Here is a 144,179-nt window from a genome sequence, read left to right on the forward strand (position 1 = left end):
CGCCAGGCCATGCCCCCAAGACGTTGGAGGCGTGGCCTGGGAGAAGCCAAGGCTGAGGTTGTCCCTTTCAACTTAAATACTACTTGTATGGATGTGCAGCACTATGGAATACTTCTATCTTCTCTTCAGCAGTCACAGGAGCTAAGATGAGCTCCACTCCCTTGCCGGAACTCCTGCAGCAGTGGACACTTACATTATTTACATCGCTCTCCAAATCAAAAAAGTGCCTGAGCACACTAATCTATTGTGGGTCACAGCTTTATGGCTTTCATTGTCAGGATGAAGATGAGACACCGGACCCAACAATGCAGACGAGCTGAAGGCCGCTATCAAAGCTACCTGGGCTTCCATAACACCTCATATGAGTTTCACTTCTTAAATTGAATTACTGAAACAAATTAACTTTTTGATGACATTAAAATTGTACGAGATGCACCTGTATAAGTTAAAAGGAGGGGTGTTGCACACACAAGTTTTTATTCCCTTAATGTATAGAACCCTTCTGCCTTTAAACCTACTTTGTATGTTGTGTAGATTACTTTCTGAAAATAGGAATATAATTTAGTGTCGCCTTAAGGTTCTGCTCTTATCTGATGATAATCCACATACAAAGGTAACCATAGGCATAGGCAGTAATGAGGACTTAACCTGACTTGAAATAGGTGAAGGAAGGATTGTTGAAGGACTTAAAGGAGTTGTAAAGGAAAAAAATGTTTTGCCTAAAATGAATGTCTGCAAGGTAGACAGACAGAATAGTGTAATGATTCTGTTAAAAAACAAGTAAATACCTATTAAATTCCTTCATCTATATCACCTCCGGCATTCTAGTTTCTGTTCTCTCATTCACTTCCTGGTTTGCATCGCTCGTTCATGTAAGAACTACATTTCCCAGTATGCATTGCGGCACGCCCAGTAATTCACACCTCCTTGAAGTCTCTAACACGTAGAGAGCGTCCTGCCACACAGATGTAGTTCCCAGGAGGGGGTGAGCACGTTACTGACCATCGCAGTAAAGCCTCCCTTCACGGTGGTCAGTAAAATCAGACAAGCAGGAAGTGAACAGAACAGAGAAGAAATAGAGCAACTTCTGAGCAAAAACGAACAATGAGGAAGTAAAAGGGGAATGTCTGCAGGTAAAGGATGCTTATTATGAAAAAAAAAAAAAATTTCCTTTACAACCCCTTTAATCATTTATTTCCAAATTATTTGATTCTTCTGTATAGGGTCAGTTTAACTGTATTCTTCCTCAGCTTTTTTTTTTTTTTTGAGTACTATGGCATTGTATATGCCTTTTCTTTTTACCTTCTCAGATAGGAATATTTGTGTAAATATCTGACAGCTTCCCGTCCCTGTAGAAGTCTTGTATTCTGTATTACAGGTTCTGCAGAGGAACATGAATAATTTAGCTGGTGATTCATGTGAAACCTTAGTCCCCTCTGTAGCTGCTGTTTGTAATAATGTATCATACAATACTCCCCCTGGGAAAATGGTCCTGAAGATCGTCATTTTCTTTGTCTTTGCTTCAAGTGACCTATCGTTTTATTTTGCTGCACATAATTAGAAGGAATAAAGACAGCATGCGAGTGTAGGTGTTCTTTGTGAAGGGATCAAGCATAATAATAATAGGGGTCATTTACTGAAGAGCAAAAGAGCAGAAGAACATGTTTTCATGGAGGCAGGTGTCTGTAGCTGGCCCTACCTCAAAATGGCGGTTGCACAATTATAAATGATTTGGCACTTGAACGATCTCTCTCTCCTTCAGTATACATTTTTGACATGCACACCCATACCCCATGAACATGCACCACAGATATCACCAGACATTGCCAATACTAGATATTCAGACCAGGCAATGAGTTAATGCATATGGGTACCATAAAGTGAATCTGACCTGTCCTAACACATTTCTAAGCTAGCAACACCATGGGCGTCTGCAGAACTTTTTTCAGGGGGGGCATCATTTAAGGTCACAAATGCTTTGCCCCTTTTTGACAGTGTCATGAAGGGGAGGGGCTTAGTCATTATCTCATAAAGCACAGGCATGTGCCCATCAAATGTGGCCTGTTAAGTGCGAAGGGTGTACAGTATGTGTATATAGAGGGGGAGGATGGTATTCGTATATACAGGAATGTGGGTGTGTATAGCTGTATACAGGACAGATGATGTATATCTGCAGTAAGTGATGATGGAGGAAGGTCTCTATATACAGGAAGGAAGGTGGGTATATACAGCTACCTATATATAGAGACCTTCCTCCAGCATCACTGACTGCAGATATACATCATCTGTCCTGTATACAGCTTTATATACAGGACAAATGATATATATCAGTAGTGTGCAGCCAGTGATGATGGAGGAATACAGAAATGAAGATGGGTGTATATAGCTGTATACATGACAGTGGATATGATCTTTCCTATATCTGGCACCCCCCTTCACCGATCATACCTGTAAATGCACTCAGCTGCGCCCCCCCCATCTGTATATATGTCAGGCCCCCACACACACATCTGTAAGCACACACACAGCTCTGCCCCCCCCCCCTGTACACAAACAGCCTCCTCCCTTCACCTGTACTCACAGCCCCCACTTGAAATTTAGACTTCCTTCTCCCAGGTCCTGTTTTCACATGTCCCTGTGATACATTACAGTACACACAAGGGGAGCACATACAGGAAGCAGCCAGAGGTGGCAGTAAAGAGCTCTGTAAGCTCAATGACACAGATCTGCAGCAGCTGTGGAGCCGGCTCACACAACCCAGAGAGCCAGTACAGCTACAGATGCGACCACTGCAGACACTTGCCGATTCCAGGGGGGGTCACTTGCCCCCCTTGCCCCTACCTGTGGATGCCCAGGTCAGCAACACTTTAAGATGAGTGATGCCTGAATGTACCAGTGATGAACTTCAAACTGATCCCTTTGTCCTTGTAAAGCCTGGCATTCAAACTCAACGGTTGAGGAAAGTGAACATTTTGCACTGGACCCTAAAGGTTATCTTATTGGCATTGCTATCCTAAAAAAATTCACAACCAGGCCACAATATTAATGTTGATGTAAATAATCTGATTCCCAGGCAGGGGCTTCTACAAACCAGGAGATCTCTAGGTCTCTTTGGCTTGGTGTAAACTAAAAGGTCCAGATACAACTTTATACCAATGAAAGTCAGGGGGACAATCCAAAGAATGGCCAAAGTGTTTAAGGGGTTCAAAAATGCCCCCTTAATCAGGGCTTGAATGAAATAATGTGAGTGGAATAGACGTGAACTTAACTTTTAATTGTATTTCTTTCAGTGTGATTACAGGCACAGGTCTTGTCAGCAGCCGATTTGCCACTAAAGGTTTAATTCACTTCTAGTCTATTCACATTGTTTTCAATCAACCCTGATGAAAGAAATTATTTTGGACCCCTGAAACACAATTGCCTAGATTCACATACATTGCCGCAACTTTGCGGCGGCGTAGCTTAAGGCATTTAAGCTACGCCGCTGTAGGTTAGCGAGGCAAGTACATGATTCACAATGTACTTGCCTGCTAAGTTACGGCGGCGTAGCCTAAAGCGGGCTGGCGTAAGGGACGCCTAATTCAAATGTGTGTAAGGAGGCGTGTTTTATGTTAATGGGGCTTGACCTTACGTTTTTGTCGTTTTTTATTTCAACTGCGCATGCGCCGGGCGCCTACATTTCCCAGTGTGCATTGCGGCTAAGTACGCCGCACAGGCCTATTGATTTCGACGTGGACGTAAACGACGTAAACCCCTATTCACGGACGACTTACGCAAACGACGTAAACATTTTCGAATTTCGAAGCGGGAAAGGCGGCCATACTTAACATTTGCAACGCCACCTAGGGCCCAGCTCTAACTTTAGCCGGCCTATCTCTAACGTAAACTGCGTAAATGTACTGCGTCGACCGGGCGTACGTTTGTGAATCGGCGTATCTACTAATTTACATATTCTGCGCCGACCGCAATGGAAGCGCCACCTAGCGGCCAGCCTCAATATTGCAACCTAAGATAGGACGGCGCAAGCCGTCGTATCTTAGATATGTTTAAGCGTATCTCTGTTTGAGAATACACTTAAACATAAGTCGGCGTAGATTCTGAGTTAGGTCGGCTTATCTACTGATAAGCCGGCCTAACTCTTTCTGAATCTACCTAAATGGATTTACCCCAGAATATTGTTGGAATAAATCATAAGCTGATCACTTAGCAGTAGTGTGGAACTTCAATTTTCATTTTTCTTATATTCAACCTCGATGAACATCTACTTTGCACCCAAGTGCTACCATTTGGTTTTCCAATGAAGACAAGCTAGAGAGAAGTATTAATCCTCTCAATGGTGCTGCCACCTGCAGCTAATCACTGGGAACTAGGGTGACCACATTTCCAAACTACCATTCAGGGACACTCCCCCTTTCCAAAAATCAGCTTGTGCTGTAACGAATCACAGCACAGTAATTGGACACAAGAGGTGGGATTCACGATTTCTCCAATCACAAGCAGGGGGCGGGGATTGTGCTCCTCCAGGCATTCCCGGCCAGGGCAAGTACTGTCAGTGAGTAAAGCAGCCTTTTTTTGGGGGCATCAGATTGGCCCGGGAGGTGGCTGTGTCAGTTTTATTCCGGGACACTGTATTGTCCTGGAATGAAGGTGCCCGGGACAGACCTGAAAAATGCGGGACTGTCCCGGGCAATCCGGGACACGTGGTCACCCTACTGGGAACCCCACAGAGTTTCTCACATGTAATCCCTAATGACACCATTTGCAAGGTAGCGCAGAACAATACTAATAATACGAATGCAGTATCTTATAGTACAGAGAAATCACACATTAGCTAATTACAGTAAGCATAAATCTGACTGGTTGTTATGAGTTTGCACTTTCTATAGCTTCCTGCAGCCATTTGTATTGTCTAATGCAGGGGTCTCCAAACTTACTAAAAAAAGGGCCCGTTTACTATCCTTCAAACTTTAAGGGGACTGAATGTGCCCAGTGGAAGTAAACAATGCCCCACCTTTGGTATTAGGGGGAGAAATAGTGCCCCATTGTTGGTGTCAATGACAGGAATCATGCCCCATCGTTGGCGTCACTGGGAAGAATAGTGCCCCATCATTGGTGTCAGTGGCAGGAATAATGTGTCAAGGGCCAGATAAAGGCATGCAAAGGGCCACACCAGACCCCCGGGCTTCAGTTTGGAGACCACTGGTCTAATGAATAAGCCTGAAGGAGCCTTTTCCCTTTCGCTGCCAGATCCTTTTTTCCTTTTTGCACACGTTTAAGAAATCATTTTAGTCCTGAGTATTGCATAAAACCACAAAAACATCAAATGTTTTCTGAAAGCAGACACCCTAGAGAATACAACTATGGTAGTTTCAATTTTTTATGTTACACGATATTAGCACTAAAGTAAATTTTAGGGCACATAAACACAATAAATTACCCAATTTCCCAAAATATAAAAGATGAGTAATTAGATAGCTAACATGTCAAACCTGTTACATGTGTCTGACAAAGGTCGACAAACTTTAGTACCCTATATTTTCCATAGGCGGCACTTTAACCACTTGCCGACCGGGCAGCCACAGGATAAATTCCATCTGACAGCCAGATATACAGGGAGTGTATGTAAAACCCCCTGCTGTCAAGTCAGTGCGACGTACGGACCTGGTGATAAAATGGTTAAACTGGTTGTAAACCCTTACTCATACCCAGTGAAGTGACCGGGTACATGTACATATACTGTACATATACACAGAGATGAAATAAGACAAAATGCAGATTTCCCCGCATCCCATTCGTATAGCAGGAAAATGTGACTGGCTCTCTATGGAGCCAGTTCACATATCTCTGGGGCGGGTGCGGAGCGCACTGCACAGAAATGCTGGGTGTCTTTGGCTCCATTTCAGGGACAAATTCAGGCACAGCCCTGAAACGGAGAACAGGGACACAGCATTTCTGCGTGATCCTCAGCCGGTTCCAGCGTGAACTGAGCCTTAACGAAATTTGACCTGCAGGTGATACTGGAGCATTTCATGGCTGGCCTGTTGGTTGCTATGGCAGTGAAGGAAAGTATCTAATCCCAGCGGGGAACCACTGCTCAGGTTATTCCCAAATAATTAAGTAGAAAATCATTATATACCTTAACATTAACAAAATGATTGGATTGTACTAATAGATTACCTAAAAATGTACTGACATCTTAACCACTTCCAGACCTTAGGTGTTTTTCAGATTCGGTGTTTGCAAGACTAAAACAGTTTTTTCTGCTAGAAAATTACTTAAAACCCCCAAACATTATATATTTTTTTTTCTAACACCCTAGAGAATAAAATGGCGGTCATTCCAATACTTTTTGTCACACCGTATTTGCGCAGCGGTCTTACAAGCGCACTTTTTTTGGAAAAAATTCACTTTTTTGAATTAAAAAATAAGACAATAAATTTGGCCCAATTTTTTTATATATTTTGAAAGATAATGTTACGCCGAGTAAAATGATGCCCAACATGTCACGCTTAAAAATTGCGCCCGCTCGTGGCATGGCGTCAAACTTTTACCCTTAAAAATCTCGATAGGCGATGTTTAAAAAATTCTAGAGATTGCATTTTTTGAGCTACAGAGTAGCTCTATGGCTATAATTATTGCTCTCGCTCTAACGATCGCGGCGATACCTCACTTGTGTGATTTGAACACCGTTTTCATATGCTTCTGCGCGCGAGCTCGTCGGGACGGGGCGCTTTAAAAAAATTTTTTTTTTGTTTTCTTATTTATTTTTATTTATTTTATTATTTTTTACACTGAAAAAAAATAAATAAATAATTTGATCACTTTTATTCCTATTACAAGGAATGTAAACATCCCTTGTAATAGAAAAAAGCATGACAGGTCCTCTTAAATATGAGATCTGGGGTCAAAAAGACCTCAGATCTCATATTTGGGCTTAAATGCAAAAAATAAAAAAAAAATAAAAAATGTCATTTTTTCAAATGACCAAAAAAAAAATTTGTCTCTTTAAGAGGCTGGGCGGGACTGACGTTTTGACGTCACTTCCGCCCAGCCGAGCTATGGGGACGGGCGAAGGAGATTTTTCCTTCAGTCTCGTCCCCGCTCACCAGCCGACAGCATCCGATCGCCTCCGCCGCTACCGACGGCTCCGGTAAGCGGCGGAGGGCGCGGGAGAGCGGCGGGAGGGGGGGGCCCCTCTCCCGCCACCGTTAACGGCGATCTCGCGGTAAATCCGCCGCGGAGACCGCCATTATCGGATTCCAGACCGCGCACACTAAAGATTGATACCTCGATTGTGACAGCAGCTGCTGCCGTTACCGAGATATCAATCTTTAAAAATAGGACGTACATCGTCGTGCGCAGGTCTGGAAGTGGTTAAAGGGCATGTCAAGGCAAAATGAAAAAAAAATATGCTATACATATCTGCAATACATTCACATTTTCCCCATGTTTTATCCATTTAAATGCCCTGCAAATACAGAAAATACACTATGATCTATCAGAAAAGCACTCAGCTCTTCAGGTGATACTAAAGTCTCTTTTTTTTTCATAAAAAATAACAAACATGTTATACTTACCTGCTCTGTGTAATGGTTTTGCACAGAGCAGCCCAGATAGTCCTCTTCTCGGGTCCCACTCCTGGCCCCTCCTTCCTGCTCAGTGCCCCCACAGCAAGGAGCTTGCTATGGGGGCACCCGAGCCAAACCGCAGTCCATTCAGACACAGAGCCATGGCCCGGCCCTGCCCCTTTCTCTGCTCATTGGCTCACTGACTTTGACAGCAGTGGGCGCCAATTGTCTTAATGGGGGTGGTAAAGGTTTTTTATTTTTCTAAATAGGTTCCTTTAAGCTAGTGCATTGTTGGTTCACTTACCTTTTTTCTTCGATTTCCCTTCTAAAAAATAGTTTTCTTTGTTTTCTTTTTCAAATTTCTCACTGTTCCTCCTCAGTAAGCTTTTCTTGCCCCATGGATGATTGGGGCAAACTTACTGAAGAGAAACAGGAAGTGAGAAATTCAGACAAAGAAAAAAAACATTTAGAAGGGAAATAGAAGGAAAAGGTAAGTGAACCAACAATGCACTAACTTAAAGGAACCTATTTAGGAAATAAAAAATGAACCTTTACAACCCCTTTAATGCATAGAATGCATTAAAGGGGAGTTCCACCCACAATTTCACTTTTTAAATATAAATACCCCTGTAATACACAAGCTTAATGTATTCTAGTAAAGTTAGTCTGTAAACTAAGGTCCGTTTTGTTAGGTTGTTACAGCATTTAGATAGTTTATAATCTAGAAATAGACCGTGGCCATCTTAAGTGTGGGCATCATGAAGCCAGACTGTATGACTTCCTGGATTTCAGCTTTGCATATCTCGCACATGCTCAGTGCACAAGCAATGTAATAGGTTTCAGTCAGGTTTGCAAGGACTACTGGGAAACATGATGCCTATCCCAGAAACCCTTGCAAATAGCCTAGGCAAATAAGGAGGAGGAAGTAATGAAGGACTACAAAATAAAGGTATTTACAAGCAACAAATTAAATAAAAATTGTCCATTCTGAACACTATGAGATTAGGGCATGCAGCACAGACAAACATAAAAAAATGGGTGGAACTCCACTTTAAGATAAAAAAAAATCTGCCTTTACATCCACTTTATGCCATGTATTGGGCTGACAACCAATCACATTTTTGTGGATGAAGTGGTGTCAGCCCTGGCCAGTTGTCCTTTTGCAAAAGTACATAACCAGGCAGTTGTACAGAGAACAATGTCTGATTTTCTGACAAGATCAACAGGTTTTATTTGGCATTTGTCAAACAGATATAACAAAATGCCTCAATTGGCATATTAAACAGACTAAAAGAGAGCGAATAACAGAAGCTCACAGTAGTTTCCATAAACTTTTATTGTGTTTGGATTTGCATATGACCCAATGTAATCATAGGACTTAAAATGGATTGTATGAAACACTGATTGGATATCCCAGGCATATTTAATTAGCACTAAGCACACCGTAGAGCTGGTCATACATATCAGTCTTCCTTCTATCAAATTTAGTTACTTTTTGTTTTAGGAGATTTTCTTTTTGTACCATTTAAATAACTTTACTAGATACATGTTATAGACTGGTCATGCAATTAAGCTAGCCACATACTTAACATTACTGTACAGTGTACTAAATGTAGGTTTAAAAAAGTATAAAACAAAAAAATTTTATTAGTATGTTAACCACTTAAGCCCCGGACCAATATGCTGCTAAATGCCCAAAGGCGTTTTTACAATTCGGCACTGCGTCGCTTTAACAGACAATTGCGCGGTCGTGCGACGTGGCTCCCAAACAAAATTGGCGTCCCTTTTTCCCCACAAATAGAGCTTTCTTTTGGTGGTATTTGATCACCTGTGCGGTTTTTATTTTTTGCGCTATAAACAAAAATAGAGCGACAATTTTGAAAAAAATGCAATATTTTTTACTTTTTGCTATAATAAATATCCCCCGAAAACATATATATATATAAAAAAAATTCTTCTACCTATTTTTGGTAAAAAAAATCGCAATAAGCGTTTATCGATTGGTTTGCGCAAAATTTATAGCGTCTACAAAATAGGGGATAGTTTTATTATTTTTTTTTTTTTTTACTACTAATGGCGGCGATCAGCGATTTTTTTCGTGACTGCGACATTCTGGCGGACACTTCGGACAATTTTGACACATTTTTTTGACCATTGTCATTTTCACAGCAAAAAATGCATTTAAATTGCATTTTTTATTGTAAAAATGACAGTTGCAGTTTTGGAGTTAACCACAGGGGGTGCTGTAGGAGTTAGGGTTCACCTAGTGTGTGTTTACAACTGTAGGGGGTGTGGCTGTAGGTCTGACGTCATCGATCGAGTCTCCCTATAAAAGGGATCACTCGATCGATGCAGCCGCCACAGTGAAGCACGGGGAAGCCGTTTTTACATACGGCTCTCCCCGTTCTTCAGCTCTGGGGAGCGATCGCGAGGGGGCGGCTAGAAACGAATAACCGCGCCCTCGTCCCGGATCGCTCCCCGCGGGTTTCCGACCGCCGCATGTAGCGGGGGGGGGGGGGGGGGTCCCGATCGGACCCCCGACCCGCGGAAAGGCGGGGACGTACATGTACGCCCATATGCCTGTACGTGCCATTCTGTGGACGTACATATACATGCGGCGGTCGTTAAGCGGTTAAACCGGCTATATACGGATCAGCTGGTTCAACAGTGATTTAGATTGTAAGCTCTAATGAGCAGGGCCCTCTGATTCCTCTTGTACCAAATTGTAATGTAATTGTAATATCTGAATTTATTTTGTTAAGGGCTGCGCAAACTGTTGGCGCTATATAAAACCTGTATAATAATAATAATAATAATTGTATTCTAACGGATGGGAAACCTCCCGCTGTCAGAATAAAATACAGCCACGGGAGGGAATCCCCCATCAACACTGACTGCGTTGATGGGGGGAATCAAGCAATTTTATTTCCTTGAACCACGGGACGAAGGAAAGAAAATTGCATAATGTATGGCCTGCCTTATACCATTATATTTTAATATATTGTTAAATGCCAAATGCATTTACTTTATAATATTGACTTGATATAAGTGAATTAGTAACTTATATGGACCAATCAGAATAATTGTCCTTATTAACCAACTGAAATTACTGTCTTGAGTTGAATAAAATGTGACAGCTAAAATGGTTAGTGATAGTCAGTTGCCTAAATATAGATATACTGTAGATAGATACCTATTTATACTCTTGCACTGTGTTCTAGGTTCATTGCCATCCCTGGATAGCTATAAAGGGAGGTCTGTCATCTCTCAGGATGGAGAATGATATCCTGCTGATAAACTGCATCATACAGCCTGCCTACTACCTAAATTATACAGTGCTAACATTTCTTAACGAAGCCTTAAACAGACCCATCATTATCTCTTCAAAAAACTACCCTTCAATATAGCCAATTGCTTCCTTAAAGGGGAATTATAGTGTTATAATATTAAAGTGATATTAAACCCAAAACCAAAAGTGTAATATATTTCACATTACCACTCATTAGATATGACGGCTATATCAGTTTTATTTTTTTATTTTTTTTAGGCTTTCCCCCTCTGATGATCTGGCCAGTAACACACCTCCTGTGTAAGAGTGCCCCCACTTTGAATGAAGAACTTCAGTGGACACATTTGGACAGCAGCGTTGTCAGTCTAAGGCCCCGTACACACGAGAGGATCGATCCGCTGGAATTGATCTGCGGACCGGCTCCAGCGGATAGATCCCCTGGTGTGTACGATCCAGCGGATCTGTTTCCGCGGATTTTTGTCCCCGGGGATGGATTTCCAGCGGATCAAAATTTCTTGACATGCTAAGAAATCGATCCGCTGGAATCCAGTCCAACGGATTGATCCGCTGGTCTGTACAGACTCACCGGATCAATTCGTCCGAATCCAACCCCCGCATGCGTCGTAATGATTCGACGTATGCGTGGAATTCCTTATATGACAGCGTCGCACACGTCGCCGCGTCATCATCGCGGCGACGGCGCGACACGTCACCGCGGACGGAATTCCGTGGGGATTTTGATCTCATGGTTAACTTAGTACAACCATGAGATCAAAATCCGCCAGAGGATTTATGCGCGGAAACGGTCCCCCGGACCGTTTCCGCGGATAAATCCTCTCGTGTGTACCCGGCCTAAGGCCTTGTACAGACTGACGGACAGTCCGCTGAAAACGGTCCGCCGGACAGTTTTGAGCGGACATGTCCGCCCGGAGATTTCTGTCTGATGGTTGTACACACCATCAGACAGAAATCCACGCGTACACGATACGCGGGGATGTGGCCGCGCCGTCGCCGCGATGATGACGTGGCGACGTGTGCGGCCCTGGAAGTTCAAAGCTTCCACGCATGCGTCGAATCACTTCGACGCTGCAAAACGGTCGGCTGGACAAATGTCCGCTGGAAACCTGTCCGGTCGGCCGTACACACGACCGAACATGTCTGCTGAAACTGGTCCGCAGACATGTTCGGTCATGTGTACAAGGCCTTAGTGAAAGGCAGTGTTATATTTAGAAACACTTATGCCGCGTACACACGACCGTTTTTCATGACGTGAAAAATGCCGTTTTTTAAAATGGTTACTTAAAACGATCGTGTGTAGGCTCCAGAGCATTTTTCTCGACGTGAAAATTGGCCATTGAAAATTTAGAACATGCTCTAATTTTTCGCGTCGTTTTTCACGTTGTCATTTTTCACGATGTGAAAAACGGTCATATGTAGGCTTTAACAACGAGAAAAAAACACGCATGTATCAGAAGCAAGTTATGAGACGGGAGCACTCGTTCTTGTAAAACTAGCGTTTGTAATGTAGATAGCACATTCGTCACACTGTAACAGACTGAAAAGCACAAAGACTGAAAATGATGAATCGTCTCTCACCAGACTTTTACTAACACAAAATCAGAAAAAGCAGCCCAAAGGGTGGCGCCATCTGAATGGAGCTTCCCCTTTATAGTGCCGTTGTACGTGTTGTACATCACCACGCTTTGCTCGAGCATTTTTTTTTCACAATCGTGTGTATGCAAGGCAGGCTTGATTAGAATCACGTTGAGAAAAACTTTGTTTTTTCTTGGACATTAAAAATGGTCGTGTGTATGCGGCTTAACAAATTGAAGCCAAACGCCAGCTTACACTGTAGTTACAGCAAACAGGTTTTACATAAACAAATAAAAGCGGAGCACTGTAAGCGCCCTTGCTGGAGTTAAATGGTTTGTCTCATCTCTATAGATGTGACCTTTTGCTGGATAGTCTGTGCTTTTAAAACTCAACAGACTTACTTTTCAGATCACCAGATGAACGTAAAAGAAAAAAAAGCCTAAAAAAGAAAATGGATGCAGTCATCACATCTAAGATATGGTACGCTACAATATAAAAAATTTTGCTTAAGAGTTTAATACCACTTGAAATGTAAACATGGGTGAATGAAATCAGCTTAAGATGACACTAAACTAAAATGTTTTACAACAATTGTTCTAAAATATCAAGTATACCATGGCTCTGTCTTTTCTTACTCTCTTACTGTTTTCAGGTTTATTTTTTGTCTGTGCACGCTCCTGAATCTTCCGCTGATGCACCCCACTATTTCTGGTCACACGCTTCACTATATGCATACAACAAATCCTATAGAGCTGCAAGTGTCTGTATGTAGGTGTAAAGTTCATCTCTGGGGTGAGCAGGAAAGGGTGTCTAGATTCACATACATACTACGGGGAACCTGGAGAACAAATGTAGCCACTCTAGAACAGGAAATCTGGGAATAGCAGATAAAGGATTGTATGTGAGAAATGAAACAAAGGAAGAAAGAGATAGAAGGTGCATTCTACTTATATTTAAATACATATATAATTTATTGTATTTTTGAGATTAAAAAATGAAAAAACAAATATTCATACTCACTAAGGTGAGTCCCCCGCCCACCTAAGACCCTTTCTCGGTCTTCAGTGAGCAAAGAGCCAGTGACTTTCAGTCACTGGCTCTCTGCTCTGCCCCTCCAGTACTCGCTGGAGTGCCAGGCTGTGGAGGGGGTAGGAGCGGATGGCTCAGGCTCCTAGAATCTGAGCCAGCCAATCGGTCCAGGCATCTGGGTGCATCCCGACATTAAAGTTGGGATCTCTCCAAAGTATGGACCAGCTGAGTGTTGTCAGCTGACAGCGGGCTTTAGCTAACTGTCGATTGAATAAGGGTCACACGTGTATAGAATTAAGTGTATCCTTGTGATCCCCAGGAGAACTAGGGCCACAAGAGCTTTTGCCCTACTTCTACTTTAATGTCACTTTATTTTAATTTAGTTATTTTAACTAAATTTTTAAGGTCTCACTTTCCCCATTGCTTTGCAATCCAAAATATCTGGCCAAATTTCACAACTGAACTGTACAATATACTGAATTTAGAATCCCCCTCCCCCCCAAAAAAATCAAAAATTGTAAAGGTGGGTCGACTTATATAAGATCTTTCATAATATGGATGAGGTTGTATGAAACGTTGATTGGTTCAGTTAATCCGAATAGACTTTAAAGCTGGCCTCACATTTTATTCTGACTATACACCCTTTATATTTATCTCTCTTTCTTTTACAATAATTTTATTAAGTTTTACAGTACATTACATAAAAGTAAAACAACATAATCATGTACAGTAAGATACATAACTTTCAATAGAGACCATGGGCCAGATCCTCAAAAGGGATACGCCGGCGTAACTGCTGTTACGCCGTCGTATCCCTGTTTCTAACTATGGAACTGATCCACAGAATCAGTTTTCCATAGTTAGGCAGAAGATCCGGCATGTGTAAGGGACTTACACTGCCGGATCTTAGGATGCAGTACCGCATCCGCCGCTGGGGGCATTTCGTGTGGAAATGCCGCCTCGGGTATGCGAATTAGCACTTACAGAGATCCATGAAGCTTTTCAGCTTCGTTTTTTCTCCGTAAGTTTTAGTTTGCAAACGCAAAATTAGGGCTGCTTTTACAAAGTGTAAACTGTTTACACCTTGTAAAAACAGACCCTTCTGTCCAGCGACGCGATTTTTTTTTTGTTTTGAATTTTTTTTTTCGCATCGTATCTTTTTTTTTTTCCGACGCAACTTTATTGACCCGTCGCAATCCACAAAGCTCGGCGTAACGTAATTTTGCGCTATGCACGTCGGGAAAATGACGTCACGAGCATGCGCAGTACGGCCGGCGCGGGAGCGCGCCTAATTTAAATGGGAATCGCCCCCATGAAAATAGGAACGCCTTGCGCCGGCGGAATTTAAGTTACACAGCCAAAAATTTCTAAGTAAGTGCTTTGTGGATCGGGCACTTAGGTAGAAATTTTAAGGCAGTGTAACTTAAATGGAAAAAATTAAGTTGCGCCGGATCTTTGTGGATTACCCCCCATATTCCTTACAAGAAAAAAAACAAAAAACAACACGTTACCTTGAATATAATAAAGCTTGGTTACGTCAATACTGCCAATTACGGGGTGGGATGACTGTCTGTATCTTCGACAGGATAGAAAAAAAGGGGTGAACATAAAATGATACATATATTGTCTAATATATTTTTCTACAAGTGAATTGGTATATCTCTTGTACAATTGTATTGTGTTGAAAGAGTGAGGGCGAGGTATGGTATTATGTGACAATATCTGCGTAGCAGTCATCTATAGGAGAACATGGAGCCTGACATCTGGGGGTAGAAGGATTTGGAGGGTGGGGATGGGAGGACTTCAAAGGGTATGGGAAAGAAGCCCATGGTTCGTACAGACAGAAGAATTATGAACACGTTTGTAATAGGAAAGTATACCAGACTGGATATAAATTGAATGGACTATTTTTGATGGACACTTATACTAAATAATTGCAGACAGCTCCTAATATGTATGGCAATCGTAACACTGTACGCATGCCTTAAAATCTACTCTTTTAGATGTTTTTTATATCACTTGCCCAGCTCTCATTGGGCGCTCTATGTACACTCCCAGAAAATTCCTTCTAGAGAGAGAGAGAGAGAGAGAGAGACTTGTAAAGCGCAACACATGCAAACTGAATCGCCTCTGGGCGCTGTATCCATATCATGGGTAAGGAAGCCCTTGACCTCAGAAGAGATGGGTTTTAATCTTTCTCCTGAAGGCCAAGTGGTCCGACTCCAGTCGGATGGTGGTTGGTAGTGCATTTGTCAGGGCACTGCCCTTTACGGTCACATTTCCCCAGTTGGCTCTGGGTGGAATTGAACCTGGGACCTGTCCATTGTGAGTCCAGCTCTTTGCCTCTGAGCCACTGCTCAAGTATTACTTTGCTTGCTATCCATTTGAGCCTGGTGCTGAACCTGTACTTTCTGTGGACCAATCAGTGGCCAGTGCGGCCTATTTAAGCCAGCCCCTTCCCCTCTGCTAGTTGCTGGTTCGTTGTCAGCTTTACCCTGTGAGAGAACCTTGTACCTGAATACCCTGACCTGTTTGACCCGGATTGGACCTTGACGATTCTCTGCCGTCTCCTACATTTGACCCCTGCTTGCTTATCGGATTTGCTGTTGTCTCCTGCCCCTTGACCTTGGCTTGCTCTCACGGACTTCCTCTGATCTCTCCAACTCCTGACCCACGGCCTGTGACCCGGATTTGCCTTGTTTCCTGTTGGTCCCTTCTGGACTTACCTGCCTGTGCCTGCCTGATCAACGACTGTCTCCAGTCCTCTGCACCTGCCCTGCTTTCGTCAGCTGCACCAGGTCTGCCTACCAGTTCCCGGCACCGGTGCCTCCTTGTGCCGTCCCTCCTCTGTTCTAACTCCAGGGAGTGGTCTGCACAGGGTCGCAAAGGTGAGCCGCCCTCAGCATCTCGGCCTCGGTAAGTAACGTTCCTGACAGCATTCCACAGGCGAGGTCCCTGGACTGCAAATCTTCGATCTCCTTTGGACTTGTATCTGGCCTTGGGTATCTGGAGGAGGTTTTGATTGGTGGATCGCAGAATGCGATTGGGGTTATGGGCTTTTATTTTTTCGCATAGATATTGGGGGGCGTTGCCTTGAATACACTTATGTATTAGGCAGAGTGCCTTGAAAGTGATTCTGTCTTTTACTGGCAACCAATGAAGGGATCTCAGTGAAGGTGAGATTGATTCCCATGGTTTTTTCCCAGTCACTTGTCGAGCGGCCGTATTTTGAACGACTTGCAGACGAGTGATTTGGTATTTGGGGAGTCCTAGATAGAGGGCATTTGCGTAGTCGAGTCTGGAATTGATGATTGTTCCCACCACGACTAGGGTGGGAACATCTCGATTATAGGATGCAGTACCATTCCCCCTAAAACAATTATACACTATTGTGGCCTTGAATGTTATTTACAACCATTCAAGCTAATCTATATTGTTGCACGCAGTTCAGAAAACATGTACAGTAGGTTGCCATTGATAACCTCTCCATTCAAGAATGCTATTTGTTTGGCTATCATGCAGATTCTACACACCAGAACAAGTATTCAGATTACAATTTCTACCTTCTATTCTATCCACCACATTACAACCCAACTGGAGTCCTGATTTGTTTGGTCTGATACCTTATCCACAATAAGGATAAGTGGAAACCCACTGGGGGACTCTATATAGAAGTGTATCACCCTCCTAGTAAGGTTGTTAGGATGTGAGGCAAATGTAGTTCTTTTTAGCTCCTCTGCAATCATATTTCCTCCTGCATTCTAGATTTTATTAAAACATAGTGGGCTGGAAACTCAAATAAGCAATCTGAATATTCATATATAACTTCAGCCAATCCCTGAGGAGGAGTGCCCAGTAAGTGGCTGAAGAGCACATAAATATTCTGAGGTCTAGAGCAGCCAGTCTCTTGTCCTACAGGAAGGAGGAGTCCCCAGCCTGAGGGTCTTTGCCCCTCTGGGCAGACTGCTGGATTTTGCTCATCAAAATCCCAGTTTTGGCATCTAAAATCCTTCTTTGAAACTAACCAAGGGAATTTCACCTAAACACCAAGTCTGGAAAGCTCACTGAAAAGTGCCCAGGTGAAGTTGGAAGGGGCCTGACTTCCTTGTGGCATTATGAGCATTAGTATCTCCATCACTACAGAGTGTATGGAGGATACTGGAAGAAGCCACCTGATCATCTCCTGACATTGTACTGACCTAAGCTCAGGGCCCTAGTGACTGTGTGCTGTTTCCATTGGGTGAAAGATCCAGTAGTATTTCTGTCTGGTGTGGCTTTTAAAAAGGGACTCTTATGTGCATTTGCTCCTGCATGGAGACTGTTCAGGGAGGCTTAGAAAAGTGGAGCATCACCCTGTAAATATTCAGTAAATTTGGAGTACCCCATATCACCCTTTACCCCATCCAAGTACCTCAGCAATAAAAATCCTAAAAAGACATCCCCTAGACAAGGGGTCAAGTCCTGGGGAAAAAAGTGTGGGAACTCCCACCCCAAAAAAATGATACGCTCATATGCATAATTACTAAACCGCATGTTTTTGTAAGTTCTTTTTAAATCCCGCGATAATTTGCGGCAGACCTCCGCAATGTCTTCTGAGAACAATGACAAAAGCTCCCAGGAGACATTGCAGCATTGAGGAAGTGACGGAATACCCGCACACTACCCGATGAATCCATATACAGGAAGGGGCCAGTAACAAAGAATTACTAAGGTTCGCCTGCCCCTGACAGTGACTCGAGCTGGGCATCGGCGCTTAGTGAAGGATTGGCTCGGGTGGCTCGGCTGCTCTTGGCTGCTCTAGTCCTGCAAAGGGAACTGCGTTCCTGCTGTGAAAAAAGTGCAGGAACTCCGTTCCCTTGCGTTCCTGCAGGACTTGAGCCCTGGTCTCCAAACTACGGCCCTCCAGTTGTTTAGGAACTACAATTCCCATCATGCCTAGCCATGTCTGTAAATATCAGAGTTTTACAATGCCTCATGGAACATGTACTCCCACAATAGCTGGTGGGTCGTAGTTTGGAGATCCTTGCCCTAGACTGACTACTGAGCCAGAGTCAATTGTTTCTGTGTGCCTGTCTGCCTCTGCACTAATTTTCTGAAAGAACCGGCTCCTTCAGAGATTTGAATTACTTTCTGGCTTTTTATATCTCTTTTAGGACTCCCACATAAAATGCTAAGTTCTGTGCCCTCCATTGAATCTACTGCAGGAGGAGTTTAAATTCTCCTGCTGCATTTATAAAACAGACAGCGAAACTACCCATTCTGATGGCTGCTGCAGATGACAGGCCCAGAATTGAGATACACAAAACATGCTACAAGAGTTTCATGCAGTTACTGTATAAGACATGGTTTTATTACACTTGCTGATTTATACTCAAAACTATATTTTATAGTTAGTAACTAATGTGTTCCCATCAGTTCTAGCTTTAACTTGACCATTTAATGTACTGGTGGGGCAATGACTGCCCTTCATTAAGCCTAATTGTATATGGGTTCTAATCATTTCCCTACCTTCCTTGCAGTAACTAATACTGTATGTCAAAATGGTGTTAAGCAAATTCAGATGTCAGTCTCAGCCACACAGACAGTGACACTTTGACACGTCCGCCTTGTGCATTCCTAATGATCTAGTTAGTATTCTATTATATAACTGTGATTGTCTCTGTGTGTCCAAATAGAGCATTGTTCTTACACAGTGTTTTCCCAAATCATCTCATAATTCATTGATATGATCATAGCATGAATAGCTACAGCAGTGACAGGGCATCATCCTATTAGTGTCTTCCCTTTAATCAACCATAAATTTACAGATCCAGTCACATTTTTCTAGAGATGAAAATTAAAAACTTGCCTAGTAGTAATTATTCCTATTACAACTCCAGCTCTAAATCGCGGCTAAAATTTCGACATGATAAAGGATTATTTTTTCATTAATATTTTCAGCTGATCTGCTTTTAAGGTGGTTGTTTTTTTTTACCTAAAACCTTCTATGTGCAGCAGCCCCCCAGCCCCCCTAATACTTACCTGAGCCCTCTATGGATTAAGCGATGTCCACGAGACCCTTGCCTCTGCAGTGACTCGCACTCCTGATTGGCTTTTGGCAGCAGTGGGAACCATTGGCTCCCACTGCTGTCAATTACAGCCAGTGAGCCAATAACAAGGCAGGTCCGAGACGTGGCTCTGTGTGTGAATAGATACACAGAGTCACGGCTCGAGAGCATGCCTGCTTAGGTGCCAGGAGCACTGACATGGGGCCCAGGAAGAGGACAGAGGCTGCTCTGTGCAAAACAATTCCCTGACCGGGAACTCTATATAAAGAGGGGGGAGTGTTGTAAGTGCCTGGGGCAAGGCAAGCAACCACCCAGGAACCCTCTAATTCAACAAACATCGGAAGTCCCCCTCCTTCTCCACCAATCACCCTGGGGCCCCCTCCAACCACTTCAGGGTGCCTCACCTCTCTTTGCTCAGCAGACACCCCAAATATGTGATCAGGCTGCAGAGTGTCTAGTCTGGAGTGTAGTTACCTGCGTGTTCCCGGGCCAGGGGGCAGAGATCTCCTTCCGGGAGAAGGTATAGGATTTACTCATCAGTCATTGTTGGATCAGAGCCAGCAGGACCCGATCATCCCCACCAGCATGACAGCCCTCACCGGCAAGGATCTACAACAGCTGAGTATGGCAGAGAGTGAACGGATGGACTGGGCAAATGGGGCAACCACTTCCTACTCCCACATGGACACACAACCTGCCCGACTCCTCCAATAGGATGACATTGGACAGCCAATCTATGGGCAGAGAAGGCTGTGTGAGTTTCAGTGCACAAGAGTCACACCAAGGAAGGAACTGCAGCGCACTACTCCAATCACTATATCCTTGGATCTAAAAATTCTACTGCCTGTGCCCCACTGGTGAGATTTCCCTGACTGTGCTCCGCTAAATGTTGCACCCCACCCCATGCTACACCACTGCCTGGAGTAAGTGGTAGGTCGGGCGCAGAGCATCAACTGGTGAGGAAAGTGCATAGCACAGGGAGAGGTTCCTAGAGAGTAGGGTCAGAACAGGGACAGTTGGTGATCACTTTAGGGACCCTACCAGCGGAGTTGATGCTTGCAGAGCAGCCTTGTTTGTCAAGCCAGGGACTGAGCCAGTCAGCAGGGGTGAAGCTTAAAAGGTATCTGGAGTGCCAAGCTAGGGACCCAGCAGGGAAGCGTGGGTGACACTTGAGGGAGATACATAACTCCCAACATTTTTGAGATGGGAATGAGGGACACCTATCAGCAAATGTATGCAGGCATAGGGCACACTCCTTGTCACGCCCCTTAAAGGAGAATTGTACAAAAAACAAGATTGGTTAAACCCACAAGTGCTTTTTTTACCACTACCAATTACTTTATCTTGGCTATTGGAATTTACAAATACAGCCATTAATAAATCAGAGTTTAGCGCTGGGAAACACTTTTTTGATATATAAAAAGTGCATTTTATATATGTCTTTATAGAGCAGACCAAAATGAGGGTCAACTGAGGAGGAATGAGGGACAGTGGGACATTGCTCGAAATCAGGAACAGTCCCTCCAAATCAGGGACAGTTGGGAGCTATGGAGATACCACTGCAAAAGCCTTGAGGGCCTCACAGGATTCAGTGAATCAGAGAGTCCAGTGAAAGACCAGGAGCTCAAGGGGCTAAAGAGTTACAAGTAGACATTGTAGTGAAGCTGGGAGAACTGTTGAACTTTGAGTTAGGAACTGTTAAGTACTGTTGCCATAGGAAACAGCAATCCTGCACGTGAAGAAGTGGCGCCTTGCTGGGCATTTCCCTGTACGGCTGTCCTCATATTGAAGTCTCAGAGTCTGCTAATTGAAATTGCAACTACTTAAGGGTGTCCTGGCCCTAACCCTCTCTCTCTTCAAAATATAAAAAGGACTATTAAAAGAAATAAAACCTCTTTTACATCTAAGAAGTGTCTGGCGCCCAATGAATTTCACCATCTTTGCACCCACTTTGCCTCACAAACCACTACATATTGAAGGATGTCAGCTGTCTTTGGCCTTGAAGGTCCTCATTAGGCTGGAAGAGGTAAAAGGCTTTGCCACAGATAAGATAATTACTTCAATCAAGGATTGTGTGTGGTCTCTTCCTGATTTGGTACCCTGGGCCGAGGCCCCACCACATGTTAGCCCCTGGTGTAATGGTTTTTAACGCAACATACCTGACTGGACAGTAGTGAATCCAGCCTTAAAGTAATCACAGGACTGGCTGAACAGAATTACCCGTGTTTGATGGGTAATGCACACCTATGCCAGTTGGCATTTAGCTGTTGGTACTCGGCTTTAAGAAAGTTATTTTGTACCTTTTGGAAAAGATCCGTTGTCCTGATTGTTGCTACTTACTAGTGAATCACTTGCAATAATTGGGTAGCCTGGGGGCTAACAAATGAGCAATAACAAGGTCTTGCCTGTGACAAAAATCCATAGAATCAGTCACAGAGATTTCTAGGTATGCTTGCAAATTTCTGTGTGATGTGTTCAGTATAACGGCTCCTAAGAGGAAAACTGTTTGAGTCAGAGTTTGAACTAGCAGCCCCAGGGATCGTAATGAGAATGGTATGATGTATATCTGTAGTCACATCTCATGAAAGTTATGTTTGTGTACGCTGGCTTTAGGCCCCGCTCGCACTTTTCTGCTACCTCATGGTGAAGATTGGCCTCTCCAAGGAAGCTTTCATTAGAGTTAATAAGGCAGCCGCTAGCCATATATCAAAGACCCTGCATGCTGAATGTTTTGTAGAGAACATCACTGAGGTGTACACAGACTTGTTGATGCTTGGGATTTTTTACACTGCGCTTCCTCCGGCATTAAAATACAAAAGAAGACTTTAAGGAAGCTTGTGTTAAGAGAGGTATGTAAGCTGCCATTGCCAACCTCCTTCTAAAAAATGCTAGTTTCCTGGCTGCCTGTGCCCTAGAGAATAGGTTGTTTTAACTGGTCAAGTGTAGCATCAAAAGAGTATATACAGCTATAAACCCCTTTAGGATTTAAAATTGAACTCAAGGTTTCTTGTGACTTTACATTTCATTCACTAGAAGATGTGCCTGCTGGGAGTGCTGTATAGACTAGCTTGGTCCAAACTAACCAATTAACCACTTAACCCCCGGACCATATTGCTGCCCAAAGACCAGAGCACTTTTTGCGATTCGGGACTGTGCCGCTTTAACTGACAATTGCGCGGTCGTGCAACGTGGCTCCCAAACAAAATTGGCGTCCTTTTCTTCCCACAAATAGAGCTTTCTTTTGGTGGTATTTGATCATCTCTGTGGTTTTTATTTTTTGCGCTATAAACAAAAATAGAGCGACAATTTTGAAAAAAATGAATATTTTTTACTTTTTGCTGTAATAAATATCCCCCAAAAATATATAAAAAAAACTATTTATTTCCTCAGTTTAGGCCGATACGTATTCTGCTACATATTTTTCGTAAAAAAAATCGCAATAAGCGTTTATTGATTGGTTTGCGCAAAAGTTATAGCGTTTACAAAATAGGGGGTATTTTTATGGCATTTTTATTAATATATTTTTTTTACTAGTAATGGCGGCGATCGTGGAGTTTTTTCGGTACTGCGACATTATGGCGGACACTTGACACTTTTGACACATTGGCATTTTTATAGCGATCAGTGCTATAAAAATGCACTCTGTTGGCCAGATGCACTTCCAGAACTGCTGGTGTATAGTGCAAATGAAGCACGATAATAGAGCCATTTATTCAATACAGCATACAGCTGTTTTAGGCTATCTGGCCATCATTACTGTGGTGTTTTTTTTTTAAATCATGAAAAGCCATGTTGAAATCAGTCACTTGACAGGCTGGAGAACATGACCTCCACCAGTCTTTGGTATCCACCCATCTGTCCTTCTCCTAACCTTTCCACACCTAGCTTGAAGTAAATGAATGGGAAGTTCAAGAGAATACCCATCATGTCAGATTCCCACCTCCACAATGACTCACTGCATGCTACAGGGCATAATTGCTACATGGTCTCTAACTAAGGGTTTGTGCACACTGCATCTAAAGAAGCAGCTCCTACAGGTATTTGGGCTTTCTTGATCATACATCACGGGACACAGAGCCTTAATTACTTAATGGGTTATGTAGTCACCACAGGTCATTGGACACCGGTTAACCCAATTAGAATTGAGTTCCTCCCCTACATAACCCCTCCCAAATGGAGAGTGCCTCAGTTTTTTCGCCAGTGTTTAAGGTGGTTGGTCACGTTCAACATGTGCTAAGAACAAAGTGCTCTTTTGATGGTCTGTTTGTGGAGGCCTAGGAGCTATAACCGGATCCATACCTCGGGACGATATCAAAAGCCTAAGATGGGTGGAATCCGGGTCTCTTGTAATGAAGAAACAATGTTTGCCTGTAATGTCTCTCTGCGGAGGTCTGGGCTCTGGGATCCAGACTTTGGTGTACTAATGCAACTGTGGCACTAAAAGTTTCTGGCAGAGTCTTCTACAGGTCCAGGTATGAGGTTTCTCTAATAGAACCCTTGATAAACCTGAAGGTTGGCACAACTTGCCCACCGTGATGGGTGAAAGCTGGAACTACTTATTAGTAGCTTTTTTGCGGGGTGGATAAGGTAAGAAGAGGATCATTTGTGCAGTAAGCTAATATATGTGTATTGTAAGACTATAACACAATAGTGATTGCATTTTTTGGTAAATAGTACCTTTGCTTTACAGTAAGGAGTGACTATGTCCCAGAGAAGAGGTACAAGGGTTGGTAAAGAGGCATCAGAAGATCCCCGCTTATGACTAAGTAATCTGAGTTTCTCTGCAGTTTACCATCCCTCTCTGTCAGCCTGATAGCAGCCTCACAGGATGAGCCCCTGTCTGGTTCTGCAGTTTCTCCTATGGCAGCTCCTGTATACGTCACTGAAGGACGCTTTAAAAGTTGCTTTGAATGGCTTAGAAAGAAGGATTGCTACTATAATCGCAACCTCCTTGAAAGATAGCAGAAAACGGGGTAGATCCCCTTGATCTGCTCTGGCTCTTTTATCAGATGACCCTTCTGAGGGTGAAAAATCCCTCTCTGGATATGAGGATCATGTGCAGTCTGAGGACTCTGAGGATGAGAGGATTCCTGCTACCTCTCAGTCACTAAAGACGCAGGTGCAATATTATGCGTGCCTCAGACTACAAGCTAGAATTTTAAAAAAATTCCGCCACCTCGTTTTCTGAGATCCAGAATTGCCAAAGATCCAGAAAAAAGAAGGCCTTTGCTGTTGGCCTTGGAACACCTGTTTTCCCAAAGGGTAATCATCGCGTTAGTCCCAGAGGATCAGGGATCAGGGTTTTACTCAAACCTTTCACGGTTCCAAAACCAAACGGGGATGTCAGACCTATCCTTGATCTGAAAAGACTGAATCAGTTTCTGAACATTCACTCCTTCCGCATGGAGTCTGTCCGTTCAGTTGTTTCCACCCTTCAGGGAGGAGAATTCCTGGCATCAATAGACATCAGAGATGCATATCTACATGTGCCAATATTTCCCACTCACCAAAGGCTTCTAAGGTTTGCGGTGGATCAGCGCCACTTTCAGTTTGTGGCTCTTCTTTTCGGGCTGGCTACAGCACCTCGAGTGCTCACAAAAATACTGGCCCTGGCAAGGCTAAGGGCATGGGGCATAGCAGTAACAGCCGATTTGGACAATCTGTTGATCATAGATCAGTATGCTGCACGCTTGGGCCACAATGTGCACAGCACAGTGGAATATTTAGAGTACCTAGGCTGGGTCCTCTATCTGGAAAAAACCTCCTTGCAGCCTCAAAGAAGGCTGGAGTACTTGGGCATGAATATAGACACATCCCAAAGCAAGGTATTACTTCCCAAGCCAAAGGCAAAAGCCATAGGAGACTTGGTCCAAGTGATAAAATCAAAGAGAAGACCTTCCATCCATCTATGCATGAGATTATTGGAAAAGATGGTAGCCTCATTCGAGGCTGTTCCTTATGGCCATTTTCACTCAAAGCCGTTACACGGCAGAATTCTGTCTGTTTGGAACAAAGATGTTAAGGCCCTGGATCTTCCTATGATCTTATCTCCAAAGGTTCGCCAGAGCCTCAATTGGTGGTTGCTTCCCCGAAATATGTCAGAAGGAAAATCCTTCACTCTGGTTACCTGGAAGTTGGTAACCACAGATGCCAGCCTTCTTGGCTGGGGGCGCAGTTCTAGAAAAAGCATCTGCCCAGGGGAAGTGGTCCGGAGCCGAAGAGCTCCTACCCATCAACATTCTGGAGATTTGGGCAATTCATCTGGCCCTCAAAGTTTGGTCTTACAGACTGCAGGGTTGGCCTGTTCGGATTCAGTCCGACAATGCTACAGCTGTGGCCTATATCAATCACTAAGGAGGCACCAGAAGTCTGGATGCCCAAAGAGAGGTGAATCACATCCTGGCCTGGGCAGAAAGGCATATTCCTTGCCTGTCTGCGGTCTTCATTCCAGGGGTAGAAAATTGGCAGGCGGATTTTTTTTTTAAGCAGCCAGCAGCTGAGTCCAGGAGAATGGTCTCTACACCCCGACATATTTAAAATCATATGTCAGAAATGGGGTACCCCAGATGCGGACCTGTTGGCTTCCTGGTTCAACGGGAAAGGGTCAGATGCCCTTACAATCTCATGGGATAATTTTTCTCTGATTTATGCATTCCCTCCAGTTCCGCTTCTCCCTTGATTCCTTCAGAGAGTCAAGAGGGAAGGAAAGGCGGTGATTTTAATTGCCCCAGCTTGGCCCAGGAGACCCTGGTATGTAGAAATCATAAGGATGGCAGTAGGAAGACCTTGGGTTCTCCCACTACGTTCGGACCTACTATCACAGGGTCCAATATTCCATCCTGCCTTACAAAGTCTAAATTTGACGGTTTGGCTGTTGAGACCTACATTCTGAGGAAACGTGGGCTCTCAGGTCCAGTCCTATCCACTCTGGTTAATGCTAGGAAGCCGGCCTCCAGGCTCATCTACTACGGAATCTGGAAGGCATATGTTTCCTGGTGTGAACCCAGAAGGGGGCATCCTAGGAAGTATGCCATTAATAGGATTCTTGCCTTTTCTTCAGTTGGGCTTATATATGAATTTGGCCTTGAGCACTATCAAGGGCCAGATGTCAGCCTTGTCAGTATTCTTTCAAAAACCGCTTGCCTCTCATTTCCTAGTCCGGGCCTTGTTCAGGGAGCACTGCGCTTGGATCTGCCGGTTAAGTCTCCCGTGTGCCCATGGGATTTGAATTTGGTATTATCTGTTTTACAGAAGCTACCTTTTGAACCATTACACCATGCTTCTTTAAGTCATTTGACAAAGAAACTGTTTTTTTCTTGTAGCCATATCCTCAGCAAGGAGGGTATCATGTAAAGAACCGTATATGATTATTCATGATGACAGGGTGGTGCTGCGTCCTCATCCGACTTTCTTACCGCCTTTTTTTCCAGCTCCACAGTCTGCGGAGGAAGAAGGTCTACACTCTCTAGATGTTGTAAGAGCGGTGAAGGTTTATCTGCAAGCTACGGCTCAGATACGAAAGACTGATTGTCTGTTTATTCTGCCAGGGCCCAGGGAAGGGCCAGGCAACGTCGAAATCTACTATTGCATGTTGGATTCGACAAGTCATTATTCAGGCCTATGGTTAGAAAAGAAGATTCCTCCTTTTCAGGTGAAAGCGCACTCGAATAGAGCAGTTGGTGCTTCATGGGCAGTGCATCACCAGGCCTCCATGGCTCAGATCTGTAAGGCTGCTACTTGGTCTTCGGTCCATGCATTTACTAAGTTCTACCAGGTAGATGTGAGAGGGTACGAGGATGCCGCCTTTGGGAGTAGTGTGCTGCAGGCAGCAGTATAGATCCTCTGGCCCAATGGTGGTCTTATTTCTGATCTGTGTCTCCCTCCCCTAAATTTTAGCATTGCTATGGCACATCCCATTAAGCCAGTAATTAAGGCTCTGTGTCCCATGATGTATGAGCAGGAAAATAGGATTTTTTGAATACAGCTTACCTGTAAAATCCTTTTCTTGGGAATACATCATGGGACACAGAGCTCCCACCCCTTTTCGGAGTTAAACGTGGGACACTTATTGCTTTGCTACAAAACTGAGGCACTCTCCATTTGGGAGGGGTTATATAGGAGAGGAACTTAATTCTAATTGGGTTAACCAGTGTCCAATCACCTGTGGTGACTACATAACCCATTAAGTAATTAAGGCTCTGTGTCCCGTGATGTATTCCCAAGAAAAGGATTTACAGGAAAGCTGTATTAAAAAATCCTATTTTTGTTGAGCTCTTATTTTTTCTGCATGGAAACTCCCCTCCATGTTAGCCACTTCTTCCGGGGCATCCCCGGAAGAATTCCTCTTGCGATGAAACCGGTTAGGTTAAGGCATTATTTCCTCTTATCATTAGTTTGAGTCAACAATTGTTTATGTTGAAGAAGTGTGAAAGTACCTTTAACGTCCCACAAGCGCACCACACCACTGGAGTGAGAGGGGAGGTGCTTTACAGGCGCTATTTTTAGCGATATAGTGCCTGTAAAGCGCCTCAGTGTGAAAGTAGCTTAAGTGAATCTAGTGGTTTACTATGCGTGGATTTAGCACAGGTTTATTTTAACTGTGTATGAAGACTATTAGATAATAACAATAGCCTATATTAGATTTCATATGTTCTTCATTAACCCTATAAATGGAATTCCTTTACTTATATTTGCCTCTAAGATTTTATATACCGTGTTTTATACACAAAGTAGAGGGAAAATCATATTTTACACATCCAGCTTTTACAGTAACCCAAGAAATCTCTTTAGCTATAACTGATTCCTTTAAAACAGCATAGCTTTATTTAGCTCAACACAATACACAGCACTTTGCCTGCAGCTGACACACTTGTCTTTTGAAATTTTATATCATTCACATGCCTAATGTAACCTGAAAAGGAGATGAACGGAGTTGCTTAAATGGTTAGGAAAGAACTGTGTAATTACTCTTAAGCAAGCTCCATAATTACAAATTACTAATCCTGTTTAGTACAGTGACACGCAGGGATAAGAATAAAGAATGCGGAAAGTACTTCAAAATTCTGTGAAATCATCTTCTTTCTAATTATTGTCTTTGGAATATGTGACTTAGCATGGCTACACGCACCCTACACACAGGCACTCTGGGGGTAATCCACAAAAGGGATACGCCGGCGTATCTACTGATACACCGTCGTATCCCTGTTTCTATCTATGGAACTGATCCACAGAATCAGTTTCACATAGATAGACAGAAGATCCGACATGTGTAAGGGACTTACACTGTCGGATCTTAGGACGCAGTACCTCGGCCCTGCTGGGGGCATTTCGAGTCGAAATGCTGCGTCGGGTATGCAAATTAGCACTTACGGAGATCCACAAAGCTTTTACGCTTCGTTTTTTCTCCGTAAGTATTAGTTTGCAATTGTAAAATTAGGGCTGCTTTTACAAGGCCTAAACTGTTTACACCTTGTAAAAGCAGACCCTTCTACCCCGCGACGGTGTCTTTTTTTTTTTTAAATTTTTTTTTCCCGCCGCAACTCGTATTTTTTTTACGCCCGTCGCGATTCTCAAAACCCGGCGCAATGTAAAACCGCGCAAAGCACGTCGGGAAAATGACGTTGGGAGCATGCGCAGCACGTCCGGCGCGGGAGCGCGCCTAATTTAAATGGGACTCGCCCCATTAAATTAGGAATGCCTTGCGCCGGACAATTTTAAGTTACACCGCTGCAAATTTCAAGGTAAGTGCTTTGTGGATCGGGCACTACCTTGTGCAATTTGCAGCGGTGTAACTTAAATGACAAAAGTTACGTTGCGCCGGGTGTTTGTGGATTACCCCCTCTGTCCATGCTTGTATATCCACACATGAACTTGGAGTTTGCAGGTTCTTCAGCATCATCTAGCCTCCCTCACATACAGGACCACTGAGGATCGGGGTACTGAATGGAGGGACAGTTCGGACGGGACAGATGTAAAAAAAACACAGGTTTTAACATACTGTCCCTGGTTTTAATGAGCCTGGCAACCCTGATGGGGCCCCCTAGTGGCATGGGGCCCTCGGGCACAGTCCGCCCCTGCACTCACCCCATTGGCTTGAATCCTGCTTGTTTTGCGAGACAATACTTGAAAACCAAGTCAGGATTTTTTTTTAAGTTGCTTGTCTTTCAAAACGCTTGTTAACCGCGTTACTTGCTAACCAAGGTTCCACTGCAGTTGGTTCAAGAAGGAATTCAGTTTTAACCCTTATTGATTATTGACCCATGGGGGTTAATTTACTAAAACTGAAGAGTGCAAAATCTGGTGCATCTGTGCATGGTAGCCAATCAGCTTCTAACTTAAAGCGGTGGTTCACCCTCCTTAACATGATTATAGCATTAAATTCGGCATCGTAGCGCGAGCTACAGTATGCCGGTCTTAAATTTTTAATCCCCGTACTCACTGTGCTATGGATCATTGAAGATTCTGACTCCCGCGGGGAATGGGCATGCCTATGGAGAGGGAGGATGATTGACGGCCGGCTCTGGCACGTCACGCTCCCCGAAGACAGCCGGAGTAGGTCTCGGCTCTTCACGGCGCCTGCGCACAGGCTATGCGCAGGCGCCGTGAAGAGCCAAGCCTATTTCGTCTATTTCCGGAGAAGCGTGACGTGCCAGGGCCGGCCGTCAATCACCTTCTCTCACCATAGGAACGCCCATTCCCCGGAATCTTCAATGATCCATAGCACAGTGAGTACGGGGATTAAAAATTTAAGACCGGCATACTGTAGCTCGCGCTACGATGCCGAATGTAATGGTAGTAAAAAAAAAAAAAATTTTTTTTTTTTAATAGGGTGAACCCCCGCTTTAAGCTTGTCCAATTAAGCTGTGACAAAAAATAAATAAAAATTGGAAGCTAATTGGTTTCTATGCAAAGGTGCACCCGATTTTGCACTCTCCCTTTTTAGTAAATGAATCCCATGGTGTCATTAATACAAGCAACCTTCACACTCTAAACTCCTTCCTGCATCCACTGATGTCCAATAGTTGTACACACAGGAGCATACAAGCTAAATGTTTCTGAAAGCCGAGGTATAGTTTACAGCAGAAATAAGTTTGGTAAATAAGCCAGCTTCCTCATACCTTCATTAATCCTCAGACACAGCTTTATGATAAGCTTTATGATATGTGGATTCTGATATACACAATATTGACTCCCTCCAAGGGTTTTATTGCAAGTGATTAATTGAATGTTTTAGCCATACCTAAAGGGAGTTGTGAGTCTCCTACTGAGAGGGTTAGATTTGCTTTGCTCCAGTTAAAAATGGTAATATATTTTCTGGGTCACGGCTGACTGGCTGAGATGAATGTCTAATTGAGTTATTATAATGTTTGAAAAGTGCAGCCAAATTACTCCAAAAAGATTTACTTACTTTTTAGTTTTTCCTTGGCAGGTTAGCAAAAACAAAAATTGGTAATACAGTGGAACCTCGGATTGCCAGTAACTCGTTTAACGAGCATTTCGCAATACAAGCTTTTTTTTTCAAAATCCTGAACCGGTTTGCAAGTGTTGTCTCGCAAAACGAGCAGTATTCAAGCCTCTGCGGTGTGCAGTACCGAATTTGACCAGAGGTGTGGGGGCGCTCGTGCCGCTTTTAGCTGTTCGGAGCCATTCGGAAATATTCGGAAATACTAAATTCCTGAGTGTTTTAGAGCCTTTCCGTGGGTTTCCGACTGCATCCGAGCGTTCTCCGAGTATTTCCGAGTCTCTCCGGCGCCCCCCCACCTCTGGCCACATGCGGTATTGCATGCAATAGAAGTAAATGCAGAACAAATTATCTTTGTTTCCATTGACTTCTATGGGGACACTCGCTTTGATATGTGAGTGCTTTGGATTACAAGCATTCTCCTGGAACGGATTATGCTCGTAATCCAAGGTTCCACTGTACATATTCCTGACTGACAGATTTTCATTGAGGGTAGTCAGATATATTAGATGTGACGAATACATGTATGTATTTTTTCAGCCGATATGGCCAGCTCCTGACAGATTTTGAATAGGTTCTTCAGATATTCATAGTGTATGGGGAAAAAAAAGAAGCATTAGCACTAGGGATGAGCATAGTGATTTTAGCTAAGGTGATTTTGCCTTGGAATTACCAATTTCGCTGTCAGTGAAACTTCACCAAAGCAGAGACCCTCAATACTGTTCATTGAACTCCTTAGATCACAGGTGTCAAACACAAGGCCCGCGGGCCGAATCCGGCGCTCCAGGCCATTCCATGTGGCCCTTGCACCTCTCCTGCAGCTGCAGGAGAGCTCCAGCCCTCCTCTGGTCCTCCTCAAGACCCTTACTTTCTGCTTTCAAGCAATGCATCCTGCTTCTTCCCAGCAGCAGCATAAGGAAAGGGGGGTGCACTGTGATGTAAAGAGAGAGTGGGGGACCCAACTTCTGATGGTGGGGTGGCTCTTGACATCTAATGTAAGGGGAGGGGATGTGCTGGACATCTAATCTCAGGCCTCGTACACACGACCGAGTAACTCGTCGGGCGAAACACATAATTTTCCTCGTCGAGTTTCTTGTTAGGCTTGTAGAGGAACTCGACAAGCTTTCTTTGCGTACACACGTAACAGACAAAATCTCCTCGTTCTCAAACGCAGTGATGTACAACACATACAACGGCAGGGGAAGTTCGATTCCACTTGCACAACTCTTGGGGCTGCTTTTGCTAATCTTATGTGTTTGCGTGGTAAATAAAAGTTGGGAGGAGACGATTTGCACTTTTCAGTGTGTTACAGCTTTAAAAATGTGTTATCTCCATTACAAACGCTACTTTTACTCCCGTCTCATACTTTATTCTGAGCAAGCGCGGGTTTCTTAGCATACACACGGTCGAGTTTCTCGTTGGAAACCAGCCCGACGAGGAACTCCACGAGCCAATTTGAGGAAAAAGAGAACTTGCTCTCTTTTTGGCTCGTCGAGTTCCTCGACAGTTTCCTCAATGAAAAATGTACACACGACCAGTTTCCTCGGCAAAAAAACTCTCCCACCAAGTTTCTTGATGGATTCTGCAGAGGAAACTCGACGGGCAAGGAAACTCGACGGGCGAAACACATCGTTTTCCTCGTCGAGTTCCTTGCTAGGCTGTCGAGGAACTCGACAAGGCAAGTTTCTCCATTCCCGCCGAGGAAATAGAGAACTTGCTCTCTTTTTGGCTCGTCGAGTTTCTCGACAATTTCCTCGACGAAAATATACACACGACCGGTTTCCTCGGCCAAAAAATATCTCCCAGCAAGTTTCTTGCTGGTTTTTGCCGAGAAACTCGGTCGTGTGTACGAGGCTTCACAGATACAACCGGCCCTTTGGGGAACAATCATAATGCTGATACGGCCCACAATAAAATTGAGTTTGACACCCCTGCCTTAGATGAAATTTTGTGGAAAAAAAAGATCTAAATTATATTATGTGTTTAGAGGATGTTTTGGTATGTAGGATAGTTTAATTAATTTTTTTTAACCACTTAACCCCCGGACCATATTGCTGGTCAAAGACCAGAGCACTTTTTGCGATTCGGCACTGCGTCGCTTTAACTGACAATTGCGCGGTCGTGCGACGTGGCTCCCAAACAAAATTGGCGTCCTTTTTTCCCCACAAATAGAGCTTTCTTTTTGTGGTATTTTATCACCTCTGCGGTTTTTAGTTTTTGCGCTATAAACAAAAATAGAGCGACAACTTTGAAAAAAATGAATATTTTACTATAATAAATATCCCCCAAAAATATATAAAAAAAAACATTTTTTCCTCAGTTTAGGCCGATGCGTATTCTTCTACATATTTTTCATTAAAAAAAAAAATCGCAATAAACGTTTATTGCTTGGTTTGCACAAAAGTTATAGCGTTTACAAAATAGGGGGTAGTTTTATGGCATTTTTATTAATATTTTTTTTTTACTAGTAATGGCGGCGATCAGCGATTTTTTTTCGGTACTGCGACATTATGGCGGACACTTTTGACACATTTTTGGGACCATTGGCATTTTTATAGCGATCAGTGCTTTAAAAATGCATTGGATTACTATAAAAATGCCACTGGCAGGGAAGGGGTTAACATTAGGGTGCAGGGAAGGGGTTAAGTATGTTCCCTGGGTGTGTTCTAACTGTAGGGGGGGTGGCCTCACTAGGGGAAATGACTGATCGCTGTTCATACATTGTATGAACAGACGGTCAGGCATTTCTCCCCTGACAGGACCGGGAGCTGTGTGTTTACACACACAGCTCCCGGTTCTCGCTCTGTAACGAGCAATCACGGGTGCCCGGCGGCGATTGCGCCCGCCGGGCATGCGCACGGGAGAGCCCCTAGTGGCCGCTGCGAGAGCCGACGTATAGCTACGGGCTCTCGCGCAGGGGAGCCGACCTGCCGCCGTATAACTGCGGCGGCTGGTCGGCAAGTAGTTAAAGTTATTTGTGTTTTTGTTTTAGTTTTTCTGTATTTGACCATTAATGCCACGTACACACGATCCGAATATTGTACGGAAAATGTCGTCCGAGGAAGAATAGTCCGATAATCGGATCATTAGTACAGGGCTGGAGCCGATCATTTTAGATCATTTTAGTTCATCCGATATTATTTTATCGAACATGCACGAAAATTTTCCTCGTATGATACCAGATCGTACGATTTTCGTTTGGTCAGTACAATTGTCGTCTGAAAATACTACACAAATATATTACAACACATAACATCACTTCCGATTTTTTTCTTTTGTCATACGAGAAGTTTCGTGACTTTAGTAACCTATTCAATTTCTACTTGCGATTAGTAAACGAAAAAAGTCGTCCGATTTTTGGATCGTGTGTACGTGGCATATGTGTCTTCTATCATTTATTTGTCCTTTTTTTTGATTTTTTATATCTGTTAAAAAAAAACACATTTCATAAAATAATGAGGTTAATGAGAGCTGCTTTCTGGAGCTCTGTGGGTGGAGTCGTGATGTCAGTAGACTCCCCGCCCTCCTCTACACTCCCCTTGTCAACATACATTTTTTCCTGTGTATTCCTTACACTAAATTCTGCTATGATCACTAACATCCAGTCAAAATCCAGAAAAGTAACCACATGACTTCAGAAAAGGAGTGGGGGTGGGAATTAAAAAATAATGCCTGTCTCCAGACTAGTGCATGAGATATGTAAATAACCTGTCACTCACAGCAAGGGGGCGGAACGGACTAGGGTTTTTCTCTGTAAGTCTGTTTTATTTCACTGATCAATAAAAGAGGATTGCTCAGTGCTGGACTGGGCACAGATGATAGGAAATCTTATACTGTACATTTTGACATCAAAGAAACATTTTTTTTCGGGTTTACATCCACTTTAAGTCCTGTACACACGATCGGTTTGTCCGATGAAAACAGACCGATGAACTGTTTTCATTGGTCAAACCGATCGTGTGTGCGCCCCATTGGTTTGTTTTCCATCGGTGAAAAAAAATAAAACATGTTTTACATTTTACCTATGGATAAAAAAACGATAGAAAAAAAAAAACGATCGTCTGTGTGGTCAAAAATCCACGCATGCTCAGAATCAAGTCAACGCATGCTCGGAAGTATTTCATTTCATTTTTCTCAGCACGTCGTAGTGTTTTACGTCCACCGCGTTGGAACACGGTCAGATTTTTGACCGATGGTGTGTAGGCAAGACTGATGAAAGTCAGCTTCATCGGATATTCGACTAAAAACTCCATCGGATTAGATTCCATCAGATATCCGATCGTATGTACAGGGCATTAGACTGGCCATACACAATGCAAATTTCTTTTCTGCAACCACGGCTTGCCCCCGCCAGGAGAAGACAGTAATTATAGCCACTAGCGATAATCGCAAGAGAATCCGTCAGGCTCGTTGGTTTGAATCTCAGGTAGTTCCTGCTGATTCGGACTGTGTATGGCCGGCCTTAGGGTTTGCCTTTACTCGTGGTGGCCTAAACTTATTATAGAGTCTGAATAAAAAAAAGATTATCTTTTACAGTAAATAACTCCCACAATAAGGGAAAGAAAAGTCAAAAGTTTGATACCACCAAGGTTTACTGGTTTACCAAGGTTTACTGTGACATAGGGTGGAATCCTTACTATACACTAAAGCTGGGTACACACTATAAATTTTTTTTCGGTTAATGCCACGGGTTGACCTAAAAATAAAACCTGTAAGCTCAGGTCAGAGCCACTGTACTAACTATGCAAGGTTAGTTCAGCGAGCTCCCCCGCTGAGTGGGCATCCCCCGTGTGCTCTGACAGGGGGATGCCCACTTCACTAGAACACTCCGATCAGCGCTCTCTGCCATTTGCTGAGAGCGCTGATCGGGAGTCCGTCGGCTGCTGGTTTTCCTGTTGGACAGACCGACATAGACACGGTCCGAATGTCGAAAAAATGACACTCTCTCTCTGTCCTCTCTTAATCACCGCAATACACTACACAAGGCCTACCTGCAGGCGGCCTTTTATAGTGTGGGGCGTGTACTAAACCCCCTGAGCCATAATTGGTCAAAGCCACCCTGGCTTTGGCCAATTATGGCTCTCTGTTTTTTGCAAGCTGTGATTGGCCAAGCATGCGGGTCATAGTGCATACTTGGCCAATCATCAGCCAGTGATGCCGCAGTGAGTTATGGTCTGTGAAACATAACTCGAATTTGGTGCGAACTACCCGTTTTGTTCGTATTTCGACGAACGATCGAACATATGATGTTCGAGTCAAACATGAGTTCGACTCGAATACGAAGCTTATCCCTACTGTTGGTATTAAGAGAGGTTGCAGGTGAGTCTATGGGCAGGAATAGGCAACATTTTGGCATTTATATACTTTAGTTGTGCTCCTCTTCTTATTTTAATATGATGAATGTTTATTTTTTAATCTTTTCAGCGATGCCATGAAAAGAAATATGTGGTTAATGCATAAGCTTCCATGTAACTGTAAAGTGTTTCCGTTTCAAAGCTCCCCCTTGTACTACCCTCTTTCTGTGTCATTCCCGCTCCCTCTTGTACCCCAAGATTGTACTATTAATAACGAATTTCCTGCCAATAGAGACCTTTGTGAATGATTCCAAAGACAGATAAATGTATAATGCTTTATCCTGAATTTACAGTATATTAATGTTTTGGCAAAAGTCATCCATGCCACAATCGGTGCACATCGCTGAAGCAGTATATTTGTTTGACTTTTCCCTTTCTACTATTCTGACCTTTTATTATTACTGTGTAATTCCATAGGTCACGTATTGAGCTACGGAACAGAAAGAGTTGACTTGGTGTTTAGAGAGCTATAAAACAATGATACTTGAAAACCTGATGGAGACCCTGGCCTAAATCATGTTGTCAGCAGCCTGTGACCTTGGATGGGTTATTTGTCTCCCTTGGTCCTTGGCTTAAAAATTAAATTGTATAGTCGAGTAAGCAGATGTAGTGTGTCTTGATTATCTAGTGTACAGGAAACACCTTAAGAACAGATTTATTTTTACACTAAATGATAAAGTGAATGTCTAATCCATTATATTTCAGATTGTAACTTGCTGGTTTCAGCACCATATCTAATGTAGAAATTGCTTTAAATAGTAAAAAAAAAAAAAAAAAAATCTTATTTTTTTTTATAAAATGTATAAGGAAAATTAGCAATGTTGTTTATAACAACCAAGCAGACATTTCTACAGCGAGCAAACGATCGACTGGTCATTTAAATTTATATTTAACTTGTATTAAAAGATAGATTTGATTGCTGTGGGTCTCACGTCCACATTCTTTACTTGTTTTTTTTTTAATGAGGTGGAAGGTGAAATATGCGTAATTAATAATGAGCAGATTAGTATTTGTGCCTTTCTGAACTGTGGTTATTTCTTACTCTGGTTTGCTATTCATAGTCAGGTTTTCATTGCTTGTAATCATTATGCGTAGTTTGGTTCTGTGTGCAATACTTTTTTGCAAAGGGACCCAGTGTGTTGGGAAGATGGATCCCTGATATTTATTAGCTTCCCAAACTTAAATGTCCAGATACTGTATTTTTATTATACCAGGGTTAAATAGTTGTACAACAGTGTCTTGATTAGCAATCTTTACCTCTGCTCTAGAGTCCCCTTACTTTACCACCAGGTACAAAATCAACATGAAGTGTGAATGTTGTCCATATGTTTGTGTAGGTTTTTCTGGATACACCAACTTGAAATTAATTGGTACGTAGGTGCTACCTTATGTTCTCCCTATAGACAAATTAATAATTGCCACAAAACAAATGTAAGAATATTCAGAAAATTATTAGGGATGTTATTACTGACCCACTTCTAAAAATGCTACTTTCTTGGATGCCGGCCCCTTGGCTTCATTACTTTGTGAAGCCTCGTACACACGACCAAGTTTCTCGGCAAAAACCAGCAAGAAACTTGCTGGGAGATATTTTTTTGCCGAGGAAACCGGTCGTGTGTACATTTTCGTCGAGGAAACTGTCGAGAAACTTGACGAGCCAAAAAGAGAGCATGTTCTCTATTTCCTTGACGGGAATGGAGAAAATTGGCTTGTTGAGTTCCTCGACAGCCTAACAAGGAACTCGACGAGGAAAACGATGTGTTTCGCCCATCGAATCTTGGTGGAGCTCCGCTTTAAAGAATGGTGTATTAAAGTGGTTCTAAAAAGTAGAAGTTTTTTTTATTTAATGCATTCTCTGTATTAAAGTAGAACTGTAGGCAGTTTTATTTTTTATTTTGGAATAAACAATGGAGGGTTATAACCCCAGTAAGGTTTTTTTAGGTCTTTCTCCCAATGGGGACATTTACATTCACGTCCTGTCCCATAGCCAAAACAGGAAGTGAGTGGAAATACTTGCAACTTAACGGAATCTCTTGGGGGCCCCCAGGTCACAAGAACTAGTGTCCCCATTGGAGGATTCCCCCTCTATTACTTTTCTGGGGACAACCCAACATTTGGGATATTCCTTTACTTTCACTTTTAGTGATAATGGTAAACAGAACACATTGGGAGAGTGAATGTTCCTAATGGGGACACAGACATCAATAAAAGCTGACAGGTGTTTTAATCCCTCTCCACTCTATACAAAGACTTAAAAAAAGGTTTGTCTTTAACTATATCTTAGAGTAAAAAACCTTCTGTGTGCAGCTCCCTCTTACCTGTGGCCGATCTTGATCCAGCGCTGTGCCCGCTCTATCACTGTTGGATTTTCTGTTTAGTCCACCTCCTGTATCTTTGCAGCCTGAAAAATATGACTAGCTCATGTAAATGCATAGCAATGAACAATATTCATGAAAGAATTTGGCTCATGTATGGAGGCATGAGGTTGCCAACATCTCTGTATCAATTGAAAAAGATGAATACCTCTAAGTGAGGTGAGATTTTTCGGGCAACCAAAAAAATATTGTGACAACTAGGTCATAAAAATATATAAATTTTAATACATTAATTTACAGCATAAACATTTCATAGTGACAACATTATTTAAAAAAATGAAAGATTCCAGGATAGAGAAAATTGTTACTGCTAGAGGATCACCACACACCCCAGGACTAGGCTAAGGGTATAGGTGATCATTTATCCGACGCGTTTCAGATGTCTCAATAATACATCTTTCTTCAGGGAATAGAAAGCAGCAAGAGTTTTTCCTAAAACAAAAGAAGGGTATATAATAACATACATATAAAGTATATACCTGTGACCAAAGATTTGTTTTTTGACATTTGCAGCATGTAGAGAAGAGGGGGGAGAGATGGAAAGCTCAATATGTAAAAGGAAAGTGGAACTCACCCCTTTCCAGACACAGAGCGCCTAGATCATCCCCATGGAGCTTGTGTGTGAGCCGCAATCAGGGCAACCAAACCAGATGGTGTACTTAATGTCCATAACGATCCCCCAATCCAGAGGACTCCATAACCATGGGGGGGTGGAGTAACATAAGTCTCCACAAAGGAGTCAGCAGTCATAGAACAATAGAAGGTGTAATGGCTGGGGAGAGATTTAGGTAAATATGTACAGGGAGGGTATTAGATTCTTCACTAAAAAGTGAGACCAAAAATAGAAACAATCTCCCTAAAGTGTACTTACCACTCCCAGTGCATCAGCTCAAATAAAGGTGAACAACCATTCCAGTCAAAGAAACCAAACTTGACCAGAAGACAAAATAACCTCCAGCTCCAACAGGGGAAGGGAGGAAAGTGAATGCTGACAGGAAAACCCCCCCTGACTTCCCTTTATACTTACTTTGAGGATGATGGACCTCAGGTGTGGATGATCCATTCACTCCGGCGATGTAGCAGCTGTTCCTTGAATGGGATAATTGGTTGTAAGTGGAGCAGTGAATAGACATTGGGGCTCAACTAGAGTGATTCCTATCCTCCAAATCCCCCATGTTTGGCGTGCAAACAGCGCGCCCACTACTGACGTCAGCGTCAGGTGGCCGAGCTCTGATCAATCAGGGCACGACACCGTGGACATGCCGCTGGTGACGCGCCTCCTGCGCGTCACACAGCACATGACCCACGGCGTCTAGTGTGATCACAGAATCCCGAAAGGTCATGTGACGACAGCGCACCCAATCAGGTGCACGAGATGTCAGATGACTGAACATGAACGCAATACACACAGTGGAGCCACCCACTGTGCGCGTCACAGCGACGCGAATGAAGTGCGCTCAACGACCGGACAGGGAAAAATAAAGAAGTGTCCGCACAGAAGGGGCGGAAATTACTACCCACTCCAGAGAGCCTAATAGTCCATAGGTTTAGACAAAGCAATAAAATTGCAGTTTCGGGGCATCATTGAACCAGGGAACCCGGAGAAATAAGGGAATCAAAGGATAAATGCAGGGCAAATAAAATGGGACCATTGGAGGAACGCTTCATGAAGCGAGGGCAAACTCCTGAGGATGGGGCAAAGATATTCACTATGCCTGGGTATTTCAGAACTGACAGATAAGAAAGTCTGACAGTTGAAAGGGAGATAAAGTCACCACTGCCGGGTAGGGGAGAGCCTCTAGGGCATAAAATGCCCCTGGGGCGGGCACAAAGGTGCTACTCTCCCCCGGCAGTGGATGGAGGAGCCCTCTTGTGATTGGTTGAGATGGGACCATTACGGACATCAACAACATCCAGAAAGGGCCGGTGAAGAAGCGGTACTTGACACATATGGCTCCTAGTTGGAAAGCCACAGGGTGCACTGTCAACAAATCATCAATGGTTGATCACAGGTTTACAATCAAAAATTTCATGTATAAATCCAAAAAGAGAACTCTTTAGCTCATACATTTACAAAATCAAAATCATACAGTAATTTATAAATATAAATCCTACTTATTACAAATCTCAACCTGAGACCCCAGTATCCCAAAGGGTACAGTTAGGGTTAGAATAGGGGGGGGGGGAAAAAAGAGAGGGGGAGAAAGAGGCGGGAAGGGGGGGGGGGGGGGGGAAGGGAGAAAAAATTGGGGAAAAAAAGACAATTTTAACAGTTAGTCGGTTCAGGAAAAGGGGGAAGGGGAAGGGGCAGGAGGATGATCTCCCAGTGGCATGTGGGGGCTAGTCCGTTTTCCCCGAACTGAACCCCTCTAAGAAGGGCCTAAAGCTCTCCATCTCGTTGAGTCCTGGAAAGGTTGTAGCTTTAAGGCATCTGATCCAGCGCATCTCGCGCTGGAGAAGTACCTTGTTCCAGTCCCCCCCACGTAGAGGGATATGTATTCTATCAAGAACGGAAAAGTTGACTTTGGGCATATGGTACCCATGTGCTTTGGCCACGTGTCTCCCAAGGGGTAAATATAAATTGCCAATTCTCATGGAATGCATGTGTTTTTCCACTCTTTTATAAAGAGGTTGTTTGGTCTTGCCAACGTAGAAGGAACCACACTGGCACTGCATGAGGTAGACTACTCCCCGTGTGGTACAGTTGGCAAAATGTTTTAGCGAGAGAGTCTCCCCATTGGGCAATGCCAGTGTGGTCCTCCTACCAATGACCTCACATTGCGCGCAGTGTCCACATGGGAAAGTCCCATGGGTCTTGCAGGGGTCTTTGGCAGAGTTGCCTTTGTATTCGCTCCGGACCAAAATAGTCCCCAGTGAATCCGCACGTTTAAACGTGAGCTGAGGTCTATCCAAGAGTAAATTTTGGAGGATGGGGTCCTCAGTGAGTATAGGCCAAAATTTCGTTATTATTCTTCTAATTCTTGCATGCTCATTTGAGAACCCCAAAATGATCCTTGAGTTGTTTTCTTCAGATCTGACATTTTGTGATTTGGTTTTAAAAATCAACTTGCGTCTGTCTAAGGCTTTAACTCTGTTAAACGCTTTCCGGAGACAGGTTTTGGTGTATCCCCTGGCGGATAGCCGGAGGGAGAGTGCATTGCATTGTTCGTGGAAGTCATCTTCCATCGAACAGTTTCTCCTGATTCTAAGAAACTGGCTATAGGGTATAGACCTCTTGAGGGGTTCGGGGTGAAAGCTACCCGCATGTAATATGGTATTCCCAGCGGTCTCTTTCCTAAAAAGGGTGGAGTAAATTTTACCATCGGGATCTTTTTTGATTTTAATGTCCAAAAAACTGATTTCTGATTGATCGTGAGACATGGTAAAGAACAAATTAAATTTGTTGATATTCATAAGTCTCAGAAGTTCATCGAGGCCACTTTGCGGTCCATCCCAAATAATAAAAATGTCGTCGATGTAACGCTGCCAAATTAAAATATGGGCAGCGCACATCGACGCATTCTCTCCCAGGAGGAAATCCCGCTCCCACTCCCCCAGGTACAGGTTGGCGTAGGAAGGCGCACAGCACGTTCCCATAGCCACACCCTGTACCTGGAGGTAGTGGGAGCCCTGGAAGAGAAAGGTGTTATGATACAAAATAAATTCTAACATAGTAAGGATGAAGACGTTGAACTTGAAATCAGTGGTTGGCTGCTGCTTGAGAGCCTGTTCAACAGCCCTCAACCCAGATGAATGGGGAATGCTGTTGTACAGGGTCTCAACGTCGACGGAGACCAAGATGGCGTCCGTCGGTATCGTCATATCTTCAAGCATCTGTAGCAGATGTATAGTATCTTTGGTGTAAGATGGTAGGTTGAGAACGTGTGGTCTCAAATATTGGTCAATGACCTCACTGACACCTTCAGAGATTGAGCCATTACCCGATATTATGGGTCTCCCCGGAGGGTCCACAAGGTTTTTGTGGACCTTAGGGAGAGCATAGAAGGTGGGTTGTCTGGGATGTGGGACCCTTATAAAGTCCCATAAGTCTTTAATTATGACTCCTCGATGAAAGAAGTCATCGACGAGGTCATAAAATTGTTTATTGAAGCCATCAACCTGAGCTGGCGTAATTTTGAGATAACATTCCTTATTATTTAGAATTTTGAGACACATTCGCTCATAATTATTGTTGTTCATCAAGACCACATTTCCCCCTTTGTCAGAGGCTTTGATAGTAATATCTGAAAGATTTCTAAGAGTTTTCAAAGCTAGTTGTTGTTCGGAACTTAGATTTGAATGGACACTGTCCTTTTTCATGGCTTCAAGCTCTTTGGCAGTTTCTCTGACGAAGTGGGAAATGGCTGGATTTTGATTAAGTAAAGGAAATTTATTTGATCTTCGTTTGAATCTGGACATTGGATCCTTATTTATGGTGTTATCCTCATTATCCATTTCCTCCAAATCCTCATCATCCCAAGCTCCATCCAATGTCTCATTCTCTTGAAGCAGGAGATTTAAATCCCTAAGGGCTTTGAAATCTGCTGCCTTAAGGTTGGGGGCCAGTTCTCTAAGTGGATCAATGTGTTTTGCATATAGGCTTTTGTAGAATAGCCTACGGGCAAACAAATGAATGTCTTTAACAGCATCAAATATGTTCGTACCCATATTAGGACAGAAAGAAAGTCCCAATGACAAGACCTCATGCTCTACAGCTGTGAGGCTGTGGGAGGAAAGATTGATGATGTTCAGACCTCCTCCTGGTTTAGATTCGGTAGTGTAGGGGGTATGTCCATTATTGTTAAATTGGGGGATGCTGCTGGCATCCCCCTTTTGTCCAAAAAATTATCCAATGCAGTACGTTGTGTTTTGGGAATGGCCCCACTATCTTTTTTGGGGAAAAGTCTGCTTCTACCGGATGGTTGATCCTTAGTGTCCCCATCAACTACTTCACTCGAGGGAGTCGTTTTTTTTTTTTCTAGGATTATTAGTAACCTGAGATAATTGTGGTACTATTGCGGCCTTTTTATTGGCCTGCTTGACTTCCCCCTCGAGGTTTTGTTTGAAGGAGGCCCCTTTCCTTTTTGATGCTACACGCCCCGTATTGGAGGACATGGAGGAGGAGGAGTTTGATGGAGTGTCAGAGGAGTAGTCTTTATGTATACCATCTAATTTGCTATTTTGGATAATTTTTTGGACAAAAGGGGGATGCCAGCAGCATCCCCCAATTTAACAATAATGGACATACCCCCTACACTACCGAATCTAAACCAGGAGGAGGTCTGAACATCATCAATCTTTCCTCCCACAGCCTCACAGCTGTAGAGCATGAGGTCTTGTCATTGGGACTTTCTTTCTGTCCTAATATGGGTACGAACATATTTGATGCTGTTAAAGACATTCATTTGTTTGCCCGTAGGCTATTCTACAAAAGCCTATATGCAAAACACATTGATCCACTTAGAGAACTGGCCCCCAACCTTAAGGCAGCAGATTTCAAAGCCCTTAGGGATTTAAATCTCCTGCTTCAAGAGAATGAGACATTGGATGGAGCTTGGGATGATGAGGATTTGGAGGAAATGGATAATGAGGATAACACCATAAATAAGGATCCAATGTCCAGATTCAAACGAAGATCAAATAAATTTCCTTTACTTAATCAAAATCCAGCCATTTCCCACTTCGTCAGAGAAACTGCCAAAGAGCTTGAAGCCATGAAAAAGGACAGTGTCCATTCAAATCTAAGTTCCGAACAACAACTAGCTTTGAAAACTCTTAGAAATCTTTCAGATATTACTATCAAAGCCTCTGACAAAGGGGGAAATGTGGTCTTGATGAACAACAATAATTATGAGCGAATGTGTCTCAAAATTCTAAATAATAAGGAATGTTATCTCAAAATTACGCCAGCTCAGGTTGATGGCTTCAATAAACAATTTTATGACCTCGTCGATGACTTCTTTCATCGAGGAGTCATAATTAAAGACTTATGGGACTTTATAAGGGTCCCACATCCCAGACAACCCACCTTCTATGCTCTCCCTAAGGTCCACAAAAACCTTGTGGACCCTCCGGGGAGACCCATAATATCGGGTAATGGCTCAATCTCTGAAGGTGTCAGTGAGGTCATTGACCAATATTTGAGACCACACGTTCTCAACCTACCATCTTACACCAAAGATACTATACATCTGCTACAGATGCTTGAAGATATGACGATACCGACGGACGCCATCTTGGTCTCCGTCGACGTTGAGACCCTGTACAACAGCATTCCCCATTCATCTGGGTTGAGGGCTGTTGAACAGGCTCTCAAGCAGCAGCCAACCACTGATTTCAAGTTCAACGTCTTCATCCTTACTATGTTAGAATTTATTTTGTATCATAACACCTTTCTCTTCCAGGGCTCCCACTACCTCCAGGTACAGGGTGTGGCTATTGGAACGTGCTGTGCGCCTTCCTACGCCAACCTGTACCTGGGGGAGTGGGAGCGGGATTTCCTCCTGGGAGAGAATGCGTCGATGTGCGCTGCCCATATTTTAATTTGGCAGCGTTACATCGACGACATTTTTATTATTTGGGATGGACCGCAAAGTGGCCTCGATGAACTTCTGAGACTTATGAATATCAACAAATTTAATTTGTTCTTTACCATGTCTCACGATCAATCAGAAATCAGTTTTTTGGACATTAAAATCAAAAAAGATCCCGATGGTAAAATTTACTCCACCCTTTTTAGGAAAGAGACCGCTGGGAATACCATATTACATGCGGGTAGCTTTCACCCCGAACCCCTCAAGAGGTCTATACCCTATAGCCAGTTTCTTAGAATCAGGAGAAACTGTTCGATGGAAGATGACTTCCACGAACAATGCAATGCACTCTCCCTCCGGCTATCCGCCAGGGGATACACCAAAACCTGTCTCCGGAAAGCGTTTAACAGAGTTAAAGCCTTAGACAGACGCAAGTTGATTTTTAAAACCAAATCACAAAATGTCAGATCTGAAGAAAACAACTCAAGGATCATTTTGGGGTTCTCAAATGAGCATGCAAGAATTAGAAGAATAATAACGAAATTTTGGCCTATACTCACTGAGGACCCCATCCTCCAAAATTTACTCTTGGATAGACCTCAGCTCACGTTTAAACGTGCGGATTCACTGGGGACTATTTTGGTCCGGAGCGAATACAAAGGCAACTCTGCCAAAGACCCCTGCAAGACCCATGGGACTTTCCCATGTGGACACTGCGCGCAATGTGAGGTCATTGGTAGGAGGACCACACTGGCATTGCCCAATGGGGAGACTCTCTCGCTAAAACATTTTGCCAACTGTACCACACGGGGAGTAGTCTACCTCATGCAGTGCCAGTGTGGTTCCTTCTACGTTGGCAAGACCAAACAACCTCTTTATAAAAGAGTGGAAAAACACATGCATTCCATGAGAATTGGCAATTTATATTTACCCCTTGGGAGACACGTGGCCAAAGCACATGGGTACCATATGCCCAAAGTCAACTTTTCCGTTCTTGATAGAATACATATCCCTCTACGTGGGGGGGACTGGAACAAGGTACTTCTCCAGCGCGAGATGCGCTGGATCAGATGCCTTAAAGCTACAACCTTTCCAGGACTCAACGAGATGGAGAGCTTTAGGCCCTTCTTAGAGGGGTTCAGTTCGGGGAAAACGGACTAGCCCCCACATGCCACTGGAGATCATCCTCCTGCCCCTTCCCCTTCCCCTTTTCCTGAACCGACTAACTGTTAAAATTGTCTTTTTTTCCCCAATTTTTTCTCCCCTCCCCCCCCCCCCCTTCCCGCCTCTTTCTCCCCCTCTCTTTTCCCCCCCCCCCCCTATTCTAACCCTAACTGTACCCTTTGGGATACTGGGGTCTCAGGTTGAGATTTGTAATAAGTAGGATTTATATTTATAAATTACTGTATGATTTTGATTTTGTAAATGTATGAGCTAAAGAGTTCTCTTTTTGGATTTATACATGAAATTTTTGATTGTAAACCTGTGATCAACCATTGATGATTTGTTGACAGTGCACCCTGTGGCTTTCCAACTAGGAGCCATATGTGTCAAGTACCGCTTCTTCACCGGCCCTTTTTGGATGTTGTTGATGTCCGTAATGGTCCCATCTCAACCAATCACAAGAGGGCTCCTCCATCCACTGCCGGGGGAGAGTAGCACCTTTGTGCCCGCCCCAGGGGCATTTTATGCCCTAGAGGCTCTCCCCTACCCGGCAGTGGTGACTTTATCTCCCTTTCAACTGTCAGACTTTCTTATCTGTCAGTTCTGAAATACCCAGGCATAGTGAATATCTTTGCCCCATCCTCAGGAGTTTGCCCTCGCTTCATGAAGCGTTCCTCCAATGGTCCCATTTTATTTGCCCTGCATTTATCCTTTGATTCCCTTATTTCTCCGGGTTCCCTGGTTCAATGATGCCCCGAAACTGCAATTTTATTGCTTTGTCTAAACCTATGGACTATTAGGCTCTCTGGAGTGGGTAGTAATTTCCGCCCCTTCTGTGCGGACACTTCTTTATTTTTCCCTGTCCGGTCGTTGAGCGCACTTCATTCGCGTCGCTGTGACGCGCACAGTGGGTGGCTCCACTGTGTGTATTGCGTTCATGTTCAGTCATCTGACATCTCGTGCACCTGATTGGGTGCGCTGTCGTCACATGACCTTTCGGGATTCTGTGATCACACTAGACGCCGTGGGTCATGTGCTGTGTGACGCGCAGGAGGCGCGTCACCAGCGGCATGTCCACGGTGTCGTGCCCTGATTGATCAGAGCTCGGCCACCTGACGCTGACGTCAGTAGTGGGCGCGCTGTTTGCACGCCAAACATGGGGGATTTGGAGGATAGGAATCACTCTAGTTGAGCCCCAATGTCTATTCACTGCTCCACTTACAACCAATTATCCCATTCAAGGAACAGCTGCTACATCGCCGGAGTGAATGGATCATCCACACCTGAGGTCCATCATCCTCAAAGTAAGTATAAAGGGAAGTCAGGGGGGGTTTTCCTGTCAGCATTCACTTTCCTCCCTTCCCCTGTTGGAGCTGGAGGTTATTTTGTCTTCTGGTCAAGTTTGGTTTCTTTGACTGGAATGGTTGTTCACCTTTATTTGAGCTGATGCACTGGGAGTGGTAAGTACACTTTAGGGAGATTGTTTCTATTTTTGGTCTCACTTTTTAGTGAAGAATCTAATACCCTCCCTGTACATATTTACCTAAATCTCTCCCCAGCCATTACACCTTCTATTGTTCTATGACTGCTGACTCCTTTGTGGAGACTTATGTTACTCCACCCCCCCATGGTTATGGAGTCCTCTGGATTGGGGGATCGTTATGGACATTAAGTACACCATCTGGTTTGGTTGCCCTGATTGCGGCTCACACACAAGCTCCATGGGGATGATCTAGGCGCTCTGTGTCTGGAAAGGGGTGAGTTCCACTTTCCTTTTACATATTGAGCTTTCCATCTCTCCCCCCTCTTCTCTACATGCTGCAAATGTCAAAAAACAAATCTTTGGTCACAGGTATATACTTTATATGTATGTTATTATATACCCTTCTTTTGTTTTAGGAAAAACTCTTGCTGCTTTCTATTCCCTGAAGAAAGATGTATTATTGAGACATCTGAAACGCGTCGGATAAATGATCACCTATACCCTTAGCCTAGTCCTGGGGTGTGTGGTGATCCTCTAGCAGTAACAATTTTCTCTATCCTGGAATCTTTCATTTTTTTAAATAATGTTGTCACTATGAAATGTTTATGCTGTAAATTAATGTATTAAAATTTATATATTTTTATGACCTAGTTGTCACAATATTTTTTTGGTTGCCCGAAAAATCTCACCTCACTTAGAGGTATTCATCTTTTTCAATGAACAATATTCATTACATACAGGCTGCAGGTGTATTCTTTACTTAAAGCTGACCAGGGCCCTCTATATTTTTGACTTAAATTTTATTTTTAAGACAAATATTTGATGGCTTCAATCCAGCACCCAAGCAATTTCTTCCACCCTTTTCTTAGAACATCCTCCTTTCTTTATAACAGCAATAAAGTGGGGAATGAATTACACCACAAAGGTAATTGTCTCATTCATGATTCACAATTTATCAAATTGCCATCTATCAATTACTTCCTACACACTTTCCTCCCCTCATCACAATCTCATTACGGCTTTACACATTAATCTGTTTACATTTTTCACCTTCAAGACAATATAAATATAGCCACAGTATGCTCATACACCGAAGAATTTTTGTACTTTTCCAATTCTTTTCTGACCTCATGTGCTAAACCCCTCCATGCAGATCCTGCCTCCTGCACAACATTGGATTCTCAGTGATCTAAGGACCAAAAACTGCACACAACTACATTTTTTTGACTGCATGTTTACATGCATTTGAAACGTGCTTGATGTGCGCAGGACGCGCGCTTTAATGCACTTCTCATACGATTTGCTCTGCGTTTAGTACTGCATTTGCAGTGCATTTTGCTTTAAGTTTTTGGACTTTGCTTTCTTGGCTTAAAGGGGTGAGGAGCAGTGCATTTGTAGTGCTTTAATAGCGCATTCCATGCATTTGCAGTGCATAAAAATGCATGCTCTAGATTTTTAAACTGCACTGAACTGCGCTAAAATGATGTGAACTATGCTTATAAGATTACATTGATTTTGGGCTGTCTATGCAGTTAGAATGCAGTTCAAAATGCATCCAACTGCAGCCAACTGCGTTGGGTTTGAAAGGGCCCCTGATGTCATACATCACCCCAAAGACATGTAAGACACAGCTGCACTATTATTTTGTTTAGCAAAAGGTTGTTATACATTAATCAGCAAAACTGTACTTATTTACCTGTATTTATATAGTCCAAACCAGGGCCAATCCTAGGCAGGGTGCACAGGGTGCTTTGCACCCAGGCGCCTGTGTCTGTCCAGAACTAGTGTTCTGAGCATAGGTGTGTATCCGTCCAGAACTGATGTGTCTCTGACCATCTCTTGTACTATGTCTGTAGTTTCTGACTATCTCCTGTACTATGTCTGCAATCTCTGTCCATCTCCTGTACCATGTCTGCAGTCTCTGACTGTCTCCTGTACTATGTCTGTGGTCTCTGACCATCTCCTGTATCATGTCTGCCATCTCTGACCATCTCCTGTATCATGTCTGGGGGTCTTTCTAACAGACTCTCTAACAGAAGCCCTCTCTTTGTCCATCAGAGAGGCCCCCCTCCAGGCCCCAATAAAGTACTCTGCTTCTCTTCCTGTATTTTGTTTATTGTTAAGAGATCATGTAAGGATGCCAGGGTAATGAAGACTTTGTGGGGGAGCATCTCTGTGGTTCAGTCATTGCCATAGAAACATTTGTAAAGGGGAGGAGTTAGTAAAATGACCAGGACCATGTGGGGGCACCAGAAATATTTCTGCACCCAGGCACCTGTGACCCTAGGATCGGCCCTGGTTCAAACATATTACAGTCTACTATCATTTCCACAGTCACATGCACAATAGTGGCGGTTATGTCAGAGGCCATTTCTTATTCCAGATCGATTTTTGCATTTTATAAGTAACCCCAGCAGCAATTCAAAAACTAGGAGCTCCTTACAGACTGCGTCCCTGTTGGGCATTGAACCCAGGACCTCAGGATTACAAAGCAAGAGAGTTAATCGATTAGCCACTATTTTTCTTTTCCATCATCTTTTTGATAATAGATTGCTTTTGGCCAGATGTTGATTGACAAATGAGCTACGTTGTTGTAATTACAGCTGTCAGGAATAAATCATAATAAGAGTGGCAATAATTGGTCCAATCCCACCCCAGATTTGATGGTTTAATGCAACTTGGTGAAGAAGGGCTCAATTAGGGGTACCCCGGGCTGTGATAATAACATATAATGTTGGGAACACTTGGTGTTGCGATGTGATGGCACCAATCCTTTGAAATTCTCAGTGAGATGAGGTAAGGCAATGAAAGGTCCTAAATGCACATGGACTGCTTCTGTCCATTTGGCAATGCTCGCCAGAAAATTGTGTCTGTTGCCAGTGCTACAGAATATGAGAAGATGTTTCCTTGCCCATTGTTCTCAGTGAAGCATATACGGTATCCATCAATGGCCAATTTAAAAGTTGAACAAATCAGTCAACCAAATTACTTTCAATTAGATTCGGTAAAAAGCCAATATCATTGTTTCCCATAGTTTTGGTAATATACTTTTGGTTATGGTTTATTATTCACCTTATTGGTTTCCTAATAAAGCCATTGCACTATTTTCCAAATTAAACCATTGCTTCCACAGCTTTGGTCTGTAATAAAAGGGCAATTCAGAAAAACTTTCAATAAAAATCTACTGAGAAAAAAAAAAGGGGCAATTCAGTTCTGGATATCCCAGCATATGAAGCCTGCCATTCCTCATCAACATAAATAATCTTTTCCACTTCAAAGCTGTAAGGTACAGCAAGCTTTTGCTTTATTTGTGTCCCAACTCACCATTATTTAATGGTTTATACTTTCACCTGTTTTGTAATTAGGTTAATATGAAAATTTGCATATAAATACATATATTTACATTGCACGTACATGATGCTCTTTTTAAACCAGCAGGTTGAGCTAGATTTAAATTGATTGTAAATTAACATTTCTGCTTTTAATTAAAAACCAGCAAATTGAACTTAATTTAAAGTTAATGTAAATCTTAATTTTTATTAAAATAATAAAGATGTTATACTTACCTGATCTGTGCAATGGTATTGCACAGGGCAGTCTCTTGCCTCCGCTGTTTCTTGCCACCTTCCTCCTTCTCTTCTCTGAGTCCCCCCTCAGCAAGCAGCCATGTGCTGTGGGGGCACCCATGCAAATATGCTCTCGAGCCAGTCTGAGTGCGTCCATAGACACACGGAGTTGCCTGACCACTCTGCCCACTCTCTCTTCACAAGATTTGACTGACAGCAGCAGGAGGCGATGGCTCCAACTGCTCTAAGCGCAGACTGTGAATTGGGGAAGAGACAGTAGTGCTGCTGCAAACTGAAACTTACACTTCCTGTCAGGAAAGACGCATACCTATGTGCGGGCACAGAACAAAAAGGAGTTCTGTCCGTGGCCAACATGCGTGAACAGGCACCAGGCTGGCTATTTAAGCTGCACTATTGCACTGGGTCATTGCTGTTTGGCCTATTACATTCCCTGTGAATCTGCTATCCGTTCTTGTGTTGACTCTCTGCTACCGACTGCTCCTGACTTTACCTGAACACCGCCTGCACTGACCCCCTGACTTGTCTTTGGATTATGTCTCTGCCTGCTCCTTCTGCTCATCTGCCCACTGTTACCAACCCTGGCCTGACTTCTGACTACTCTTCTGCCTGCTCTCTGTACCAGACCTACTTGCTCTGCTAGTTGCTGACCCAGACTGCCTGACCCTGCTTATGGAATTCCTCCATGCACCTGAATCTGCTGATCTGTGCCAGTCTCCTGCTTCAGTTCTTCTGCCAGTGAGCATCCAGTCTGTTTTCAGACGCATAACCTACTCATTAGCATCCATCAACAGGAGACCAGTCAGGCATTCATGCCCACTCTCTTCTCTGCCGCTCCCTGTAACCTTACCAGGCCTCCTGAGCCACGGGTATCAGAGAAGCCTACCTCTGGACATCAGGCTCCAGCACCTGGTATGTTTCAGTAACTCATTGCAGCGACTCATTTGTTCTTGGATAGAGTGACAGTGCAGAGCTATCTTTGTGTCAGAAAGGGGTCACCCAGGGTTCTCACTTATGAAAATTAAGGGACTCCAGGATGTGTGTTCTGAGTGGAGAAAATGTGAGTTTTCTTCAGGAATGTTAGCTCATGGATTCGGTTCTGGAGCCCTGAGGCTTTGTAGAGACTTGGGACAAATGAAGCCTTTAACCCTGTGTTACTGGAAACCAGCATCCTGATTGTGCAGATGTGCACAATCTTTTTAATATAGGGGCTGCCTATAGTTCATGGCTCTTTCCCCTGGAGACAAGCTGGTACCGTAGCAGTGTGTGTGACCAGATGCTGGGAGAATGTCTGTTCTGGTCTTGCAGAGATGCGATCTGATTTGAAATGGTCATTGCCTATAAGGCTGTGTGTAATCAGGATAGGAGCCTGTGCAGCCCATGTTGGGCAATTGGTTTGTCACAAGACTAAGAGAAATAATGTGGTGAGTTTATGTGAAGACAGGCTCAGAGACTATGCCATTCTGATAACCAGGAGACTGACTCTGAAAACCCTTGCGAGGATAACCTTCTGTGTGAATTTTTGAACTTCACTTTTGAATAAAAGTGGGCTGAAAGTCCAGAAATGTACTTCACTGGCTGTACTGAATTTCCTGAAAATCACTACATTAACTGAACCCAATGAGAGTCAGCCTTCAAAAAAGGGCATTACTATTGCTGCGCTGTCGTTTTAGATAACCAGCAGTACTCTGGGAGGTGTTTGTCATATAATAAGTACTTATTTCTTAAACAAATATCACATATGTATAGTAAAGCAGATGCAGGTATCATCCCGGTATTGTTTTTTTCAAGCGGTGGAGAACTTTCGTGTAAAAGCAATCCTAGTGGCTTAATAGCTGCTGAATTGCTTTTACAAGCTGCGGAAAGGGGTCCCCCCCACCACCGCCTTCCTGGCCTCTCCCGTCCCATCGGGGAACCTGGGACTGCAGCTGACCATAGAGCTGATCGGAGACAGGAATGACCCTGATCGCCTCTATGATCTAAGAAACTGGAAGTGACTAGCATTTAATAATTTCCTAAACAAACCATAACTGGTTTGAAAAGATCTTAGGATAATACCAATCTTGGCATGATTCAAAGCTTTTAAGGGCAGAGGAGAGATCTGGGGTCTAATAAACTCCAGATGTCTCAGTAAAGAGGACCTGTCACTGCCTCTTTCTATCACAAGGAGTGTTTACATTCCTTGTGATAATAATAAAAGTGGTAAAAAAAAAAAAATAGGCACAGTTTAAAAAAAAATTAATAATAAAGTAAAACATTTTTTAAAGCGCCCCTGTCCCACCATGCTCACGTGCCAGTTCCCCCTCGGTACATAAACAGCAATCGCACCACACATGTGAGGTATCACCACGAACATCAGATTGAAGAATAATTATAGCACCAGACCTCCTATGTAAACCTAAATTGGTAACCTGTAAAGGCTTTTAAAGCATTGCCTATGGATAACATAATATATGTAGTTTGTCGCCGCTCCATGGGCGTTCACAATTTTAAAACATGACATGTTTGCATAGGCGTGCGCAAGGGGTGTGCCAGGTGTGCCTGGGCACACCCTAATCCTGGGGTTGGCAACCTGTCATTGGTGGGCAGGTGATAGGTAAACCACAATCCTTCCTTGCCGAACCTTAGAACCTGGACAGGAGAGGTGGTGGGGTGGAATTTAGTGGAACTGATCTATATTTTCCTCCTGCAGCAGCTGAAAGTAGGCTTCTCATCCTCTCCCTTTTGTCAACATTCAGCTGCCACAGGAGGAAAATATAGGGGACCTGTACTAATATATGGCACCCCTCCTTTCCCTGTTCCATTTCCTTCTGTTGCCTGGGTCCCTCATGTGCTCCCTTGCTCCCCCTTCTCCCCACTGTTTCAGAATGGAGAGCGGGGAAGAGGCCGGTAATTATGTCAAACGCATATGTGTTGGAGGTTTGGGGTGCACACCCTAATGTAATAGGCTGCGCACACCTATGCATGTTTGGTATCTTGGTGTGTTATTATATTTTATATTTTAGCAAACAATTGGGTATTATACTTTGCTTTTGAGCAATAAAATTCATGAGAGTGTATTTTCTTCGGAAAAAAAATGCATTTGAAAACACGCTGCGCAAATACCATGTGACAACATTTTTTTTGCAACAGCCACCATTTATTCTCTAGGGCCTCTGCTTTAAAAATATATGTAATGTTTGGAGTTTTAAGTATTTTCTAGCAAAACATACTGATTATTGCATGTAAACAAAATGTGTCAGTAAAAAACCTGGTTAAAACATTCTAGTTAAAAGAAACACTTATATTACAATTTATTTTTTTATTTTTGAAAAGCCTATGGCGTGTGAACACACCCAAAAACTCCACCCGGTGCAGAAAAAATGTGCACACACATAAAGAGTGTTCACAAAAACGTGCAGATGGGTGCAAAGTCAAGTGGTCCTCCTGTGAAGAGGGACCCAAACCCTGATCCCCCCGGGGCGTTAGGCTCCAGACGGGGACTGAGGTACTGTGGTCCGAGCAACCGAAGCCGACACGGACCCAACTTCCTCGGAGGGACTGCCAAAACAGAACCCTCCCAGTACTAGGTGTGGCTCCCCCGAAGGGAGACCCCATGAGAGCAAGTGAACTAAGCCAGAAGGCCATGTCCACCTACTCCCAAGACGTTCAGGGCTGGCCCGAGGACCGGCACCCTAATAGTCACACAGTGGAAAAACGTGCACAAACAAAAATAAGACAAAAACGTGACAAACATAGGCTAAAAATACAAATGCATTTAAATTCTATTAAAATAAAAGTTATTCATTGAGAACCCATCAGTAGAATACATCTTTTAAAATGTGACCACACGGGCCAATCTGATTACTGTACAACTGTATTTGCATGCTGACCATTAGTTATCTGGCTATTGTTCAGGCAGGGGATTTGAATACTTCCCAAACCTCTGTTTAAAGTTGACTGATTTCCTGTTTAGCTTAATCTAGCTGATAATCAGCAACACTAGACAGAAATATTCACTATACCAAAGGTAAATTAAGGTTAAATAAATAATAAATTCCCAACACATCACCATTTCTAATCAGGAGTGCCCCGTTCTTTGGCGTTTGCTTCCACCCCCTGGTTAAGGTAGAGAGAGCAATGCTGCCAGATGACCCAGGTTTGCCCTCAGGCCATGCATTCATCAATCTCCCATCATCTTTGTGTTAGCATTTGAATAGTTTAAGATAAGGCTTTAAAGACAGCAGGGGCTCTGACTCTGTTTGAGAAGTGATTTTTTTAAAGATCTCCTAGATTACCTTTTTGTCCTCCTACCTTATCAACAAGAGGATGCTCAGCTCCCTGCTGTTCTATTTGACCTTTAAGTACTGTAAATTTGAGGCTATTATGTCTCTTTGGGAATTTCTTTTATATTCTTCTTCACAGAGAAGAGTACTTAAGAATGCAATAAACCAGGAGTGCACAATTAAGTGAGGGTGTAATTAACCCCTTCACTGTGGCCGGTGGAACACCAGAGGTGTGGGAAATGACATTCCCCATCCATAGTTCTCTTTATTGTAATATGGTCGGCCTTTATGACACCTTGACCTCTTGGTGATCCAAAAAGAAGCAGTAAACCAAGTGCACTAGGGAAAGCACTTTGCTTTGTCGCTTTTCTGCCAATTATTGCACTCATAATTCATTTGCTTTAATAGTATGTGTGATCACTTCCTTCTTGCAAATATTTCTGCTTGCTTTACTCCAAGAATAATTTACAGTGAAATTTAATGTCAGACATGTTTGATTTCATAGTCAGGGTTGATAGTAAAAGTGACACTAAACTCTGGTTTAAAAATGAATTCTACTCAAGTCTGTTAGGTATAGATAAGTCTACCTAACTCAGAATCTACGCCGACGTATGTTTAAGCGTATGCTCAAACAGAGATACGCTTAAACATATCTAAGATAGGACGGCTTGCGCCGTCCTATCTTAGATTGCAATTTTTCGGATGGCAGCTAGGTGGCGCTTCCATTGCGGTCGGCGTAGAATATGTAAATGAGGAGATACGCCGATTCACGAACGTACGCCCGGCCGCCGCAGTAGTTTTACGCCGTTTCCGTAAGGCCTTAGCAGGCCTAAAGTTATTCCATCTATTAGGTGGAATAACAATGTTAAAGTATGGCCGCCGTTCCCGCCGCGAGATTCAAATTTTTTACGTCGTTTGCATACGTCGTCCGCGAATCGGGATTTACGTTGTTTAAGTCCTCGTCTAAATCAATAGGCCCGGCGTACTTAGCCGCAATGCGCACTGGGAAATGTAGGCACCCGGGGCATGCGCAGTGACCAAAAAACGTCAAAAACGTGAGGTCAAGCCTCATTGCCATTAAACACGCCCCCCTCCAACCCATTTGAATTAGGCGCCCTTACGCCCGCCGCATTTACGCTACGCCGCCCTAAGTAAGGAGGCAAGTACTTTGAGAATACAGTACTTGCCTTTCTTACTTAAGGCGGCGTAGCGTAAACACGCTAGGCTACGCCGTCTTACATTTGCGCGCCCGTACCTGAATCTACCTATGTATTCCTAACTCAGTAAAATACCTTCTATTGCTCTTCGCCCCATCCACATTTCCAAATTGCTTTTTTTGCTGCTGTGATCGGACTTCCTGTTAGAGGGTGGATATGTTCATTCTCCATGGTCCCACTGTATGTAGGCACGTAGCCACCCTCTTTTGCACATTCCCAAAATGGGCTAGAACTATGGACTATGGGACTTACAGTATATGTAAGGGGATAGACCCATGTTCTGTCACGTCCTCCATGTTTCCCTCTCTCTTTGGGTGTCAAGCAAGGGTCACATAAGAGATTCTCCATTGTGGTGGGTTCTTTGGACTACACCAAGTATTAAACAGGGCCCACTGAGCCTTGTACAGGGCAATACTTCACCCAAAGGCATGCTCACCAAAGCCTGGGTCCAAGCAGGAGTTACATTTCATAAACAGTCAAACAGTCCCAACAACATTCCATGTTCTACACACTTGCTCTGATGTATATGTTGAAGACGGAGGGGCAGGCTTAGCCATTGCTCATTCCAACCGTCATCCACCAGGACATTACTTCTGTTACCTCACTCTATGTGACATGTTACAAATGCACCGGTCCCCCAGTCCCTGAATTCACAGCAAACAAGGATCCTCTCCCCCACACTCACTTTTACAATCATGCCTGTCCGTGTAATCCATTCAGGTTTTTTTTCAGCTGTTGTCTTGTAGTTCTCGATGAACTACCAGAGCGATGTTTATTGCTCTAGGTCAGGGGTGTCCAAACTTTTTTCAAAGAGGGCCAGATTTGATGAAGTGAATATGTTTGAGGGCCAACCATTTTGCCTGACATTACTTAGAACCATTTGGTCTAAGTGTGTTCGTCCGAGCACTAATACACTGCCCAGTGAGAATTAACTTGCCTTTGTGGTTGTGTGTGATGAAGAGATGAGCTTGGGTGTATATATATATATATATATATATATATATACACACACACATTTTTATCTTATCTCTTTTGTGGCCGCCACGGAATCCCTCGAGCGTCACTAAGGATGAGCTAGGGTGTGTAATTTGGATATACCATATTTATCAGCGTATAACACACACCTTCACTTTAAGAGGGACGTTTCAGGAAAACATTTTTTTTTATATTTTGAAGCAAAATTAGGGTCACAGTCCATCAATGCAGCCTGATCAGTGCCCATCTGCAGCCTCTCCATTGCCCATTAATTCAGCCTGCACATTGCCGATCAGCAGCCTCACCATTGTAAATTAATGCAGCCTGCACATCCTTGGTCATCTTCTGCCTTGTCAGTGCCGGATTTCACATTGCGGCGATCTCCTGTGTACCAAGTGATCTGTGACACAGTCCAGCCTGTGATAGACAGAACAGTGGTCCAATCCTGGGCCAGGAGGCGGGACTGTGTGGCTGATTGCCGGGTACACAGGAGATTGCCGCACTGTGTAATCCAGCGATGCCTGCCCCCTCTTCCACCCAGACAGCAGTAATCAGCGTATAACATGCACACACGATTTCCCCCTGATTATTAGGGGGAAAAAGTGCGTGTTATTTGCCAATAAATATGTGTATATATCCTTTGTGTCCCCCACAGTGTATGTGTGTGTGTGTGTGTATATATATATATATATATATTCTCTATCTCCAAATTACTAATGGGGCCGTTTGAAACCGGAAAGCGGGCCGCAATTGGCCGCAATTTGATAATGCCTGCTCTAGGTAGTTCACAAGTTTTATGTCAGAGTGTAACTGCCTGCCTGTATCGGAGATACTGACAGACAGCTACACAGACAGTCTGCAGGACCGTGGTTTTACATTCACAATCTGCTGATTGTGGGTGCAATGCTATACAGGTCCCTATCTATGTGTTGCCGCTGCCGCAGACTATTCAGATGGCCAGCCCCCTGGCGAGCGCCAGCCATCTAAATAACGGCAGCTGATTGGCTGTGGAAGTGCCTATCAGAGCCATGGTGGAAGAAGACATCGAGGTACGGTAGAAGCAGGATGGCTGACCCAAGAAAGGTAAGTGCCAGGCGGGGGGAGGGGGCATTTTACAGGGCACAGTGGCAGCATTTTACAGAGAACAGTGGCGAAAATTAATGGGCACAGTGGCGAAAATTGATGGGCACAATGGCTACAATTGCTGGGCACAGTGGCGAAAATTGATGGGCACAGTGGTTACAATTGCTGGGCACAGTGGCGACAATTGATGAGCACAGTGGCGACAATTGATGGGCACAGTGGCGACAATTGCTGGGCACAGTGGCGACAATTGATGGCACAGTGGCGACAATTGATGGCACAGTGGTGACAATTGCTGGGCACAGTGGCTACAATATTGCTGGGCACAGTGGCGAAAATTGATGGCCACAGTGGCTACAATTGCTGGGCACAGTGGCAAAAATTGATGGGCACAGTGGCTACAATTGCTGGGCACAGTGGCGACAATTGCTGGGCACAGTGGCGACAATTGCTGGGCACAGTGGCGACAATTGCTGGGCACAGTGGCGACAATTGCTGGGCACAGTGGTGACAATTGATGGCACAGTGGCTGCGTTTGATGGCATGGCATAGTGGTGACAATTGCTGGGCGAAGTGGTGACAATTGATGGCACAGTGGTAACAATTGATGGCACAGTGGTGACAATTGATGGCACAGTGGCTGGATTCAATGTGCACATTGGCTGCATTTGATGGGCACAGTGGCTGCATTTGATGGGCACAGTGGCTGCCTTTGATGGGCACAGTGGTTGAAATTGATGGGCACAGTAGCTGCGTTTGATGGGCACAGTGAGGCTGTAATTGTTTTTTTTTTTTGTTTGTTTGCGCCCCCCCAAAAATGTTGAGCACCAGCTGCCACTGTGTCTATGTCTATGTTTATCTTTAGGTAGATTCATGTACAGATGCCTAAATTTGCGGCGGCGTAGCTTAGCGTGTTTAGGCTACGCCGCCGTAAGTTAGCTAGGCAAGTACATGATTCACAATGTACTTGCCTGCTATGTTACGGCGGCGTTGCCTAAAGCGGGCGGGCGTAAGGGCGACGAATTCAAATGTGTTTAAGGGGGGCATGTTTTATATTGATAAGGCTTGACCTTAAGTTTTTGACGTTTGATGGACCGTTTTCATCAGACTAAACCGATCGTGTGGGGGCTCCATCGTTTTTTTATCCATCGGTTAAAAAATTAGGAACTTGTTTTAAAATTATCTGATGGTAAAAAAACCTATAGAAATAAACGATCGTCTGTAGGCACGTCCATTGGTTAAAAATCCACGCATGCTCAGAAGCAAGTCGACGAATGCTTGGAAGCATTGAACTTAATTTTTTTCAGCACGTCGTTGTGTTTTACGTCACCGCGTTCTGACACGATCGTTTTTTTAACTGATGGTGTGTAGGCACGACTGATCATCAGTCAGCTTCATCGGATAACTGATGGAAAAATTCATCAGACTGTTTTCATCGGATGGACCGATCGTGTGTACAGGGCATAAGATGTCTATCTAAAAGTTTTTAAAATTGGCGACACTATCCCCTGACACCACCAATTGTGGGAGGGAGTTCCACATCCTTACTGTTTTAACAGTATAGAACCCCCCCCCTGTGCAGTTTAAGGTTAAACCGCTTCTCATCCAAATTCACTGAGTGGCCACATGTCCTTAATTAGTGACCGCTAAATATAATTAGTAGAAATCCTATTAATATTAGAAACACTAACATGACATCGCTGCAGGGTTACTGTTGTCACTTCCTGCTTTACCTATTTCCCATTATTGTAACCTACTGTATGCCAAATGAATTATTATAATTAACATAAAAATACCTTTAACACCAATTATTGCAATTCATTTATCCCGGTAGGAAAACAACTGAGGGAGTAATAAGAGAGGACAATTATCTTCTGGAGGATGAAATTAATTATAGATAAAGACTGGAACAGAAGAGGAAAATATTAGATGAGCCGTGTTCTTCTTTTTAATACTAATAACAATAGCATAGCCACCTATAAGATGTCATTTGTTCTGCTTCCTATCCTCCCAGATATAGTTGATGACTTTCAGCACTTCGTTTAACTAAATGGAATCCATAAATGCTTTTATTTTTATTTTTTTCTATGTATATGAATCCAAACTGCTTAATTAAACTAATCTCAGCGATGTTATGGGCTTTGATTTATAGTTTTTACTTTTATTAGATGCAAATTAGATGCGCATCTCACTTATAAAAGTATATGTAAATTTTTTGGGGTATTTGAAAACCTTGGGCCAGATTCAGAAAGATCAGCGGATCTTTCTGCTGGCGTAACGTATCTCAGATACGTTACGACGCCCTAACTTTGGGCGCAAGTTCCATATTCTGAAAGAACTTGCGCCCTAAGTTGCGGCGGCGTAACGTATGTGGGCCGGCGTAAGCCCGCCTAATTTAAATGGGGATGTTGGGGGCGTGTTTTATTTAAATTTGGCTTGACCCCGCGTATTTTTTAAGTTTTTTTTTAACGGCGCATGCGCCGTTCGTGAAAACATCCCAGTGCGCATGCTCGAAAATCCACCTCAAAACGTCATTGTATTCGACGCGAACGACTTATGCAAACGACGTAAAAAATTAAAAATTTGGTGCGGAAACGACGGCCATACTTAACATTGGCTGAGCGTCATAGACCCAGGGGTAAATTTACAACGGAAAAAGCCTAACGTAAACGACGTAAAAAAATGCGCCGGGCGGACGTACGTTTGTGAATTGGCGTATCTACCTAATTTGCATAATCCTCACTGAAATCGGAAGCGCCACCTAGCGGCCAGCGTAAATATGCAGCCTAAGATACGACGGTGTAAGAGACTTACGCCGGTCGGATCTTAGGGAAATCTATGCGTAACTGATTCTAAGAATCAGGCGCATAGATACGACGGTGCACAATCGGACTTACGACGGTGTATCTCCAGATATGCCTTCTGAAGTCTCTGTGAATCTGGCCCCGTGTTTTTGCAATGTTGGGCAAAACAGACAGTTTTGAAGATGAGACAAATTTTTACTTATGGTGTTTTTTCACCTTAATGCATCCTATACATTAAGGTGAAAAAACTTTTCACACTGACAGGCCCCCCGGCCCCCTAGTTTTACTCACCTGACCCCTTCATTGCGTTGGCGGAGACGCGCTCTTCCTCTCTGCCCAGAGTTCTCGGCTCTTAATTGGATAGATTGATAGCAGCACAGCCATTGGCTCCTGCTACTGTCAATCAAATCCAATGACGCGGGCGCCGGGGGTGGGGCTGATTCTGCACAGTGGAGGTAAGTATGACATGTTTGTTATTTAAAAAAAAAAAAAATGAAAAGGTTTACAATCCCTTTAAAGAGGAAGTAAACCCATCCATACAACTGTTTAATTTCCGGCATGTGCTGGAAATGTAACACTCCCATTGGTTGTGCTCTCAACCAAACTGTCAAACTATCCAATGGCTGGTGTCATAACTGATCACATGTGCAGCACCATGGCAGTTGTAGAATAAACAGAGGCAAAGATGGCAGCTTCCTTGGCTGAAAACGATAGGGGGGTTTACTTACACTTTAAGGCCTCATGCACACTGAACATTTTTACAGCTGCTCCTAGGGGCGCCAGGTGTTCTTTTTTATTCCTGCCTCTAAACTCCCCTTTGCCCCGTTGGGACGATTTGCAGCTCACTATGTGTATAGCAGTTGTAACGATCGTCACATAAGGGGTAAATAGGCTGAGTCATGGATCCTATTTTAGGCTGAGACGTTGCATCATGAGATCACACCCTTAGTCAGAAGTGACAAAACGCATCAGTGGGGGACATCCACGACGATTGGAAGTGACATTTGCGGGTCACGGTCAACTGGAAACCACTAGGAAGAAACAACGTGGCTATTTTAAATATACAGGTGGCTTCCTATACAACGGACTGGTGACTACCCTACGTTTTATTATATGCTCTATTTTTAACATTAGCTACATATGTATATTTTGTATGGAGGGCCTTTTGGCTACAATAAAATTTAAAAACAGGATTTCGCTATGTGGTATTTTATTTTCCTCTATGATCCTGTGATATTGGAGCCATTTACACCTTTACCCCAACAGAGTATGTGGATGACTTGTCCTTAAAGTGATAAAAAGGATTACCTTAAGGCGTATGAAATACTAACATCTGGTGAGTGTGTACCCTAAGAGGAGTGTTACTCACTTGGTAAAGTCCTTGGTATGTGATGCACGAGTGATAACGATTAGGACCACCATATCGAGAGCTTTACCTGTGTAGAAGTAATTTCACCATTTTCTTATATGCTGAATCATGTAAATGCTTGTCACATTCGGATGGACTTACATCAGTGCTGCTACCGCATTTTAAGGCCCCTTTCAGACTGGGGCGGGAGCTGCGGTGGCGGTATAACGCCGCTAAAAATAGCGGCGCTATACCGCCGGAATTGCCGCGGGTATCAGCCGCTAGCGGTGCGGTATTAACCCCCGCTAGCGGCCGATAAAGAGTTAATATCGCCCGCAATGCGCCTCTATAGAGGCGCATTGCGGGCGGTATTGCCGCGGTTCCCATTGTTTTCAATGGGAAGGAGCGGTGAAGGAGCGGTATACATGCCGCTCCTCTCACCGCTCCAAAGATGCTGCTGACAGGAGATTTTTTTGTCTCCCGCCAGCGCATCGCCTCAGTGTGAAAGCCCTCGGGCTTTCACATTGAGTCTGCAGTGCAGGAGTTTTTCAGGCGGGATAGCAGCGCTATTTTTAGCGCTTTACCGCCTGAAAAACTCCTCAATGTCAAAGGGGCCTAAGGATACAAGACTGATTGGACTTTTGCACACATAGGCTTTTAATAGCATTTAGTGGAAGGAGAGTTTGGAAGCAGGGAAAAAAACTACTACCAGTGTGTCCAGGAGCAACAGAGTTTTGGCAGAAAAAACACTTGATGCTGCTAAACGCGTCTAAATGTGCCTAATTGCTAGCACTTTAGCATTCATTCATTTCAATAGCCAGAATAAATTTAAATTCTGCCCAATTAAAGCGGAGTTCCACCCAAAAGTGGAACTTCTGCTTTAAGCACTACTTGCCCCCTTACATGCCACATTTGGCATGTCATTTTTTTGCGGGGGAGTGGGTACCTGGTCTTGACAGGTACTTCCTGTCCCACTTCCTCCTTCCGTCTTCTGGCCACCTAGATGACTCCTCCTCTCCCACTAGGCGGCCCGTCCCTCTCTGCAATCTTCTGGAACACGTCACAGGTCCCAGAAGATTGCCTGGCCACTAGGAGAGCGCAGCGCCACTCGCGCATGCGCAGTGCGACTCGCTCATGCGCAACCTTTAAATAAATAAACGGCCATACACCTAACGCTGCTAAACTCTGCCATGTGCATGAGGCCTAAAACATATACACTCCTGTTCAGTGCCCCCACAGCAAGTGGCTTGCCATGGGGGCACCCAAGCTGAGTCACAGCTCCATGTGTCCATTCAGACAAGGAGCCCTGACCCGGCCCGGCCCCCTTTCTCCCCTGTTTGGCTAGCTGACTTTCATTGACAGCAGTGGGAGCCAATGGCACCACTGCTGTGTCTCAGCCAGTCAGGAAGGATAATCTGGGACAGCTGAGACACACGTGGACAACGCTTAACAGAGTGGGATCTCAGGAAAGTGTTAGGTGGGCTGAGGGGGCTGCTACACACAGAAGACTTTTTAGCTTAATGTATAGAATTCATTAAGATACAAAAAAATCTTCTGACTTTGCAACCCCTTTAAAGAAGAACTGCAGACTGCTCACATAATTTGTTATAAAAACATCTTTGGCATTCTGAAGCTTCCTTCCAACCACTTTGCATATTATTTTATATATACTGTGATTCTGTACTTGCGAAATATGCTGTAGAAATCTCCCTCTACTGAGTCTGGCTGCAACCATTTTAACTGTGGGCAGCTAAAGTCGTTGCCTGTTCACTTCCTGGATTTACAAAAACACACAGAGGCACACCACCAGGTCTGCAGCCCCCTCAGCTTTCATTGGCCCTCTTATGACTCAACGCCCCTCCCTTCCTGACAAACTCTCACAAGGGTGGGAGAGAAAGCTGTGCATGATGTCATAAGCCTCGGCCAGTGATGGCAAAACTTGACACTCCAGATGTTTTGGAACTACATTTTCCATGATTCTAATGAACTCTGCAGTGTAGCGGAGCCTCATGGGAAATGTAGTTCCAAAACATCTGGGGTGCCAAGGTTCGCCATCACTGGCCAAGGCTAATGACCAGACAAGAAACAGGAAGTGGGCTGTATAAGGTATTTACTGGCAGAAAAAAAAGGTTTTACTATCCAAAGTTAAAATAACAAGACCAGAAGATTTAGTAGATGGAAAGATGAAAAAATTACTGAAGGTCCGCATTAAGCTGGATACACACTATACAACTTTAGTTGTTGCTGTAGCTTTCCTTTAGATTTACCTTGAACTATATAGTGTAAGGGCCTGCCTAATTGCATTCAAATTGGAAGTGTTTAGGTTTGACCTCATATTATATGGTTTTGGTAAACCTAAAGGGTAAAATATTGCAATTGTATGTATCCCAATTGTATTGAAGTTGATTATATTATGAAATAATCCCTTTTTGCATACAACCAGCTGCAGCCACTCAGGCATACATCAAGACGACACACATGACTTATTCCTATACTGTATTAATGCAGAAAGCGGACATTCTTCTCAGAGGTGATATATATAAGATATACTGCTTTTTTTTTTTTTTTTTTAAGAAAGAAAGATATACAGAACAAAAAAAGGAACAGCTCACACCTATATGTTATTATTGTTACTGATCCTGCAGAGCTCTGCAGATAGTTTGTTACTGTTTTGCTCATGTTCTTTTGTTTCCATTTCACTTTGGTTATCTTGAAGTCTGTGTGCAGCCTATCTTTCATACTACAGGATCCCTCCCAATCAAGGTAACCTTTAATTTGCATAATCTGTTGTAGTGTAACGGGATATTGTGCACCCCCACAAGTTACTGGGGTCCACAACTCCCATTTTACCAGTTGTGTCAAGGGAGGGTTTTGAGCCACTTTAAGGGTAGTGCTACACGCGCAAACCTGGTAACCAACTACACAAAACATCTTACCCCTGTACTTGCCAGCAAGAGTTTCTCCGCCAAGTACTAAGTCGTGTTTTGCTTGGGGATCAAATACTTATTTAATTTACTGAACTGCAACTTAATTTATTACATTTGTATCATGTGTTTTTTTCTGGATTTTTGGTTGAAATTCTGTCTCTATCATATAGCCGCTTGCTGACGAGCGCACGACAATATACATCGACACAATGGCACAGGCAGGCAAATGGGCGCACCTGTACGTACCTTTAAATTTGCCACCCAGCAGGTGTGCGCGCCTGCCGTCCGCCTTGTGAGTTCGCCCGCGGGTCCCGGTAACTCGATGTTCCCAGGCAACCCGCGATTGCGGCCGGCAATGGCAGAACAGGGGGATGCCTTTGTAAACAAGGAATTCCCCTGTTCTGCCTAGTGACACGTCAGTGATCTACTGTTCCCTGTGATCGGTAACAGTGATCAGTGACATGTCACTGGTAGCTCCTCCCCCTAACAGTTAGAATTACTCCCTAGGACACACTTAACCCCTTCAGCGCCACCTAATGGTCAACCCCTTCACTGCCAGTGTCATTTTCACAGCAATAAGTGAATTTTTATAGCACTGATCGCTGTAAAAATGACAATGGTCCCAAAAATGTGTCAAAGGTGTCCACCATAAAGTCGCAGTCCTGATAAATATCGCAGATCGCCTCCATTACTAGTAAAAAAAAATGCCATAAAACTATAAACTTTTGCACAAACCAATCAATATATGCTTATTGCAATTTTTTTTACCAAAAATATGTAGAAGAATACATATTGGGCTAAACTGAGAACAAAATTATCTTTTTTAATAAAAAATTGGGGATATTTATTATAGCAAAAAGTACAAAATATTGTTTTTTTCAAAATTGTCACTCTATTTTTGTTTATAGTGCAAAAAAAAAACGCAGAGGTGATCAAATACCACCAAAAGAAAGCTCTGTTTGTGGGAAAAAAAGGACGTCAATTTTGTTTGGGAGTCACGTCGGACGACCGCGCAATTGTCAGTTAAAACGATGCAGTGCCGAATCGCAAAAAGTCCTCTGGTCTTTGGCCAGCCAAATGGTCCAGGGCTTAAGTGTTTAAAATACACCTAATGTTACCAATTATAGACCCTTAATTTCTTTGTAAGTGGGCAAGCTTACAAAATCTGCAGGGGATCAAATAAGTATTTTTCCCACTGTAAGTAAGTGAGATGGGTCGGGGGAGTTGATTGGGATATGTTCTCTTTAATGTAGCATTGTATCTTATGCCTTGTACACACGATCGGTTTTCCCGGCGGTAAAAAGTCCGCCGGGAAAACCGAGAACCTGCTCAGTAGCTTTTTACTCCTACACACGGCCAGGTTTCCTGACAGGAAAACTGCCATGAGAGCTTTGTGTATGCTCCACCACAGGTTTTCCCTATAGGGAAACTGTCGGCTTAAAAAACGCATTTTTTTCCCGCCGGGATTCCCGACGGTTTTTCTGTCGGGAAAACTGCGATGGAGCATAAACACGGCCGGGATTCCCGGCCAAAAGCTCTGTGGCACGAGGTACGAGGCATGACTGGTGTTTCCTGTCATAAGGAAATTTTTAAAGAGTATTTACCTTGACAATTTGTTAGACAATCCAAACTAAAGCTGGAAGTGGGCCATTGTGATTTGATGGGTTTTGTATACGTTTGCTGTATAGAGTTGCACACTTTATTACACATTGAAAGAAGGAAACGGAAGAAAGAATCCACGTCAGAATGTAGACAGGACATCTGATATGACTGAAGTTAAAGGGAGTGTCTGCTGACTCATGAGCTCCATAAGTAAAATGAAAATGAAGCTCAGTCCTAGAAAACGAGGCTGTGATATGCCTGAGTCACATAAGTGATCACAGACAGAGAACATTTAATTAGTCTCTAACTAGAATCTGAGTCACCTTTTCTTCTTTTCATACTTAATCTTCTACCTGTGATAAATCTGTCTGCCTGATCTCTGTTTTCCAGTAACTCAGTAACCTGCTTCCAGTAAATACGATCCCCCAGGTAACATTGTTTCCATTCTTTGATGTGCATCTAATCTTTTCCCCATGACTGTTCCAATTCTTAACCCTTTATATCACCTAATTGTAATTGAATAAATCATGGCCCTATATTAAAGCTATCACGGCCCATAGGTTCATGCCCCCCGCTCTTTATGTATATGTTTGACCTCGTACTCTTGTATTTTTAACCTTTGCAACATCCAAGCAAGATGTGCTTTACTGGATTTGAACCATATACTTGTGCTTTTATGTGGTTACGGTAGAAATAGCTGAGGTTTTAATTAGACATGTGCATGTTTTCGTCCGAATGCATTTTCGTCCGAATTTCAGGTATTTTCGTTATCGTTTTAACAAACGATAAAGAAAGCACAGAAAACGAAAACCGAAAGATCCGACATAAACAAATGCTTTATTTTCGTTTTCGTTACGGTCGAATGTGCCTAACTCTATTAGTCCAATATTATTCTACATAAAGAGAAAAGATTCGACATAGAGAGAAAATATTCGACATTATAGAGACATGAAGAAGAGTCGACATAGAGAAAAAAGATTCGACATAGAGAGAAAAGATTCGACATAGAGAGAAAAGATAAGTTAAGTGGGAAGTAACCGAAGATGTATTTTCAGCGTTGTTAAGGAGGGAATTGTCCAATCTCCATATAAACGATTTGATCGGTCTGACGGAAAAAGAGAGGGAAACAGAAATTGGATGATGGTGTAAGAGAATCATGGGTCCAATGGATGCGGAGATCAACGTGTCAAGTTCTGCCTGGTTTAGGAAAAAGTAATCTATTCGAGAGTATTTGTTGTGAGGTGGGGAAAAGAAAGTGTAATCTTTGGTGTTGGGATGCAAAGTGCGCCATGTATCATGGAGAGTTAAACCTTTAAGTAGATTTTTAATTGAACGAAGAGCGGAATAAGGTAAGGTGGAGGTATCCGATGAGGAGTCAACCAAAGGATTAAGAGTTACATTAAAATCCCCACCCAATATTAACAATCCAGATTGAAAATGGTGGAGGTTGTCAAAGGCGTCCTTGATAAACGGAACCTGTTGCTTGTTAGGAACATAAATGTTAGCTAAAGTAACATTTTTATTGTAGAGAGGAGCACCTTTCAGAAAAATATAACGGCCATCAGGATCTATCAATGAATCCTGAATTTGTAGTGGGCAGTTTTTAGAAACAAAGATAGAAACCACCTTCGATTTAGAATCAGGATTAGTGGCGTGATATTCAATAGGGAATAAACTATTGTGAAAATTTGGTATATTGTCAGAATTGAAATGCGTTTCCTGTAAAAAAAACAATGTCAGCATTAGCTTTACGTAGTAATAGGAATAGTTTCAGGAATATTAAGGCCCTTAACATTTAAAGAGTATAGATTGACCTTCAGAGGGGGGTCGGAATTGTTATTTGAATGAAACATTTTATCTTATGGGTGAAAGGGTATGAAAATTGAGAAAGGGAAGCAAATTAAATCAAATTATGTCTTTTCTCTAAATAAAAAAAAAAAAAAAGGGGGAGGGATTCAAGCTGAGGTGACCCAAGCCCGCCCCCTCTTGAGCACAGCTGAGGTGACTCGAGCGCACCCCCTTCCAAGCACAGCTGAGGTGACCCGAGCCCGCCCCCTCCTGAGCACAGCCGAGGTGAGCCGAGCCCGCCCCCTTCTGAGCACAGCTGAGGTGACCCGAGCGCACTCGAGCACAGCTGAGGTGAGCTGAGCCCACCCCCTTCTGAGCACAGCCGAGGTGAAACGAGCCCGCCCACTTCTGAGCACAGCTGAGGTGACCCGAGGCCGCCCAGTCCTGAGCACAGCTGAGGTGACCCGAGGCCGCCCAGTCCTGAGCACAGCTGAGGTGACCCGAGCCTGCCCCCTCCTGAGCACAGCTGAGGTGACCCGAGCCTGCCCCCTCCTGAGCACAGCTGAGGTGACCCGAGCCTGCCCCCTCCTGAGCACAGCCAAGGTGAGCTGAACACCCCCCCCCTCCTGAGCACAGTCCCTGCCTAGTCGGCCCCATAAGTCGACTGTTTTAGTGCAGCAGACAGGAGCCGGTACTCGAGAGAAGGTGGGGGGCTTTTGTTCGTGTGGGGGGGGTGGCTTTTGGCCATCCCCCGAAAAGTGCTGACCTAGGCCTGGGCCTTGTCGGCCTAGGCTAAAACACAGCACTGACCTCAGGTGTGGGTGCGAATCACATGTTATGTCTGTGATCGCAGTATTGTGAACCTGGGCTTAATGTCTGAACAACAACTGAACCGAATGGGTGCACCTAATCAAGTGTCCACTGTGCAGTTATCTTAATAATAAGACCTGTGTTAGGAGTCCCTATCATCTTCATTCTTGTGTGTTATGTGACAAAGGTCCAGTATTAGGGAACACAGAACAGCAATTTGGACCCTTTAAGAAGCCAGACAGTCTAAATGACTGTGGGTTAATTCCCCAGAGCCCTCTGCACCAGGCTCTGAGAGCCGCTCAACAACAGACACAGCTGTCTCTTATTGTCCCGCAGGAATAGTATTTATGTTTACATGAATGATCACATGGTAACCTTTCTTAGCTTCTGGCCAGGCCAGTCACTTACCTCATCGTCAGGAAAATTATCTCACCCATTTAAAATGTAGTAAGTGCAGAGCAGTCACAAAGCACAACATCCTCAAGGGCCCGGCTGCATCATTATCAGGATGTGAAGACGCTCATTTAACCAGACTGGAAGAGATACGACCATGCTGGTTATTCAATTCTCATTGATTTGAATGATGAAAAAATAACATAAAAGATAACATCTTTCTGATAAAACGCAGGGAGTTAAATTAAAAATAATTTGTATGCTGCAAAGGTCACATCTTTAAAAAATTGCAGGTAAAAGCACAGAAAAATCAAGGGTTTTAAATGCTCACTTACAATGGTTTTCCTTTCCATAAATATTTGTAATCACTTAAAATGTGCTTTTGAACTTGCTAGCAAATTTGACTGATTAAGAAAAAGTCTATTCCTTAGCATGGCCGCCTCCCTCCTTACACATTCCCTCTCTTGGGAGTCTCTAATTACTGTCAGTGCTGGCCCAGCTCCCACGGCCTGGCCTTTTTACTTACCTTTCCACATAAACCTTTATGTAGCTGCTGGGGAAAGATTAAAGGAGACAACTATAGAGCAGCCTTTCTCAAACTTTTTACCCTGAGGAACCCTTGAAACAATTTTCAGCTTCTCAGGAAACCCTTGAGAAAAATAATTCTTCCTAAAGCTCATTGTACTGTACATTAGAGTGATCAATAAGCTGAAAAAAAAATAAAAAAAATAGGAATAAGTAATGTGGCATACCAAATGTATTTGACATCCAGGGGAGATGATTTTGTTACCAACCCCGTACAAATTACGGTAAAAAAATTATAATATTCTTGAAATGAAGAAAAACTGTAGAAAAGAAAGGCAGTGTCAGGAAGATCTTGTGCATGACCATGCCTAAAGATCTGCATGTGCGTACAGAACAGTTCATGGAGCAGTACACAGAGTCAGGGATGTGCATCAGGGGTCAAGTCCTGGGGAAAAAAGTGTGGGAACTCCCACCCAAGATCCACTCCCCCACCAAAAAAAATAAAAAAAAGCTCATATGCATAATTACTAAACCGCATGTTTTTAAGCAAGTTCTTTCTAGATCCCGTGATAACTTGCGGCAGACCTCTGCAATGTCTCCTGGGAAAGGGAACTGAGTTCCTGCTGTGAAAAAAGTGCAGGGACTCCGTTCCCACGCGTTCCCGCAGGACTTGAGCCCTGATGTGCATGCATCCTGGGCCTGGCTTCTGCTTCTGCCTTCCGAATTGGTTCCTCTGCTCCGTTGTTGCTGACTGGTTTGGTTTGACTATTAGCTACGACTCCTGCACCTGCGAGTTTCTGTGCTTCACCTTTATGATAGCATTCTGCACAAGTTCCAGTCCTGCAGCCACAGCATTTCAGCAGTACACACACGTGAGCAAGGTGCAGCGTGGTGTGGCAAGCAGTGAACACACAAAGTCCAAGTTATGCTTTTTCCTGTACACGCGATCGGACCTTTGTCCGCCCAATTTCACATCAGAATTCCAACGCAATAGAACATGTTCTCTATGTAAACTCAGATGAAATTCATAGGAATTTCCAATGGAATTACTCCGATGTAGGGTGACCACATTTCCAAACTACCATTCAGGGACACCCCCCCCCCCCTTTTCCCAAAAATCAGCTTGTGCTGTAACGAATCACAGCACAGTGATTGGACACAAGAGGCAGGATTTATGATTTCTCCAATCACAAGCAGGGGGCAGGGGATTGTGCTCCTCCAGGCATTCCCGGCCAGGGCAAGTACTGTCAGTGAGTAGAGCAGTGATGTAACAGCCTTTTTTGGGGGCATCTCCGATGGGGCATACACACGTGTGTACGGGGCTTATGACAATAGAGATATTGTAGAAAGGTTCGACACAACTCACTGAGGTAGTTAGGTAGGTAGACACTTAGAAACTCTGACAGTGGTCTTAAGACTTGAATATGTTGACGTGGTCTGCAATTAAGATCGGAATGTGGCCTAGTAGGTCCAGGCGCAAAGGATAGGCTTCCCAGAAAGAGAAGGGCGCGGTTCCTGCACTGTCCCTACTCAAAAGGAACCTTTCCCTACCTCTAAGTACTGTCCATGGCAGACAGGGTGCTTGTCCCTTTGCTAGTCACTTGCATAAAGTGCACCAAGCCCAGGAGCTAGACGTCCTCAGCCTCGGACGAGAGGACGTCCTTGATAGGCAGAACACTGAACACAGGCTCTGCTGGGAAAATGAGTGTTCCGCCTATCATGGAACAGGATGAGGAGGAGGCACAGCTTTTGAACAATGGATGCCCACAGTCTGACTATGCATACAGGGCACATACATGTTGATGGGGACAAGGGCCTCATCCCCACAACCCTTGCCCGCACTAGCTGTGCCTCCATGGGCAGCTTCCGCCAAGGGACACGTCTACTGCTGTGACATCTGTTATATACAGGGGTTCCCGTGGCATCAGAGGGGGGCGGGGTCACCTGCACACGTCACTGAGTAACCCTGTGCCGTTTCCCCGCAGCGCTAAAGGGGGTGGGGTCACCTGCCCACATAACCGAGTGGCCCCGCCCTCAGCTATATAACAGCTGTCACAGCGGTAGATGCGTCACTCAGCGGGATGAGGCCCTTGTCCCCATCAACTTGGCGCAGTGGTTCCCCTTTAAATCCATACCAGACCTGAAGGGTCTTGTATGGATTTTGAGGGGGACCCCTACACCATTTTTTCTTTTTAATTTTGGTTCAGGGTTCCCCTTAATATTCATACCAGAGCCAAAGGGCCTGGTAAATGACATACCTTTTTTTTCAATGACTTTTATCTGTATTGCGGGACCTGACAATTCATTATAGCCGAGTAGTTTTAAATGACTTTTTTCCTTTAGAAATGTAATTTTATTGCAAGGACAGTTTTAAAAGCGGGAAAAATGCCACTTTACAGGCATTCAATAGACATCCCCCAGGTACGAAATTTAAAGTAATAATTCACTTTTATTGTTTCACTTTAAGCATTATTAAAATCACTGCTCCCAAAAAAACAGCTGTTTTTAAAACTTTTTTTTTTTTGCATTGATACATGTCCCCTGGGGCAGGACCCAGGTCCCCAAACACCTTTATGACAATACCTTGCATAATTTAATTTAAAATTAGCACTTTTGATTTCTCCCATAGACTTTTAAAGGGTGTTCCGTGGCTTTCAAATTTGCCGCGAACACCGCAAATTGTTCGCTATTCAACGAACAGGTGAACATCAGGCTCATCCCTACTCCCTCATCAGTGCCACCTAATCAGTGCCCATAATTGCCGCCTCATCCAAAAGTGCCACCTCATTAGTGCCCATCAGTGAAGGAGAAAAAATTACAAAATTTACTGACAGAAAAGAAAAACTTTTTTTCTTTTCCAAAATTTTCTTGGTCCGACAAACGCTCCAACATTGGGAGCTCATGTCGCATGACGTGTGAAAATCAATGTTTCCCTATGAGAGTCGTCTTAACTGGTCCGACTTTGAAAATGTTCCCTGTACTACTTTGGTCCGACTTTGATCCTACTTCAGCCCATTGAATATTATTGAAGTCGGATCAAAGTAGGACCCTTGTCCTAACCATCCGACTTTTGACATCCGACATCCCGAATTTATCTCACTCTGGGATTGTTTTGATTGGTCAAAGAACAAGTCAGACTATCACAAAGTCGGATCAAAGTAGTATCCTGTTCATGAAAGTCAGATGTATGTGGGACCAATGTAGGACCAACCAATGTAGGACCGATGTCGCAGAGCAAAGTAGGATGAAAGTCGTACTACTGTCGTGTAGTATAGTGTGAACCCAGCCTGAAATCTTTTTTTGCTAGTCGGAATACATTGCCATTGATTATAAGCAGTATTTGGGTAATAAATCATAAAGGAAAGATTTGCATGGCTCCAGGCACTATCTTTAACCTCTTATCCACCGCCCGCCGTCAAATGACTGTGGGAGCAGACCCTATTGTTCTGGGTGGATGTCATATGACATTGCGTCTTTTTAATCCACTAGGGGGCGTGCGCCCACCGCATCACTGGGGGCCAGGTGCACGTGCCTGTGATGGCCGCCGGGCACCCGCAATTGCCCAGTAACTGTGCAGGACCGTGGATCTGTGTGTGCAAACACACAGATTCACGTCTTGTCAGGGAGAGGGGACCGATGGTGTGTCATTTGTGAATAGGGACACCCATCGTTCACCTCCCCCAGTCACTCCCCTCCCCCCACAGTAAGAATCACTCCCTAGGGAATACATTAACCCCCTGATCGCCCCCTAGTGTTAACCCCTTCCTTGCCAGTCACATTTATACAGTAATCAATGCATTTTTATAGCAGGGATCGCTGTATAAATGTGAATGGTCCCAAAAATGTGTCAAAAGTGTCCGATGTGTCCGCCGCAATATCGCAGTCACGATAAAAATCGCTGATCGCCGCCATTACTAGTAAAAAAAAATAATAATAAAAATGCTATAAATCTATCCCCTATTTTGTAGACCCTATAACTGTTGCGCAAACCAATCAATATACTCTTTTTGCGATTTTTTTAACCAAAAATATGTAGAAGAATACGTATCGGCCTAAACTGAGAAATTATTTTTTTTTTTTTTAAAATGGATATTTATTATAACAAAAAGTAAAAAATATTTAGGTAGATTCACAGAGAGCGCCGCAACTTTAAGGCGGCGTAGCGTATCGTATTTACGCTACGCCGCCTTAAGTCAGAGAGGCAAGTACTGTATTCTCAAAGTACTTGCCTCCTAGCTTAAGGGGGCATAGTGTAAATGCGGCGGGCGCAAGCGTGCCTAATTCAAAATAGGCCGAGGGGGCGTGTTTTATGTTAATATGTAAATTGTGTTTGTTTTTTTCAAGCTTATCCCTCTTCTTTTGTTTATAGCGCACAAAATAAAAACCGCAGAGATGATAAAACACCACCAAAATAAAGCTTGTGGAGAAAAAAAATGATAAAAATTTTATTTGGGTACAGTGTTGCATGACTGCGCAATTATCATTCAAAGTGTGACAGCGCTGAAAGCTGAAAAATGGCCTTGGCAGGAAGGGGGTGAAAGTGCCCAGTAGGCAAGTGGTTAAATGAGAAATAACCATTTTAGGTATATGATGGAAATTGGGGCAAGTAAATACCTTCTAGTTTAAGAAGACAGTGTTATACTTAAAGGTAATGGGATTTAAAAAAAAAAAAAAAAATGAAAGAAAGAAAGAAAGGAGAAACCAAAGTGTCCTTTCCTGCAACATTTTAAGTAGCATAATAACTTTTTTTCCAAGCAGGAACCTTTCTGCACAAGGAAGACGTGCCGCTGAGATGTGGAGATCTTGAAGGGCATCATTATATTATATTTTCTGTCTCATAGAAATATAGATGCAGCATACAGAGCTGCCCCTACCTAACAATACCAGGTGTGCACGGATGTTATTTTTCACAATGCTGCTTCCCGGGGGAAGAAAATATAGGGGAATCAGGTAATTAAGAAGTTGCATGTGCTGCACATCAGGGCAAGCTGGCGTGTTTGAAGCTATGGCTGGGAATTTGAAGGACAGCTCTGTGAGCAGGTGATGTGTGCACATATTTCACACCATGCCAACTAAATCCTTGTTGCTAAGGTCTCTGAGACAAAAGGATCAAAGTCAGGTAAATAATGAAAAACATTGATGACGCTTACAATATGGTGGAGGTCTCTAGGCTGTAAATGTGTCAATATTGTTCAGTAGAAAGTGTGAGTATGTATATGTGTGCAAGTGGATGATTCCATGTACCATGTATGCTAGGAGACACCATTGATAGAAAATAAATGGATGGAAACATTTCCATTTAACTAGTCTCAAGTTTTTGTGTAACATTTCTTTCTTTAAAATAATGAATCTGTTCGCAAAATAAAAAATACCCAATGTATATATGATACAATTCTAGAGGGTCTGTGCCTTGTGTTCAAATACAACAGATGAGAGTGATCCACATGCACCATCCCCATTCGAAAAGCATTAATAATGATGTGAAAATGTGGATCAATAATATCAATTAAATCAGATGACATTTGCTTGAATTCATAAAAAAGCTGGGCGTCCAGATGGACAACTACTGGGAAAGAGGTAAAAGCCACATGAGTCACCAGTCTGGGGACCACATTGTCCCCAAAAGACTTAAGCCTCATATACACGATCGGATTTTCCGCAGACAGAGCCTCTGACTTTTATCCAAAGGGCGTTGGCCAAAAACTTGTCTTGCATACAAACGGCACACAATTGTCGGCCAACACGAACGTAGTCACGTACTACATAGTTTTTCAGCTCTTTAGCGCCACCCTTTGGGCACCTTCTGCTAATGTTGTATTTGGTAAGCATTGCTTCTGTCAGGGAAACAACCGTGGAAGAACTGTCAGACCTGCCTTACACGGACCAACAAGCACAGTGCGCATGCGCGCAACGCGAATGCGCGCGCAAACGAGCAACAACTCTGCAAGGCAATGCGGGCGGGACTCCTGGCGTCAGTGCCCTATTTAAAGACATGCTGCAGCAGTTACCAACTGCTGCATGATCTTCAGCCTTTGTGTGTTCCTGAGCTCTTGTTCCTGTGTTCCTGTGTACCCGTTGACGACCCGGCTTGCCTGACCAGACTTCTCCGTGTATGACCCCCGGCTTGTCTCCCGGTTTACCCTTTATCCTGTTCCTGCCTGATTGTTCCAGTGTATGACCTCGGCTTGCCTTCTGACCTGCTCCAGTTACCTCCTGCTTCCTGTGCATGACTACCGGCTTGGCTCCTGACTACGCCCCTGGGTTTCCCTGCGAGTCTACCTCATCTGGTACTTCCGTGGTACCCCTGCCTGACCACGTATCCTGGTGGACAGCTGATCTTCTACATCTTCTCAGCAAGTCACAGCTGGCAACCCCTGCATCTCTGGGCATAGCACCCCCTGTGTCACCTCCAGGGGGCGTTCTGCACTCAGTCGCAAGGGAAGCCCTCTCAGCACTTCGGCCTCTGGTAAGGTACGTGACAGCTTCCAAGCATGCGTGTTTGTACTTTGGACTTTTGTACACATGCGCGGAAAATCCGACAACAGACCATTGTTCTTGGAAAATTTTAAAGCCTGCCATCCAATATTTGTCTGCGGAAAATCCGACAACAACCTTTCCGATGGAGCATATAAACAATCGGATTTTCCGCCAACAGCCTGTCATCACACAATTCCGGTCGAAAAATCAGATCGTGTGTACAAGGCTTAAGTGATCATACAAAAAAAAACAGGCTTTATCTTCTCTACCTAAACCACTTCTAAACCCAAGAACAAAAATAAATACTGAAGCTTGCCAATCCTTAGCTGTTATAGAGGTTATAACCCCTGTAAGGTTTATGCCCCGTTGGAGAAATTTCCCTTCACTTTCTGTCCCATAGTCAAACAGGAACTCCATGCAGATTAAGAGAATCTCTTTGCTACCCCCAGGTCAACAGAACTAGTGTCCGCATTGGAATATTTTCCCTTTACTTTTCTGGGATAAAAAAAGAAGAAAAGATTCCTGGAATTCTAGAAAAAGAAGACCCCCTTAACCCTAAGGCCCCTTTTACATGGGGCAGTGGAGGTGCGGTGACGGTATAGCGGCACGATTTTTAGCGTCGATATACCGTCGTACTTACAGCGATATTCAGTCGCTAGCGGTGTGGTTTTAACCCCCGCTAGCGGCCGAAAAAGGGTTAATACCGCCCACAATGCGCCTCTGTAGAGGCGTATTGCGGGCGGTAATACTGCGGTTTCCCATTGATTTCAATGGGAAGGAGCGGTAAACACTCCGCTCCTATACCGCTCCAAAGATGCGGCTAGCAGGACTTTTGGAGCGGTCCTGCTAGCGCACCGCTTCAGTGTGAAAGCCTTTGGGCTTTCACATTGAAGCCTGCAGGGCATGAATTTTTCAGGCGGTATAGCAGCGCTATTTTTAGCGCTGAACCGCCTGAAAAACATGTCAGTGTGAAAGGGGTCTTATACTGTATCGCACCCTTCCCTTGTCCAGCATTCCCATATTTTTTGGAACATTTCCCCTTTTTGTTATATACAAATCTTTCCTTTCTTATTGTTTTATTAACCTCATCCTTCCATTCTACACGGGTTGGTGAATTTGACGCCAGCCACTTCCTTGCTATCAGATTCTGTGTCAAAAAAAGGCATCTAATTATTGCTATTTGTCTACCCCACATACTGTATTGTTATCCTCTTCCATACAGCCCAATAGGCATATCTTAGTGTCTAATGCCGCGTACACACGATCGGAAATTCCAACAACAAAACCGTGGATTTTCTTCAGACAGAATGTTGGCTAAAAGTTGTGTTGCATACACACGGTCACACAAATGTTGTCTGAAATTCCAAACGTCAAGAACGCGGTCACATACAACACTACGACGAGCCGAGAATAATGAAGTTCAATGATTCCGAGCATGCGTAGGATTTTTGTGCGTCGGAATTGCTTACAGAAGATCGGAATTTCCGACAAGAACTTTTGTTGTCGGAAAATTTGAGAACCAGCTCTTTCGACAGCAAATGTCCGATGGAGCCTACACACGGTCAGAATTTGTTGACGGAAATTCCAACCGTGTGTACGCGGCATTAGTCAAGAATTATTCCAAATACTTTATTTATTTTTCCAATAACTTCACTCCAATATCTTTTTAACTTAGAGAACCTCCACATCATGTGAACTAGGTCTCCTTTTGGGTTCCTATATCTTGGCCATTTAGCGTCCGACATCAACCAATATAGGAATAATTTCTGAGGTGTCTCTGAGGTTTGCTTTGTGCAGCAGCTTTAAATACGACACTATCTGTGTGGGTGATAAGGATCTATTTCCAGGATATGTTTCCACTGTTCATTTGTTATGTCTCCCAGATCTTTTTCCCATCCCCTTCTACAGGGAAGTTCCTCCTTTCCCCTTATTACCCTATCACATATATTGTGATAAGGGGTGGGGGGCCCTGTGTCCTGACCTTTGGTTACTAAATATGCACTAGTGATATATAGAAAACTGTATAACATAATAAGCAGTGAAAGGCTAAAAAATATGATGTATCCATTGAACTTCAGGGTACAGATATATACCTTCTCAGAAACGAGCATGTAACTATGCAACTGAGACACACGTTGAAACTATTGCTCATAGTAATACTGAGTATACAGTACAAAAGGGTGAGTGGCACCTAAAAGTTGGTAGGAGAGAAAAATGGTCAATAACAGGAGACCTGTTCTTCAAGAATCTTTTTTTTTTTTCTGTATTGGGGCTCCAGGGTGACCCAAGCACATAGGTGCCCTCTAGATTTCAGTATTACAGGAGAAGAAACCATTGTGTCCTTATTTGAGAATCCCCAGGTCAAGATAGCTGGCCTATGGGTACAACATGAAAGTGGATAGGTAGAAGGAGAGAGGTATGTACACCAAATGTATGACACGAGAGCGCGCCCGCAAGGTAACCCCCTCGGGAGGGAGCTTCCCACAGGTGTTATCTATTGTGGGGAAGAGCCGGGAGAGCTGCCGTGGGACCCCAGAATAGCACAAACTGGGTCACTCTGTGCAAAACGAACTGCACAGTAGAGTTAAGTATGACATGTTTGTTATTTAATTTTTTTTTAAATATGAACCCATAGTATCACTTTAAAACTTTCAGTAAAGCTTTTTTTCAAGCACAAAACAACATAGAGACAAACTGTCACACAGATCAATAAAACAAAAAATAGAGGAAAAACATATAAACAAAAACCAACATAAGCCTACCAACTGTCGTTGTTAAGTAGATATATAACCCATACACCTCTATGGTACCTAACAAGGTAATAAATATTAGACATGTGCATTCGTTTTCGTCCGAATGCATTTTAACAAACGATAACGAAAGCACAGAAAACGAAAACCGAAAGATCCGACATAAACAAATGCTTTATTTTCGTTTTCGTTGCAGTCGAATGTGCCTAACCTTTACTCTATTAGTCCAATATTATTCTACATAAAGAGAAAAGATTCGACATTATAGAGACATGAAGAGTCAACATAGAGAGAAAAGATTTGACATAGAGAGACATGAAGAGTTGAATTTTTTTTTTTTTTTTAAAGATTCTGCCGAATCTTCTTTTTTTTCTTACAACATTCGACAGACACCATAAGCCTTCAATGACAGATTCGACCTTAATTTGGATTTTCGGACGAATGCATTTTTTTCACGAAAAACAAAATAAATAAAAAAACGAATTTCGGGAGTAACTAAATACATTACTTTTTCAGACGAAAACGAAATTATGAAACAAAATATTTCAGTGTGCACATGTCTAATAAATATCCCAAAAGTGACAGTAAGTACAACATCATCAACAAAAACAAATAGAAGGGCACATCACATCTATCCATGTAGACCATATTGCAGCAAACTTCTGTAAAGTGTTGTCAAAAAGGTATGTATATTTCTCAAACAGAATATATTTGTTCATTTAGAATTTCCACTCATCTACTGATGGTGGAATAGAAGATACCCATCGTGAAGCAATCAGTTTTATTGCATCTTAAAACTGCAACAATAAGCTAAGAGTCCAGTGTATTGGAATCCGAGTATCCTAGAATACATAAAATGAGGTTAAGGGTTAGGAAAATGCCAATTAAATCATTTAACGTTGAAATAACCCCATGCCAATAATGTCTAAGCTTTGGGCATCTCTGCAATAAGTGGATGAAGTTAGCATGTGGATGGCCATATCTAATACAGTGTGAGTTCTCTCTACAGTCTATCTTATGCAAAAATTCTGGTGCATGATACACTGTGCAAAACAAAAAGCTGTATTACTTTGTGGGATGGAGAGGGAGCAAATAATCTGACTATTCCACAGCACAACATTCCAAAGCTCTTTGAAGAGGGGACCCCGATCTTCCTCCTATCTGCGCTTCCACAGCAGGGAAAAAATTGAGAAGAAATTTTGACAAAAACTGTGTATGCTGCTGAGATAAGCCCCTTAGTAGTCTCAGCCTGGGCAAATATATCAAACAAAGGTGTTTAAGCAAAGGAGGTAGACGGAATCAAGCCCTGTGCATGAAGTGCATAATGTAACTGTAAATATTGATACAACTGTAGCGGGGTCACCCTGTCAGAGCTTCATGACAGGTTATCCCCGCTGGACTTATATTTTAAAATTGTAAATATGTTGGACATTGTTGGGAGGCTGTGCATTGCGGGACTACTGGTAGTAGGAGACAAGGACTCCATGGACTCCTCGGAGAAGCGGACTACATTTCCCGCAATGCTTTGCCCTCCAGAAGGATGTGACGTTTTGCTCAGACTGGTGGAGGAGGCCACTTAAGGAAGGGGAGTGGCGCCTTTTCGCTCTCTCGGGACCAGCCTTCTCTCCTGTGCGGAGCTGCGGAGAGACTCAGCTGTCCTGTTAGGCCGAAAGCCTGGGCCTAGATTCACCTGGGAGACCAGCCATTCAAACAGAAGCAAAACCCCCAGCCCCATTTGGTGTCTCTCTGGGATTGAAGAGGAAGCCCAGCTGACAACCATAGCAGTGGAGCACTCTTGTCCGGGATCCGGCGCACCATAGAGCGACATCTTGCCAGCATGCCTTCCTTTCTGAGGAAAGATCAGGCGGGTCGGCCTGTTAGGTGAGAGAGCACCTGCTCAGTTTCTGACTGTTTGGTTACCATAGACCAGTGTTTCTCAACTCCAGTCCTCGGGGCGCACCAACAGGTCTTGTTTTCAGGCTTTCCATTATTGTGCACAGGTGATTTTATCAGTTTCACTGCCTTAGTAATTACCACAGCAGTTTGATCTGAGGGAAATCCTGAAAACATGACCTGTTGGTGCGCCCCGAGGACTGGAGTTGAGAAACACTGCCATAGACATCTAGCACATTTCACAGGCCACGGACACATGTTAGCCCATGGCTGAAACTTAAGGGCCTAGTTAAAATTGTTCCAGTGTTTCACAAGAGTGATCGATGCAGACGGGTGATCGACCTCACAACATTCTACTACCTGAGACATTCTGTTATGTGATTCTTTCCCTCTAACTATTACCTGTGGATTACAAATTTTAACGTGCACCAACCGGCCGCCACGTGAACATCTACTAATCTGCAGAACTGCCCGCTAGGGGCGCTCGCGAGCATAGACTGACATCTTAAGTTCAGGCGGGTGGTACCATCCGCTGGTTTAAAATAGTCTATTAATTTACACTGATTGCTGATTGTTTGCAAGGGCCCTTGCGGATCAGACCGTTTTACGGTTATTAATTGTGTTTATGTCAAAATCCTATATCTGTTGTTTTACTGAGTCTTTATACAGTAAAATTTGCCTCTTATATTCAAACATATTCACTGTGTGGAGTACAGTTTCTTATTTGGCGAGACCGTTCGTCACAGCAGGTAATTCACTCTCATTTTTGTCATTGATTATTGCATGCCTGTTATTGTGACTTCAGCCCAGCAGAGGCCACAATATCCCGCTTACCAGACTTCTGATGTGTCAAGGGAGGGTTCGAGCTAGTTAAATAGGGGTGAGCTGAGCCAAAAGAGAGTAGATCCCAAATCAACCAGCGGCTCTTTCGGGGGTGAGCGCTACACAACCAATGCAGTTCCATGTTTTGTTTCTGGTGTCCTTCGACAGCTCTTTGGTCTTCACCATAGTGGAGTTTGGAGTGTGACTGTTTGAGGTTGTGGACAGGTGTCTTTTATACTTATAACAAGTTTAAACAGGTGCCATTAATACAGGTAATGAGTGGAGGACAGAGGAGCCTCTTAAAGAAGAAGGTGACCAAATACTTATTTTCCACCATAATTTGCAAATAAATTCTTTCCAAATAAGACAATGTGATTGTCTGGATTTGTTTCCACATTTTGTCTATCATAGTTGAGGTATACCTATGATGACAATTACAGGCCTCTCTCATCTTTTTAAGTGGGAGAACTAAATATTAAATACTTTTTTGCCCCTCTGTATATATATTATATTTATGTATGTATGCATAATATGTAATATATATATATATATATATATATACACACAGTATATATGTCTATGTTTAATTATATCAACTATTTATACTTTAGTTCTTGAGTAGGTGTGTAAATTTGGGGTAGGCTGGCAGGGGCCCCAGTGCATTGCTTTGCCCAGGGGCCCATGATGCTATTAAGACGGCTCTGGTCTAAGGTGCATTAGTAGTCTCTAGATCAGCAGTGTCTGGATAAGCAGTCTCTGAATCAGCAGTCTCTAAATGCACCAGTAGTAGTCCTGGATGCAGAAGTGGAAGACTTGGATGCAGCAGTTTCTCTCACTGGCAGGGGTTGTAGGACTGATCACAGTTTCAGTGCAGTGCTGCTGTCTATACAGGGTAGGCAGGTGGCGATTGAATACAGCACAGCTCTCTGTCTCTTGACTTTCTTCAGCAAGCTTATGTTCCTTCAGCACAGTAGCCTGGCTTCCCCTCTCCCACAGAGTTCTTAAAACCACCACCAGAAAGTACCCCCCGTCACACACTCCATGGTGCCCTTCCTCCTACAAGCCTTTGACTTTTTTCTTTTGGTCCCTCAGGCACTGGGTAAGGCTCCTCCTCCAACTATGGCTGCAGCCAATGACCATCCCTCTCTTTCCCCCACAGCTGCCTCCCCACTGCCCAGTCCAATTATGCAGCAAGGAGAAAGTGGACCCAGCTCCAATTGGTTGACAAAATCTGAGCCTTGTGGCTCCTGTTCCCCCGAAAGGGCTGCTAACCTGTCTATATTTGTACAATAAAGATTGAATTCACATTGTTAGGTCACTATGTTTTTCAGCAAAAACTTTGAATAATGTAAGTCTCTGCAAGGGCACACAAAAAACAAATGTTTTATATGTACTATGTTCACAGTACAATGGAGTGGAGAAGTGCAGACAAATCCAGCATTCTAGCGCTCTTCTGGCCACCTTACCACCAATGTAAAAAGACAGTTCTCCCACCGATCCCCACTAACATACATTGAATTAAATATATTGTGACAGGAAGTCAGGTAAATCTGTGGGTGTTGTCACAAACGGGACATACATTTCTGCCAGACAAGGTCTAAGGGCGTTGAAAGACTCCAGCTGTTCAGAGTGAGGCAATTATGGCCTCTATAAGAAGTCCAGAGGGTTACCACTAAGGGCTGCATCATCCTGAGTCTGTGTGAGTAGGAGAGCAGTGCCAGAAGCTCTTGTGTGGAGGTGAGGAGAGGATTGATTTTTCTGTGTGATAAAAATCAAAAGACTATTGTTTTATGCTGTATGACCAGCACTGTCTACCCAGCAGTAGGCTGTGTTAGACTTCATAGATAGGTTCCTGTGTGGAAGGTAGACGCCCAGAGTGGCTAGGATTTATTTTATGTTTGATTTTGGTTATGCTGTTTGGATGCTTGCAATTGTTTTCCAGCAAGATGTTAAAATAAACCAAAAACGTTGTTTTCAACTGTCTTCGACTACCAGTCACACACCTCGCTACCGAGCTAACAATATCAAAGTAAAATATCTATAAAATGTCAAAAACTTTAGAAGTTTCAGGGCTGGTAAGGTAGTATTAAGCTCTGCTACATTTTTTTAAATGAGCCCCTAGGTGGTTTATGCCATAATTTGGCTAGTATGAAGCGCATACTAGCACACTATGACATTCCTACCTGTCAAAGGATGCCCTCCAGTGCTGCACTGGCAGTGTTTGGCACTTCCATCTTTGCTCAATCTTGGTTTCGGGTTCCATCTGTTTGGCCACTTTCATGGTCAGGTTGTGATGACATCACTCCCACACATGTACAGCACTGTCATATAACACAACACTTCAAAGATGCATAGATTTATTCACATCAGTTAAAGAGCACACAATTACACTTACCCACTATACAATACATACTAGATGGAATGACAAATACCCACTTGCATGATTTTTGAATATTGGAAGGCACTCAGAGAACACCCATGCACATAGGACAACAAAAAACCCATATAGATTACCGTATATCCCAGGTCAAAATAAGGCCCCTTACATTTCTTCTGGCTGTGATGTGTTAAAGTACACAAATTAACATGTTTTACGACAGCCTATTCACTATAAATGATCTGCCAAAGAATGGTAGTGTCCCAAAAATTGGACCTGATTCTTTTTTTTAATACCACACACCACAATGAACATCATGTGCGCGGTGGTGTGATGTGGCCTACTCTAATAGGGTGTTGGGGTCCCAGTCTAAATAACACAACAGACAGATATGAAGGGAGTCTAAACCCATGAACCAGCGCCACCATGGAGACATTTAATAGTCAAAGTTGGCAAGCATGGGGGACTAACAACATCGTATTAGAGTCTTAGTGGATCTAACTTTTTTTTAAATTTAAATAAATAATCTTGCTTGCATTATTAACTTAACTTCCAATGTCAACATTTTATAAGACTCTGTTTTGTATTTTCTTTTAGCAAATACCATTTTAAAATAATATATGGATCTCAATATGGATTTTATAACCCAAGAATGATATACCGTATTTATAGGCGTATAATGAGCGCCGGCATATAACGCGCACCCCAATTTCAGAGGGAAGTTTCAGGAATTTTTTTTTTTTATTTTGTAGTCAGTGTGTCTAAATGCAGCCTATGTGCCCCATCTCCAGCCTAAATGCAGCCTATGTGCCCAGCTCCAGCCTAAATGCAGCCTATGTGCCCAGCTCCAGCCTAAATGCAGCCTATGTGCCCCTAAGTTTTATTTGCCTAGATGCAGCCTATGTGCCCATTTGCAGCCTCACCTTCTCTCGTGGAGTGAGGCAATCACCGAGCCGTCATCCCCTGTTCATCCTGTTCATTTGGCGGCAGTCACATACACAGTCCCGCCTCCGCCATCGGCATTGGACCAGCTCCTGTGATTGATAGAACACTGGTCCAATGCCGGTGGCGAAAGCGGGACTGTGTGTGTGACGTTAGAGCCGAGTAAACAGGAGAGACGGCTCGTGAATTCCGGCGGCGCTCGGCGGCACTCGGCAGCGTTCGTCCCCCTCCTTCCCCTCCGAGCCCAAGGTACACTATCGGCGTATAGCGCGCACCCGTGATTTTCCCCCTATTTTCAGGGGAAAAAAGTGTGCTGTATACGCCGATAAATACGGGTTAAACAGGGTTGTTTAACAAGCCAGGAAATAATCATATGCAAAATGTAGTTAACCATACAGTAGCTACTAAACTCAACTCTTTTCAGTTTGAAGCTGTCAATGAAAGGGGATGGTAGATTGATTAGTAGAAATTGCTGTGCTTTCTACCTGATATAATAATATAGAATAAGTCTTCTTTGTGCAACACTCAGATGGCCATTAGGGTGATGATACCAGTTTTTACAAGTATTAATCTGCAGATGCAAGTAAATCCTCACAATGTAGGAAAATATACCTTTTAAAGGATTTACTGTAGTAAATATGGATTATTCGTTTTGTTACTGTGACTCCTGCATGAACACCACAATTACCCTTCAAAATGTCTTCATTTACACCATTATTGTATGGTTAATCTCTACACTAACACAGCTTGACTTAATAAAACCACATTATTAAGCATTTACTCAGGACTCAGGTAATAGAGGGCTTCAAAATACAATGTGGGCTCATGCCGTGATATCATTTTTTGTCAATGTGTTTTCCCAGTTAATTTGAATTCCCTGCCTGATGATTCTAAAGTGCTGCTTTGACAAACCGCGATGGGTTCTCTCTAATGCTATGTTGTTCTATTGCACAAACAATGGTTGTGTTTCTTTTACTTGTGTTCGTGCATTCCCCTGTAATTTTCTGTATATTCTATTAAATCAAAAGGTTTCACAATTCTAGCTCCTTGTTATTTCTCATATCTCTATGGCAAGTCATTATATGCTAATTCACTACAAAATGATGGGTTATTAAATGAGTTTTGTAGATATGTGAATTAATAGGAGCATAGGGGATATTAGAGTGCAACAGAGGAGGACACAGAACTATATTAGTAATCATTGGGTTTACTGAATTGGGGGTAGGGATGGTAGATAGAGCATTATACAATGGAAGCTTAAAACAACATACACATTTGCAATTTTACTATATGAGCTATGAATGCAGTTTTCATGCAATAGGGATATAGGAACCTGACAATTCAGGCACCTAAAAAGACTGTGTAGCCAAATCATCTCCCTTTACTTGTAGAACTGGGCCTTGTGGTAAGCAGAATTTCTAAAACTTGTGTCTACATTCGACAATTGGACAAAACAACATGAACTAGACAAGAACAAGGAGCTGCATTTAAGTGAAGAAACTACTGTTACGAACAAAGATAATGGTACCCATAGATATGAGATGATCTCATGTCGGTGGGTGGCAGCCAGATTTGCAGGTCGGCTGAGGTTGAGAAAAACAACTAAATAGAGGGGGGATAGAAAACCTGTCAAGATCTCTATCTTTGCCCTCTGATTTGACAGCTTCAGTGCCTTTCTACATCTCTCTCCTTTTTTTCAAAGTTTAGCCAAGGCAAGGATACATGTAATGACTGCTTTCTAATTTCTAAAATCTCCCTCTGAAGTTTACAAGTGTGTTAAATGCATGTCTGGGTAAGTAAAAAAAAACAAAAAAAAACACATGCTGCCTCTGCTGCGCTAAAATCCCATGAAGTGGTGGTTCTCCCAGCCCAGACAAAACCCGGCGGTGAGACTAGAGGCTGCCATACTGGGGTCATATGCTGCGTTGTCTAATCTGGTGTACAGAGGTCCCGGCGCTCCCCATCCTCTGACGGCGTCCATGAAGACGACTGTTGGGGTGTGGCGGGCAGCCAGAGCTATTTATGCTAAACCGAATTGTATCTCTCCACACACCCCACTGTGGGGTAACCCCACCCTGCCTCATCTCTGCGATCTGCCCGAACTCTCACAGTGGGCCAGACGCGGGATCACCAGCCTTAAACACGTTATAGCAGATGGTAGGATCAAGCCCTTTCAAGACCTGAGACGACAGTATTCCCTCCCTAAATCCCTCGAGTTTAAATACTTTCAGCTGAGACATGCGATGAGGGCCCAATTCCCGGACGCACTGATTATTATCTATGCGAAAAAATAAAAGCTCACAATCCCAATCGCGTTTTGCGATCCACCAACCAAAACCTGCTCCAAAACCCAAAAGCCAATTACAAGTCCAAAGGAGAAAGAAGATTCGCGGTCCAGGGTCCCAGACTATGGAACGCTTTACCAACCAGCATTCGGTTGGAGGAAAACCACTTAGCATTCAGGAGAAAGATCAAAACTCATCTCTTCTGATACCAAAAGAGACAGGAACAACAAGCGCCCAGAGGCGATTTAGTTTGCATGTGCCGCGCTATACAAGTTCTTCATTCATTCATTCATTCACTGACCCTGGAACCTGACTCAATTGAGCGACTGTTGATGTCGAGCGCAATGGGGAAGCCCCTTTCCACTCTGTACATGTACCTGACGGTGGGCCACGATGTTAAACTCACCCGGGTAATGGATAAATGGAGGGGGGACATTCCAGCTTTGGGGGAGGAGGAATGGGAGGAATGTGTCTCCACATACATCCCATCCATGATAGCAGCTAAGGACAGGTTCCTCCAGCTCAAGTTCCTACATAGGGCCTACTTCACCCCCCATAGAATGGCCAACATATACCCGCATCTTGATCCGAACTGTCCCAGGTGTGGGGTCGAGGTGGGGACCTTCTGGCACATGGTGTGGGACTGCCCGAAGCTTCGGCCATATTGGGCGGGGGTAGCAGAGAGGCTTAGCGACATAGGAGGGACCAGAGTGCCGCTGGATCCCTTGGTGCTCCTTCTGAGTCATTTGGGTGAGGTCGAGGGAGACAGGTACACTAAGCTATGTATTACGTTCTCACTGTTTTATGCTAGGAGGGAGATACTGCTACGGTGGAAGTTGGTAGGACCTCCCACTCTTGGATCCTGGAGGAAGGCGGTGGACTCGGCTTTGCCCCTCTACAAACTCACGTATGAGAGTAGGCAGTGCCCTGCTAAGTACGATAAGGTCTGGTCGGCCTGGGTGGACGCACCGGGATGGGGGGCTGGGGGGGTGGGGGACTGAGATGGACTCCCCCCCGCCCGGCATGGGGGCCATTGCCCCCCCCTCTCTCTCGGGGCGCTGCCCACTTCGATCGGCTGCTGGGGTCCTTACACGTTTTGGCTGGTTATCTAGGGACTTGGTGCAGGGGCGACGGTCTTTTGCCCGTGTGTACTTTGAGGAGTACTCCGGTTGGGTCTGCGCCTGGTGGCTTACGGTTGGGGTGGACTGGGGAGGGAGGGCTATGGACTAGCACCTCGTTGCTTATTTTACTTGTATTATTTTCCCTTTTCCTTTTTGATTTTCCTTTGTTTTATGATCTGCAAATGCTGAAATCACTTGTATCTGACTGTCATCGTTTCTATGCAAATCTGATTGTCGAATAATGCATATCTTGTAATGCTGTTTTGTTAATAAAAACCTCTTTCTGTTAAAAAAAAAATCCCATGAAGTGTGGACACCCCTGCCTGAATATTCCACAGCGGGACTGTAGAAATCCACCTATCCCCATTCCTCTCTGTCCCTCTCCCTCATATACAGTATACATTGTTTTCTTGCGCAGGAAACAAATGCTGCCTTGACTACCAATAGCCTACCCACACACTATAGGCCACTGGAAGATGTAGTCCTGAAAACATGACTGTATCAGTAGGAATTGAGCATCCAGCATCTTCTTCTGCAAGAACTGTACAAGTTTGTCCCCTGCCAGTATGCTGTAGAGTTGGGACCCTTTCTCTCTTTGTGGAAGCAATGTTCTCTCTGCAGATGTCAAGCTCATCCCCTGCTAAAGCCAGAGCTCTCCAATCAGCAGGGAGCACAAGCTTTACTTAGAAAAAAAGAAGGGGGGAAAAACGCGCTGTCTACAAATAACAAACAATAGCAACAAAGGATCAATCTGTGTGTGAATAAACAAAGTGGTAAAGTGCAGCGCTAAATATGATAAACGTGAACACCTGCTACCAGGGGCGGGCTGTGCTGGGTGACAGGGTGTAAATTTCCCCCTAGACCGCCTACCTTATCGTTAAAATGGGGCTGCGCTGCCTCAGCCTGTGTTACTTTTTTCAGTGTGTGACTGGCACCGGCCCGGGTTACACTAGAAGGCAGCCGCCGACTGTCTGGCTGCTGTGCTGCACTCTGGGAGTTGTAGTCCAGCCGCGCTCAAGTTCCTGGCAGTGGGAAGAACTTAGCAGCGCAGCAAACTACAACTCCTCTGACTCAGTAGGCCATGTTGGACCTCTCCAGAGAGATCACTGGTCCCCACAGAGAGCAAGTTTTCTAGCAAGCTGGTAGGTGTCAGAAATGTCAACTCTAGGCTGTAGCAGCGATCTTACCTGGAAGTGGAATCAGGTGGCTGTCAAAACCTGGTACCCACTCCCCCCCAAAAAGTGGCAAATGTGGCAGTGGAGGGGGAAAGGGTGCGAAGAAGTGGAGCTTCCCCTTTTGGGTGGAGCTCCGCTTTAAACACCTTTTGTTTTGATGTACTTAGGATGCATTTGGGCTTTAATTTCAGCTTCCCTAATTACTTCAATGCATCTCATGAAAATCTCCCATTTTTTGCCAAAGTCTCAGGGAAATGGTAACTCTTATCTCTACTCATCCATAATATTGACTTGCAGATAAAATCACAAGATAAAAGTTACAACAGAATATTGTAGCTGACAGCCATTTAACCATATAATAAACTTATCTTGCCTTGACTTTGTAATAGATTTGGGCTTTTCCTTCAAAATGTATAATGGTCAGTGTGATATATAGCTACTAGCTTTTTATTTTATATAATCCCTTTGATAGACAGCCTGGTGCATTGTGGGTGCAAATTTCTAAGGTATGTATATAGACCTCCAGAGGAAGAATTACCGTGTGAAGAATGGTATCAGAAGAAGGGGGTTATGATTGTGGCAATGCAGGAGAGATCAAGCCTGAATCATTAATACCGCTAGAAAAGAGGCAGTCGTGACATTTAAGACAAGTTCATGGCTGCTATTGAAGCTGTCAGCCTGGGTTAACCCTTCGGCCGGGTACACACGGACAAACATGTATGGTGAAAGCGGTCCGTCGGACCGTTTTCACCATACATGTCTGCCAGAGGGCTTCTGTACGATGGTTGTACACACCATCGTACAGAAGTCCGCGCGTAAACAATACGCGGGGCGTGTCCGCGGTGTCGCCGCGTCGATGACGCGGTGTCGCCGCGACAATGACGCGGCGACGTGGGCGGCCCGCCTTTAAAATGCTTCCACGCATGCGTCGAAGTCATTCGACGCATGCGAGGCACGGCGGGCGGCTGGACATGTACGGTAGGTCTGTACTGACGACCGTACATGTCCGAGCGGGCTGAATTCCAGCGGGCTGTTTTAAAACAAGTCCAGGAATATTTGTCTGCTGGGAAAAGGCCCGGCGGGCAAATGTTTGCTGGAATTCGGCCCGCTCGCGCCCACACACGACCAAACATGTCTGCTGAAACTGGCCTGCGGGCCAGTTTCAGCAGACATGTTTGCTCGTGAGTATGGGGCCTTAGATTGCCACAAACACATCGTTATCAGATGCTTAGGAGAGGAACAGTAAGGGTTCATGTCAAATGGCATAATAGTTGAACACTGCATTTTCCATCTGAATATATGCAGCTGCATTCTAATGGAAATCACAGTGTTATACAAGAAAATGCTGCACTTGATATGCTTTGTCTGTAGTTCAAATACACCTTATTAGATCCTGCTAGAATCAAAGAAATGCAGCACAATGCAAAGCAAGTCAAACATCTTAAGGGATCCCTAAGTGGACCAAACAGATGGTAATTTGAGGGAGAGAGGTCTGGACTATTTGTAGAATACCTCAAAGTGTTTTAACAGTGTGGATGGCAGTATGTAGGTGTGCATTGACATGCGATAACAAACCTCTTTCGACAATAGTCCTCTAAGTTTGGTTCGAATTACAGGCTTCAGCTTGTTGCACTACATCGCACTGTAACATGCACTGTTTACTGTTGAGCCCTTCTCCAAATAAAGTTCCAGTATTAACCCTTGTCCAGGGCCGATCTTAGGCAGGGTGCACAGGGTGCTTTGCACCCAGTCGCCTGCAGAGGTGGGGGCGCCGAAATGCCAGAGTTCTCCCCTCCCTCCTTCCCTCCTCCTCTCCTTGTTTGTGTCCGTCCAGAACTGATGTGTGAGCATAGGGCAGCCCGTCCAGCCTGGCAGTGCTCAGGGGAGGGGCCGCTCCTCTTCCTGACGCAAGGGTTCTAGTTTTCAGTGGCTGCTGAGTGCTGATGTGCAGGAATTAATTCCTCACACTGGGAGTCTTGGATCCACCAACTCCAGTTGTAATTCCTCCCCCTCCCATCTCTATCTTGGGCTGCACAGAGAGAGAACCAAGGTGAATCACAGTGTTCAATGGCATCCCCAGCATCCCTTTACATGTGCTCTGGGCTACCCCTACTCTAGATGTTTTATGGCATGATAGATTGCATAGGATACACAGCCCGTGCCCATTTCCTGTACTATGTCTGCAATCTCTGACCATCTCCTTTACTATGTCTGCAGTCTCTGACCATCTCCTGTACTATGTCTGCAGTCTCTGACCATCTCCTGTACTATGTTTTCAGTCTCTGACCATCTCATGTACTATTTCTGCAGTCTCTGACCATCTCCTGTACCATGTCTGCGGTCTCTGACAGTCTCCTGTATCATGTCTGCAGTCTCTGACCATCTCCTGTATCATGTCTGGGGGCTCTTTCTAACAGACTCTCAAACAGAAGCCCTCTCTGTGTCTATCAGAGAGACCCCCCCTCCAGGTCCCAATAAAATATTCTGCTTCTCTTCCTGTATTTTGTTTATTGTTAAGAGATCATGTAAGGATCCCAGGTTAATCAAGATTTCATGGGGGAGCATATCTGTAGTTGAGTTAATGCCATAGAAACATTTGTAAAGGGGAGGAGTTAGTAAAATTACCACGCCCATGTGGGGGCGCCAGAAATATTTCTGCACCCAGGCGCCTGTGACCCTAGGATCGGACATGCCCTTGTCAGACCCAAAACTCCGTGAGCATCACTTTTGATGCAGAGGATTATGATTTGAATTTCTTCTAGACTGGCTACACTGGGTGTTTCCATTCCATACTTTAGCATTCGCTTTCCAATTCAAATTGATGGAACCACATTTCATCCCAAGTGACTATTCTTTACAAAATAACCTTTGCTAGAAAAGCATTCCAATAAACGTTGACAGATGGGCAGACGTTTGCACTTGTGTTCTTCGCTGAGCTACTACAGGACCCATCTTAAAGCGGGGGTTCACCCTATAAAATAATTTTTTTTTTTTTTTTCTTCTAGCCTAAAATTCGGCATTGTAGCGCGAGCTACAGTATGCCGGTCTTAATTTTTTTATCGCTGTACTCACAGTGTAATCGTACATCGTAGATTCCGACTGCCCACGGGGAATGGGCGTTCCAATCCAGACGGAAGGTGATTGACGGCCGGCTCTGGCGCGTCACGCTTCTCCGGAAATAGCCGAAATAGGCTTGGCTCTTCATGGCGCCTGCGCATAGTCTGTGCGCAGGCGCCGTGAAGAGCCGAGACCTACTCCGGCTGTCTTCGGGGAGCGTGACGCGCCAGAGCCGGCCGTCAATCACCCTCCCTCTTGAAAGGAACGCCCATTGCCCGCGGGCAGTCAGAATCTACTATGTACGATTACACTGTGAGTACGGCGATAAAAAAATTAAGACCGGCATACTGTAGCTCGCGCTACAATGCCGAATTGTATGCTACAATGTTGTTCTGCCAGGTGAACCACGGCTTTAAACAAACGTTATGAAAACCAAATCTGTTATGGATAATCTCTTATGCCCCGTACACACGATCGGAATTTCGATGGAAAAAGTCAGACTGGCTTTTTCCATCGGAAATTACGACCGTGTGTATGCCCCATCGGAGTTTACATAGAGAACATGTTCTCTTTTCCTCCAATGGAGTTCCGATGTGAATTTGGTTGGACAAAGGTCCGATCGTCTGTACAGGGCATTATAGAGAACCATGGCTATTTAGCATGTGATATGCCATTTTGTTGATAGTCACTCACTGGTTTGTCAGAATCATGGCACAAACTTGCTCAATGTTGTTGTCAATAGTGGATGTGCGTCCTGCTCCATCTGCTTGCTTAACGCTTGTCTGCCCGTTTTTGAACTTCTCAATCCATTTGTATACACTTTGTCATGATAAAACACTGTCCCAACATTGCGATGAAAGTCTTTGATAGATTTTGGCTCCTGGTACACCTTAAAGCGGTAGTAAAGCTTAAAATTAAAAAATTAAAAAAAAACCTGCAAGACAAAGATATCACTAGTATGAAAGCAATGTCAAAGGAAAGGAATATTAATACTGTGACCCAAAAAGAACCAAATATTGGTGCTGCTCAGGTAGAGAGGTAAACGAGACAACTGTGAGTGCAGGCAGGGACAGGGAGCTCGTCCTAGCCCCAAGATGCAGCAATGTCAAAGGAAAAGATCCAAAAACCGCACATGATGAAGCAGACCCATGTGCATGAAGTGAGAATAATGGCAACCTCAGCCCGGCCACGCCCTTAACACATTTCTCCATAATTAAGCTCCAATAGGCGTTGTGAAATGCACTGGGGGCGTGGCCTGGCTAGAGTCCCAGCTTCATGCACATGGGTCTGCTTCATGACATGTGGCTTAAAAATCTTTTCCTTTGACATTGCTGCAGCTTAAATCTAGGATGAGCTTGCTGTCCCTGCCTGCACTCACAGCAGTCTAGTCGGACTTCACCTAAATTTGGTCTTTTTGGGCCACAGTGCTAGTATGAAAGACTTACCTTGAAACAAAGCCCTCCAGAGTTGCAGTGTTACTGCTGCAGAGGCTTCCATCTTCACCCAGCCTTCCTTCTGGGTTCTTGGGCCGAGCCGTGATGACGTCACGGCCCTGACACAGAGCTCTGAAGGAACAGCACAGGTATGCCGTTCCTTCAGAGCGCATTTGCCACTGACGTCACCAGCTGCTGCTCCCTAGAATACCTCCTAAATGGTGCATGTTTAGGAGATATTCATTTAACCTACAGGTAAGCTTTATTATAAGCATGCCTGTAGGTTGAAATCAAAATACAGACTTTATTATCACTTTAAGACCATCAAAAACAGGTCGCTGTTCGCCATTGTTCTTTGGTGCAAACAGGAAGTGGTACAGACGTGTTTACTGTACAATGCGGCAAAGGTAGCTGAGTGATGAAGATCAAAGATTTGTTAAAGCGCAGACAAAGATGTCATTCCTCAACACGTGCGTGCAGAAATCTGTTCTGCCAATCTAAAGATTATTAAAGCAAAAGTGCAGATAATGAATTACTAATGCCTCGTACACACGAGCGGAATTGCAGATGAAAAAAGTCAGACCGAAGGTTTTCATTGGATATTCCGTCCGTGTGTATGTCCCATCTGACTTTTTCCAACGGAATTAGATAGAGAACATTTCTAGGCTACACTGAACTTTTTCCATCGGATTTTCTGACAGCAAAAATTTGAGAGCTGGTTCTCAAATTTTACGACCGGAAAAGTTCTTGTCGGAATTTCTATTCGTCTGGATGCAATTCCGACGGATAAAAACCATGCATGCTCAGAATCAAGTCGACGCATGCTCGGAAGCATTGAACTTAATTTTTCTCGGCTCGTCGTAGTGTTGCACGTCCTCGCGTTCTTGACGGTCGGAATTTGGTGTGACTGTGTGTATGCAAGACAGCTTGAGCGCAATTCTGTCGGATTTCCGTCGGTAAAAACCCAGACGTTTATTCAAATGGGAAAGCCGGTTGTGTATACAGGGAATTAATGACTCGCCTTCATACTTTACTGGCAGAGAAAGAACATACTTTACTAGTGTAGTTACCTGTAAACCTTATGTTAAATTAGCAATTTTAGATCAATCTAACAGGGGAAGTGTGTACAGTGGCTGTCGATATAAGCGAGAAATCTGAAAGTAAAGCTAGCCATATACTATGTGAATTCACAGTTCATTAGGCCACCACCCTTCTGCCCAATATTTTTAAAGGAACGTTTTCAGCTCAACAGTGGCTGCATCCATTCAGATGCAACCGCTGTTCGGGGTATTCTGACAGCCACTGATTCCGGCTGTCAGAACACGATAGCTGCGGTTAGAGATTCATCCATCCATGATGTATAGTGCAGATGGAAGAATTTGTTAGAGCCTGCAGGATGAGCGAAAAAAAAATCTTGACTGTGTATGCCCATCTCAAGCATCGTTTTTTCTGTCTTTTTCAACCAGTCTAAATAAAGCTCCTAGGGCCAGATTCACAGAAGAGATACGATGGCGTATCTCCTGATACGCCGTCGTATCTCTGTGATCCACCCGTCCTAACTATGCGACCGATTCATAGAATCAGTTACGCATAGATAGCCAAAAGATCCGACAGGTGTAATTGACTTACACTGTCGGATCTTAAGGATGCAATTCTAGGCCGGCTGCTAGGTGGCGAGGCCATTGCGGTCGGCGTAGAATATGCAAATGACTAGTTACGGCGATTCCCGAACGTCCGCACTGCCCGTCGATCTAACTTTACGTTGTTTCCGTCGAGATACGCCGCGTAAAATTAGGGCTGAGCCCTAGGTGTTCTAAGCCACGTTAAGTATGGCCGTCATTCCCGCGTCGAAATTTAAAAAATCACGTCGTTTGCGTAAGTCGTCCGTGAATGGCGCTGGACGCCATTTACGTTAACGTCTAAACAAATGACGTCCGTGCGACGTCATTTAGCGCAATGCACGTCGGGCAATTTTCCCGACGGAGCATGCGCAGTACGTTCGGCGCGGGAACGCGCCTAATTTAAATGGTGCCCGCCCCATTTAAATTAGGCGGGTTTGCGCCGAGCGGATTTACGTTACACCGCCGCAGGTTTACAGGTAAGATTTTTGAGAATCAGGCACTTACGCTGTAAACCTGCGGCGGTGTAACGTAAATCAGATACGTTACGCTGCCGTGGAGCAACGTAATTCTTTCAGAATCTGGCCCCTAGTTTTTTTCCTTTGAAAAACGTTTAATTTTAAAGGTTTTAGGAAAACTGTGTGGCTTTAAATTGGTTAAACAAATAAAGAGAACACCGTTTTTATACCGATATTTGTTTACCTACTATTCCCACCCTAAGTACAGAATTTAGAAATAATAGCTTACGCTTCATCTGTTATCATGTCTGACAATCCATTAATACTGACCTTTTGCTATATACCAAAGCCATTTAAATAATTTTATTCATGTGGTCCTGCGTCTTCTCTTGGTTGCAGTGTACCCCCTGATGCTACCAGTTGACTACACAACCATTAAGCCATGTCAACATCATATACTATTAATCATGCTCCAGATGCTGGAACCAATTTAAGATAACAAAGTACAGGGTTTTGCTGAGTCTGTGTCTCTTGGACAATGGGTTTTTATTTTGAAAATATTATAACGTGCGTGGAAGAGATTAACAGACCATTCACCGCTGCTAACCTACTGCTGTAAACTGCTGTCTGGGAAACTGTAGCAAGTAGAGAATGAATTAAATAATTAAGAAGATTTAGAATACATTAATAAAATCTAAACTCAGAAATATTTCACTGATTGAAAAACAATATTTTGCTTTGATTGCTCCATCCTGGGCTTATTTTTTAAGCCAAATAGTGCAGTACAAAACAAAATGCATTTCGTTATAGATTAGCCCTTTAGATGACAATGGTTTAGTATGAGTTCACTCGAAAAGCTTCCGTACTGTCCCCTTCCCACTTGCAATAAGCAATAAAAAGATTTATATTTCGATTTATTATATTAAAACCTAATATTATTATATTAAAACCTAATTCAACTTTAAAGTGGTTGTGAACCCTTTACAACCACTTTAACCTACAGGTAAGCCTAGATTAAGGCTTACCTGTAGGTGCTTGAAATATCTCCTAAACCACCACGGTTTAGGAGATAATTACTAAAATCACGGGCGTCGCTATCTACGGCGCATGCGCCATAGACAGCGGCGCAGGCGCACTGTAGTGTGCCGTTCCTCATTAAGGCCGTGCCGTCACTGCCGCCTCCTGCGCCATATATATAGAGCGCTGGAGCCGCGATACACGGAAGTAACCCCCCGGCAAGATGTCGGCTGCCCGGACGTTGAAAGAGGATGGCTGCGGCTTCGATCGGAGGTGAGTATTACATAATGATACTAGCTTATTATGCCTTTGCCTTGCAGGTGTTTTTTTTTTTAATACCTGGGTTTTCTTCCTCTTTAACCACTTAAGGACCACCTCCAGCACATATACGTCGGCAGAATGGCACGGCTGGGCACAAGCACGTACAGGTACGACCTCTTTAAGTGCCCAGCATGCTCCCGCAACCCGGTCCGAAGCTCCGTGACTGCGGGACCCGCGGACCCGATCGCCGCTGGAGTCCTGCGATCGTTCCCCCGGAGCTGAAGAATGGGGAGAGCTGTGTGTAAACACAGCTTCCCCGTTCTTCACTGTGGCGCTGTCATCGATCGTGTGTTCCCTTATATAGGGAACCACAATCAATGATGTCACACCTACAGCCACACCCCCTACAGTTAGAAACACAGATGAGGTCATACATAACCCCTTGTGGTTAACTCCCAAACTGCAATTGTCATTTTCACAATAAACAATGCATTTTAAATGTATTTTTTGCTGTGAAAATTACAATGGTCCCAAAAATGTGTCAAAATTGTCCGAAGTGTCGGCCATTAGACATGTGCAATTCGTTTTGTTTCTAATTCGTTTTTTTACGAAAATTCGGAAATTCGTTAATTACGAATTTTCGTATTTACGAAAATTCGTATTTACGAATTTACGAATTTTCGGATTTTTTGTTTATTTTTTTAATTTACGAATTTTCGTATTTTCAATTTTCGGAATTTCGGAAAATCGGAAATACGAATTTTTTTCGGATTTTAGAATTTTCGAAATTCCGAATTTTCGAATTTTTAAATTTTCGAATTTTTCCATTTTCTAATTTTTCCATTTTCGAATTTTTCAATTTTCGAATTTTTCAAATTTCGAATTTTCGATTTTCGAATTTTTGATTTTCGAATTTTTCAATTTTCGAAATTTCGATTTTCGAATTTTTCGAATTTTCGTATTTCGAATTTTCGTATTTACGAATTTTCGTATTTACGAATTTCAAAAAATTCGAAATCGAATTGAAAAAATTGAAAAATTCGAAAATTGAAAAATTCGAAAATTGAAAAATTCGAAAATTGAAAAATTCGAAATTCGAAATTTGAAGAAAATTGAAAAATGCGAAATTTGAAAAAAAATTCAATTTTCGAACTTCGATTTTTTCAATTTTCGAATTTTCGAAATTCGGAAATACTAAAATTCGAAATTCGAAAAATTCGAAAATCGAAATTTCGAAAATTGAAAAATTCGAAAATTGAAAAATTCGAAAATTGAAAAATTCGAAAATTGAAAAATTCGAAATTCGAAATTTGAAGAAAATTGAAAAATGCGAAATTTGAAAAAATTTCGAAATTCGGAAATACTAAAATTCGAAATTCGAATCGAAATTTCGAAAAATTCGAAAATTTGAAAATCGAAAAATCGCCGCTGGAGTCCTGCGATCGTTCCCCCGGAGCTGAAGAATGGGGAGAGCTGTGTGTAAACACAGCTTCCCCGTTCTTCACTGTGGCGCTGTCATCGATCGTGTGTTCCCTTATATAGGGAATTCGAAATTTGATTTTTTCAATTTTCGAATTTTCGAAATTCGGAAATACTAAAATTCGAAATTAGAAATTTCGAAAATTGAAAAATTCGAAAATTTGAAAATCGAAAAATTCGAATTTTAGAATTTTTCACTTTTCCAATTTCGAATTTTTCAGAAATTTTTCAATTTTAGAATTTTTCAATTTTCGAATTATTCAATTTTCCGAATTTCCAAAATTGAAAAATTTGAAATTCGAAAATTGAAATTTTGAAATTTCGTATTTCGAAATTTCGAAAATTGAAAAATTCGAAAATCGAAATTTCGAACATTGAAAAATTCGAAATTCAAAAATTTAAAAATTCGAAAACTGAAAAATTCGAAATTCGAAATTCGAAATTTCGAAAAATTCGAAATTCGAAATTTCGAAAATTGAAAAATTCGAAATGTCAAAAATTCGAAAATTGAAAAATTCGAAATTCGAAAATTGAAAAATTCGAAATTCGAAATTCGTAAATTTACGAATTTCCGAAACTTTTATTTTTTCCGTTTCATTCGTTTTTTTCGTTTCATTCGTTTTTTTCTTTTTTTGCTTTTCGTAAATCCGAAAATTTCCCGAATTTACGAATTTACGAAAAAAGCAAAAAAACGAATGAAACAAAAACGGAAAAAAAGAATTTTTCGAATTTCCCGAATTTACGAAAAAAGAAAAAAAAAGAAAATAACATAAAGGAAAAAAACGATTTTTTTGGCAGTGCACATGTCTATCCGCCATAATGTCGCAGTCACGAAAAAAATCGCTGATCGCCGCCATTAGTAGTAAAAAAATAAAAATAAAAAAAAATTAATAAAAATGCAATAAAACTATCCCCTATTTTGTAAACGCTATAAATTTTGCGCAAACCAACCGGTAAATGCTTATTGCGTTTTTTTTTTTACCAAAAATAGGTAGAAGAATACGTATCGGCCTAAACTGAGGAAAAAAAAATGTTTTTAATATATTTTTGGGGAATATTTATTATACCAAAAAGTAAAAACTATTGAATTTTTTTCAAAATTGTTTCTCTATTTTTGTTTATAGTGCAAAAAAAAAAAAACGTAGAGGTGATCAAATATCACCAAAAGAAAGCTCTATTTGTGGGAAAAAAAGGACGCCAATTTTGTTTGGGAGCCACGTCGCACGACCACGCAATTGTCAGTTAAAGCGACGCAGTGCCGAATCGCAAAAACTGTCCAGGTCCTTTAGCTGCCTAAAGGTCCGGGTCTTAAGTGGTTAAGTTTAAATCAGTCAAATACACTCCAGGTGCAGGAAAAACAAATTCTTCAATTCAAAGTCTTATTTTCTTTAGGAAGCAGCCACAGCCTGAGTATAAAAGCCTTTTCCTGCCAGCATGCTGCAAAAAGGGACCCATGCACTCTTTGTAAAAAGAGTTTTCTCTCTGCAGACTTAGCTGAGCCAGAACTATATCTCTGCAATCAGCAAAACTCTATCTCTGACTTAACAGAGGGTAGGAACCCTGTGGAGAGACCACTGCCTCCACACAAAAGGCAAAGGTTCGTTTCAGCAGCATACTGGCAGGGTACAGGTTTTTCTACTCTAGCCTTTTATTAGAGTATGGGCAAATAGACTGTTAACTTTGCAAAAACTTTGCACTCTGCAGTTGCAAGTGCAGTTGCTCCAAAACCTAGTAAATGAGGTAAAGCTTTACTTTGCAAAGAATACCCAAATCACGTGCAAGGAAAAAAAAAACAGTGGGGTGGATTCAGGTAGGGGCGCGCAAAACTGCGGCGGCGTAACGTATGACATTTACGTTACGCGGCCGCAAGTTTTACGGGCAAGTGCTTGGTTCACAAAACACTTGCCTGTAAATTTGCGGCGGCGTAGCGTAAAAGGGGCCGGCGTAAGCGCGCGTAATTCAAATGATCCCGTAGGGGGCGTGGATCATTTAAATTAGGCACGTTCCCGCGCTGAACGTACTGCGCATGCGCCGTCCCTAAAATTTCCCGACGTGCATTGCGGTAAATGACGTCACAAGGACGCCATTGGCTTCGACGTGAACGTAAATGGCGTCCAGCGCCATTCACCAACGACTTACGAAAACAACGTAAAATTAGAAAATCGCGACGCGGGAACGACGTCCATACCTAATAGCAGGAGCAGCCTTACGACGAAACCGACGTACGCAAACGACGTAAAAAACGACCGCCGGGCGCATGTACGTTTGTGAATCGGCGTAAGTATGCAATTTGCATACTCTACGCTGACAACTATGGGAGCGCCACCTAGCGGCCAGCGTCAGAATGCACCCTAAGATACGACGGCGTAAGAGACTTATGCCAGTCGTATCTTAGGGTACAGTCAGCGTATCTAGCTTTCTGAATACAGAAAGTAGATACGCCGGCGCAACTTGGAAATTACGCGGCATATCTATGGATACGCCGGCGTAATTGCTCTCTGAATCTACCCCAGTATATTTGCTTGCACATGATTGAATGATGGAAATCAGCAAAGCTTTTGTTCATTTACTAAGCTGTAAAGCAACTGCACTTGCAAAGTGCACGGTCAATTTCCCTTTAGTAAATCAACCCCATAGATAGACTGTTAAAACAAACTGTGAGGCATTAAAAAAAAAACATTTGCGTTGATGCACCTGGGGTGTTTTGAGCTTGTTTTAACTGAGCTCAGTTTATTTTTAAAGCCTAGTTCCAGGAATAAGGCAAACTCTACCTTTAGAAAGTCCCCTTCCTAACCAGTTAACTACTCATTTAGTCCTGGGGTGCAGGTAAAAAAAAGTATTACTTACCTTATCCTTCACTCCAGCAGGGTCCCTCCATTGGTGCAACCAGTCTTGCAAAGCCTTCTCTCTAAGGTGCTCCTGGGTTTGCAGAGGGGCCACCCAAACCCGGAGCATCACTTGGAGAAGATTAGAGTGTTGGAGCCAGCCTGAGCTGGGGTAAGGAAAGTGTCACAGCCTTTTCATCTCTCTGTAGACTTAAAGGGGTTGTAAAGGAAAAACATTTTTTTCATAATAAGCATCCTTTACCTGCAGACATTCCTCTTTTCACTTCCTCATTGTTCGTTTTTGCTCAGAAGTTGCTCTATTTCTTCTCTGTTCTGTTCACTTCCTGCTTGTCTGATTGTTACTCACCACCGTGATGGGAGGCTTTACTGCGGTGGTCAGTGACGTGCTCGCCCCCTCCTGGGAACTACATCTGTGCGGCAGGATGCTCTCTACGTGTTAGAGACTTCAAGGAGGTGTGAATTACTGGGCGTGCCGCAATGCATACTGGGAATTGTAGTTCTTACATGAAAGAGCGCCGCAAACCAGGAAGTGAATGAGAGAACAGAAACTAGAACGCCGGAGGTGATATAGATGAAGGAATTTAATAGGTATTTACTTGTTTTTTAACAGAATCATTACACTATTCTGTCTGTCTACCTTGCAGACATTAATTTTAGGCAAACTTATTTTTTTCCTTTACAACTTCTTTAATGAGTATTTAAGATTTGGCATTGTAACATAAATATTACATTATTTTTTGTAGTGGACCTTTCTAGAAATTTCCAACATAGATAAATTCATGATATGTCTCAGTATACATTTTCAGTTAAGCTCTACCTTTTATGAACAAAAAGGCATCCATGATCTTTAATACAGTAATTTTTTTGTAGACTGAGACAATGTAATTGTAGAACTACCGCTGAAGGAGCCACTAGAACGATGCCCAGGGTTTCTTTTTCCCAACAGTTGCCCCGCAGCCATGCACATGATCACAGTCAGGCCTCGTACACACGACAGAGCTTCTCGGCAGAATTCACCGAGAAACTCGGTCAAACCCGGATTCTGCCGAGAAACTCTGTCGTCTGTACACTTTTGGCCTGATGGAGCCGCCGAGGAACTCGTCGAGAAAATAGAGAACATGTTCTCTATTTTCTCGTTGTTCTATGGGAGAAGGCGGCCCGCCGAGCTCCTCGGCGGCTTCATCCCTGAACTCGACGAGGAACTCGACGTGTTTGGCACGTCGAGTTCCTCGGCCGTGTGTACGGGGCCTCACACGTTGGCTCAATGAACAGTACAGGAGTTTTCCTTTTGGTGTTTTTATTTTTGGTTAACTTGGATAGGGTTAGGGAATTGAGTGGAATACTCTCGAAACTTTGTACAAATAGGAGGACACTTATTTTATATACAGTCCAAGCAAAGTCCTTTCATTGGGATATAAATAGACTAAGCTCTTCAGGACTCTGGACACTATTTCCCCTTTACACACACAGCTGACTCTAACACCTGGGTGATGGCCTCAGTCCAAAGTCTCTAGGATCTATGTAGAGTCTCTACTCACAAATGTCCTTGGAAGATTGGTTGCCTCCTTCTCCCTGTGATTCCAGAGAAAAACCCCAGGTAACAGTCCCTCAGTCCACTTTTTGCAGCTTTCAGCGAAGCAGGCCCTCGGGTTGCTTACCTGAGGCCTCAACACCCTGCAGGCACATGGCAGGAAGGCCGAGGTGGGCAAGCAGCCCTCCTTAGACTGATCTTCTTCTAAGGAAAGAGACGTGCATGTTCTCTGTCTCAGAGTATTTATACAGGCTCCCAGCTACCATCTGGGCGTCGCTCCACAGGGTTGTATGAATATTTAGATACTGATTAGACTCTTCCTTCCCACTAATTTCCAGAGCTTTCTGGACTAATTGGGGGAAGCAGACAATCCTTCAACTACTGAAACATAGAACAGACCAAAATAATCAACATAGCCACACTGGTTACAGTGAGGCAAAATTAATTTGCCTAGCAATGAACAGCAGCTCCACTGGGTATTGTGGGCCATAACTAAATTTACATAATCCTAGCACCTATCTAGGAGAGTACTACATAATCAATCAACATAGCCTGCATGAACTTAACATGAACACATTTATCTCATAATTGGAACACTATAAATATTAATATTCTTTATATAGCAAGTCCCACAGCTTGGAATTAGGTTTTTAAAAGTAAGTTAAAGGGCTCAGTCACCCACTGGACTCTACAGTGTTTCATTTGGCGCAAAACTTATAGAAACATGGTTCAAAGTATTTTATAGAACAATGTAAAATAGTTGACTTCCTCACGCCAACTCAAAGACTCGAAAATCAGCCTGCCATAAGGTTTTATGGTTCTTCTTGCTAACTTCTTGCTCAATATGTTAAATTTATTCCAGAAATTTCACAACAGTTTAAGTCATCCCTTCTCTTCATCGGGTGCATGCGTAATCATAGTTAATCAAGGTTCAAATAAATCCTGAGGGCAGAAGTCACATACATTTTTTTTTTTATTTAATTGTTTTTCCAACTTTTTACTTTTTTACTTCATGAGGGGTATGGATCTGGTCAGTGAAGACTGGATCCAGACCCTTACTTCAGTTGTGCAGTCTCAGATTACTTCTAATAGGGACTGATCTGCTGCTGGCTACAATCAGCCAGTAATAGATCACTACAGCAGTGATGTATTGCTGCAGGGAGAATCTGGACAGTGCTGCAGCAGCTCTCAATATGTAAGAGTTGCAGTGATGGCAGTTATGACATCACTACACTCCCAGTGTAAACTCAGTGAGAAAGCATTGTGTTTTCATCGTTTCATTGATCTGCTACAAGCAGATTTCTGTGCTGCAAGATCAGAAGCACAGGAGTTGATAGTTACAGCTCTTGGTCTTAGTGCTGGATGTTGGCTGTCACTGATGGCCAGTGGTTCCAGCCTGAACTTCTGCTGGGATCTGCAACAGCAGCTGATTCCTTGTACCATTTCAAATTGCACTTGGATGAAAAGCTACTCTTCCAGTTTATTTCCATTTTAAAATGACACTGGTGGCTCAAGTGGTTCATCTGCACATTCTTGTGATGAAAAAAAAACGACGTTTTAAATCATGAAATAAAACGAAGTTTTTGAAACTTCATTTTCAAAAACGACGTTGCCTACACACCATCGTTTTTTCACAATGCTCTAGCAAAGCGCGGTTACGTTTCACCACTTTTTTTCATTGAAGCTTGCTTCATAACTAGCTTCTGGGCATGCGCGGGTTTAAAAACGTCGTTTTAAACGTCGTTTTTTGCTACACACGGTCAATTTCTGTGAAACAAAAAACGACGTTTGGAAAAACGACACAAAAAATTCAAGCATGTTCGAATTTTTTTTTTTGTCGTATTTTGAAGACATAAAACTACGTTTTGCCCACACACGATCATTTTAAATGACGTTTTTTAAAACGTCGTTTTTTTTTCATCACAAAAAACGATCGTCTGTACGCGGCATTAGGGATATTGCAGTAGTGGCAGTCTGGTAAAGCTACATTAAAACTCCAGTTTTAGTCAATTTTGAAACCCATAATACCCATTTATATGTGCCTAGTGGAGCTGTTGCAGCATGTGATTCATTCTTATCTCTACCCAAACAAAAAAATTGGCAGGTGAAAAGGGAAGGTACGAATTTTATCTATGGTCATGGGGGACTGTCATAGTATATGAGCATCATTAGCCTAATTCTTGTATGTACTCTTACTAGCCATCAGTTGGATGCTGGGGATCAATACCGGGACATGTTCATTTAGCGCCCAGGGCAAGGATATGGTACTGTGCTCCCTCCTCTGCTGCTAATGTGTGCTATAGAATGGGTGTACCGCGCTGCGCCCATCATCCATCCGCCCCCTGTTCCAGCTATCCATGGTTGGCATAGAGTGTGCACTGCACATGCGCAATCAATTGTTTGCTTCATGATAGCCTGCCACCAGAGCATTTTGCATATGGTGATGGGATTCCCCCACCCACTGCTACACCTGGGGTGGTTTCCCCTCCTGCCCTCCCCTTGTCCTGCCTTTGCTGGGGATTATAGAGTGGAGAATGATAACCTCACACAGCCTATAGACCAGCGGTCTCCAACGTTTCTACAGAAAGGGCCAGTTTACTGTCCTTCAGGCTTTAGGGGTGCCGGACTGTGGCCAGTGGGAGTAGAAAATGCCCTGTTGTCAGTGGCAGTAAACAGTGCCCCTCCATTTGGTTTCAGTAAGAGGAATACTGTCTCACTGTTGGTATGAGTGAGAGGAATAATGCCCCAATTATAGTGGCCATCATTGGTGTCAGTTGGAGGAAAAGTGTCTCAAGGGCCGGATAAAGGCAAGCAAAGAGCCCCATCTGGCCCCCGGGCCACAGATTAAAGACCACTGCTAAAAGTGGCCTAGCATGGCCACATATGAAGGGAGTGGATCAAGGCTGGTAACTCCAGGGAGAAGATCCTGTAAGAGAAAAAAACATATAAGGCTAGATTCACATAGATGTGCCTATCTATAGGCGGGCGTAGCGTATCTCAGTTACACTACGCCGCCGTTTGTATTCACAAAGAAGTTGCGCTCTAACTTACGGCGGCGTAGTGTAACTGGGCCGGCGTAAGCCCGCCTAATTCAAAATAGGCTGGTTGGGGGCGTGTTCTATGCTAAATACTCGTGACCCCACGTATTTGACGTTTCTAGCGAACAAATTACGCCGCAAAGACTCATTGGTAACTTACGCCCAGCCCCATTCACAGACGACTTACGCAAACGACGTAAAATGTGAAAAATTCAACGCGGTTCCGACGTCCATACTTAACATTGGCTGCGCCATCTTTTTGGTGGTTTATCTTTACGCCTGAAAACGCCTTACGTAAACGGCGTATCTTTACTGCGACGGCCGGGCGTACATGCGTGAATAGGCATATCTAGCTGAATAACATATTCTAGGCGTAAATCAGCATACACGCCCCTAGCGGCCAGCGAAAATATGCAGCTAATATACGACGGCGTAGGAGACTTACGCCGGTCGTATCTTAGCAACATTTAAGCGTACCTCAGTTTGAGAATACGCTTAAATATACGACGGCGGGGATTCGGACTTACAACGCCGTATCTACTGATACGCCCGTCGTAAGTCTTCATGAATCTGGCCCATAGACAGTAACATCAACTTCAAATAAAGCACAGACTATAACTCCAAAACTTAGATCTTGCCCTTTATAAATTTTCCAGCATAAACTAAAAAGTCGGTGGTGGAGGGACTTGACATTCTACACAAAATGACATTGAATGCACTCTATTGTGCTTAGGTGGAATGAAATTAATTTGCTTTCCCAGTAGACCTCTGGTCCTTTCCTGCTTCAAATCTCTCCATTGAAGCCAATTGATAGCATGCCATTGTAAGGTTCATGTCACCAAGCACAGGACATCAAACTGGTAAAATAGGAAGAAATAAACAGACCAAAGTGACTTTTTCATCTTTATAACGTTCAATAAGGGGTTGTATGCATTCTATAAAATAAATGTATGCATTTCCTCAATGCTGCATCTCAGCATTATTTATGCCATCAATTTCACAAAGGCTCTATATTATAATTTGCAGCCTATGCTATGTGCAGAATTAATCTTTTTAATTTCATTTAGAATAAACACAGCAGTAAAATTCAGTCAGCGTCACCAGTTTTTTATCTGAGCACCTCTTCTATTCTGAGTTTTTGCAAACGGATTGCTGGCAATGAGGAGTTTGCTTATTTATGTATGTTTTCATCTGGTTTAAAATATCGAATGAGAGAATAATAATAGCAACATTCTGTTTTTTAATTTTGTTTTTGCCCCAGAAAATATTTCAGATTGCAAACAAGAATTAGATTACTGCTTTTATTCTCCATATGTAATTGCCATGGACAATACAAACACGTTCTTTGATTGAGAATGAGGCTCATTGTTTTCCAAACCAGTATCCAGCTCATATATTCCAGTTCCTTTCACAGAAACACAAGTGCCATAATAGCAATAATGTTCATGCTCCGCCATTCTTGTTCTTCTACAAGAACCTCCAGGCCACCTTCCCCTCATTTTTCCTTTTACCCCCTAGCGACCAGTTAGAACCATGAAAACTGGACTTCTGATTGAGTTTGAGGTATTGGTTTCTGCCAGCTTCCATAAGCTTCCACTTCAACAGGGATGACAGAACCAGGATATAATTGTTGTTTTTATTATATTATTATACATGATTTATATGTTACTTAGCAAAATAAAGGAAGATAGTACAGTTAAAATAAAATGCAAGACAACAGGATTAGGAGAGCCCTGGGTTTACATTATGTGCAGCTGCGGAGCACAGCACGGGGTCCTGTGTGTCCCCGTTCACCGCTTTACGTCTGAATTAGGTCCAAATTGCCTGAATTCAAACCTGAAGCGGAGCCAAAGGTGCACAGGACCCTTCTGCTCTGCGCTCCATGGCCACCAGGGCCGATCCGCCCTATAGGCTCACTATGCAAGCCGCTTAGGGCCCCGCAAAGCCGCGGAGGGCCCCCCAAATTAGTAGAGGCCCCGCCTGGTGAGAAGTCATTTTCGGCCGCTCACCCCGCTTCTCAACTCGCTGGCTGCATGGAAGAGGTAAGAAGTCACCGCTTCTCACTTTAATGTAAGATGCTATTTCCGACAGCAAAACACCCCCTCCCTCCGCTTCTCAACTTTATTCTTTATTGTGACATGTCACTGTCGGCAGCGCCCCCCCCCCCACCCTGCTTCTCAACTTTTGTGTGACATATCATTTTCGGCAGCCCCCCCCGCTTCTCAACTCTTTAATGTGACATGTCATTTTGCTTAGGGCCCCAGGAAGGTCAGGATCGGCACTGGTGGCCACCCTGGAGATGTGTGAACCAGCTCCATTGCGAACCAGTCACAAGCGATGAGGTCGGTAAAGTAAGTAAGTTAGGGTTGTGGATGGCTTAGTTTGTCGCTGTTAGTATTTTTCATTTTATTTCTTGGGCAAAAAAAATCGAGAGGAAGGCAGAAACTGAGTGGTTGGTAAGGTGGATGAATCTGGCAGACAGGGCTGCTCATCAGGAGTACGGCCCCAAACACAGACAATGTGGATTTTCGTTACACTGAGGCCCCGTACACACGACCGAGTTTCTCGGCACAATTCAGCCAGAAACTCGATCGGAGCTGAATTCTGCCGAGAAACTCGGTCGTGTGTACACTTTTGGCCGAGGAAGCCGATGAGTTCCTCGTCGAGCCAAATAGAGAACAGGTTCTCTATTTCCTCATTGTTCAATGAGGAAAGTTGGCTCGCCGAGATCCTAGGCGGCTTCACACAGAACTCGACGAGCAAAACGATGAGTTTTGCCCGTCGAGTTCCTCGGACGTGTGTATGGGGCCTCACTCACACCTGCACACCTGTGAAATTAGAACCTGTGGTTGTGTTCGTACAGCCGCTGTATCCCCATAGAGTAACAGGCAGCTCCAGCCACATAAACTCAAATATGAGTCCTTAACCACTTCTGGACCGCCGCATGCCGATATACGTCGGCACTTTTAAGAAGGATATCTTTGTTATGGCACGAGCGGGTGCAATTTTGAAGCGTGACATGTTGGGTGTCAATTTACTCAGCGTAAAATTATCTTTCACAATCAAAAAAAAAATTGGGCTAACTTCACTGGTGTCTTTTAAAAAAAAGTGTATTTTTTTCCAAAAAAGTGATGCCGCGTACACACCATCACTTTATGTGATGAAAAAAAAAGACGTTTTGAAAAACGTCAATTAAAATGACCGTGTGTGAGGGAAAACGTTGTTTTATGTCTTGTGAAAAACGACAAAAAAAAATTGAAGCATGCTTCAATTTTTTGTGTCGTTTTTCAAAACGTTGTTTTTTGTGTCAATTAAAATGATAGTGTGTGGGCAAAACGACATTTAAAACGACGTTTTTAAACCCGCGCATGCTCAGAAGCAAGTTATGAAGCTAGCTTCAATAGAAAAGAGTGCTGAACGTAACCGCGCTTTGCTAGAGCATTTTGAAAAAACGATGGTGTGTAGGCAACGTCGTTTTTGAAAATGAAGTTTCAAAAATGTCGTTTTATTTCATGATTTAAAATGTCGTTTTTTTCGTCACATAAAGTGATGGTGTGCACGCGGCATTAGCTTGTAAGACTGCTGTGCAAATACGGTGTGACAGAAAGTATTGCAATGACTACCAATTTATTCTCTAGGGTGTTAGAAAAAAATGTATAATGTTTGGAGGTTCTAAGTAATTTTCTAGCAAAAAAAAAATGCCTTTAACTTGTAAACAACAAATCTCAGAAAGAGGCTCGGTACTTAAGTGGTTAACCACTTGACCTCCGGAAGGTTTTACCCTTTTCGTGACCAGGCCATTTTTTACTATTCAGTACTGCACTAATTTGCCAGGCAATTGCTTGGTCATGCAACACTGTATGCAAATTAAATTTATATAATTTTTTTTCTTTTGGTGGTATTTGATCACCACTTTTTTCATTTTTTTAAATATATAAATGAAAAAATGCCCAAAAATGTGAAGAAAAATACAATATTTTCTACTTTCTGTTATAAAACATATCCAATAAAATCAAATGTCTTCATATATTTAGGCAAAAACGTATTCTGCTACATATCTTTGGTAAAAAAAAAAAAAAATCCCATAAAGTGTAAATGAATTGGTTTGTGTGTACATTATAGCATCTACAAACCATAGTATACAGTATATATTTCAAAATGTATCAATCCGGATGTACTGATGGCCTCATTTTTGGAGGCCCCTAAAATGCCAGGACAGTACAAATACCCACCAAATTACCCTTTTTTCGAAAGTAGATAGTTAGTTAGTTAGTTAGTTAGTTAGTTAGTTAGTTAGTTAGTTAGTTAAGGTATTTAGTAAGAGGCATGGTGAGTTTTTTGAAGTTGTAACTTTTTGTTGCAATTTTTTGGAAAATTAGGAAATTAAATAAAAATATTTTTTTTTATTCCACATTTTTTTTAAATACTGTCACCAGTGCAGTACAGTGTCATTATAAGGTGGTGACCTGGGATACTAACTGATGAAACAGTTTGAAATAATTTTGTATTACATTTTTTAAAAATATTAAAAAAAAAATTTTTTCTTTGTCAACATTTTTTTTTTTTTTTTTTACTATAGTTTTTTTCTTTGTCAACATTTTTTTTTTTTTTTTTACTATAGTTTTTATATAGTATCACCACACTGTAATACTCTGGGGAGGGGGGAGGGGTTCCTACACTTTGATGTTACAGTCCCCCTGGCAAGGTAACCCAACATGAGGGCATGTGACTTGGTATAGTAAATAAGGGGGGGGGGGGTTGGTGGCTGCATGCTTGGATTAAGCCCCATTTCACATTAAGTGCAGCTTCACCTGAAATCGCACAATTTTAAAGCCACATCTCTCCTTAAAATAAATACAGACCATGGATTTCCTAAGGGCACCTCATGAATTGTTTTTTTGCATAAAGTACCCCCCATAAAATCCATATCAGCTTCGTAGTGTCTGGTATGTATTTTTGGAGGGATTTTACACAATTTTCTCCATTCTTGCTGTAGGATGTGCTACAGCAAAAGTGTAATTTGCAAAAAAAATACATAATTTTAATTGCGTCTCAAAAAATAAATAAATAAAACAGCACACAGACCCCTCAAAAAGGTCTCTTAAAATACATAACAGACCCTTAGAGGGGTCTATGAGCTGTTTTGATGGTTTATTTAAAAAATGTTTTAGGAAGCTGGAAAAAATGTAAGTTTCCAGCAACTGCTTGCCGACCAGCTGCCGTCATTATACTGCGGCAGGTTGGCTCTCCTGGTCGAATTGCCGTAGGTGTATACGTTGGCTGCTTTAAGAGCTCTAGAGGGCGTCACACCAGAGCCAATGCACGTGACCGACGGTCACGATGCCCGCCGGCCACCCGCGATCGTTACTCACAGAGACAGAACGGGGATCTGTCAATGTAAACGGACAGATCCCGGTTCTGTCAGGGAAGTAGAGAGAGATCTGCCGTTTCTAGTAATCAGGAACAGCAATCTCTCTCTACTTCCAGTCAGTCCCCTCCCCCCACAGTTAGAAACACCTTCCTAGAAAACACTTAACCCCTTGAGCGTCCCCTAGTGTTAACCCCTTACCTGCCAGTGACATTTATACAGTAATCAGTGGCTATTTTTAGCTCTGATCACTGTATAAATGTCAATAGTCCCAAAAAAGTATCAAAAGTGTCCAATCTGTCCGCCGTAATGTCGGAGTCCCTCTAAAAATCGCAGATCACCCTCATCAGTAGTAAATAAAAAAAAATGTCATAAATATATACCCTATTTTGTAGAGGATTTTTGCACAAACCAATCAATATACGCTTATTGATTTTTTTTTTGCAAAAATATGTAGAAGAATACATATTGGCCTAAACTGATGAAGACATTTTTATTTATTTTTTTCGGGATATTTATTGTAGCAAAAAGTTTAAAATATTATTATTTTTTTCAAAAATGTAGCTTATTTTTTTGTTTAAAAAATAAAAACCGCAGAGGTGATCAAATGCCACCAAAAGAAAGTTCTATATGAAGGAAAAAAAGGACATCAATGTTTTTTGGGTACAGCGTCGCACGACTGCACAATATGTCCGTTAAGGCGACACACAGTGCTGTATCGCAAAAAATGGCCTGGTCAGAAAATCAAAAAATCCTTCCGGGGCTGAAGTGGTTACCTTTTTCTTTTTTGAATGTCAGGAGAAATTTCTGCACATTACAGATATGCACCCCTTCACATGCAACATTAGAACACCCTCAGGCATGTTATTTAAAGGAACTGGGCATTTAAAAACATTTTTTTATTGGAACATGTTTCCCAGGTTAGTGCCCACCCCACGTTATTTTTTGACAATTACTTTTTTATGGCAGAACATCAGAATGCATGTATCTGTGTTGTGGTGTGGGGCTATACCTACTGTACTGTGCATTGGGGTGTCATTTTAAATAAATGGCACCTCATGGCATAGAGTACCATAATGCATAAATGTTAATGGGGCCTACCCCTTCCACAGGTGGTGGTCTCAGCGGGGGGCATTGATGGTTTCAAGAAACTATTAGATAAGCACCTGAACGACCATAACATTGCAAAGATAATACAGTGGAACCTCGGATTACGAGGATAATCTGTTCAAGAAGAATGCTCGTAATCCAAAGCGAGTTTCCAAATTAAAGTCAATGGAAACGAAAATAATTTGTTCCGCATTGACTTCCCTTTCCGAGGTTTGCCGAGGTCAGCCGAGCTGTCCTCGGGCCTTTTCGTGCATTTCTGCACACCGCTTTGCCCTGAATCCTGCTCGTTTTGCGAGACAACACTCGCAAACCGAGTTAGGATATTTTAAGATACAGTGCTCGTATTGCGAAACGCTTGTTAACCGCGTTACTTGGAATCTAAGGTTTCTTTGTACTGACATATAATCACACACATAGGTTGGACTTGATGGACTTGTGTCTTTTTTCAACCTCACCTACTGTAATTATGTAATTTTGCAACCTAATCCAAACATAATTATCATTTTTTTGGCTATACCCACACTAGTCACAAGGGTGCTTCAATGTGCCTTTCATCAAACAATAGGAAACACATTGGGGTAGATTCAGAGAGAATTTAAATCAAATCTGCGCCGGCGTATCTTCTTTCTGTATTCAGAAAGCAAGATACGCCGACATTAGCCTAAGATACGACTGGCATAAGTCTCTTACACTGTCGTATCTTAGGGTGCATTCTCACGCTGGCCGCTAGGTGGCGCTCCCGTCGTTTTTGGCGTAGATTATGCAAGTTACCTAGTTACGCCGATTCACAAACGTACGTGCGCCCGGCGGTATTTTTTTTACGTCGTTTGCGTAAGTCGTTTTCGGCGTAACGTTGCTCCTGCTATTAGGAGGCACAGCCAATGTTAAGTATGGACGTCGTTCCCGCTTCGAAATTTGAATTTTTACGTTGTTTGCGTAAGTCGTTCGCGAATAGGGCTGGACGTAATTTACGTTCACGTCGAAACTAATACGTCGTTGCGGCGTACTTGAGAGCAATGCACACTGGGATATGTACACGGACGGCGCATGCGCCGTTCGTAAAACACGTCAATCACGTCAGGTCATAACACATTAGCATAAAACACGCCCCCCTTCCACATTTGAATTACGCGGGCTTACGCCGGCCCCATTTACGCTACGCTGCCGCAACTTACGGAGCAAGTGCTTTGTGAATACTGCACTTGCTCCTGTAAGTTGTGTCGGCGTAGCGTAAATACAATACGCTGCCCCGCCGTAACTAGGCGCGCAGGTACCTGAATCTGCCCCTCTGTTAGTACAATGTGTGGACACATTGGTGGGAGCTCTGTGAATACAGCGGAATGCCTCTAAGTTCAGATATAAACCAGCTCTCATCTGATACATCATTTCCTGCTCTCAATAAGAATAGTTACAGGAAAAAGAGAGATTACATTAATTCGGTGCTTATGTTTTATGTCATCGTTCCATGTTTGTTAGGAAGGAAGCTATGGGTTGCAATTGGAGCAAGCATTTACTTTGAGTTTTTTTAATGATAATGGCTAAAACCAGTCACTATGCTGACAGAGAAAGAATAGAACTCACATTATTAGCTGGGAAAACAGCGGTAATATTTAATTAGCCTTTTGAAACAGCTAATCTGGGAATCTGCACGTGTCAGCTCATCTTTACAACTGAGGGACTGTGTGTTTGTCTGCCAAAATCAACATGCTTGCTCTGGGGATTTGCTCCATTGGGGATTTGCAGCCCATAGATAGGGAAAACATATTTCCAGCACTTACGCTCTAAATATTCTGTTTATGACAGATTATTTTATGTTTAATTTCCAATAAATTACATCATTTTTCAGTTTTAGAAATTAAGGGGTAATAAATTCGATGTGTAATGTCTAGGTCATTTTAAGTTGAAGATACCTCTTTCAGAGTTATTTTGCTAAGGAACAGAATAGAATTTTGCAATAGACACCTACAAAAATTGAATCTCTGTAATTAATAGCAAAGCACATTATTTGCAGTAGGTACAAACAACAAGGATACTTTCTGCATTGAGATAATGTAATTCACAATGTGTTGGTGGCTGCTTAATGTCAAATGAAAGTGAACTCAGTCAATAAGAGAAGAGAACCTGCAGAATTTCTCATCTGTATGTACCATTTACCAAAATTCTGCCGCATTAGCTTAACCACTTCAGCTGAAGGTATTACCCCCTTCCTCACCAGGCTATATTTTGCGATACTGCACTGCATCGCTTTAACTGACAATTGTGCGGTCGTGCAACGCTGTACCCAAATAAAATTGATGTCATTTTTCCCCACAAATAGAGCTTTCTTTCGGGGGTTTTTATTTTTTGCGCTATAAACAAAAAAAAATAACAATATTTTTTACTTTCTGCTTTAAAACACATTACATATATTTTTTTTTATAGAATTTCTTCATCAATTTAGGCCAATATGTTTTCTGCTACATATTTTTGGTAAAAAAACAAAAACAATAAGCATATATTGATTGGTTGTGCTAAAAGTTATAGCATCCATAAACTATGGGATAGGTTCATGGACTTTTATTTTTTCAAGTGTTTTTATTGGTAATGCCGGTGATCAGTGATTTTTAGCGGGACTGCAACATTGCGGCAGACAAGTCTGACACTAAGGCTCCATACACACTATTAGATTTTCTGCAGATTTTCTTCTTCAGATTTACCAAAACCATGTAGTGCAAGGGCCTGCCTGATTGCATACAAATTGAGACTCTCATATTATATGGCTTTGGTAAATGTGAAGAAAAAAATCTGCAGAAAATCTAATAATGGGGTCTAAGTGACACTTTTTGGGGACCACTGACACCAATACAGAGATCAGTGCTAAAACACAATGCACTTTCACTGTATAAATGACACTGTCAGGGAAGGTGTTAACATCAGCAGTGATCAAAGGGTTAAGTGTGCTCCTAGGGAGTGTTTTCTAACTGTTTGGGGAATGATGTGACTGGAAGAAAACAGAGATCTATGTTTCTGCTTAGCATAAACACAAGGGGCCAGATCCACATAGAGATACAACGGCGTATCTCCTGATACGCCGTCGTATCTCTGAGATCCGACGGTCGGATCTATGCGACTGATTCATAAGAATCAGTTACGCATAGATCTCCCTTAGATCCGACTGGTGTAAGTGACTTACACCGTCGTATCTTAGGCTGCAATATCCCGCCGGCCGCTAGGTGTCGCTTCGTTTTTTTACGCGAGGAATATGCAAATTCTGATTTCCGCCGATTCAGAAACGAACGCCCGCCCGTCGTTTTTTTTTTTACGTCGTTTGCGTTTGGCTTTTTCCGGCGGATAGTTACCCCTGCTATATGAGGGGTAGCTAATGTTAAGTATGGCCGTCTTTCCCGCGCCGAGTTTCAAATTTTTATGTCGTTTGCGTAAGTCGGTCGGGAATATGGATGGCCGGAATTTACGTTGCCGCCGAAAACAATGACGTCCTAGCGACGTCATTTGGAGCATGCGCACTGGGAAATATCGCTAAATAGTTAAATCGGCGCGGGAATGCACCTGATTTAAATTGTACACTCCCCCTAGCCGCGGAATTTGAATTCCGCCAGGGGAGTTACGATCCGCCGGCGCAGGTTTGGAGGTAAGTGCTTTGTGAATACTGCACTAGCCTCGCAAAAGTGCGCCGGCGGATCGTAAATCACATAGATTACGCGGATCTAAAGATCCGCTAATCTATGTGAATCTGGCCCAGTGGGCCAGATCCACATAGAATTGGATAGGCGCAGCGTCTCAGAGATACGCTACGCCGCCATATCTTACCTGGCTTTAAGTCGAATCCAGGAAGATTTTGCGCCGTAATTTACGGCGGTGTAGTGTATTTCTGGCGGCGGAATTCAAATCGGCGGGTAGGGGGCGTGATTCATTTAAATGAAGCGCGTCCCAGCGCCGATTGAACTGCGCATGCTCCATTTCGAAATTTCCCGCCGTGCTTTGCGCGAGATGACGTAGCAACGACGTCATTTTTTTAACTTAGACGTGACTTACGTCCATCCATATTCACAGACGACTTACGCAAAAAAAATTCAAATTTTGACGCGGGAACGACGGCCATACTTTAACATGGCAAGTCTATCTATACGCCGCAAAATAGCAGCTTTAACTATACGCCGGAAAAAGCCTTCTGGAGACGACGTAAGAGAATGCGACGGCCGCGCGTACGTTCGTGGATCGTCGGAAAAAGCTCATTTGCATACCCGACGCGGAAAACGACGCAAACTCCACCCAGCGGACGCCGAAGTATTGCATCTACGATCCGAAGGCGTACGAAGCCGTACGCCTGTCGGATCGAACCCAGATGCCGTTGTATCTTGGTTTAAGGATTCAAACTAAAGATACGACGCGGGTAATTTGAAAGTACTCGCTGTGAGGATCTGGCCCATGATCTCCATTTTCCTCCCTCACAGAACGGTGGTCTGCCTTGTTTACATAGGCAGACCACCGTTCTGAATCTCCTGTGAACGATTGGCGGGTCCTGGTGTCCACCGCCCCCGCCGGACCCACTGATTAGCCCCCGCTGTATCCAAACACAGCGGGAGCGTGTCTCTGGTGGTGCGCGCACACGCCCCAGAGCTGAATGGAGGACTCACACACAGGAACATTTTGCGCTTAAGGGCCTCCCTGCAGCAGTATATGTACATGGGGCGGTCCTTAACTGCTTGCCGACCAGCACACGACTATATAGGTTGACAGCATGGCACAGACAGGCAGAAGGACTTGTATATACGTCCCCTTTAAGATCGCGGCATTGTGGACGTGCGCGCCGCCGGAGCTCCGTGAGCCCGGCTGTGGGGATACCCGTGATCGTCTCACGGTGAGGAAGAACGGGGAGATGCTGATGCATCTCCTTGCTCTGCCTAGTGACAATAACAGTGATCACTGCTTCCTGTAATCGCAAGCGGTGATCACTGTCTTGTCACACACCGCCCATCCTCCCTATCACTCACTAGGGCACACTTAACCCCTACAGTGCCAACTAGTGGTTAACCCCTTCATTGCCAGTGCCATTTTCACAGTAATCAGTGCATTTTTATAGCACTGATTGCTGTAAAAATTACAATGGTCCCAAAAATTTGTCAAAAGTGTCCGATGTGTCCGCCATAATGTCGAAGTCACGATAAAAATCGCTGATCGCCGCCATTACAAGTAAAAAAAAATATTAATAAAAATGCCATAAAACTATCCCCTATTTTGTAGACACTATAACTTTTGCGCAAACAGATCAATAAACGCTTATTGTGATTTTTTTTACCAAAAATATGTAGAAGAATACGTATCGGCCTAAACGGAGGACATTTTTATATATATATATATATATATATATATTTTTTTTTTTTGGGGGGGGGGGGATATTTATTATAGCAAAAAGTAAAAAAATATAGAATTTTTTTCAAAATTGTCGCTATATTTTTGTTTATAGCGCAAAAAAAAAAAACACAGAGGTGATCAAATACAACCAAAAGAAAGCTCTATTTGTGGGGAAAAAAAAGGACGTAAATTTTGTTTGGGAGCCACGTCGCACGACCGCGCAATTGTCAGTTAAAGCGACACAGTGCCGAATCGCAAAAAGTGTCAGTAAAATGGTCCGGGGCTGTGGTTAAAGTAGATGTAAACTCTAACCGAATGACATTTAGTCTGCTTAACCACTTAAGGACCTCCTAACACCGATATATGTCGGCAGAATGGCACGGCTGGGCACAATCACGTACCTGTACGTGATTGTATAATGCCCAGCCGTGGGACGCGCCCACGACCCGGTCCAAAGCTTTGTGACCGCGGCCGCGGGACTCGCGGACCCGATCGCCGCTGGAGTCCCACGATCGGTCCCCGGAGCTGAAGAACGGGGAGAGCTGTGTGTAAACACAGCTTCCCCGTTCTTCACTGTTCACTGTTCACCACACCCCCTACAGTTAGAAACACAGATGAGTTCACACTTAACCCCTTCAGCGCCCCTTTGTGGTTAACTCCCAAACTGCAATCCCAAAGCGCAAAAAATAAAAACCGCAGAGGTGATCAAATACCACCAAAAGAAAGCTCTATTTGTAGGAAAAAAAGGACGCCAATTTCGTTTGGGAACCACATTGCACGACCGCGCAATTGTCAGTTAAAGCGACGCAGTGCCGAATCGCAAAAAGGGGCCTGGTCCTTTAGCTGCATTTTGGTCCGGGTCTTAAGTGGTTAAGCACGCTTTAAAATAACGTTTTTCTTTACCCTTCAGCTTCCACACTTGCAAATCCCCTACAGATAAAAGCAATTTTTACACTTTTACTAGGACCTGTTTATTCGGCAATAACTTTGTTATTGCTTAAGATAAAAAAGTTATGCATATACTGTTCTTTTAAGGACAAACAAGACTTTCCTTTTGTTATATTGTCTTGCAAAAATTGTTAATGTCACCCTTCAAAAAAAGTAACAAAACTAACATAAGCACTGTTTTACTGCGGAACAAAAGTCTAAAAACAATAAATGTTATTCTATTTGTGTGACTGCTCTGTTTGAGAAAATATTGTGAAACACATCAACCTTTTGCTCTCTTGGTGTAACTGTGGGCAAAATCTAATAACTGAGTATTTGTTTCTGGCAAATTTTTTTATATATTCATGTGACTGCCCTATTTGTACCAGTAATTCCAATTATACTTTTGTTCTAGTTGATATAATTTATGGATGTGGTACATCATCATTAGCAGCCTCGTTTTGTAATATCAAATTTTAAGTTATACTTCATCCTGTTTAATATGAATAAAATGATTATTCTGGTATAAAAGCATTAATTTTGCACTTTTTTAAAGTGACACTAAAAAAAGCTGACAAACAAAACAAATAAAAATAAAAAATATTTAAATATTAATGATTAATAAAGTTGAAAATAATAGTCGATGGGGTTATTAGGGCTGATTATAATAAACTAAGCGTTAATAAGGGGTTGGATAAAGGCATTTTTTTTTTAAACTGACATTATATGACCAAAACTTATTCTTTTGATTTGCAGAGAAACAGAGTAGAAGTGTAGATACAAAAGTAACAATGTACTTTGTATCTCCCTATTTCCTGTCTAAACAATGTTGATAAACATGTCAAATAGCTTTTTTATTTGACAACAGCTGCTGTATTTGCACAGAAATTACCTGTTTTTTTTTTTTAAGTACTGTAATTGTAAATTATCAGCTTGTGAAACAACTTATTTAGTTTAAAATTGAAAGGAAAGGCAACACATTTGTATATATAACTTTTTTCCCCTTTTTTATAAGTGATCACATTCCCTCTGGGAAAGCAGCAGTCCACTGGTCTTCCTAGTGAATGGTTGTGCAGCAGGGGTGTCAGGACAACTCTGATCATTGGAGGAGAGAAGGCTGAGTTTCTAGCATAGCTAGATAACTGACCATGGTGTGTTCTCCTGATTAGCATGGTCAGTTTTTAATAGGAAAGCAGAGGGACTGGCAGGAACACCAGGGATTTCACACAAAGGAAGCAATACAAAGAAAACAGAATACTTTTTCATACAAGTACATGGTACAGCAGGTACAGATCAGGAATATGATATGCTGGGTTTACATACCCTTTAAGCCAAGAATTGCCAGCATATGTGGATGGGGGTGGTGTGGAAACAGGACAGAAGAACTGTATACACTACATATACCGGGCCAGATTCAAGAAGCACTTGCGCCCGCGCAACCATAGGTTGCGCGGCGCAAGGGCTTACTTGCTCCGGTGTAACGAGTGCTCCTGATTCAGGAACCTCGTTACACCGACTGCAGCCTAGGATGTGACAGACATAAGCCTCCTTATGCCTTCACATCCCAGGCTGCATTCTTGCGTTGGCCGCTAGGGGGCGCGGCCATTGTGATCGGCGTATAGTATGCAAATTGCATACTACCACCGATTCACAAAAGTTGCGCGGGCCCTGCGCACGCAAGGTACGGAGTTTCCGTACGGCGACTTTAGCATAAGGCTGCTCCTGCTAATAGCAGGCGCAACCAATGCTAAAGTATAGCTGCGCTTCCCGCTCGCGACGTTCAAATTTTACGTCGTTTACGTAAGTGAACCGTGAATGGCGCTGGACGCCATTCACGTTCACTTAGAAGCAAATGACGTCCTTGCGACGTCATTTGCCGCAATGCACGTCGGGAAAGTTTCCAGACGGAGCATGCGCTGTTCGCTCGGCGCGGGAGCGCGCCCAATTTAAATGATTCCCGCCCCCGGCAGGATCATTTACATTAGGCAGCCTTACGCCCGGCTGTTTAGCATATCGCCCGCGCAATTTACGGAGCAATTGCTCCGTGAATCGCGGGCAAAGCGCAATATTTGCGTGGGCGCAGAGAAAAATTTTTGCTCTTTGCCCACGCAAATATTGCGCGAATCTACCTGAATCTGGGCCATCATGTATACTTTGATTACTTTTTGGCTGTGTGTAGCACATTCAGTGACTTCAACCAGTTCAAAAAAATCATGCTTTGATCCTTTTTTCATCCTGCTTCTCAGTGCTGCTGATCTCCTACCAGCCTACTCAGCTTCTCAGCGTGTGGCTTAGAGCTGCAACCAGTGGCTCCTGCCCCCTCACTTGCCTGATGTTCCAGTGAGCACTGAAGGGGCAGAGCAGAGAGCTCTAAAGCCCTGTACAGACGAGCGGACAGTCCGATGAAAACGGTCCGGCGGACCGTTTTCATCGGACTGTCCGCTCGGAGATTTCGGTCTGATGGCTTGTACACACCATCAAACCGAAATCCCCGCAGACAGACAGCGCGGTGACGTGGCGGTGACGTTGACGCCGCCACATCACCAAACCAGGAAGTAAAATACTTCCACGCATGCGTCGAATCCATTCGACGCATGCGGGAGATATCTGTCCGCTGGTTTCCACGGCTTTCCAGCGGACATGTTTCTTAGCATGCTAAGAAAAATTTGTCCGCCGGATATATGTCCGCTAGCCTGTACACACGATCGGATCTGTCCGCTGATACTGGTCCGCGGACCAGTTTCAGCGGACAGATCCGGTCGTGTGTACAAGGCCTAACAGTCACCATTCTCTGCTCAGAGCTGACCGAGAACTGAGTGATCAGTAGACATGTGATCAATCAATTCTTGGGGGGAAGCGTCAGCAGGGGACAGCTGCAGCATTAGACCAAAGCTGCAGCATGGAAGTGAGTCTGTATGTTTGTATTTTTAACAAACCCCCTTTTTAGATTGTAAGCTCTAATGAGCAGGGCCCTCTGATTTCTCCTGTATTAAATTGTATTGTAACTGTACTGTTTGCCCTCATGTTGTAAAGCTCTGCACAAACTGTTGGCATTATATAAATCCCTAATAATAATAATAATAATTCTCCTTTCATTTCTATGTTGACTTATAGTCAGGGGCGGACTGACCATTCGGTCATTTGGGCAGTGACCGAGGGCCCGTGCCACTAGGGGGCCCCATCAGGGTGGCCAGCCTCGGTAAAACTAGGGACAGAATGTGTTTTTTTTACATCTGTTCCTGAAATGCCTGACACCAACACTATTTTGATGTAAAAAAAAAAAAAAATCAATCAATCAAATGAAAATGTTTCTAAATTACATAGACATGTGGGTCACAGTTAGGATAGAACCAAATAAAACAGAAATGTGTGTAACATCTCAAAAAAATTAAAAAATCTGTTCAATATAGTAATTCTGATAGGATTTAAAAAGTGATGTGTGTGGCCAGCGCTGAACTTATCAAAGTTCCAAGTGAGCTGCCAGCCTGGCAGGTGTCCGGCCAGCTCTGGTGTTCACTTAGGCACACAGAAAGAGAGCCATATGTATTGTTGTAATGTCCAGATGATCAAAGCCTCAGAAGATCTCATTCTTATTTGGACATACACTGTTCAGTTCATGCCAGGTGAGCTTCCCATCGCCAGAAAAGCATGCTGCCGCTTGTACTTGCTAAATAATTAGAAATTGGACAAAATTGGACGACTAAATGTCCTTCAATTTCAGCGCAATACTGCTTGTATTTTCTGTTAAATTAAACTTCATGTAACACCCCTTATGGTTACCCCTGGGAGGTAAATGATGCCCCCCCTGTAGTTCAGTTCAAACTTCAAGGTGGAATCCTTCACTCTTTTTGGGGGAGCTCACTCACCCCTTGGCAGTCAGCAACCACATAGATTAGTGGGGAGATCTACCCTAAGTGACAGCCATGTAGCACTGGTATGAGATCCAGGGCCGTCTTAATAGCATCATGGGCCCCTGGGCAAAGTAATGCTCTGGGGCCCCTACAATAATGACAGTGCAGGTAAACAGACATCAAGTAGGTAGGAGGCAGACTGCCTCCCCTGTGTATCAGTGGCATCATGGGGTCCCCAATTTCAGGGCAGCGTGGGCTCAAGAACCAGCTGCTTTGGGGAAAGTGAAGGGCCCCCCATGCAGCTGGGGCCCCTGGGCAGTGCTCAGGTGTGCCCTCTCATTAAGACAGCCCTGATGTGATCTGCAGATGGAAAGATGTGCCACCTGCCTATTGCCTGCTATGTACCGTATTTATCGGCGTATACCACGCACTTTTTTGCCCTGAAAATCAGGGCAAAATCATGGGTGCGCGGTATACGCCGATACCCGCTTTCCCGCGCCGAGTTTTGAATACTGCGCCGACATATACCGAGCGCAGTACACAATCGGGTATAGTCGGCCAGTCTCGGCTCCTTCCGCGCTCACGTCCTGGACGTACAGGACGTGAGCGCGAGTGTTGCCGAGCCTGCCCGACAATACACGAGTGTACTGCTCTCTGTATATGTCAGCGCAGTATTCAAACTCGGCGCGGGAAACGAGCGGGGAGGATGCGAGGACGCCGCAGAAGGACGCCGGACCCGACGAAGAGGACACCCGAAGCCCGCAGACGGACCCCGGACCCGACGAAGAGGACACCCGAAGCCCGCAGACGGACCCCGGACCCGACGAGGCCGCCGCGCAAGACACCAAAACTGTAAGTACAAAAAAAACTTTTTTTCCACAGGATTGGGGGCCACTTTAGGGGTGCACGGTATACGCGGGGGCGCGTTATACTGCGATAAATACGGTATGTCTATTGATTTACCTGACAGTCATGCATTGATATATGATTGATTGGAAGGTAGATCAATAGTCATACATAGTAGCACTAGGAAGATGAAAATAATTTACACTCACACAGTAAAAGTAAGGGAATACATACTTTGCATTTCCATATTTTATAAATATAAAATAACATATAAACTTTTTTTTTAGGGCAGATTTACTTGACTGTATTGCAGTAAAACCTGCCTTACTGCAGCGCTCAATGATACACGTAACATGCCTTGCTGCATTGTGGTGCAATTCATTTTGGGGAAACGCACCTATGTTATACCACATTCTGATTGTGTGGCGCTCCAGGTGATTATTTTTATGGTTCCATAGGGTTTTTGTATATCAATCTTTTTGCAAGCGGCCTCCTTTATCATAGCGCAGACCTTATATTGTACTCTGATTGTGTGGAGCTGCAGGTGATTATTTTTACACATGTAACATACATTGCTGCATTGTGGTGCCAATCATTTGGGGCAACTCACCTGCATTGCAGCACACTGCAGAGCATGGCAACTTATGGTCGCATGTTGCTGAGCTTTTGAATAACATGCTCACGCTAATGCACAACTTAAAGTGGTTGTAAAGGCAGACGTTTTTTTTACCTTCAAGCATTCTATGCATGAAAGTAAAAAACCTTCTGTGTGCATCAGCATCCCCAGCCCCCCCCCCAAAATATTTACCTGAGCCGCCTCTTGATCCAGCGATGTCCATGAGAGCCTTTCCTCTCTAGGGACTCGCACTCCTGCATGGCTTTTGGCAGCAGATACTGTCAATCACAGCCATTGAGCCAATCAGGAGATGAAGAGGGCGGACACACAGAGCTGCGAGTTTGGAGCGCACCTGCTTGGGTGCCTCCAGAGCATGCTGCTTGCTGTGGGGGCACCTGGAAGGAGGGGGGAGCCATGGAGCACTGGTGTGGCACCAGAGAAAGAGGAGTATCTTGGTTGCTTTGTGCAAAAACCATTGCACAGAGCAGGTAAGTATAACATGTTTGTTATTTTTTAAAACAAGAAACAAGGCTTTAACCGCTTGCCGACCAGCTGCCGGCGGCAGGTCGGCTTGTTCCCGCAAATCGCCGTAGCTGTACACCGACCCCTTTAGCAGCTATAGCAGGTGTGTGCGCATGCCTGCTGCACGGCAGGGGGAGCTGACGCACGTGGCCCTGATGTCCGCCATTCACCCACAATCACTCCCTCTCTGTCAGGTATATATAAAATGGTGGTTGTTGCAACTTTTTATGTTACACAGTATTTGCGCAGAAAAAAAATGTTTCATTAATATAAAAAAAACACTAATAATAACTAGATTTTTTTGTATAATGTGAAAGGTGATGTTACACCAAGTAAATAGATACCTAACATGTCATTCTTTAACCACTTAAGGACCGCCTCCTGCACATATACGTCGGCAGAATGGCACGGCTGGGCACAAGCACGTACAGGTACGTCCTCTTTAAGTGCCCAGCCGTGGGTCGCGGGCCGAAGCTCCGTGACCGCGGGACCCGCGGACCCGATCGCCGCTGGGGTCCCGCGATCGGTCCTCGGAGCTGAAGAACGGGGAGAGCTGTGTGTAAACACAGCTTCCTCATTCTTCACTGTGGCGCTGTCATTGATCATGTGTTCCCTTTTATAGGGAAACACAATCAATGACGTCACACCTACAGCCACACCCCCCTACAGTTAGAAACACAGATGAGGTCACACTAAGGCTCCATTCACACCTAGGCGTACAGGCGATTTTTACCGACGTTTTTGTCGCACGTATATGCGCGTTTGCGCGCGTTTTCGCACAGTGGCGTTCAACGTTTTTGTACTTTGTCTTTTTCCATATTAGCCAATAAGAAAAATGATCATCCCTGACATCACTTGTTGCTCTCCTAGGAATTTTTTATTCCTCTTCCTGGGATTTCAGCAACACAGGCGTCAAAACGCTTGTACAAGCGCGTGTTTACGCGCAATACGCGCGTATCAGGCGTTTTACATTGACTTCAATGTAAAAAAAAAACGCTCAAATACGCGCATATCGCGCGCTAGGAGCGACAAAAAAGGGTCCGGAACTTTTTTGAGCTACAGGCGTTTAGGCGTTCAGATGTGAACCATCCCCATTGCCTTTCATTACTTTTCGTCCCTCTGGCGTTTGTGCGCGTCGCGCTATAGGTGTAAAAACGCCTAGGTGTGAATGGAGCCTTAACCCCTTCAGCGCCCCCTTGTGGTTAACTCCCAAACTGCAATTGTCATTTTCACAGTAAACAATGCATTTTTAATGCATTTTTTGCTGTGAAAATGACAATGGTCCCAAAAATGTGTAAAAATTGTCCGAAGTGTCCGCCATAATGTCGCAGTCATGAAAAAAATTGCTGATCGCCGCCATTAGTAGTAAAAAAAAAAAATTAATAAAAATGCAATAAAACTATCCCTTATTTTGTAAACGCTATAAATTTTGCCAAAACCAATCGATAAACGCTTATTGCGATTATTTTTTTACCAAAAATAGGTAGAAGAATACGCATCGGCCTAAACTGAGGGAAAAAAATGTTTTATATATTTTTGGGGGATATTTAATTTAGCAAAAAGTTAAAAATATTGATTTTTTTTCAAAATTGTCGCTCTATTTTTGTTTATAGCGCAAAAAATAAAAACCGCAGAAGTGTTCAAATACCACCAAAAGAAAGCTCTATTTGTGGGAAAAAAAGGACGCCAATTTTGTTTGGGAGCCACGTTGCACGACCGCGCAATTGTCAGTTAAAGCCACGCAGTGCCGAATCGCAAAAACTGGCCGGGTCCTTTAGCTGCCTAAAGGTCCGGGTCTTAAGTGGTTAAAACTGCGCACACTCGTGGAATTACGCCAAACTTCAGTACTTAAAAATCTCCATAGGCGACGCTTTACATTTTGTACAGATTACATGTTTAGAGTTACAGAGGAGGTCTAGTGCTAGAATTATTGCTCTCGCTCTAACAATCGGGGCGTATGTAACCTGTGTGTATCTGGCTCTGATACCAGCCACTGACCTCACCGCACGTCCCTGGTTTCGTGGGCACTAAGAGGTTAATGACAGTTTTAATAATAATAATGGTTAGATAGATAGATATATAGATAGATAAACATTCAGTAATAGCATCTTAGATGCCATTAAACCCCTCAGGCAATAGTCACACAATAATAATAAGTGAATATCAAGAAACAATGCTTCCTATATATACCTTCACAAGTAAACCCTTGAAGGTGTCTTAGATTTGAAGGTCAGTCAGCTCACTGCTCATCACAAATGCAATTTCTTTTCTATGCTTGTTGAGCAAAATGACCCTACATAACAGGTAGAAGAACTGAAGCTGCCCCTCCCCCCCCCTTACTGCACAACACATTGCTGGCTGACAACTCTTATTTTTCTCAAATTCTCGGTCTCGCTAGTCATATGCACAGTGTTATCTTTGCTCCATTTTTTATTATTTTGTTTTGATTGCATGTTGTCGCTTTTGTTGTTTTTTTTTTTTTTTTTCAACCAAAGCTGTCATTTAGTGTAAGAACAAGTGTGGCCATGTGTTCATTTTTCTGCATTCGCTTTGGATTTGGTCCCAGTGCTAATGAACACCCTTTCAATGTGCTAAGGAGCTGATGCCAAAAGCGGTTAAAGTGAAAACAATAGGGGAGTGGCATCTTGTGTATATGAGTGCGTTTGCAGGAGGGGACAGGAAGGCTCAGGCACAGCAGGCTTTGGGGAAATGCAACCTCCTCCGCCCGGCCTCTTCCCATACTCATTATAATGCAATGGGCTAACAGCTGGAGACACAACTTTACACTGCGCACTCATTTTTTGTTTTTTTTTGTTTAACGAAAGCTAAATAGCTCCAAAGCTTTGGTTTTATACATAAAACACTACTGCTTTCGCTGGGTTTTCTTTTATTTATAACCTTTAACTGTGTTGCTGCTGGTCTGATCATCAATATGTGTGTAAAGAAACACTCTACTGAACACATCGCAGTGCGATTTCAGGAAAACTAAGATTCTTTTTAACAAAAAAAAAAAAATGAAAGGATTTAACCACTTGCTTACTGGGAACATATACCCCCTTCCTGCCCAGGCGAAATTTCAGCTCTCGGCACTGTCACGCTTTAAATGAATATTGCGCGGTCGTGCGACGTGGCTCCCAAAAAAAAAACTATTTTCTTCTCAGTTTAGGTCTATACGTATTCTACATATTTTTGGTAAAAAAAAAATCGCAATAAGAGTTTAGTGATTAGTTTGCACAAAAGTTATAGCGGCTACAGGGGATAGAATTCTAAAAAAAAAATTTTATTATTTTTTTTTTTTTTTTTACTAGTAATGGCTGCGATCTGCGATTTTTGTCAGGACTGCGATATTATGGTGGACACATCAAACACTTTTGATGCATTTTTGGGACCATTCACATTTATACAGCGAACAGTGCTATAAATATGCACTGATTATTGTATAAATGTGACTGGCAGGGAAGGGGTTAACACTACGGGGCGAGGAAGGGGTTAAATGTGTACACCTAGGAGTGATTCTTACTGTGGGGGGAGGGGACTGACTGGGGGAGGTGACCGATGGTTGTCTCTATGTACAAGGGACACACCATCGGTCTTCTCTCCCTGACAGGACGTGGATCTCTGTGTTTACACACAGAGATCCATGTCCCTGCTCTGTCACTGCCGATGGCGGGTATCTGTCGGACACCGCAGCCGCCAGGCACGCACATCGGCATCTCGGTGACGTGCCGGGCACGTGCGTGCCCCCCAGTGGCCCGAGAACCTGAGGCCATAAAAAGACGTAAAAAGAGGGTTCCTTTAACCACTTCCAGACCTTAGGTGTTTTTCAGATTTGGTGTTTGCAAGACTAAAACATTTTTTTCTGCTAGAAAATTACTTAAAACCCCCAAACATTATATATATTTTTTTCTAACACCCTAGAGAATAAAATAGTGGTCATTGCAATACTTTTTGTCACACCGTATTTGCGCAGCGGTCTTACAAGCGCACTTTTTTTGAAAAAAATTCACTTTTTTTAATTAAAAAATAAGACAACAATAAATTTGGCCCAATTTTTTTATATATTGTGAAAGATAATGTTACGCCGAGTAAAATGATACCCAACATGTCACGCTTAAAAATTGTGCCCGCTCGTGGCATGGCGTCAAACTTTTACCCTTAAAAATCTCGATAGGCGATGTTTAAAAAATTCTAGAGGTTGCATTTTTTGAGCTACAGAGTAGGCCTAGGGCAAGAATTATTGCTCTCGCTCTAACGATCGTGGCGATACCTCACTTGTGTGATTTGAATACCGTTTTCATATGCGGGCGCTACTCGCGTATGCGTTCGCTTCTGCGCACGAGCTCGTCGGGACGGGGCGCTTTAAAAAATTTTTTTTTTGTTTTCTTATTTATTTTTATTTATTTTATTACTTTTTACACTGAAAAAAAAAATTATCACTTTTATTCCTATTACAAGGAATGTAAACATCCCTTGTAATAGAAAAAATAATGACAGGTCCTCTTAAATATGAGATCTGGGGTCAAAAAGACCTCAGATCTCATATTTGGGCTTAAATGCAAAAAAAAAATAAAAAATTTGGAAATGTCATTTTTTCAAATGACAAAAAAAAAAAATTGTCTCTTTAAGAGGCTGGACGGGACTGCCGTTTTGACGTCACTTCCGCCCAGCAGAGCTATGAGGATGGGCGAAGGAGATTTTTCCTTCAGTCTCGTCCCCGCTCAGCTGCCGAACGGTCCCGATAGCCTCCGCCGCTACCGACGGCTCCGGTAAGCGGCGGAGGGCGCGGGAGAGCGGCGGTAGGGGGGGGGGCCTCTCCCGCCACCGATAACGGCGATCTCGCGGCGAATCCGCAGCGGAGACCGCCGTTATGGTTTACCAGACCGCGCACACTAAAGATTGATATATCGGTTGTGGCAGCAGCTGCTGCCGTTACCGAGATATCAATCTTTAAAAAATGGACGTACATCGTCGTGCGCAGGTCTGGAAGTGGTTAAGCTAGTGCATTGTTGGTTCACTAACCTTTTCCTTCGACTTCCCTTCTAAATGTTTTTTTTTCTTTGTTTTCTTTGTCTGAATTTCTCACTTCCTGTTCCTGGTAAGTGAACCAACAATGCACTAGCTTAAAGGAACCTATTTAGAAAATAAAAAATTAACCTTTACAACCTCTTTAAAGAGGAATTAAACCCTCTAGAAATGTTACTAAAAAAAAACCTGCAAGAGAAAGGCATAATGAGCTAGTATGCATAGAACCACCCAACCAGGTGCTCTCATGTTTTTCAGCAAAGTGAATGGAGTGATGCTCTGCCAGACTGACAGCACCTGTAAAGAGGGCAGAATGCGGTACAGCAGTCTCATGCCCACTCGGAAAGATGTCCAGAGGAGTTGCAGTTGCAATGTCTGTGAAAATGTTAAGCCTCGTACACACGATCGGACTTCCAACGGACAAATCCGGGGATTTTTGTCCGAAGGGCGTTGTCCATGAACTTGTTCTGCATACAGATGGCAGAACATTTTCAGCCAACATACATCAAACTACGTGTTTTTTTTTTCAGCTCTTTACCGCCACACTTTGGGCAACTTCTGCTATTGTTGTCTGATGTTTAGCATTGGTTCGGAGCATGCGTTTTTGTACTTTGGATTTTAGTCCAACGAACTTGTGTCCACACGATCGGAAAATCCAATGGCACACATTTGTTGTCTGACAATTTGAGAGCATGCACAGCCAACATTTGTTGTCGGAAATATCCGACAAAACACGTCCATCGGACAATTGTTGTTGGAATATCCGATCGTTTGTACGGGCCTTAAAGGGGTTGTAAAGGTAAAACAATTTTTTCCCTAAAGAGCTTCCTTTACCTTGGTGCAGTCCTCCTTCACTTACCTCATCCTTCGATTTTGCTTTAAAATGTCCTTATTTCTTCTGAGAAATCCTCACTTCCTGTTCTTCTGCCTGTAACTCCACACAGTAATGCAAGGCTTTCTCCCTGGTGTGGAGTGTCGTGCTCGCCCCCTCCCTTGGACAACAGGAGAGTCAGGACACTCTCTACGTTGAAGATAGAGAAAGGAGCTGTGTGTTAGTGGGCGTCCTGACTCTCCTGCTCGCCCCCTCAAGAGAGGGGGCGAGCACGACACTCCACACCAGGGAGAAAGCCTTGCATTACTGTGTGGAGTTACAGACAGAAGAACAGGAAGTGAGGATTTCTCAGAAGAAATAAGGACATTTAAAAGAAAAATCAAAGAATTAGATAAGTGAAGGAGGACTGCACTAAGGTAAAGGAAGCTATTTAGGGATTTTTTTTTTTACCTTTACAACCCCTTTACGTTAATGTTGGGTTCAGTTTCTACAAGGGACGCTAATGGTGAGAAGTTTACATCTTCACTCCATCTATTCTGGTTATCTCTAGACTCCAAAACATGAAAATCTATTACCTGGCATCCACCCAAAAAAACAACCCTACAGTTTGTATCACTGTATCAGATACATATTAAATTAGAACTATGGCTTCCCATGATTAAAAAAAATATTACGCCTCATGCAAAGTCTAACAAAGGCCTTTTGATCCTGCCAATAAAGCCCACCTAGTGCAGTTTCCTGTCATGGGGTGGTAACCAGAGCATGAGCCTAGAGGCGCCCTTCCAAGAGTGGATGAGGTTTTTTTTCAGACCTCGGGCCCATGTGCCCTTCCCTTTGGGGGTCGGATAGTCATTCATGTAGCAACATTGTTGTACTGTATATATAACTATAGTATATATATTAATAAAGTACATCATATCATGGCGGTGCAGCGTTATAATGCACTTGCATTTATACATTTGTATTGTGACCGTGGGCTGCTACCTGTTGTGGTCTTGCTGCAGCATCAAACACAGGCACAGCAACACACGATGTGACTACTCACCAATACTGTAAATGGGGGAGGGGAGCTTCAGACTTCTCCGCCAATAGCCTCCTGAGATGTAAATCTGGCCCTGGTGGCAACAATGCTGCACTGTTCATGAATTCAGAGCAGTAGCCACTCTCAAGTAGGTTGTGTCTGCTTGCACTTCAGTGGGATGAGAAGATGTTGCAGGAGGTGTGGCTATAGCATTGTTCCAGCTCAATCACAAGAATGTAGCTTGTCAATCGCTGCACCTACCCCTGCCCACTGCCTTCTGGATTGGCAGCATCACCTCTCCTATTGTGCACTGCAGTGTCTGGGAGCAGGAGCATGCAAGACACAAATGGGGGAGGATTTGGCAGTCAGTGGAGGTAGAGGCATTTTGTGTTAACTTTATGAGGCTTGTACATCACATAGTTACTGTGGTATTTGTATAGACTCTTATACAGGAGCCTATAGCTGTACTTTAGTTGCTCCTTCTAGGGCCGGGTAGGGTTGCCACCTGTCTGGGATTAAACCGGACAGTTTGGGTTTGGAACCATGCATCCGGGTTGCAGATTGCCTGAAACCCGGACACATTATTCAGACAGGACTATAGCTTCGCAGGGATGATGGCTGTAGCTGTTTAAGCCAAAAGTCTGTCTGTTTCACACTGCCCAAAGCCAGCATTAACAATCCCCCCCCCCCACACACACACACAGATGGGAGAGGAGAGAGGGCTCAATCTACTCTTCTTCCTCCCGCCCCTACCTTTCTGTGTCTGCCCACACTCCAATCCCTGGCGCTGTGCCTCAGAAAAGGAAAGTGGGGGCTGGAAATTTAAAGTCCAGCAGCCTCAGATACATCTGAATGAGAGGGGATGACTGCCAAGGGGTGAGTGAGCTCCCTATCCATTCATCCCTGTCTATGACTGAAGTCTCCCCCCTCTCCTGCCTCTGAGTGAGTACACTAAGGCAAATCTGGCTTCTCAGAGCACCCCTTACACCAGAGTTCCCCTTTAAATCAGTGTTCTCAATGTTCCCTATTAAATCAGGGTTTCCCTTATGTTAGAGTCCCCAGAGTTCTCCCTTACATCAGAGTCTGCAGAGTCCCTCAGAGAGAACTCTGCGAGTTCAGATGTAAAAAGGAAACTCTGTGGACTCAGATGTACAAGGTTAAAGAGGGGGTTCACCCTATAAAAAAAAATAAAAAATTTCTTCTAGCATAAAATTCGGCATAGTAGCGCGAGCTACAGTATGCCTGTCTTAATTTTTTTATCCCCGTACTCACTGTGTAATCGTACATAGAAGATTCCGACTGCCCACGGGGAATGGGCGTTCCAATCCAGACGGAAGGTGATTGACGGCCGGCTCTGGCGCGTCACGCTTCTCCGGAAATAGCCGAAATAGGCTTGGCTCTTCACGGCGCCTGCGCATAGTCTGTGCGCAGGCGCCGTGAAGAGCCGAGACCTACTCCGGCTGTCTTCGGGGAGCGTGACGTGCCAGAGCCGGCCGTCAATCACCCTCCCTCTTGAAAGGAACGCCCATTCCCCGCGGGCAGTCGGAATCTTCTATGTACGATAACACAGTGAGTACGGGGATAAAAAAATTAAGACAGGCATACTGTAGCTCGCGCTACTATGCCGAATTTTATGCTAAAAAGTTGTTCTGCAGGGTGAAACACAGCTTTAACTCTGTGGACTCTGATGTAAAGGGGGACTTTTGTGATTATGGTGTGCGGCGCTAAAGTGTTAGGTTGCCACCTTTTCTTCAAGTCAAACCCGAAGGGCCAAACCATGTATGAAATATATACAGTATCTACCGCATAATTTGTCAGCTCTAGCTTCAAGAATATATTAAATAAATACTAATTTCCGTGCTGCTCAGCAAACCTTTCTATGTGGTCAGTCAGCATTCTCTCCACATTCTTTCCTATCTTGGCTTCTGTAACCTTTTTACTATTCAGATATCCAGATTCATTGATTTGTATTTGACCTGCCAGAAAAGAATTAATCGTTGAGGTCAATCTCTGATTGACACACAGATCAAAGATTAATGTTCAAGGATTCTGAACAACATGTATGTGAGAACGTTCATGTACAAGTGCAAGCGTTCATTTATTTAGTATGCATGCTGTACTGTCATTCCAACTAGTAACTTTTATCTGAAAAGTAAACAGTAAATTCTAGTTGTAGAAAAAGCCTTAAAGCGGGAGTTCACCCATTTATAAATTTTTTTTTTTTCTCCCCTTAGATTCCTGCTCGTTCGGTCTAGGGGAATCGGCTATTTGTATTAAAATATGAGCAGTACTTACCCGTTTTCGAGATGCATCTTCTTCCGTTGCTTCCGGGTATGGGTCTTCGGGAGCGGGCGTTCCTTCTTGATTGACAGTCTTCCGAGAGGCTTCCGACGATCGCATCCGTCGCGTCACTCGTAGCCGAAAGAAGCCGAACGTCGGTGCGGCTCTATACTGCGCCTGCGCACCGACGTTCGGCTTCTTTCGGAAAATCGTGACGCGATGGATGCGACCGTCGGAAGCCTCTCGGAAGACTGTCAATCAAGAAGGAACGCCCATTCCCGCAGCCCATACCCGGAAGCGACGGAGAAGATGCATCTCGTAAACGGGTAAGTAATGCTCATATTTTAAAACAAATAGCCGATTCCCCTAGTAAAAACGAGCAGGATTCTAAGGGGGAAAAGTGCCCTCTAAGGGTGAACCACCGCTTTAAGTTATATGTGATCACATTCTTAGTTTAGAAATGCAGCACATGGAGCATTGAATTAAATGTTTACTTGATAATACTTGCAAAGGAAGGAGCAGGATTAATGACTTTGTCAGCTGAGGTCATTAAAAGCAAATGTCAGACATTAGCTACTGAAGATGTCAGCACTGACTGTTTTTATTAACATAAGCCTAATATATATTCAAGTTAGACTTAGCCTGAGTAAACTCTGAAGTTCTGACTAGAAAAGTGAAACAGAAAGCACAGAAACTTGAAAGTAAATATTGAGGGCCAGATTCAGATACAATGGCGTATCTTTAGTTGGGCGTAGCGTATCCTATTTACGCTATGCCGCCGCAACTTAGACAGGCAAGTGGAGTATTCACAAAGCACTTGCTCTGTAAGTTGCGACGGCGTAGCGTAAATGGGCCGGCGTAAGCCTGCATAATTCAAAGTAGGCTGGTAGGGGGCGTGTTGTATGGAAATTAATCGTGACCCCACGTAAATGAAGCGCCTAACGAACGGCGCATGCACACGCATGCTCAGTATCACGTCAGTGTACGCCGTCGTAAGTCCTTTGTGAATCTGGGCCAGAATCTATAGACTAAATGAGAAACTTTAACCAATTTATGGTGAGGTGGGCAAAAAGGAACCAAAATGTCCCCATTAAACTAGTGCAAAGCACTGTAGAAGCTATTATAGGGTAGCCACCTATTCTTCAAGCCAAACCCAAACACTTTAGCGGCATGGGACACCATTGGGTGCCCTAAGGGTAGTAGTAATGCAGTGCGCATAGCGTGCCACAGCGAACAGTGGGTGTGGCCAAATTGCTCTTGCTGACATCGTCGCCCTGCCCCCTAGTGTTGTCAAATCTGCCCCCATACAGCCGCCCGCAGCTTCCAGAATGCAACAGATTTGTGTGTGACTATATTGGTTACTTGGGGAGCCACAGCCTGGTCTGAATAATGTGTTTGGGTTTCAGTCTGCCCTAAACCCAGACTTATGATCCAAAAGTATGAAGAGTGAATCCCTGACAGGTGGCAACCCTAAGCTATTAGCATGTCTTAGGCTGCCCATAGACAGTTTAAATCTCGGGGGTGTGACGGGAGTCACTTTGGACGGGGTGCTTGTGTAACCTGGCTTACCTTGGAGAGCACTGGAATCTCCTTGTTCTCCTTGTTCAGTGTCTATTAGGGGCACATCGAGAACCCCAGTCTGATGATCTGCACTAGTCAGACTCACTGCAAAACCACACTGGAATATTGTATATACCGGTGTATATATATATATATATATATATATATATATATATATATATATATATATATATAATTATTATTAAGGTACTTATATAGTGCCGTCAATTTACGCAGCGCTTTACATATACATTGTACATTCACATCAGTCCCTACCATCAAGGAGCTTACAATCTGAAGTCCATATATATATTTATATATTTTCATATATACAGTGTATATATATATATATATATATATATATATATATATATATATACTGTATATATTGTATATTGTCTTATATACTGTTGTAAACTCTTTACTAGATCGTTTGAGGTGTGTCTGTATCCCTTTGTTCTATTGGTTGTGTCTGCCTTGGGAGCAACCTATTATGGGATGTATATGTCTCCGTGGATTAGCTGTGAGAGGGGAGGAAGGATTTTTCCAGCAGCCCCTCCCAAAAACAGTCTATTGATGAGAAGTTTGAATACACCTGTTTCATGCTACCGTGGAGGTAAAGTCTACCTTGCCCTGTTTCATTTTGCAAGGAAGGGGGGATTGTCCCCTGAGTGTATATCTGTGTACCTTTGTTAAAATAAAACAGTTCATGTTCCAGCTTTGCAGCCAAACGAGTCCTGCCTAGTTCTTGGTTGTACAATGCGGCTACAATATCTAATATCTATATTCAGACTGGAGGAAGCGGTATATGACGGAAGCACTCAGGCGGCATGTGGGACGTTTCATTACAGGGCGGTTCAGCAAGAACCCGGCCGAGATTCAAACCATGTATGGGCAGGCTGAATGTACCCAATGAATATTCCTAAACTGCACACTGGAACCCCACCATTACTGTAAAGGAAGTGTAATAATCAATGTTTCGTACCTTAGCAGCTGGAATCAATCTGTTCCCCTTACAAAAAGTAAGGATAAAGAGAGGAATAACAGGAAGTTGTTGATGGACATATGACGTCTGATCTTCAGTTATACAGAGACATTATTAAACTTTTGGAGTATTGAGAGCGCTGTTCACTTTTATTATTAAATGCACCAAAGTTGATCGATCAATGCATTGACTTCCATGGCATGCAATACCGCATGCGGCTCCAAACCGTTCCGAGTGTCACTGGCACCCCCGCACCTCTAACCAAATGCGGTACTGCACACCCCATAAGCTTGAATTCTGCTCGTTTTGCGAGACAACACTTGCAAACCGACTCTGATTTTTTTTTAAAAAGTTGCTTGTCTTTGAAAATATTTGTTAACTGCGATACTCGTAAACCAAGGTTCCACTGTAAAGCGGAGGTTGCCTCTGCCCCATCCTACCTCTAGAGCCTCCCCACTAATGAGTGAAGCAGAACATTAAAGAATCATTAGGAAGTTCAAGAGGCCTGCCAGGCCTCTCTATGTTTCTGGATCTATTGGTTTGACTCACAGTTTTTTTTGTAAAAGTAACCGACTAACGCATTTTCCCTCATATGCTTAGTTTGAAAATATTCAAGTTTGTTACAGATTTACTGATACCCACAGAATAATTCAGATTTGAATTTGAGAAATAGTTCTGCTAATATAAAAGATTATCTCAATTTTTGTAGCCTGATGGTGGCATCGTTTCTTTGTGATCACACAGTAAATATCATATTTGTCTCTTCGTTTGGGTGCTCCTGATCTAATGAAGCCAAGCCCATTGTCCTGTTGCATGCATTTTTCAGGTAAATGAGGGACTTCAATTTGTTTCTTAGCAACCTATTTTCCATCTGTGGTGTGTGTAGCATCTAGTTAATGATATGATAAGGTCTTCGACCAGTAATCAACCTCAAACCAAGTGATGACTGCCACAGCGTCCTCCAGCTGGGGAAGACCTGCAGAACTATCAATGTCTCTAGCAGAATGATGAACCTTTGCCAGCTTGTGGGCCATATTTTAATTATTTATTGACAAATTGCTGCAAGCCATGGGAAGTCACAAACAACATGGAGAATCAAGGACTTTTTGCTTGGTTTCATGTTTGTTTCAAGTATACTTCGTAGCACGTATTCAGACAGATAGATAGTGGGGGACATTTACAAAAACTGCAGGTGCAAAATCTGGTGCAGCTGTGCATGGTAGCCAGGGCAGGACTTAGGGTGGTGGGGGCCCCTGGGCTTGAGTCACCTTCGGGCCCTACCTTCTATACATTACTTTAAATAGAACAAAATGATACATACACAAGCTACTGTATGTATGAGCTACACAATTCTGGATAAACTGAGAATAAAAATCATGATTCTGAACAAACAATTTAACAAAATTACATAATTTATGTTAATTGCTAAAGTTTATTAAAAAAAAAAATTCCACAAGAAGCTATTAACATTTTTTAATTAATCTGAATTATTTAAAAAAAAAAAGGTTTTTAATGAATGATTCAATTCCTCAATCAAATACACTTGTTTCATAGATGAATCAGCATTTTTGAAAGAATCTCCTGAATGAACAATTCAATGACAAATGTTTTTTGTCAGATGGCGAGAGATCATATAATTTCTCCGTACATGCCGTCACGTCTGTCCATCAGTAGCCGCCGCAGCTATAAATAGTGTCATTCGGATGCCCGCACATGCGCAGAAGAATGGCCGGGCGTAATGACGTCATTGCGACCGCGTCGCATAATGATGACGCGTAGTCATCAATAGTAAACATAGCGTTGTCCCGAAGGACATGATGTATACTGCGCTTGGGCACAAAAAAGCACTGACACAAGTCAGAGTGCAATGTATTTAAAGGGCAAATCCAGCAATTGGAGCCAAAGTAACATGCCACATTTAGCAAAAGGACAGACGCCGGGCATAATATTGCAAAAATAGCTTCACAAGGGTAATAATAAAAGAAAGACAGTTTGTCTACTTGGACGGCGGACAAAAATGATCAATGTCCCTAGAACAGGTAAAAATGCTAATCAACACACTTTAAATGAAAAATTAAATGTCTGGCAAATTATTGAAAAAAATTAAACGTAAACGGGCGGGGCCCCCTATTGGACGGGCCCATGGGCTTGAGCCCTGTCAAGCCCAATGGTAAGTCTGGCCCAGATAGTAGCCAATCGGCTTCTAACTTCAGCTTTTTCAATTAAGCTTTGACAATAAAACCCTGAAGCTGATTGGTTTCTATGCAGAGCTGCACCAGATTTTGCACTCTCCAGTGTTAGTAAATGAACCCTACAGACTCTTCGCCAAGAGACTCTTGATATCTACACCAAAGGTAAGTTAGAGTAAAGGTGCCTTAGGCTTAGAACATAAGGCAATGCTTATTTGATTTGCCTGTGTACAATTAAATCAAGGATGTATGTATGTATGTATGGGAGCTTTTCCAGACGCTCCTTGATGCAGCTTGCTCAGTGAAAGGTCTATTGGTTGGGGTAAAAATAGCACTTTTTTTTAGTGCAACAAGAAGGAGGACCTAAAACAGTGTTGGCGAACCTTGACACCCCAGATGTTTTGGAACTACATTTTCCATGATGCTCAACTACCCTGCAGCGTGCATGAGCATCATGGGAAATGTAGTTCCAAAACATCTGGGGTGCCAAGGTTCGCCATCACTGACCTAAAACAAGTCTCTATGATATGGGCAGTAAAAAGTCCTTGTGATCAATCCAAGAGTGGATGCAACAACTGTACCCAGTGGCAGCTAATTCCAAGATTTAGAAGCGACTCTGCATGTAGACAAAAATAATAGAAAGGAAAACAGTGCCATCTAAGGGTAGTAGCAATTATCCATGAAATTGGCAACTCACCTCATAAAAAGGTAGTAAAAAAAAACGTGTCAAGCATGGAGCACCGCTGTGTTAAAACCGATATGGTCCCGCTATCCATTGGCCCCTAGAGTGAGTGAGTGAGTGAGTGAATAATTTGTATAGCGCTACAAATGCGAACTGAATTGCCTCAAGGTGCTTGGTATCCATTTTCTTCCTTAGCCTTCAGAAGAGGTGACTCCCAGCACAACCCAAGACAGCACTCATGGTGCATAGTGGGATAGGATCAGTATCAACACAGTGGTGTTCCATGCACTTTGGTGTTCCATGTACTTTGTGAGTTGCCAATTTTATGGAATAAACTGTGGAAAATTACCACTTCACTTAGATGGTGCTGTTTTTCCTTTTTGTCTACTGGTTGGGGTGGATGTTTCGAAACAATACCCAGTGTCTTTTCCGTGCCACTGAAAGTACCTTCAGTGCTCCTCTTCTTCCTTCATAGGTATAAACGTGCAAGTCTGTCTGTATGTTTGTATTATGATTGTATTATGATTGTTCCTAAAAATTCTGATTTGGTGGCTGAATCATACATACATGTCCACCTCTATCCAATGTATAGTATGTATGTATTCAAATTTCCAGTAAATAAAGTGATAGTACTAGATAAAAATAGTAGATTCTTGGGTTAGAATCCCAGCAATGGTATCTTCTGGTCTTAGAGGGGTTATTATTTGACACAGGTGAGTGTGAAAGCAAGGGGTTAAGTTTACATAAGGAAGTGTTAGGTTTACAGGTAGAGTTAATGTCAACACTACCTGTGCCCAGTGGTGTATTTAGGTGGTGTATTTTTGTGCTGCCCTAGGCCTGACTAAACTTGTGCAACCCCTAATTTAAATATGTTCCACCCCTTCCTGTCAAGGTCACACCCCTTCCTGTTTAAGAGCTGCCATGAAATTTTCCAGTGGGGACACTAGTTCTGAGGGCCTTGGGGGAAGGGATTCCCTTAATCTGCAGAGATTTCATCTCACTTCCTGTTTGGCTATGGGGCAGGAAATAAAGGGAAATGAGCGGATGGCAACATTTTACGGGCTAGAACCATCCCTTACTCTATACAAAATAGGAAAAATAAGTGGTTCTGCTAAATTAAAGCTGAGTTCCACCCAAAAGTGGCACTTCCGCTTTAAGTACTCCTCGCCCCCTTACATGCCACATTTGTCATTTTTTTTTGAGAGGGGGGATGTGTTCTTTGTGTAGCGCCCCCTTACTTTCAGTATGGGCACTACGCTAAAGTTAGTGGGGAATGGGAGAATTATTTTGCTCTCATTCGCAATTTGTTAAATTTGGGCTGCTGTCATTCCTGAACTGTCCTGTAGGTCAGTCTGCGCTCCAGGGGTGTCATTTCCACCCCTGGGCGACAGGTGGCGATAGAGGGGTTCTTGCAGAGCCACTTTTCCCCAGCAGCAATTAGAGGAGTTTTCCCTCACGGAGCATGCTGGGAAGGAGTATATCTGTGGCAGACGCCATTTTCCTTTGGTGCTTCGCGGGTTCCAGGTGTGGCACCCACCTTTAGGGTGTGCGCATCAAATGGACCCCAGCAATGGCCTACCAGGCCGGGGTCGCATTCTACATGGAGTTCCATGTTCCTGAGAGGGACCCCAGTGACTTTCTGGGTCCCCAGTTCTATTGAAAGGATCCCAGGCTGGGTGCCGCTCGATTGGAGGGTCCGCTTGAGGAGAACCCGGAGGCAGGTTGTCCAACCATCGGGGATCTGGTCACCGGAATGCTGATAGGTACACTATTGCTGTCATCCGGTGACCTATGCTTAAATCTACTGGGAGGATTCGCTCAATTCGTCTATTTAGCTCATTTTAAAGTAATAGGCCTGTGGCAGAGGCCCTAGAGCCAGGCCTGTGGCAGAGGCCTGTTCCTCCCAGCAATCTAAACTGACACTTCGGCTGCCAGGCTCGTGATGGGAGTATGTCCGGGGGCACTTTACCCACTCTGGCTAGAGTGGCGACGAACTGCAATTGATACTACTGAGAGCAGGATTGCTCGGTTCATATCCAGGCCTGATACCGCAAAGTTCTCTCTCTTGCTTCATCAACCTTTTCTCCCTATTTGATGTTGATGTTGGCCATGTTGGGCCTGGAAATAAAGCATTTGAAAACCTTTATTCATTGACTGGACATTCACTCACTACTCTACTCATCAGCTACACCCCTAGACAACACTGAGAGGTAACTTAATATGCCGATCCCAACAACAACCAGCGGCTCCTTCGGGAGTAGCGCTACATTTGTTTTGAAGGGGACTTCCTGTCCCACTTCCTCCTTCCGCCTAGAGGGCCGCCTAGGCGACTCCTCCTCTCCCCCTAGACGGCCCCTCTCTCTAGGTGATCTCCTGGACACATGACAGGTCCCAAAAGATTGCCTATCCACTCCGAGAGCGCAGCACGACTTGCACACGCACAGTGCGGACCCGGCCGTAAAGCCACAAGCTGTCACGGCCGGGTGCCAACAGTTTCAATGGAGGTGCCAAGGAGAGGAGGGGGAGAGGAGCGGGCCTCCGTGCGGCCGCTTCGCTGGACCGTGGGACTGGTGAGTGTCTGTTTATAAAAAGTCAGCAGCTTTTCGTAGTTGCTCACTTAATAAGTTAAAAATAGCCTGGAACTCCGCTTTAATGGAGGACTAAGAGGATATAACATGCCAGGGGTGCAGCAGAAAACATACAGTACAGTGATGAAGGTATGTGGTCCAGGCAGTGAGCAAAGGAAGGATTGGGGGCAGGAACAAATAATTAATATTTTATATATTTTATATGTTTATATTTCTCATCAGCAACTAACAGAAATAATATTAAGATTCCTTAATATGTACAACTGACACAAGCAAATGATTGCAGGAGAGTCCTACTACCTACCTGCCAGGTATAGGTGACCACGTCAGTGTCCTTTGTGTCTGCACCATCCCAATCATGCCGCTTTATGGGGGCGCCAGACTGATTTGCCTTGTGGCACAGACCACCTCATAAGACTGGTGCTGCACTAACAGTGTAGCGCAAGCCTTCGGGTACTTTTTTCATGCTGCCCCCCTGCAAAGTGCTGCCCTAGGCCTGGGCCAAGATACAGCATTGCCTGTGCCGTGAGTTCTGCACCAAAACAAACCAATCTCCATTAGGGTTGAGCGAACCCGAACTGTCAAGTTCGGGTTCGGTACGGACTTTGGGTTTTTCCCGAACCCAGACCG

This window comes from Rana temporaria, chromosome 5 (assembly GCF_905171775.1).
Source record: "Rana temporaria chromosome 5, aRanTem1.1, whole genome shotgun sequence".
Classification (NCBI taxonomy): Eukaryota; Metazoa; Chordata; class Amphibia; order Anura; family Ranidae; genus Rana; species Rana temporaria.